The sequence below is a fragment of the Lissotriton vulgaris genome, chromosome 5 (genome assembly GCF_964263255.1).
Source record: "Lissotriton vulgaris chromosome 5, aLisVul1.2, whole genome shotgun sequence".
NCBI lineage: Eukaryota > Metazoa > Chordata > Amphibia > Caudata > Salamandridae > Lissotriton > Lissotriton vulgaris.
Genome location: NC_141693.1, coordinates 281,216,184 through 281,360,362, shown reverse-complemented (window position 1 = coordinate 281,360,362; position 144,179 = coordinate 281,216,184). Strand labels below are relative to the sequence as shown.

Below are 144,179 nucleotides of genomic sequence, written 5' to 3'. Positions count from 1 at the left end.
TAATCTATGCGAGCCGCCACTGAGAGACACTTTACAAACAGGAACTGGAAGGTAAGCAGTAGATACCAATATGCACAACTGCTTCAGTTCTTGCTCTGCTCTAATAGTTTTAATTGGAGCTTCCTCTTTGCCGTTCCATGCTTGAAGCATATCGTTGACCATCACACACGTCCTCAAAGGACAAGTTACATCCCTCATCCATGCAGCCACACACTCCGAAAGCGCACAAGGAGTCTGACTCTAATTTGCCTTACCATAGGTATGAAGTACTATATAAACACTACAATATCAAACATGGTAAATCCTACTCTCCAAATGCTGGCAGGCCAAGTAAAAGACAGACACTCTTACCACTATTCTAAATGCATTGAACCCCAACCATAAATAAAGATTACACCACTCTCTGCACCTCCTAGCATTTTGACACCCAGGCATTCCTTCCCTTTCAGGCAGCAAAAACCTTCAGCAGTACTCGAGGTCTCTCTCCTTCAGTGACTGAGACAGGCTGGAGCTGAAGTACAAGGGGAACAGTGCCTGCCTAGAACTCCTAGAAGCACCACCCGCTTCACTATTCACCCTTCAACTATAGGATGCTGGTGTAACGCACTTTCTACATTAAGATGGGTCTGGTGGCTTAGTGGACTAATGCGTCCACTGTAAGGGTCTGTGTTTGACCTCATGGTCACATGTACAGATCCCGCCAGATCCACTCAGCCTTTCATCCTTCAGAGGTTAATAAAATTAGTACAATTGATTTGGGTAATAATAAACATCTGTTATTCAGTGCCAAGATACCCTTCTGGGTGAACGTGTGCTTTAAAAATGCATGTTATGTTATGTTACAGAGCTTTCCAAACACATGTCTCTCTAAGTCACCAAACCTTCACAGAAAAGAAACTGACTCTTTCCATGCTTGTCAGAAGCTTTAATATGGCCTTGGGCAAAAATGTTATCCAGTATTGGATCTTTCATAGATTCACATGCTTGAATAATTCTGTGTCATTGAAGTTAGAGTCCCATTGTACCATAATAAAGCAGTATGTGTTATTTTCATAGGCTATTATGGCAATGAACAGTCACTTTAATAGCCTCTGTCGTTTTAAAAAAGGACCAAACGTCAAACTTTAGCCTATCAGGCAATAGCACACTGTAGAACTCTCCCAAGAGAGGCTGAATCTCTCAGATTTTCTACCACACGTCGTGTGAAGGGAGTCTCCCTGAGCTCAGCTCAGTTTCTTCAACTATTACTTCTTTTTGGATCATTCAAGATTATATTTCATGTTTTATTTCTTGTGCAGAAAAGAAGGGTAAGACTACAAAATATGTCTAACCTTTTCCTCAAAAACTCTTGTGTGCAGAGCGATAAGGCTATTATTGTGGCTACAGAATCTTAACTCTGTCACTCCTGATGACAGTGACGATTCCTTCACCTCACGAGAGAGGTGAAAGGGAGAGGTTGCTCTAAGGGTCTCCCGAAGGTGCGCAGGCAAGCCATAAAAAAGACTTACCATGAGTTTTCTTAAGGCAAGTCTCAGCAGAAAATTGGAAAAGACTTCCTCAGAGGCAATATCAGACCCTACAACTCCCTTTTCAGCTCTGACACTACATGAGGGAAATCCTCAAAACCTGACAATGAGGTATCTAAAGCAAAACTGCCATCAAAATCATCATTAACAACAACTACGATGACAACATTGATGACCACAACTATGTCGAATATTACTGCCTCACTTATGATGGCCTACTCTACGAATGCATTGTCTACAATGGCCCCATCTACGATGGTCTCGTCTACGACGGCCTCAACTAACTCATCTATTATGGTCGTCTAGGACAGTCACCTATGACGGACTCTTCCATAACACTCGTATATGAAGGCCTCGTCTATGATGATCATCTACGACAGCCTTGTTTATTACCATCATCTACAACGGCCTCATCTACGATGGTTGTCTATTACAATCATCTACAACCGGCTCGTCTACGATAACCTCATCTACGACATCCTTGTCTATGGGGGCCTCGTCTACGATGGCATTGTCTATGATGGCCTTGTCTATGACGGAGGCCTTGTCAATGACAAACGTCTATCTAGTCGTTTATGTTCGCTTCATCAACGATGATTTCGAGGACAAAGCAAATGAAAACTCAAGCACTATGATCATCAACAAGAAACAAAGACACATAGTCCAGCCTAATTTAATGTCAAGAATGAAGGGGACTAATATACGAATGTCTACAACAGGCAGCAATATATGGAGAGGCAATTAGTGGAGCAATTTCACCACTTCGCTCCACCTCCAACTTCAGAGTATAGGTCAGGTCCATGTAGTTCTAGTACTAGACCTACAGGACATCTTATAGGATCACTACAAACACTTTCCTTAGCCTTCCAGGTCACATCATTTCCAATATGTCAGCATCCGCTGATGCTCCTGCCACTCCAGGAATAACCCCAGTGTCAAATGTTGGCATGCTTCCCAGGAATGACCCAATCACCTAGGGTGATGATAGAGAGAAGGTAACATTTATAATACTCAATCTTACCCTATAAATGGGCCGATTATTTAAAACCGACACAGGCACCACAACTGGTGGATTCCCCACCAAATGACTTTTGGTGGTTTCCTTACCCTCAGGGAACGAGTGGCCGAATGCTTCCAACTTCCAATAGCAAACAAGCAATTGGTTTGTTTTCTTTATGTTTTAAATAGAAAGACAGTGAGACCGATTCCAATTGTTGATTTTTCTAGGAAGAATTACAATCATCGAAACCCTGTCAGTCATTACCCCGCCTAATCATCAAAGCGGACACCTCAATAACATTGAGAAGAGGTTCTCGACTATGTCTGGTGCTATTGCACAGGCTGCCAATTCACTGGCAATACAGGAACGGTATAAGGGAGGAGGGAGCACACTGCCTAATCTCAGCACAGTTCAACCCATTGCATTCTGGTAAATGCAGAATGCTTGCTTCAAAATTGCTGTAGTTTTTCACCAAGGTTGGTGCAGGTAGTGCTGTTATCTCTAGACGCATTTCTAGGTTTATCCCTTCATCAGTAGAGAGCAGAAGTAGTAGAGAGCAGAAAAAAATCATCTGGGTTGCTGAAATGCTGCCCTAGTATTCACAGATAACAGAACCATTCCACAGGCACAAAGGTGTATCCCAGGTGAGCTCATCAGCTCGTTGGCTCGAGGGAGTCTTTTGAACACAAGTGGGAGGGAGCACTCTGACTCTCATCTCAGCACAGTTCACCCCATTACATTCTAGTAAATGCAGTACACTTACTTCAAAGTTGCTGTCGTTTTTTTTTTACAAAAGTTGATGCAAATAGTGCTGCTATCTCTAGACGATTGTTTCTAGGTTTAGCCCTTCATCGGTAGTGAGCAGAAGTAGTAGAGAGCAAAGAAAAGTCATCTTGGGTTGCTGAAATGCTGCCAAACTCTTCACAGTTCACAAAACCGCTGCACAGGCACACAGGTACATCCCAGGTCAGCTTGTCAGGTTGTTGGCTCAGGGATCCTTTTAAACACATGAGGGGAGAGAGCACACCGTCTCTCATCTCAGCATAGTTTACCTCATTGCATTCTAGTAAATGCCATACGTGCAGGGCCGGACTGGGAACAGAAACCGGTGCTGGCAAACTGCTCAGCCAATCCCCCCCCCCCCCCCCCCCCCCCCGGGGTGAAGGGGAGTGCAGCTGAGCAGTTTGCGAGGGCTGATTTTGGCCCGTTTTGTTACAGGGGGCCGATATTGCTGAACCTCCGGGAACATTAACGGCCCCCCAGGGGTCCAAAACCAGCCCCCAACCTAGAGGCCTACCGGGGAAACGACCGGTGCCCACTATGGTCAGTCCGGCCATGCATACGTGGGGCAGGTATGACTTCCAGATATGGTCAATCATCATCACATACATGGATTTTCTGCTGGAAGCCAGGAGGGGCAGAGACAAAGAAGGTTCTGCAGTGGGGTAAAGTGTCCTCATCAGAAATCATAGATTGCTCAATAGATATAACTTCAATAGGATTCCCAGAACTGACTGGGTCAGCGGTCCTTCGATGCCAAGGTTGGCCAAAGGCCACAACATTTAGAACTTGAGATGCAAATAAAAATATTAGAAATACCTTACCATGGCTACGCTTTGTTTGGCAAACATGTTGACGAGGCCTTACAAGCAGTCTAGGCAGACTCTGACACAGCAGAATCTTTGGGAACATTACAATTTCGAAAGAAACACCCTTTAGAGGGGTCCACGTAAGAGACCCTTATCCATATCAGGTGGAGACCATAGGTATCAGACTTATCACCCCTCTTAGCAGCCCTTAGGCCAGCTTACCAACAGTGGCAACGTTCTAGTGCTGCTTACACCCCCTACAATACACCGTCTTGTGACAGAAGAATTCTAAAATGTTGTCATTTATAACGGAAAATAGCCTCAGACAAATAAGTCCTGGATCTCATCACAAATGGATGTTCAGCCAGAGTTTGAGTTCACCCAGATTCTGCCCACCACTCCACCAAAACGAGGGTGACTACCTCATCCCCATCTACTTCAGAAGGAAGTGCTTGCTACGCTAACCAAAGGTGCCATAGAGAAAGACCCCCATTCTCAGCAAGGATCCAGCTTCTATTCTCTGTTTTTCCTCAGACACAAAAATAGGGGAGTGGCGATTCATCATAGACATCTGGAAATTAAACAAGTATTTCTGGAAACAATCCTTTTCGCGTGGGCACCCTCTGACACACACACCACATAACAGTTCTGGATTTACAGGATTCAAGCGTCACATTCCCATCCATCCCAAACATCGCATCAAAGTTTTCCCATTTGACTTGAAATCAGCTTCCCGCATCTAGGGCCTTATTTATGAAGGCCTTGCGTCAGTTTTGCGCCGCCAGCGGTGTAAAAAATGCGCCTCGTTGCGCCATATTTAAAAAGTGACGCATCTAGGTAGATGCGTCACTTTTTAAACCCCTGCGCCACATTATACCTGCGTCAGGTATAATGTATGCAGAGGGGGCGTTCCCCCGCAAAAAGCCTCGTAATAGCGACGCAGTGAAATCTATGAGATTTCACTGCGTCACTTTTAGGGCGCTGTTGCGTCAAAATCTTGCTCCTGCCTCACAGCAGGCGTAAGACTGACGCAAGCCCTTTCACATGGGGCTTTCCCCATGTGAAAGGACGCATTGCTGGAGTTGCGTCACTTTTGTGACACACACTCCAGCAATGCGTCACTTTTGCGCTTACAGATACGTCAGAAATACTGACGTGTCTGTAACTCCTTGCGACATGATGCGTCATACATTAAATATGACGCATCAGGAATGTCGTAAGGAGTGCGCAGTGAAAAGTGACGCATCACTGTTTTCACGCAGCGATGCGTCACTTTTCATAAATGAGGCCCCAAATGCCTAGCCCCAGTGGCAGCATTCCCCAGGAAAGACAGTCATCAGGTATTCCTCTACCTCAACAACTGGTTGATAATAAATATCAAGGACATTTCAAGTGTCCAAGGCCACAGAGGCTTGCCTAAAGTTGTTTCACAAAATAGGTCTCCTTGTGAATGATCAAAGATCATCAACTACTCCATCTAAGAAGGTAATGATCCTGGGCCACAACACTAGATACCGAAGACAAAGGCTTTCTCTTCAGTGCATCTCTTTAATTTGCTTCTTGGCATGATGTCCTCAATGAACAATCTGATCCCTCTTGCATGCCTGTAAATTAGAGCCTTACAGAAAGAGCACCAAAAACAATGGATTCAAACAGAGGAATCGTTCAAGGACCTGCTGTACATCCCACCTGGTATGATGGAAGTTCTAGCCTGGTGGCCCCAGAACTCCCACCTATCTGGGGGCCTCACATTGTTACCTAAAATACCTCACTTCGTAATGACTATTCTTAGACTTGGCATCTTTGGTGTGGTTTCCCCTGACTTTTTGCCTTTACCTCCTGTATTTTTTATGCTTTGTTGGATTTTGTTTTTGCTGGCTTAGATGCTTTAGGCACTTTGGCACTGCTGATCAGTGTCAAAGTGCAAGTGCTCCCTGTGGAAATTTTTTGTTACAATTGGTTCTCTCTGATTGGCAGATTTGATTAAGTGCCTAGTAAAGTACACTGAAGTGTGCCCGGGCCTGTATATAAAATGCTACTAGTGGGCTGCAGCACTGATTGTGCCACCCACATGATTAGCTCTGAAAAGGTAACTCAGACCTGCCACTGCAGTGTCTGTGCGCAGTTGTTAACTGCAATGTCGACTTGGCAAGTGCACCCACTTACCAGGTCCTAACCTTCCCTTTTCTTACATGTAAAGCACCCCTATGGGAGGCCCAAGGTACCACCCTGGGCAGGGTGCAGTGCATGTTAAAGGTAGGACATGTACTGGTGTTTGTGTAATGTCCTGATAGTGAAATACTGCCAATTTAGTTTTTAGGTTGAGCCTAGAGCAGCGCCTGCGCTGTTTGCTTGACTTTTAGTAAGGGGGTTTTCAAAGTGCTACCACTGGCCTCAAGCTTGCGTGCACGTGCATGCAAGTGCGCGTGCATGCGCGCAGCCACCATGTGGGTTTCTTTCAAGGCACATTAGTTCTTGCGTGCCTCTCTCCACGCTTCAATTCCCTCTCCCTCCCTACCACAGATATTGTCCCTCTGCTGGCCTCCACTCCCCCCACCTCCCCTCACACCCACTGCCACAGCTTCATTTTCGTGTTCCCCTTCCCCCCCCCGCCCCCCCCCTTTGTTGATGTTTACTTGATCACGATCGCGATCAGTTTCACTTTCAAGGGCGGCCGCGTCACTAATGCTTGTTTCATTTGTTCTTTTAATGTTACATGTCAGTCTTTTCAGAACATTTGATTATCCATAGTGTGTCTTCAGGTTCAGAACAAATTGTGTACATGAAAGTGTTTTAGCTGCCATACACAACTTTACTGCCCGGCTGCTATTTTGCCGCTTGCTTGTAGAGTGCACTTTTAGGACTCATTTCCACCGGTGGCCCTGACAACAGAGTGCACCTTGAGCAGGGGCGTGAGTACCACTGGCGCAGTGGGACCAGGGCACAGAGCCTTAAAGGGGCCATGGAACCTCGATAATTGTTGTATTTTACTGCCCATCACCAGTCAACGGGGGCATTTCCCTTGCTTGCACCCGGGCCCGTGGCAACCTGGCTACGTGACTGACCTTGATAGGACTTCGCTACTGTATGTACTGCAGGTATGTTTTGAAACATGTACTCAGGCGTGCCTACGTTTCATGCGCGTGTGTCTGTTCGCAGTGTGTGTCTCGTTGTGTTTGCCTATCTTGTGCTCGTACATTTGAGCTGTTTATTTACACGTGTTTATATATAGTATATCTATGTGCAGCACATTAGTTTGTTTCTATAGTTGTATTCTAGACATGTTTGTTTGCCATACGGGTACGTCAGTGTATTGTGTGTAGTCACTGTAGTGTTGTATCTTGCCTGCCTGTGTGCAGCAGTGCTTGTGTATCTGCACGTGCCTGGCGGTGCTTCCGTTGGGGACCCTTGGTTTCACCCCTTCGTTGCCCCGCTTCGCTTCATCAGCCTTCCGCAGACACAGGTCTCAGCCCCCCGCCTCCGGCCCCCTCCCTCGGTTGCACGACCAATCTGCATGACAAGTGCTTGCCCGGCAGCCTTGGTTGAAATGCTGCCCCCCGCCCCTGTATCCAGGAGGGTTGGTACGGTCTTCACATCACAGCTGTCTGTCCCCGTCCCTCCTAAACTTTCATACGAGACTTCAGGACCCAAGCGACTCCCTCATCCCCCGCCACCTCACCCTTACACTGCACATTTATGTAATCCTGCTGGACGTGCCTGCCCTAGAGGACTTCCCAATCATGCACGTGCACCCTGACCCCAGAATGACCCCATAATCTAGGGTGCAGCAGCAGAGGCACCGGGGCCCAAGCCCTGCGGCTCCATTGAACCATGACAATTGCTGTCTTTTTCTGCCCCAGGAGCAGTGAAAGGAGCCATTGTGCCTGCTTTGCACCAGGGCCTGTGGCCCCCTCGCCACTCGACTGGCCACAACACTGGTGCACTGTGCGGCACAACTGAGCAACCGCTGAGCACCGCGGACTATGGGGCCGTTACAGGGATTCCGTCCGATCCCAGGGTCTCACCCAGCAATCCATGAATGCAAAGGGGACACATTCACAACGGCGGCAGGGACGCTGGACAGACAGACAGAGGTGAGGACACTGGGCAGGCAGAAGCAAGGGTACTGGGCAGACAGAGGCATCTCCCCTGAGACAAGGGCTTTAGCAGGGAGGTGTTTTCTGACCTGGAGGCAGGAGCACCCACAGGGACTAGAATCACCTTAGTTCACTGTGGAAGATCACCTGTTTTTAAACACCTATCTTTATTTGCATTCTACCCGCCAGTGGGCGGCCACACTGAAATATAAGTAGCTTGTTTTTTGAGTCACCATATAACCTTGTTGGTGTTGATGAACGATCTGTACTCATGAATTTTCTTTCTGTTAAATACCTCTTTCTCCCCTTCAGGTAGATCCAGGCAGGTCGAAGATGACTTAGGGTAAAATTGTTATCCTTGATGTACTTTACCACTTATTGTTTTTTGTAGATAGCACACTTTTCTACGTCCTGAAGAATCGCAGGGTTAATATACCAACAGGTAGAAACATGTTGACCGACACTCTCGAACAAGTGCACATTGACCCGTAGAGTGGTACATGATAGTGCCTTGTTATATTGCTTTTAATTAGGACAGGAGACCCCCAGAATAAAGATTGTCCATTCCAGGTACTCCCAGCCCTATTTTAATTCACTACATAGCATCTACACTACTTGGCCCCACACCCACACTCATCTTACGGCAGTTGGATAGAAGATCTCCAACAAAGAGCCCCTTTTTTAGGGAGCCCGTAGGGGATTGCACCGCCGCCCCTACGAGGAGCAGCCCAAATGAAGAAGCATGACACCTGCAAGGGTGTGTGAGGGCATTATTATCCAACAAAAGGATCCCCACTATTACCCTATATAGGGAAGAGTGAGATCCTATTACTTGGTTACTCTAAGCAGCTACTCTATTAAGAGAGGAACAACAAAGAAATCTTTTGTACATTGAAAAGCAGTAGATTCCCTCACTACCACCCGGCAAAAGTGCCCTCTCATCCCTCCATAGCCATGGGCGTCCACAGGGGGGGCAAGGAGGGGTGTTTGCCCCCCCCCCGCTGGAGCGTCCCTCCTGCGGACACCCATGCTTTTACGGACGCCTTTTGTCCATAATTCCGGAGCCCTGCAGGGAGCAGAGCTGTTCCCTGCCAGAGGCCTTAACTCCCTGATGGGGTGCCTCGCACTCCTCCTCGCAGCCCCTCCTGCCCATTGTCATTCTGTCTGTGGCTGATTATCACATACAAAATGACAATGGCCAGTTTGAGCTGCTAAAGCATACATCCCACCTTGAACCAATGAGGCAGCTCAGCGGGTTGGGTATGCGCTGCCGAGACCAGCAGACACAGAGCAGTGTTGCATGTGCCTCGATTGGGTTTTTCTCCCTAAGGCCATGAAACACAACAGGCTCTGCCTCGAGTGCCACTTGACATCTCCACTGCTAGAGGTGGTGCGGAACTACACCCACCCCCTTCAAACTCGTGCTCAATGGCATTCAGGTTCGTGCAGTCCTTTCCTTAATCAGCTATAGGTGAAAGTGCAGGCTGCATCCTAAGGGCAAGTGGCAATCTAGGTCTGAACACAAAGACCTCCTTTTAACACGTTGTAACATGAGAGCAAGGGGTCTTCTGAATGAAGTTCTGGGGATGGGGGGGGGGGTCGATGCATTATCCTCCCAAGTCAAAAATTGAGGTTGCAGCATAGCCCGGATTTTAGATCCCACTAAAACGTACACAGTCTTGTGTCAATAACATATCTATCTGCCCGTATGCACACCATCATGTCTGACAGGACGTCCGACCCTGTGTAGCCCACTTCCTGTGCTCACTGCCTTATATCCCTCTGTACCACAGCCGTCTGAAACTGAACTCAGACAAAACAGAAGTCCTCATCCTAGGCACCTCCCCCTCCGCCTGGGATGACTCTTGGTGGCCGGAGGCCCTTGGAAAAGCACCCATCCCGACGGACCACGCACGGAACCTGGGAGTCATCCTAGATTCCTCACTCTCGATGAACAGACAAGTCAACGCCGTTTCTTCATCTTGCTTCAACATTCTTCGCATGCTCAAAAAAACATTTCGTTGGATCCCCACCGAAACTAGAAAAACAGTCACCCACGCACTGGTCACGAGCCGCCTGGACTACGGAAACACCCTATACGCCGGTACCACCGCAAAACTCCAGAAAAAACTCCAACGCATCCAGAACGCTTCAGCCAGGCTCATATTAGACATCCCGCGTAAAGAACACATCTCTGGGCACCTGAAAAACCTCCACTGGCTCCCCATCAATAAGAGGATTACTTTCCGTCTCCTAACCCACACACACAAAGCACTTTATGAAATTGGACCCGAATGCCTCAACACACGACTGTCCTTCTACACCCCCTCCCGCCAGCTACGATCCTCAAACCAAGCCCTTGCCACTGTACCTCGCATCAACAAAACCACCATGGGAGGGAGATCCTTCTCCTACCTGGCAGCTAAAACCTGGAACTCACTTCCCACTCACCTTCGCCTTACTCAGAACCACCTAGCATTCAGAAAGCAACTTAAAACGTGGATATTCGAGAAGTAATTCCCCACCCTTCTTCAAGCGCCTTGAGACCCTCTGGGTATGTAGCGCGCTATATAAATCTCTTGACTTGACTTGACTTGACTATATCCCTCTGTACCCCACACCTCGCGCCCACTGCCACAACATATCCCTCTGTACCCCACACCTCTTGCTCACTGCCACATATCCCTCTGTATCACATTCCTCACACTCACTGCCTGATCGCTCACTTTGCCCTGTCATTCATCTTCTATGTGTTCTTTCCCCTTCCACTCGTTCTACCTCTGTTCACCCCCTTACTTCTTTTAGTGCCTTACTCCTTTCTCAATACCTCTACTTCTTTTCCTCTTCAGTAACATCTCTCTGACACATCTCTGCACTTCCTTTATATCAATGCACCCCTCTACCTCACCTCTCTACCTCAGTCTTTATTATTCCCTCTTCCTCAGCTGTCTCTACCTGTCTCTGACACACCTCACCCTCTCTCTACCTGGCCCTCTCATGTTCTACGACTGAGTTATTCTCCCTTCTCCATCTTTGATTTACCTGGCTCTGCTCCTGAATATGTTTCTTCTACACCTCACTTCTTTGTCTACCCTTCACCCCTCGCTACCCTTCTGTTTGCCTTACTGCTGTCTTTACCCGACGTACCTTTCAGTGCCTCTTCCCATTTCGCCTCCCTCCCTCACAGCACTCTCCTAGCATGCATCTGTTTCTCCCCTCACCGCTATGCCTGCCTCTACCCCTTCTTACCTTTCTAACCAGCCTAACGTTCTACCTTCCTGTTATTCCTGGTAGTGAACCTTTCATTTCACGCCTCCGGTTGTATTACCTATGCATTCAAATTGAGTAGGTCATTGCAGTGCTCCCAACCCGACATCGAGACCCAGTCCCCTAGCCTCTCACCATGCCCAGATATAACAACAAACATTGGCATAGCCAAAAGGTCTCGCCTTTGGGACCTTATAAGTGTTTAGTTATCCAGCACAATATCCTTGGTGCAACAGCATTAACTTTTGCACGGCTAAACACTTATAAGGTCCCAAAGGCGAGACGTATTAGCTATGCCATTGCTTGTTCACTATTGAAAGGCTATCTTGCCCCATAGGGTAGAATGGAAAATGCTTTGTAACATCTTACAAGTATAACTTCCCATTTGGACAAGATAGAGAAATAAAGTTTAGGCTCTCTGAACTCAGAATTTAATAACACATCTTTAATAAAGATGGTTTTTAAATTGTGTATTTGAAAATACCACTTTTAGAAAGTAGGCATTTTCTTGTTTAACTATTCTGTGTGCCTCTGCCTGTTTGTGTATTGATTGTGCGGTTTCGGAGTGACAGTGGCTGGGGATGTGTATTCACTATAGACACTGGGCAATTGAGGTGTGCCTGGCTGTTCCTGGATGACTCAGAGCTGAGCTGAATAGACCTTGGCTGGATTTAGAGTAGTGGGAGGAGATTTTCTTTCACCTGAATAGGGCCTGTCTCCCTTGCATAATGCTGTCTCTACCCCCTGTGGTCATACTGCACCATTGAGGACAGAACTGGTTCAGACTGGGCTCAGAGACCCTCCGGGGGCAGAGCCAGCACTAGACGCTGAAACACAGCAAGCGGCCTGGGGTCAGTGTACCTTTTACCCCTGGAGACACAGGGGGAGACCCATGGGTCTCCCCAACACAGGCTTGTACGGTGCGGATGGCACCGTGACATACCCATTCAGTCAATGGGAGCCCATGTACGCGACGTACGACCGACTCCATTGACTTCTATGGGAGTCTGACCGAACCGAGTCCGACAGCATACGGCTGCATCGTACTCACTCGGTCGGACTGCAGGAGTCCGATCGGTCAGGAAACACCCCGGATTCGGCTTGGTCGAAGTGCTTTCCGACCCAGATCGGAATCAGCCCCATATTAGAATTTCTTTTGTTATTCAGGATAGAAAATACAGGTTTTTGCATCATCTAGTGGCATGGCCCCATTAGCTACATCATTAAAGGATGTCAAGTCTGCATTTTACTAACTGACAGCAGAACAATCGTGGTTTTATGTAAGTAACAGACACCTTGCATTAGGAAGCAATATTGCGAGAGGAGGTTTAGCACTATTCAAATGTTGATTGACTTGAGTAAAGATTTTGACTGGACACAAGTTGTGTCCTTCCACTGAAAGAGTGCAGGTGCTGCACTTTTTGCCTTGTGGCAAAGCTTATACTCAATATAGCAGGACTGAGTTGTTTATGGTGAGAAGCCAGTGATCAAGGCTATAGGCATGATTTGTTTATTATGAAATGTTATGTCAAACGTGGTAGGCCTGACTAATTTATTGTGAAGAACATGTGTTAAAGCAAATACGTATTTAATCGCGGATTATGTAAAAGTTGTAGATAGGTATTTTATTTCAGGGAATCTCGTAGATTACCATACGAGGTAAGGTATTTGGTGCTGGTTACCCACTATGACAAACCCTCTGGGTCGAGAGTTCACTTTGAGAATCCTTGTTATGTCATTCTAAATAGGATTGTATATTGTTTCTTCAACTAACTTTATACATATTTGTTATTTAAGGACTTTATATCAATAGTTGTCTTGTGGGAAATCGTATGCAGAATATAGTAACCCTGTGTTAGTTATAGTGATAAAGGCAATCATTGAAGGGTTCATTAGAAAAAGGTTTTTCAGTGGCCAGATGTCTAAACACCTTATACTGAATATTTACAGCAAACACACTAGGCTCAACGTATTTATTGTGAAAATCATATGTTAAAGCCAAGTGCCTTCAAGGGTGGATTGTTATTAAATGTATGTATTTAACACCTTGGCTGCTAGAGGTTTTTCCCTGCGGCGCTGCATTTTTTGATTTCTCATTATTCATGACGAGCTCAGCTTGTTATAAGCACACGACCATAGCAGCGAAGGGGTTAATGTATTAACTGTATTGAATTAAATGTACATAGATGGGTATTGCGCTGCATGGATTCTCATAGACTATAGTAAGCAAGGATTTTGGTTGTTGGTTTCCCTCTCTGGTGTTTCATCCTCTGAGAAACCCATTGGCTAGAAAGATTGCACTTTGACAACTGTAATTTTATGACTATTTATCATTTTATGACTGTGTGCCCAGCTGTTTCTTTATGACAAAGTTTGTGCAAAGTTCAGTTGACCTGAGTCGATTATTGTAGCATGTCAATAAAAAGGCTATGGGCTATTGATTGGTTGTTTATGAAAAATAAGTCAGATGCCTTTGGTCTATGCTTGCCGTCAAAGGTTGCAGAAAGGTATTCAGCTCACCAATTTATTATTAATTGCATTTATTAAAACCAATCGGCCTTTAAGATAGATTGGTATTACGCTGTGTTGAAGACAGTAGACAACAGCTGGAGCTGAAGCTCTGCAGTGTCATAGTCCTTTTTGGACCTTTTAAGAGGGATTGTATATCGTTTTGAAAACTATAATTTTATATATATTTGTAATTTATATTATGACTGTGTGCCTGATGCTTGCTAGCTTTTGTCTACAGTTGGTTATGGTGACAGGCCATTTATAAAGTCTATGGGCATGATTGGTTCACCTTAAAACATTATGTCAAATGCCATAGGTCTGATCTGATTATGATGATAAGTTATTACAAAAACAGTAGCAAAAAGTAGCAAAAATCATGTGTTGAAGCCAATAGGCCTAAATGTTTGCATTAGGGTGAATTGAATTAAAGCATGGGTATTACCAGGGCCACTGGAATTATGCGATAGTGCAGCCGTGTCGATTTTTGCCGCATTTGCCCATAATCCATCATCTGTTGCATAGGCCCACATGCATCATTGTGACATTTTGCACTTCCTAATTTGCGAAAAATAAGGAATCGCAAATTAAGAAGTGCAAAATGCTATGCATCATTATTTTCGGTATTCATTTGTGATTCGGTAAAAATCGCAATTTTTACTGAATCCCAAATGAATACCGAATTCTTAAGTTAATTTTCGCAATTCCCATTGATTCCTATGGGCCAAAAGGCCCATAGGAGTCAATGGGAATTGCGAGTGGCACTTTGAAAATTTCATGGGTGCAGGGGGGGGTCCAAAGGACCCCCCCCTGCACCCCTGAAATGTATTTTTCGCATCATGTTTCACACACACATGTCCTAAGGACATGTGTGTGTGAGAAACATGAATGTTGAAAAAAAAACATTTTAAGCATTTTAAACACTTTTTCCAAATTTACCGAGTGGTTCAACCACTCGGTAAATTTGGCACCCTAATTGCGAATTTACAGTTTTAAATTTAATGATGCATTGCTTTTAAGAAATCGCACATCTGCGACTTCTTAAAAGCACCCGCAATTTTAGAACTCGCAAACATGTTACGAATTCTAAAATTGCTTCATGCATCCCAAAAAGCACTTTTGCATTCACAAACGGCCGATTTTAAGGAATCGCACCGTTTGCGACTACAAAAATGCTTGATGCATGTGGGCCATGATCTGCAGGTTTTAACAAAAAAAAAGGTTTTTTTCTAGCCTGAACGGTTCAAACGTTAGCAAAAACGCAATGACTCCTGTTGCTGCTCAGTGGATGGCCGTTTGCAAAGGTTGAATGGTCATATTTCTGTAGCTTATTGCTATATTTGGGTGTTAAACTGGTAATAATATGGTACAACTAATGCCCAGACAGTGTTAACAATTGGTAACAAGTTTAAAAATGACTAAATAATGAACTGATAACAATCACATAATATGCCACATAACTTGGCTTTTCTTGCCAAATAATTTACTCAACCCTGACGCATAATTTGGCCCTCCCCTGTCACATAATTTCAGTGGCTCTGGGTATTACAGGCACATATTCTGTGTACAGGTATTGCGTTACATGGATTCTCAGAGATTATAATATTGTAGTAAGGTGCTAGGTTGTGCTTTAAGAATAGGGTATTGGGATTGTAGAATGTGTAATGTTAGAATATTGAATTGTGATTGGGGGTAGGAGAATTCTCTGGTATCCATTCTGATCTACTTGCTGTTGAAGTGAGATCTATGCAACCTGTCTTATTCTTACTTATCAATATACAACATTTTACCCACTGTGACGTGGATATCTTTATGCAAAACATGCCTGGTGTTGATTACCTGTCTGGCCAAACCATAATGGTAGAATATTTGCACTTTGAGAATCTTTGTTAGGCCCTAGGAGTAGGGAGTGTATATTGTTTTGCCTACTCTAACTGTGCACATATTTGTAATTCTTGATTATGAAGCTTATATGTTACAGCCTATAGCCATCTAACGGAGGATTAATATTACATTGTGTTAATGCCAGGAGACAGGCCATTTGCTATATGGAATCTCATAGATTTCATTAGTAAGTAAGGATTTTGGTATTGATTATGTCCTTTCCTGAAACCTGGGGGTAGATTATTTGCATTGCGATAATCTTTGCGAGACCCTCTTAGCAGGGCCTGGCAAATGTAGTTTTCCTCCCGGCCCTTGTAATAAAAAACATGAAAAATTCTACTTGCATCTGCATATATTGTGGGTCTTTGAGTCAGCCCTCTTCTGTGTGTTCGAATATCTTCGCTCTCTGATTCCCCCCACGAGATAACATACTGTCGTTAAACCCCTTTATGCCATTGGCTTTCTTGACCATTGAGTGATGGCCCATGCCTGATCACATTTGCAAATGCAGCTGAAAGTGGGTGTGATTCGGTGTCTGTGTAAGTGGCCTGTCCTTTAGCTTTCCATGTTTTTCTTTTATAGTTCACGATTCATTTCTTTTGTACTGCCTTTTTATTTAGAGCATCCTGCAGCTCAGCAGGCAGCCCTACCTGGATGGTTGCTTGCTGCTCATTTGCTGCATTCTGTGCAACCACTAATTGTATGCTGGCGGCCATCTTGGAATGGTATTGTCCATTTTGTATTATTATGTTTTACCATGATAGGATGGCCACTATAATTGGAATCATTATGTTTGCCAACTGGTAACAGCACAACAGTGAAACAACATGCACCTTAATATTTGAACATGGCCGCAGTACGATGTTTACTGAGCGGCCATCCTCGAATGGCATTGTGCATTGTAAATCATTTTGTAGCACTCCAAGTTGGTCAAGATGATGCTTCTAAACGTTGCAGCTATGTAGGAACTTAAAAAAATTATACACTATGTTCAACACATACAAGACAGCCAACTGCTGCAACTTTTAGTTTTATTTATAAGGGAAACATCCTTTACCCCGCACGCGTTACTCTGCATGCCATTACCCCGCATATATAACGCCGCAAAATCTTTTACAACACAGGGCTTTACACCACAAACTATTACAACGCATTCCCCAAAGTAACGCTCCCCTGGGGCTAGAATAGTATATTGCGTTGTAATGGGTTGCGTTGTAAAGCCCTGCGTTGTAAAAGATTTTGCGGGGTAATGGCATGCGGAGTAAAAGTGTGCGGGGTAAAGTGTCCTATTCTATTTATATATTGCAAGCGTAGGCCTCCAAGATTCAGTGGTGGCATGTTATTTTTTCAACTTGTATCCTTTTCATTTGTCTTCCACATGCTTGTGGAGTTTGTATGTCTGCTTCATAGCAGATGGATAGTTGGGTGAATGTGAGAGTGAGCGAGTGAAAGGATGTGTGAGTTCACGGAGGGTGACTTTTTGTGTGGCAAGACTTTTAGTTATAAGCCAGACGTATTGGCATTGCCAATGTTTCTTATCATTTTATTACATTTTCCACCAGGAGCTCTCGGTCCTAAAAGGTGCCAGGCTCGAGACAAAGGGCTCCAGCTGTTCTCGCCCTGTGACAGCCATGACTTCTTCATTCAGCCCCCTTGCCATGCACTGCTCTCCCCCGCTTCATTCTTCTCGCATGAGGGCGGCCTGGGCCCAGAGCCTGGGAATGCCCCTGTTCCCCGCTTGGCTCCACTGACCTTCACTGTCCCTCACACCAGAGCCTTTCATCACAGACTCCACCTCTGAAGGCTTCTCTCTGTCTCACACTGACACCAGGGGCAGCGTGCCAGGGCCAGGCTGCCACCAATGCCAGCCTTACAGACCTGTCAAACTGAGTGAAAAGGTCAGGCAGGTGCCAGGGCTCCCGCTGCCTGGGGTAAGAGGGATGGGAGGCGGGGCTGGACTGGCTGGCCGTACCGGGCATCAGGTGTATCCCTGGGAGGCTGAAAAGCTGGGGGCAGGTTTTGCAGCATTGATGAAATATTGCCCCCAGTAACAAAAGCAGCAAGCAAGCGTTTCCAGCCTCCCGGGGCCAGAAAGTGCTTCCCCAGGGGCTGTTCTGAGAAAATTGCCAGGGCTGCTTTGGGTTCCCCGTCCCCGCCCTGATGGGGGGCAGCATAACAGTATGAATGCCGGGGAGCAGGGCGCTTAAAGGCAGTATGGTGTCCACCATTAGATATTGGTGTAGTTCATTTGCAACCGTATAGAACCCAATACGCCAGAAGTTAAGGGGCAGATGTACAATAACTGGCGCATCACCAGGGATGCGCCAGTTATTGTGTGCCACAGCTCCGCCACCCATGGTGCGCCGCATTTACAATGCGGCGCACCATGGAGCAAAAGCGTCACAGATGCGTGATGCATCTGTGCCGTAAAGGCGGCGCATTGCTGGAGTTGCGTCGCAAGCGCGACGCAGCTCCAGCAATGCTCTGGGGGGCCCTATCTGTCCAATGCTGCGTCAAGCCTTACGCCTGCTTCAAGCAGGCGCAGAGTTTTAACGCAGCATTGGCCTAAAAGTGCCTGCGTGAAATCTTGTAGATTTCACGTAGGCACTTTTGCAAGGCGCACCTGCCTTTGGAACGCCCACCCTGCGCCGGAACGCCCACATGTGGCGCAGGGCTTTACAACGTGACGCATCTGCCTAGATGCGTCACGTTGTAAATGGGTCGCAGGGATGCGCCACGTTTACGCCGCCGTTGCGTGGCGCAATGGCGGCTTAAACGTGGCGTAAGTCTGACATAAATCTGCCTCATAGTTTCATAGCTGCTTGTAGTAGTCCAGGGTGTGACTTTCAAATGTTTCTATGGCAACCAAAGTCAGGATTGGTTTGTGGATTTGAGCAGTCAGTAGAATTCATATGCCTGTTCTAATAAGTTGTATGTAAGCACGCATTTACTGCATGTTTGTGTGGGTACTTGCCTGTTACAGTGCAAAGTGGTACAAACAGAGACACAGATCAACTTTTGCACGAAAAAACATTTTTGAACCAAATGTTTACTCGATCACTGCGCTAAAATGATCCTTTTGGCCTCGGGGCCAGCCCATCTTAATTTATGCCGAAAAGGGCATAAGGTCCTCGAACATTACAAACACTCATAGGTTTTCATGCAGAGCCAGATGAACTAAAGTATCATGAACTTGGAAAAGAACATGCTATAACAGGTTTAACTGCAGCGAAATTGCACATTATACACAACTTACCCTTGTGCAGTTGTCCTTAATATGAAATGTGTACTGAAGTGTTCACGTCCAGCATAGATCCCACACAAGGCACCACTGGATTTACAGATTTTTTTGATCAAACTTCTCAGTCCACTGATCTTCTAAAGATTCATCGTTTTGCTCTTTAAAAATCCCACAGAACTCATGCAGGCTACGGAATTTCTGCCAGCATCTCAGTGAGGTGGCACTTCACATAACTCACTGGGCCCGATTCACAAAACTAACTTAACTGCATCGCTGCTGCAGTTATTTTTGCGCTGTGCGGCTGTTTTCAAATAACCGCGATACATGACGAGCTCAGCTCGTCATCCGCACACGTCACCCGTGGCTGATGACGAGCTGAGCTCGTCATCATCATCGAGGGGGTTAAGACAAAATCCTAAACTTACTACTTTTGGTATTCACAGAAGGCATTTAGTAGTAGTAAAGTTGGGATTTTGTCTTAAGCTTGACTTAAGTCAAACTTAAGACAAAATCCTAACTTTACTACTACTAAATGCCTTCTGTGAATACCAAAAGTAGAAAGTTTAGGATTTTGTCTTAAGTTAGTTCTGTGAATCGGGCCCTCCGCCTGCGAGCACCGCTGGGTGACTCAGCAGTCACCCCAATGAGCTCCTCGAGGAGCCTCACCTATACCTCACTGAGCTCCTGGAGAACTTTTTTGTTATTAAGCTGCTGTTGATTTCTCACTGAGGTTCCTGCAGCGACTGACCCACTGAGCTCCTTTGTGCATTTAATGGAGTAATGACACGCTCTACGTATCCAATGGAGTCCTGCCTCGCTCTGGGTATCCAATGGACTCCATTTTCCTCAGGTTATCCAATGGAGGTCCCGCGGTACCGCAGAGATCACTCCCTCCACACACAGAGCCTTATTTACAAGATTATTCCGTAGGGCAGCGCCGCAGGCTTTCCTGCAGCACTGCCTACAGCAAAAAGAAAAGGGCAGGATTGCGCTTTATCTAACCTGTCCTTTTCCCCTTCACTGACGCATAATGGGCTGGCAAGGGTGCCTGCGTTGCAGGGATGATTGTTTTTGTGCAGGAAGGGACACCTTCCTGCACAGAAACAATCACAAGAGGCTTTTCCTCTTTCTATGTGTGCTTTCTGTAGCAACACATAGAAAGAGAAAAACAAGGAGAAGTAAATGTATTTCTCCTTGATGTGCCTCCCTGAAGTTTTTGGCGCTGCCTCAGAGTTACCATTCCTCGTAAATCTGGGGCAGTGTCAAAAAGCCATGGGTGTTGCTGGGAACGCCCCCAGCAACACCCGTTGCACGCCCTCTTAACACAGAAAAGAAAGGGAACAATTTTTACCAGGCCGCAGTAAGCCATGCAAAGTGGCTTAGAACTGCCTTGTAAATATGGAGCAGACCCCTGTGCCCCCGGAGTATCGCACAAAGTGATGCTCTGGTGGCACCGCCTCATTGTAATGAGACCCACAGAGTAAATCCATATCTATACCATCCTGTATTCTCCTTCCTGTGTTTTCTCATCTTCTGTCTCATCATGTCTTTCGTTCTCTTTCCTCTGCTTTTATTCTTTTCCCCTCTAACTTAATTGTACTCTTCTTCTGTCTATTTGAGTATATTATTTTAGTTGGTTGTTTTCTGATTGTTTTTCTTTTTTACACTCTCTTACTCCCTGTTTCTATTTTTCAGCCACATATTTATCTCCCTTTTAATGCTATCAACCAATAAAAAACAATGGTGGCTATGTGATTTGTCAGGGGGGTAGGCATAATCACGCATGCACGAACCTACAAAATTACATGGCAGTAGTGGTCACGTCTTTGCACATTTAAAAAAAAAGAAAATGTGGCCATGCTGCACAGTATCTCGCGAATGCTGTCCAGCAAGGCCTTTGCAAAGCAGGAGAATCCTATTGGCTTTGCCAGTGTTTGTTTATATATTTATGTGCATACTCAGAGCCAAAAGCACAACAAAAAACAAACATTATCGGTGATAGGAGGCAGCTCTGTCTTCTTCCCAGATGGAGGCGGAATACTTTGGTCACCCGAAAATGTAATTCTGTTGAGGTCATTTATAGCTGGTTTATATCTTCTCTAGTCCCAGCCGTTCATTCCCACTGAGTCAAAAATATTGATCATGAGTAATAAGATTAACAGAAGAGACACCAAACTATAGCCTAATTCTGTAGAACCTCCACAGATCCAACACTTGTATTCAGGAATTTGGTTTCTGGTTGGACTTTGATTCCAATCTTGCCCATCAAATTTCTCTTTTCATAAAATCTTGCATGCGCCATCTTTGAGTTTTGCGGCATGTTTTCCTTTTTTTTGCCCTTCACTCAGTATATAGTGGTGCCCAATGCATTTATCCCTCCCTACTTTGATTTCTGTAATGCAATTTCTTCTGGTCGGCATAAGAAAGACGTTGTGAGCCTGCAAAAGCGACAAAATGCTGCAGACAGAACTATTTTAAATCTCATAAAATATGAGTGAGTGTCTAACAATATCCGGCAGCTGCACTGACATCCTGTGCAACAATATACTTTTCAAAACAGCGTGCAAAGCGCATAAGATATTTAATGGTTCTGGTCCTACATTTCTAATGCAAAAGAATAAGAAGTATATGCTGAGTTGCCTTTTTCTGGTCCCAAAACCATCTTCTCATTGATATCCCTAACTTCAAATAGGAGAGATAAAGGCGGCAGCTTAGCTTTCCAAGCCAGGGCCTGGAGCAAAATCCCCTTTTCATGCATTCTGAGAACAGGTTGTTAAGGTTCATAACAAAAATGTAAACTGGTTATTTAACTGGTAATTTAGTTTTAATGCTGTAATTTCAGGCTGCTTCTCTATCTATAGAACGAAGAGATTCTCTCAGATTGTATGTGTGCTTTAAAAACACTTATAAATAAACATATAAATAAACGCCAAATGGGAACTCCCATTTATAATGATACTTCCTTTTTTAAAACTCAGAGATAATTTCTCCCATTTCCCTTCTCCCTATGCAGGATATTCTCTGATAGGTCTTGATAAATCCAGACGTCATTTCTTTGGTAGCACAGAGAAGCCTGAGTTCTCGGCTCCTGCCCAGCCTTCTCCTTCAGATGAAATGAAGTCATGTTGACCATAATGCCCCACAGCAGAGCTCCCCATCTCACCTTTAATTCTCCACTCAGAGCGCCTTTCTAATACCACCACTGAAGTAAATATTTTCTTTAATGGTTTCTCTGCAGAATCACACACCAAACCAATGATGTCTCCTTTTTGTGCCTTTTGTTTTACTTCTAAGTCTGATTTTACACTTAAAAATACCTATCTTCCAGGTCATCTCGCATCCGAAGCATTGCTATGCTTGCGGTAACCTTTGTCCCCAACAGATTTGGTATTCCCTCTTCAATTTGTATTAAGTAGTCTAGTGCTGAACTTCAGTTTTTATTTATTTCAGCGATTATCTTATCTCCACTTCTAGGCTCTTGAATTGCTGGGCAAAGGTCGTTCGCCAATTATTTTGTAACTTCTGGAAGTAGACTGCCAGATCTGTGTTTAACCACTTTATTTATTGAAGTGTTTCAGAAGAAAGCAGCAAAAATCCCACAAGAAGTCCATACGCAGTCACACCAATAAATAAAAAGTGTGATGTGAAGGACAACCAGAGGTGACACTGTTATAAATAACAGTGCTCCACATGCAGTGTGCTCAAGTACTGTGGAAGTATATGGGCCTGATTCACAGAATGAACTTAAGACTCAATCCTAAACTTACTACTGTTTTGGTATTCACAGATTGCACTTACTACTTTTGGCATTCACAGAATGCACTTACTACTTTTGGCATTCACAGATTGCACTTACTACTTTTGGTATTCACAGAATAAACTTACTCATTTCGGTATTCACAGAAGTTAGGACTCCTAACTTTAGGACTCCTAAATACCTTCTGTGAATACCGAAAGTCTTAAAATAAGATTTTTCTCAATTTAGTAGTAGTAAAGTTAGGACTCCTAACTTTAGGACTCCTAAATGCCTTCTGTGAATACCGAAAGTCCTAAAATTATGATTTTTCTCAATTTAGTAGTAGTAAAGTTAGGACTACTAACTTTAGGACTCCTCAATGCCTTCTGTGAATACCGAAAGTCCTAAAATTACGATTTTTCTCCATTTAGTAGTAGTAAAGTTAGGACTCCTAACTTTAGGACTCCTAAATGCCTTCTGTGAATACCGAAAGTCCTAAAATTATGATTTTTCTCAATTTAGTAGTAGTAAAGTTAGGACTACTAACTTTAGGACTCTTAAATGCCTTCTGTGAATACCGAAAGTCTTAAAATTATGATTTTTCTCAATTTAGTAGTAGTAAAGTTAGGACTCCTAACTTTAGGACTCCTAAATGCCTTCTGTGAATACCTAAAGTCCTAAAATTACGATTCTTCTCAATTTAGTAGTAGTAAAGTTAGGACTACTAACTTTAGGACTCCTAAATGCCTTCTGTGAATACCGAAAGTCTTAAAATTAGGATTTTTATCAATTTAGTAGTAGTAAAGTTAGGACTACTAACTTTAGGACTCCTAAATGCCTTCTGTGAATACTGAAAGCCTTAAAATTAGGATTTTTATCAATTTAGTAGTAGTAAAGTGAGTCCTAACTCACTATTCTCTGATAGGTCTTGATAAATCCAGACGTTATTTCTTTGGTAACACAGAGAAGCCTGAGTTCTCGGCTCCTGCCCAGCCTTCTCCTTCAGATGAAATGAAGTCATGTTGACCATAATGCCCCACAGCAGAGCTCCCCATCTCACCTTTACTTCTCCACTCAGAGCGCCTATCTAATACCACCACTGAAGTAAATATTTTCTTTAATGGTTTCTCTGCAGAATCACACACCAAACCAATGATGTCTCCTTTTTGTGCCTTTTGTTTTACTTCTAAGTCTGATTTTACACTTAAAAATACCTATCTTCCAGGTCATCTCGCATCCGAAGCATTGCTATGCTTGTGTTAACCTTTGTCCCCAACAGATTTGGTATTCCCTCTTCAATTTGTATTAAGTAGTCTAGTGCTGAACTTCAGTTTTTATTTATTTCAGCGATTATCTTATCTCCACTTCTAGGCTCTTGAATTGCTGGGCAAAGGTCGTTCGCCAATTATTTTGTAACTTCTGGAAGTAGACTGCTAGATCTGTGTTTAACCACTTTATTTATTGAAGTGTTTCAGAAGAAAGCAGTAAAAACCCCACAAGAAGTCCATACGCAGTCACACCAATAAATAAAAAGTGTGATGTGAAGGACAACCAGAGGTGACACTGTTATAAATAACAGTGCTCCACATGCAGTGTGCTCAAGTACTGTGGAAGTATATGGGCCTGATTCACAGAATGAACTTAAGACTCAATCCTAAACTTACTACTGTTTTGGTATTCACAGATTGCACTTACTACTTTTGGCATTCACAGAATGCACTTACTACTTTTGGCATTCACAGATTGCACTTACTACTTTTGGTATTCACAGAATAAACTTACTCATTTCGGTATTCACAGAAGTTAGGACTCCTAACTTTAGGACTCCTAAATACCTTCTGTGAATACCGAAAGTCTTAAAATTAGGATTTTTCTCAATTTAGTAGTAGTAAAGTTAGGACTCCTAACTTTAGGACTCCTAAATGCCTTCTGTGAATACCGAAAGTCCTAAAATTACGATTTTTCTCAATTTAGTAGTAGTAAAGTTAGGACTACTAACTTTAGGACTCCTCAATGCCTTCTGTGAATACCGAAAGTCTTAAAATTACGATTTTTCTCAATTTAGTAGTAGTAAAGTTAGGACTCCTAACTTTAGGACTCCTAAATGCCTTCTGTGAATACCGAAAGTCCTAAAATTACGATTTTTCTCAATTTAGTAGTAGTAAAGTTAGGACTACTAACTTTAGGACTCTTAAATGCCTTCTGTGAATACCGAAAGTCTTAAAATTAGGATTTTTATCAATTTAGTAGTAGTAAAGTTAGGACTCCTAACTTTAGGACTCCTAAATGCCTTCTGTGAATACTGAAAGTCTTAAAATTAGGATTTTTATCAATTTAGTAGTAGTAAAGTGAGTCCTAACTTTACTACTACTAAATTGAGAAAAATCATAATTTTAAGACTTTCGGTATTCACAGAAGGCATTTAGGAGTCCTAAAGTTAGTAGTCCTAACTTTACTACTACTAAATTGAGAAAAATCGTAATTTTAGGACTTTCGGTATTCACAGAAGGCATTTAGGAGTCCTAAAGTTAGGAGTCCTAACTTTACTACTACTAAATTGAAAAAAATCCTAATTTTAAGACTTTTGGTATTCACAGATGGCATTTAGGAGTCCTAAAGTTAGGAGTCCTAACTTCTGTGAATACCGAAATGAGTAAGTTCATTCTGTGAATAGCAAAAGTAGTAAGTGCATTCTGTGAATGCCAAAAGTAGTAAGTTCATTCTGTGAATACCAAAAGTAGTAGTAAGTTTAGGATTGAGTCTTAAGTTCATTCTGTGAATCGGGTCCTATGTTTGTACACACCCCTTCACAAAACCTCTGTTATCATGTGTATCAAGGAGAGTCAGTATTGTAGGCCGTGGTATACAAAACCACTGTATATATATCATAGTGCCCGAATCCTGATGCCCTCTACAGCACTGCTTTGCAGTGTCAAACATTGCTCCAAATCTGGGTAGCCTGAGTACCAGCATCACACACCATTATCAAGTATGACTGAATTTCTCAACAATTACATCGATCATCTAAGTGTAATCCATTGTGGGTGCTAAATATAGAGGGGTAACAGCTACATATGAGCTCTACAAATAGGAACAGCATTGCACTAATAAAGTTAATGTTACTTAATGTTAGACCTGACTTTTTCAGCAGGTTTATCCCCAGTCTTTTTGCTTTTGGGCCTCCTGTTTTTGACCCTGTTTTTGTTGGTTTTAGTGCTCTGGGCACTTTACCACTGCTGATTAGTGCTAACGTGCATATGCTCTCTCTGTAAATTGTGAATATGGATTGGTGTTTCCACGATTGACTTATTTGACTTACTACTAAGTCCCTAGTAGAGTGCATTGTGTGTTTCCCAGGGCCTGTAAATCAAATGATGCTAGTGGGCCTGCAGCACTGATTGTGCCACCTACACAAGCAGCCTTTCAAAGGTAACTCAGACCTGCCACTGCAGTATCTGTGGGCAGTCTAATACTGCCATGTCGACCTGGCAAGTGCACCCACTTGTCAGGTCCTAAACTTCCCTTTTATTACATGTGAGTCAATCCTAAGGTACGCCCAAGGTAGCCCAATGGGCAGGGAGCAGTGTATGTAAAATATAGGACATGTACTGAGGTGTGTGACATATCCTGATAGTGAAATACAGTGTAATTAATTTTTCACTATTGAAAGGTTACCTGTCCCATAGGATAGAATTGGAATTTATTTATAACATCTCATAAATACAACTTCCCATTGGGACGAGATGGAAAGAAGGAGTTTAGTATGCCAGAACTCAGAATATAAAAAGGCATCTTTTAGTAAAGATGATTTTATATTTTTTTTAAATACCACATTTAGAAAGTGGGTATTTTCTTGCTTAGCCATCCTGTGTGGCTCTGCTGGTTTGTGGATTGACTGTCTGGCTTTTGAATGACAGGGGCTGGGGATGTGCATTCTCTCAGACGGCCACCGGGGGTGGGGGGAGTTGATGTGTGTCCTGCCTTTTTGGATGAGTCAAGACTGGGCTGAATAGACCTGGGGTGCCTTTAGAGTAGGGGGAGGAGATTTCATTCACACCTCAATGGGCCTGGTCTGCCTTGGACAATGCTGTCTCCACCTCCTGCCGGGCAGCTGCACCAGAGAGGACAGAGATGGTTTTGGCTGGGCAATGAACTTCTCTGCCACCAGAGAACAAAGGAATGTGTGCTATAAAAAGTGGGGCTCAGTCCCCTGTCCAGTCTCAGGGTACAGACCCTGGGCTGGAGGGTCAGTCTCAGGATGTCATCCCTGACCTGACTGGAGGGAGAGTGACCAAACAGTGCCAGGCACCTGGTGCTACTACCCCCACTCTCTGATGCCACAGAGGTTCAAGAGGCATACCATTGTTACTTGCTGTCCTGGTGGACAGAGTGGCCCCTGGGGTGGGGGGGATAGGAGTCATACCCAGGGGGTGGACTGGGACACACCACGGTGTTGGCCATATGGGTACTGTCTGCCTGCTGGGACACACCTGTGAGCAAGCTAATGTTAGGTGCTGCACAGATGGGGTCCCAAGGTGAGAAGGAGGGTTCCCCATTGTTTAGCTTAGTGGACCCTGAGAGTATGGACAGAGGGATCCAACTGGGTTCAGCAAGGCATAGAACCAGAACATGCCCCGCAGTTGTGGGCCAGGTCAAGGTTCTACCGCCTCAACCAGGGAAGTCCATCAAGGGATTGATGAGCCTACCCTGGCTTTAGGCTGGCAGAGGGTTGTGTTAGACCTGGCTTTTTCAGCAGGTTTATCCCCAGACTTTTTGCTTTTGGGCCCCCTGTTTTTGACCCGGTTTTTGTTGGATTTAGTACTCTGTGCACTTTACCACTACTGATTAGTGCTAAAGTGCATATGCTCTCTCTGTAAATTGTGAATATGGATTGGTGTTTCCATGATTGGCTTATTTGACTTACTACTAAGTCTCTAGTAGAGTGCATTGTGTGTGCCCAGGGCCTGTAAATCAAATGCTGCTAGTGGGCCTGCAGCACCGATTGTACCTCCCACACAAGTATCCTTTCAAAGGTAAATCAGACCTACCACTGCAGTGTCTGTGGGCAGTATGGTACTCTAGCACCAACTTGCCAGGCCCTAACCTTCCCTGTTATTACATGTGAGTCGCCCCTTACGGTAGGCCCAAGGTTGCCCCATGGACAGGGTGCAGTGTATGTGAAAGGTAGGATATGTACTGAGGTGTGTGACATGTCCTGATAGTGAAATACAGTGTATTTTGTTTTTCCCTATTGAAAGTCGATCCGTCCCATAGGATAGAATGGGAGTTTATTTATAACATCTTATAAATACAACTTACCATTGGGACAAGATGGAAAGATGGAGTTTAGTACGCCTGAACTCAGAATATAAAAATGCATCTTTTAGTAAAGATGATTTTTATATTGTGTGTTTGAAAATATTACTTTTAGAATATAAAGTGGGTATTTTCTTGCTTAGCCATCCTGTGTGCCTCTGCTGGTTTGAGGATTGACTGTCTGGCTTTTAAACAACAGGGGCTGGGGATGTGCATTCTCTCAGACGGCTCCCAGGGGTGTGAGGCGTGTTGATGTGTGTCCTGCCTTTCCTGGATGAGTCAGGGCTGGGCTGAGTAGACCTAGGCTGCATTTACAGTAGGGAAGGAGATTTCTTTCACACCTGAATGGACCTGGTCTGCCTTGGACAATTCTGTCTCCACCTCCTGCCGGGCAGCTGCACCAGAGAGAGCAGAACTGGTTTCGGCTGGGCAAAGAGCTTCTCTTCCAGCAGAGAACAAAGGAATTTGTGCTATAAAAAGTGGGGCCCAGACCCCTGAACTTTAGATTACTGCTGAACTAAGCAAGCTGCCAAGAAGAAGAACCAGGAAAGCTAGAGGAGGAGTACTGCCCCTGTGCTGTGTGCTGTTGGGGTAGGTCTGCAGTGGTTGCTTCTGTCTTGGGCAGGGAAAGGACTGGACTGTGCTTTCATCATCCTGCTGTTAGAGTTTTCTCCAAGGACTTGAAGTAGAGCTTGCCTCCTGTTGGAAGTCTCAGGGATAGAAAAGACTTCAAAGATCACTTCTGGGAATCAAGAGGAACCTTTGCCATGGAGAAGAGCTGGAGAAACTGAGGATGAGTACTGCCCCATTGCTGTTTGTTGTCTGGGGTTGGCCTGCAGTGGCTGTTTCTGCCAAGGAAAGGACAAGGACTTTGCTGTGTGCTGTGTACCCTTCTTGAGGAAGATCACCAAGGGCTTGAAATAGAGCTTGCCTCCTGTTCTGAAGTCTCAGGGACACAAAGATGTCACCACCAGCACCCCTGAACTCCCTTGCTTGGAGTTCTGACCTGCTAAGAGGTGCCTGCTGCTGTTTTGGACCTCTGGAGGCTGTTTGCTGCTGGGAGCTGGAAAAGTTATGCAACTTCGAGAAGCACGACGCATCCGCACCTGTTTCCGATGCATCGCCGAAGAAATTGACACAGCGCCTGCTGCGGCTCGGGAAACCCCTGCATGCGGAATCCCATGCACCGATCTGCAAAGTACGAGATCACCGCACCAATTCTGATGCAGCCCCGCTGCTGTGCGGTTGCAAGAACCAACGCATTGTGGGACCGCAGATCTAGAGAACAACGCAGTGTCGTCGCAGCTCCCGCATCGAGAACTGATGCATCCCAGATCCTTACGCATCGCATCTGGGCGCCGCGCCGCCAAGAACACCGGGGTCGCAGTAAGAAACTCATGCATCACCTCACCGCACAGTAAGAAGCTGACGCATCACCTCCCCTTTAGTAAGGAATTGACGCACACCGCCCCTGCGTAGCAGTAAGGCACCAACGCATCACCTCCCTGAAGTAAGGAATCAACGCATCACCTTCCCTGGGCATAAGGGACCGACTTAACCCCTTCCCTGCGACAGTTTTTGTTTTTGTGTGCGACGCATCCAAGCTACTTTGTGTGAAAAGTGTTGCATTTGAAATTTGCTTTTACCAGAACAATTTTTACCTCTTAAGAATCATATTTTTAGCACTGTAGTGTGGATTTTTGTCATTTTGGTCTTGTTTGGTTTAGATAAAGATTACTTATTTTCTAAACTGGTGTGGTGTCCATTTGTAGTGTTTTCACAGTATTACTGTATGTGTTCACAAATGCTTCACACAATGCCTCTGAGATAAGCCTGTCTGCTCGTGCCAAGCTACCAAGGGGGTGAGCTGGGGTTATTTTTAGAAGTGTATCACCTTACCCTGACTAGGAAGAAGTGTCCCTATTTGGACACAGGTGCAAACCATTGTCAACTAGAGACCCTCATTTCTAACAATTAGCTAGACTAAATCATGCGGGCATCTATAAATGTGTTTACTAGTACAACATGGCACTCTTAAATTGCATCTGTTTACATCGCATGATAACACCAGTAGTGCATAATTTATGTGCAAGACTGTAGACAGCAACACTAATACTAAAGCAAATGCATAACATATGGCTTCCTATGGGTGTTGTTGTGACTCTTACTCAGTTATGTAATAACATTATAACTATTTTTGTACACAATGTGTGACGTATAACGAGGGAATGTGAATCTTAAGCAGGCACTCAACTTGAAACCTTCCCCTAAAAGGTTACAAAGAATACCGTTTAAAAACGTATTAGAACGGGACACAACTAACCTTATTGTACTGATTTCATAATGAGGCAGAAGGTAAGACCTCTAAGAACCTATGAAATATAACAAAAATCCTATTATATGGCCTGGTTTGGCAATTTTAGACTTTGGAAAGGTTCACAACAAGGCTGCGGTAGTTTGCACTCTAATTAACACTCACAACACTTCTCTAGCTCTCATAAGGTTCTTATATTGACACATAACATAATACAAACTGTAGATGATTTTAAGGATCTCTATATTGTTGAATGACTAGTATGAATGTTTGAACATAAGTACATTTATGATCTGAAATCCTAATGTAAATGTCAATTGTAGCACAGAGGTGAGATGTTTAAACCACGCACTGCACGATTGAGCAAAATTGTCACTGATTTTAACTTATGTTGGAATTCCTGTGCTTTTTGCGATGGGAATATCAAAAGTGTGTGTATTTGGACACAAGTATCAACACAGGACTTATTGTGCATCTCGTATGTATTCTCACAAGGCCTGATGAAGTCACTGGGTTACGTTACACCTGACTGACGAAACGTGTTGACTAGGATAGAACACTTTTTTATAGCAGAGAAGTCTGGAATAAAAAGAAGACCTGTCAAAAGCACTTTGTGAAAGTAACTATATTTAGGGGCTATAAAGCTTATAGTGGTGTGTGAGCCTCAGCTCATATATTGGCCCCATTTTGGCTGGTGTTAAATACCAGTATAATAGAATATTCTATGACCATTCTTTGTGCTGGAAGATTCGGATTTGTAGAAGTGCACGTGCTCGTGACCGCGCTTCTATCCCCCTGCCTTGCTCTTCAAAGGCGTGCTTGATTGCCATGACTCGCATTTCTGCCCAGCCATCTGTTCCACAGCCTTACTCGGATTTCTCCTCCCCCTCCCCAGCCAGCTTCCCCCAGGATGTGTTCCCTCCCACCTTTCCTCCTCTGTCAAACACGCAAACACGTCTCGGCAGGGACACTCACCATCCTGTGATTCTTGGCAAATCATGCAATCTCCCTGTGCCTAGAAATGAATGTGTCCCTCTGTAATACAACTAACTGCCTGGTGCTCATGAAAAGTGCTCTGATATATTCGGGTCGAGCTCTTCCTGCCTTACACTCGCGGAAACACGCACACCAAACTCAAACAGCCCACAGACTCTCTCTCCCACCCTCCCACACTCCCAGTCTCTCTTCCATTCACGCACGGCAACACGCACACCATAGCTTCTCTCTCATTTATCTGCACGTTCTCCCACCCCATCCCACACTCTCTCCCATTCACGCACGGCAACACGCACACCATAGCTTCTCTCTTCTACTTTTATGCCCGCTTTTTTCTCAAAACATTTTAATACACAACCAACAGCCCCCAGACTCTTAAACATTCACGCACACCATCTGCTTCTTCCTTCTACCCTCTTGAAGGTCCAGCGCGCGCCTTTTGCTGAACCCACCCCTTCCTCTGTAGCACGACAACATTCAGACGTGCACTCTTTCCAAGTATACGACTTCCTGCCTTTCAACTCGCGGCAACACGCACACGCACTTATCTCACATTCATCTGCCCGTCCCCCCCCCTTCTCTAGCACAACAAGATTTAGCTGTAGTAATTAAGAACGGCGGACAAACTTTTCATGTGATACAAGTTGCAACATAAGTACAAAGTGTGGCGCACGAATTGGAATTGGCTGTATCCGTCATTGCATCACAAGTCACAACACTGCCTGGTGCTTATGACAAGTGCTCTGATATATTCAGGTCGAGCTCTTCCTGCCTTTCACTCGCGGAAACACGCACACCAAACACAAACAGCCCACAGACTCTCTCTCCCACCCCCCCATACTCCCAGTCTCTCTTCCATTCACGCACGTCAACACGCACACCATAGCTTCTCTCATTCATCTGCACGTTCTCACCCCCACCCAGATTCTCTCCCATTCACGCACGGCAACACGCACACCATAGCTTCTCTTTCATTCATCTGCACGTTCTCCCACCCCCCTTCTACTTTTATGCCCGCTTTTTTCTCAAAACATTTTACTACACAACCAACAGCCCCCAGACTCTTTCACATTCACGCACACCATCTGCTTCTTCCTTCTAACCTCTCGAAGGTCCAGTGCGCACCTTTTGCTGAACCCACCCCTTCCTCTGTAGCACGACAACATTCAGACGTGCACTCTTTCCAAGCATACGACTTCCTGCCTTTCAACTCGCGGCAACACGCACACGCACTTCTCTCACATTCATCTGCCCGTCCCCCCCCTTCTCTAGCACGACAACATTTAGCTGTAGTAATTAAACATTTTACTACACAACCAACAGCCCCCAGTCTCTTTCACATTCACGCACACCATCTGCTTCTTCCTTCTAGCCTCTCTAAGGTCCAGTGCGCGCATTTTGCTGAACCCACCCCTTCCTCTGTAGCACGACAACATTCAGACGTGCACTCTTTCCAAGCATACGACTTCCTGCCTTTCAACTTGCGGCAACACGCACACGCACTTCTCTCACATTGATCTGCCCGTCGCGCCTCCCTTCTCTAGCACGACAACATTTAGCTGTAGTAATTAAGAATGGCGGACAAACTTTTCATGTGATACAAGTCACAATATAAGTAGAAAGTGTGCTGCACGAATTGGATTTGGCTGTATCCGTCATTGCATCACAAGTCACAACATCAGTAAAAGTGTGGCGCCCGATTTGTATTTGGCTGTATCCGTCATTGCATCTAAATATATGAGACAACTTTGATGTTTTGTTTAATTTAAATTGTTTTAAATTTTATTTCTACTGCGCACAAACACGCCGACTACAGCCTCTCGTTCTTTATTCCCCCCCCCTCACTCTCATGCACGCTCTTCACACTATTCTGTGGACCATCAGGTTTTTTTTTTCCAATGGACTGGGGGCGCCGTCTGGTGAGGATACCACACCAGGATACTGGAGTGCTTTAAGCACAGCCATAAAGATTCTTATCTGTTGGCAGACATCCCCTGTGAAATGCAAATCGGAGCTAAAGGAAACGAAAACAACGGCCCATCCACAGTCACATCATAAGTAGCAAGTGTGGCGCCCGGCTGGTACTTTGCTCTTTTCGGTATTGCATATCGATATGTGATACAAGTTACATGCTTTTGTGACTTTTATTTTACTGAAAGCAAACACGCAGACGACAACCTATCTCACTTATTCGTCCATTCCAACACCCCCCCCCCCTCCCTCTCATGCACGCTCTTCGCTCCCCAAACACAATACGCAGGCCACATACTCCTTGGTCTCCTTTTTTTTTCTTATTTATCACAAAAAATATTCATTTGGCCGCAGATTCCTCAAACATTTTAGGGAGAAACATGCTAACACGCACACCACAGCCTACCGATCACTCAGCTGCACGTTCGTCCAGTCCACCTCACCCCCTCCCTCTCAGGCACGGTCTTTGCTCGCCAACCACAAGACTCAGGCCACAGACTTCATTACTTGCGTGCTATTCTTTTCAGTGATACAAGTGCACATATAATACAACACTCACACCCTCACATGCTCCCTCCCCCTCACACGCTCCCTCCCTCACACGCTCTCTCCCTCACAAGCTCCCTCCCTCCCTCACACATACTCTGCCTCCTCCCTCACACGCTCCCTCCCTCACACGCTCACGCCCTCACTCGCTCACTCCCTCACACGCTCCCTCCCTCACACGCCTCCTCCCTCACACATACTCTGCACCCTCCCTCACACGCTCCCTCCCTCACACGATCCCTCCCTCACACATACTCTGCCTCCTCCCTCACACGCTCCCTCACTCACACATGCTTCCTCCCTCACACATGCTCCCTCCCTCCCACATGCTCCCTCCCTCACACATGCTCCCTCCCTCACACATGCTGCCTCCCTCAAACTAGGGACAAGTGATCAGATTACAGCGCACATGTACAACATAGCGGGGAAAAGCCATTGTTTCAATGCAGCTCAGCACACAATCTACCCCTGCTCTACAGTCTATCGTCCATCCTCCTATGCTCCCCCCTAACGCACACACAGCGCACACCACTTCGCAACACTTGCACAGCTCACACCACTTCGCCACACCTCACAGAACCCCTTACCTGCAGCTCAACACACAATCTGACCCTGCTTTACTTTCTACGTACTTTTAGGACAGGCTATTTACTCTTTAATACATACTAGCAGTCAACACAGCAATCAAGGGCACAAACACATCACTCAGGGACACCACATCACTCACTGAGGCACACCATCAAAACCAAAAGACTCCAGTACACAACCACCCCAATAATGCACACACAGCTCTCAATACTTCGCAACACCTCACAAACACACTACCATGCAGCTCAACACACAATCTGCCCCTGCTCAGCAAACTCTCGTCCCTCCTCCGCTACTACCCGCTAACGCACCCACAAGTCACCCCACTTCGCCACACCTCACAGAACCCTTCCCTCCAGACAAAATAAAGAAAGTCTAAACAGGTGCGTAATCACAAGAGCACTAGAATCAAAGCCCTCACTCAGTGCACACAGCCATCACTCAGTGCACACAGCCATCACTCAGTGCACACAGCCATCACTCAGTGCACACAACCATCACTCAGTGCACACAACCATCACTCAAAGTGCACACAGCCCGCAATCAGTGCACACAGCCCTCAATCACACTGCACACAAGCCTCACTCGCAGGGCACACAGCCATCACTTACACTACACACAGGCCTCACTCAGTGCATACAGCCCACACTCAGTGCACAAAGACCACACTAAGTGCACACAGACCTAACTCACAGTGAACACAGCCCTCAATAACACTACACACATGCCTCACTCAGTGCATAAAGCCAACACTCAATGCACACAGCCCTCAATCACAGTGCACACAGCCCACAATCAGTGCATACAGCCCAAAGTACAAAAAATAAAAAACAGTATCTATTAGAATACATAAATTAACTGCTAAAGGAATTACCACAATTCAATTATTAATGAAAATAAACAATCTTATAACAAAAATACAGCTATAACACACCACCAGCAAAAATGACCAAAAAATAACAAAAAATACCTCAGAAAAGGTCTCAAATAACATTAGGTTAAACAACAAATACAAAAGACTCATTTAAAACCCAAATACAATAAATATATACTAACACCAAATACACAAACCAAACGAGACAATATCAAAAAACCACACCTTTAAGGAAGGCTACCCAAACACATATCTAAAATAACAAAAGAAAAAACCATCGCGAAATATTCGGTAATAACCAGCCACTACAACGAAAACGATACTGGAAACACAAAGTTAGTAAAATTTGTGTTGTTCGAAATGGGTGCATCACAAATACAAAAACTTTACATACAACATAAATAGATATAGGTAACACTTTCTCAAAAAAAAATGTATAAACATACATATAAACAATAAGCATTCATTAAGACATTACAATATAACGTTATACATTTTGAATATAAGTAAACGTATATGCACACATAATATAAATGTCATAATATTTTTTAAATACAATGAAACCAATTAACATGTTCGAATACATTAAAGTCAACAAATATTCAAACATAAAAAAATCGAAAAGAAAATACATAGGAACAAAGCACATTTGAATAATTTTGAAAAGAAATAAATGTTGTTGAAACGTCGCATACAAGCATAAAAATATAAGCTAAACATTTCAGTTAAACATTTACATACAACGTCATCATTTCAAACATTACAAAAAATACATATGTATAATACTAGAAATTAAACAGTCGCGAAAACTTAAACTCAGTAATAAACATTTACCGCATAAATACACACCATCAATACTACATTCACATTAGTACAATTATACAAATAAAATGATCGCTTACCTGCCAAACGATGCTGCAACAGAACTAGAAACACAACACGCCGTCGCATACAAGCAAGAAAATACAATGGAAGCATTTCACAAAAACATTACATAGGACATCATCATTTTAAACATTTAAAACAAAAGAAAACAAATAAAGATGCAAAACCGGAAACACTCGCGAAATATTTTTTGTCTAAATACCATACAAACTATGGAAAATTAACAGTACATTAAACACATATGCAATTATAGAATCCGAAAACATAGGGAAACACAAAAAAAGTTGTTACTTACATGTCAAATGATGCAGCAACAGCACAGGAAGCACGACACGCCTTACACACACGCCGACTCGCGAAGATCTGGAAATTTCCCAATTGACGTGACGCAATTGCAACGCTACATAAGACAACGTTGCAATTTGATTGGACGGAATAGACGTCAATCAAAATGCAAGGTAAATAAGGGAACACCAACCCAAAAAATTCTGTAACATTATGGACCAGGGCACCGGGCGCCATTTTTACCCACAGGGAAACAGTCAAAATGAGAGGACATGCACTAATTCTAATACTAGGCCAATATCCGTACGCAGAACGCACACACATACAAACACACACAGACACACACACAAGCTCACAACAACACACACTTACAACACACTTACACTCACACCCACTCACTCACACTCACATGCTCACACACCCTCACACCCTCACCCTCACACACCCTCACACCCTCACCCTCACTCACCTTCAAACCCTCACATACCATCACTCACCATCACCCCCTCACCCTCTCACTCCTCCTCACACACCATCACTCACCCTCACACACCCTCACCCCCTCACAACCCCTCACACACCTACACTCACCCTCACACCCTAACCACCCCACTCACCCTCACACCTCCTCACCAACCCTCACACACCCACTCACCTTCACACCCTCACTCACCCTCACACCCTCACTCACCCTCGCACACCCACTTACCCTCACACAGCCCCCACCCTCACACCCACTCACCCTCACACAGCCACTCACCCTCACACACCCACTCACCCTCACACACCCACTCACCCTCACACACCCACTCACCCTCACCCCCTCACCCTCACACCCCCTCACCCTCACACCTTCACACAGTATCACTCACCTTCACACACCCTCACAACCCCTCACACACCTACACTCACCCTCACACCCTAACCACCCTCACTCAGCCTCACCCTCACTCACCCTCACACCCTCACCATCACAACACTCACCCTCATGCCCTCACCCTCACACACCCTCACACCCTCACTCTCACACTCCCTCACCCTCACACACCCTCACCCTCACACACCCTCACCCTCACACCCTCACCATCACAACCCTCACCCTCACTCACCCTCACACATCATCGCAACAAACTTACAATCACACCCACTCAAACACCCTCATCCCCTCACACACCCTCACACCCTCACCCTCACACACCCTCACACCCTCACACGCCATCACTCACCATCACCCCCTCACCCTAACACCCCCTCACACCTTCACACACCATCACTCACCCTCACACACCCTCACCCCCTCACAACCCCTCACACACCTACACTCACCCTCACACCCTAACCACCCTCACTCACCCTCAACCTCACTCACCCTCACACCTCCTCACCCTCACCCACCCTCACACACCCTCACTCACCCTCACCCTCACTCACCCTCACACCTCCTCACCCTCACCCACCCTCACACACCCTCACTCACCTTCACACCCTCACTCACCCTCACACCCTCACTCACCCTCACACACCCACTCACCCTCACACCCACACACCCACTCACCCTCACACACCCACTCACGCTCACACACCCACTCACCTTCACACACCCACTCACCATCACCCACTCACCCTCCCACACCCACTCACCCTCACACACCCACTCACCTTCACACACCCACTCCCCATCACCCCCTCGCCCTCACACCCCCTCACCCTCACATCTTCACACACCATCACTCACCCTCACACACCCTCACAACCCCTCACACACCTACACTCACCCTCACACCCTAACCCCCCTCACTCACCCTCACCCTCACTCACCCTCACACCTCCTCACCCTCACACACCCTCACTCACCCTCACCCCCTCACAACCCCTCACACACCCTCACACCCTAGCCACCCTCACTCACCCTCACACCCTCACACCCTCCCCATCACAACCCTCACCCTCACACCCTCACCCTCACACACCCTCACCCCCTCACCCTCACACCCCCTCACCCACCCTCACCCTCACCATCACAACCCTCACCCTCACTCACCCTCACACATCATCACAACAAACTTACACTCACACCCACTCAAACACCCTCTCCCCCTCACACACCCTCACACCCTCACCCTCACACACCCTCACACCCTCACACACCATCACTCACCATCACCCCCTCACCCTCACACCCCCTCACACATTCACACACCATCACTCCCCCTCACACACCCTCACCCCCTCACAACCCCTCACACACCTACACTTACCCTAACCACCCTCATTCACCCTCACTCACCCTCACACCTCCTCACCCTCACCCACCCTCACACACCCTTACTCACCCTCACCCTCACTCACCCTCACACCTCCTCACCCAACCTCACACACCCTCACTCACCTTCACACCCTCACTCACCATCACACCCTCACTCACACTCACCCACCCACTCACCCTCACTCACCCTCACACCCACTCACCCTCACACACCCACTCACCATCACCCTCTCACCCTCACACACCCACTCACCCTCACACACCCACTCACCTTCACACACCCACTCACTATCACCCCCTCACCCTCACACCCCCTCACCCTCACACCTTCACACGCCATCACTCACCCTCACACCCTCACAACCCTTCACACACCTACACTCACCCTCACACCCTAACCACCTTCACTCACCCACACCCTCACTCACCCTCACACCTCCTCACCCTCACCCACCCTCACACACCCTCAATCACCCTCACCCGCTCACAACCCCTCACACACCTACACTCACCCTCACACCCTAACCACCCTCACTCACCCTCACCCTCACTCACCATCACACACACACACCTCTCCCCACTCATCCTCACACACCCTCACACACCCACCCCACTCATCCTCACACACCCTCACTCACCCTCACCCCCTCACAACCCCTCACACCCTAACTACCCTCACTCACCCTCACCCTCACTCACCCTCACAAAATTCACACACCCACTCCACCCTCCAACTCCACCCTCCAACTCCACCCTCCAACTCCACCCTCCAACTCCACCCTCCAACGCCACCCTCTAACTCCACCCTCCAAAGCCACCCTCCAACTCCACCCTCCAACTCCACCCTCCAACGCCACCCTCCAACGCCACCCTCCAACGCCACACTCCAACTCCAACCTCCAACTCCAACCTCCAACTCCACCCCTCAATGCCACTTCACCAATCAATGCCACAGCACCACTTAATGCCACAGCAACACTCAATAACACAGCACAACACAACACAACATCACCACTCAACACAACAGCACCACTCAGCGCCACAGCACTACTCAACACCACAGCACCACTTAACGCAACATCACCACTCAACTCAACAGCACCACTCAACGCCACAGCACCACTCAAAGCCACAGCACCACTCAACGCCACATCACCACTCAACGCAACACCACCAATCAATGCCACACCACCACTCAACGCCATAGCTCCACTCAACGCCACAGCAACACTCAACAACACAGCACCACTCAACACGACTGCATCACTCAACGCCACCGCATCACTCAACGACACAGCAACATTAAACGCCACAGCACCACTCAACAAAATAGCAACACCTAATGCCACAGCATCACTCCGCAACACTGAAGGCCACATCATCACTCAGCACCACTGAAGGACACAGCATCACTCAGCACCACTAAAGGCCACAGTATCACCCAACACCACTAAAAGCCACAGCATCACTCAGCAACACAGAAGGCCACAGCATCACTACACGCCACAGCATCACTCTTTGAAGACAATCAACAACAACTGGTTCTAAGATGTTCTCGCAATGTTTTAAGCTTTATTAGAAATGTTACAAAATAATGGTAATATTTCACTTATGTTCTTGGATTTTACTCACAGTTAAATACACTGAACATAATCTTCCCATAAGTTATTTACAAAACTTTAAGCTATTGCCACTATACATTACAATAACTTTTATTTAAGTATTAATTATTAATAAAAATAAAAGCCATTGTTATGTATAATATTGATACTTCAAAGTCATGTAAATGCAAAACATATTGCATTACAATGCTATAGGTGTCACGTTTGCAAAAGTTAAAAATATTGCCATTGTAAATAGCAAAGCTAATAATTTCGCTACTTTCAATACAGACACATAAATAAAATATTTGTCATTTGCAATACCAATACCTCAAACTTTCCTAATGCGAGACCTATTGCATTGCAAATGCTTGTTGTACCTTTTTTTTTTTACTTCTAAGTCTGATTTTACACTTAAAAATACCTATCTTCGTACCACGAATAACTGTGATATGTTTGCTCTTTGAAGTTGTACAAAGGAATCATGGTGACTTTCTATTATTTGAAGATGTTTATGGTGATAAGATGATGTGATCATGTACATGTTTTTGTTTAAGACGGTTTCACTGTCCGAACAGACAAAAACGAATAAAAATATATTTTTTTAAAAATACCTATCTTCCAGGTCATCTCGCATCTGAGGCATTGCTATGCTTACTTTAACCTTTGTCACCATCAGATTTGGTATTCCCTCTTCAATTTGTATTAAGTAGTCTAGTGCTGAACTTCAGTTTTTATTTATTTCAGAGATTATCTTATCTCCACTTCTAGGCTCTTGAATTGCTGGGCAAAGGTCGTTCGCCAATTATTTTGTAACTTCTGGAAGTAGACTGCCAGATCTGTGTTTAACCACTTTATTTATTGAAGTGTTTCAGAGGAAAGCAGTAAAAACCCCACAAGAAGTCCATACGCAGTCACACCAATAAATAAAAAGTGTGATGTGAAGGACAACCAGAGGTGATACTGTTTTAAATAGCAGTGCTCCACATGCAGTGTGCTCAAGTACTGTGGAAGTATATTTGTGTACACACCCCTTCACAAAACCTCAGTTATCATGTGTATCAAGGAGAGTCAGTATTGTAGGCCGTGGTATACAAAACCACCGTATATATATCATAGTGCCCGAATCCTGATGTCCTCTACAGCACTGCTTTGCAGTGTCAAACATTGCTCCAAATCTGGGTAGCCTGAGCACCAGCATCACACACCATTATCAAGTATGAAGGAATTTCTCAACAATGACATCGATCATCTAAGTATAATCCATTGTGGGTGCTAAATATAGAGGGGTAACAGCTACATATGAGCTCAACAAATAGGAACAGCATTACACTAATAAATTTAGTTCATTAATGTTAGACCTGGCTTTTTCAGCAGGTTTATCCCCAGTCTTTTTGCTTTTGGGCCTCCTGTTTTTGACACTGTTTTTGTTGGTTTTAGTACTCTAGGCACTTTACCACTGCTGATTAGTGCTAACGTGCATATGCTCTCTCTGTACATTGTGAATATGGATTGGTGTTTCCATGATTGACTTATTTGACTTACTTCTAAGTCCCTGGTAGAGTGCATTGTGTGTTTCCCAGGGCCTGTAAATAAAATGATGCTAGTTGGCCTGCAGCACTGATTGTGCCACCTACACAAGCAGCCTTTCAAAGGTAACTCAGACCTGCCAATGCAGTGTCTGTGGGCGGTCTAGTACTGCCATGTCGACCTGGCAAGTGCACCCACTTGTCAGGCCCTAAACTTCCCTTTTATTACATGTGAGTCAATCCTAAGGTACGCCCAAGGTAGCCCAACGGGCAGAGTGCAGTGTATGTAAAAGGTAGGACATGGACTGAGGTGTGTGACATATCCTGATAGTGAAATACAGTGTAATTAATGTTTCACTATTGAAAGGCTACGTGTACCATAGGATAGAATGGGAATTTATTTATAGCATCTCATAAATACAACTTCCCATTGGGACGAGATAGAAAGAAGGAGTTTAGTATGCCAGAACTCAGAATATAAAAATGCATCTTTTAGTAAAGATGATTTTATATTGTTTAAAAATACCACATTTAGAAAGTGGGTATTTTCTTGCTTAGCCATCCTGTGTGGCTCTGCTGGTTTGTGGATTGACTGTCTGGCTTTTGAATGACAGGGGCTGGGGATGTGCATTCTCTCAGACGGCCACCGGGGGGTGGGTGGGGGGGGGTTGATGTGTGTCCTGCCTTTTGTGGATGAGGCAGGACTGGGCTGAATAGATCTTGGCTGCCTTTAGAGTAGGGGAGGAGATTTCGTTCACACTTCAATGGGACTGGTCTGCCTTGGACAATGCTGTCTCCACCTCCTGCTGGGCAGCTGCACCAGAGAGGACAGAGCTGGTTTTGGCTGGCCAATGAACTTCCCTGCCACCAGAGAACAAAGGAATGTGTGCTATAAAAAGTGGGGCTCAGTCCCCTGTCCAGTCTCAGGGTACAGACCCTGGGCTCGAGGGTCAGTCTCAGGATGTAATCCCTGACCTGACTGGAGGGAGAGTGAACAAACAGTGCCAGGCACCTGGTGCTACTGCCCCCACTCTCTGATGCCACAGAGGTTCAAGAGGCATAAGGCCTGGGTCTGGCCATTGTGGCTTGCTGTCCTGGTGGACAGAGTGGCCCCTGGGGTGGGGGGGGGGATAGGAGTCACACCCAGGGGGTGGACTGGGACACACCACTGTGTTGGCCATATGGGTACTGTCTGCCTGCTGGGACACACCTGTGAGCAAGCTAATGTTAGGTGCTGCACAGATAGGGTCCCAAGGTGAGAAGGAGGGTTCCCCATGGGTTAGCTTAGTGGGCCCTGAGAGTATGGACAGAGGGATCCAACTGGGTTCAGCAAGGCATAGAACCAGAACGTGCCCCGCAGTTGTGGGTCAGGTCAAGGTTCTACCGCCTCAACCAGGGAAGTCCATCAAGGGATTGATGAGCCTACCCTGGCTTTAGGCTCGCAGAGGGTTGTGTTAGACCTGGCTTTTTCAGCAGGTTTATCCCCAGACTTTTTGCTTTTGGGCCCCCTGTTTTTGACCTGGTTTTTGTTGGTTTTAGTACTCTGGGCACTTTACCACTGCTGATTAGTGCTAAAGTGCATATGCTCTCTCTGTAAATTGTGAATATGGATTGGTGATTCCATGATTAGCTTATTTGACTTACTACTAAGTCCCTAGTAGAGTGCATTGTGTATGCCCAGGGCCTGTAAATCAAATGCTGCTAGTGGGCGTGCAGCACTGATTGTACCACCCACACAAGCATCCTTTCAAAGGTAACTCAGACCTACCACTGCAGTGTCTGTGGGCAGTATGGTACTCTAGCACCAACTTGCCAGGCCCTAACCTTCCCTGTTATTACATGTGAGTCACCCCTTATGGTAGGCCCAAGGTAGCCCCATGGACAGGGTGCAGTCTATGTGAAAGGTAGGGTATGTACTGAGGTGTGTGATGTCATGATAGTGAAATACAGTGTATTTTGTTTTTCACTATTGAAAGTCGAACCGTCCAATAGGATAGAATGGGAGTTTATTTATAACATCTTATAAATACAACTTACCATTGGGACAAGATGGAAAGATGGAGTTTAGTACGCCTGAACTCAGTAAATATAAAAATGCATCTTTTAGTAAAGATGATTTTTATATTGTGTGTTTGAAAATATTACTTTTAGCATACAAAGTGGGTATTTTCTTGCTTAGCCATCCTGTGAGCCTCTGCTGATTTGTGGATTGACTGCCTGGCTTTTAAATAACAGGGGCTGGGGATGTGTATTCTCTCAGACGGCTCCCAGGGGTGTCAGGCGAGTTGATGTGTGTCCTGCCTTTCCTGGATGAGTCCGGGCTGGGCTGAGTAGACCTAGACTGCATTTACAGTAGGGGGGGGAGATTTCTTTCACACCTGAATGGACCTGGTCTGCCTTGGACAATGCTGTCTCCACCTCCTGCCGGGCAGCTGCACCAGAGAGAGCAGAACTGGTTTCGGCTGGGCAAAGAGCTTCTCTTCCAGCAGAGAACAAAGGAATTTGTGCTATAAAAAGTGGGGCCCAGACCCCTGAACTTTAGATTCCTGCTGAACTAAGCAAGCTGCCAAGAAGAAGAACCAGGAAAGCTAGAGGAGGAGTACTGCCCCTGTGCTGTGTGCTGTCGGGGTAGGTCTGTAGTGGTTGCTTCTGTCTTGGGCAGGGAAAGGACTGGACTGTGCTTTCATCATCCTACTGTTAGAGTTTTCTCCAAGGACTTGAAGTAGAGCTTGCCTCCTGTTGGAAGTCTCAGGGATAGAAAAGACTTCAAAGATCACTTCTGGGAATTAAGAGGAACCTTTGCCACACCTGGAGAAACTGAGGAGGAGTACTGCCCCTTTGCTGTTTGCTGTCTGGGGTTGGCTTGCAGTGGCTGTTTCTGCCAAGGAAAGGACAAGGATTTTGCTGTGTGCTGTGTACCCTGCTTGAGGAAGATCTCCAAGGGCTTGAAATAGAGCTTGCCTCCTGTTCTGAAGTCTCAGGGGCACAAAGATGTCACCACCAGCTCCCCTGAACTCCCTTGCTTGGAGTTCTGACCTGCTAAGAGGTGCCTGCTGCTGTTTTGTACCTCTGGAGGCTGTTTGCTGCTGGGAGCTGGAAAAGTTATGCAACTTCGAGAAGCACGAGGCATCCGCACCTGTTTCCGATGCATCGCTGAAGAAATCGACACAGCGCCTGCTGCGGCTCGGGAAATCCCTGCATGCGGAATCCCATGCACCGATCTCCAAAGTACGAGATCACCGCACCAATTCTGACGCAGCCCCGCTGCTGTGCGGTTGCAAGAACCAACGCATTTTGGGACCGCAGCTCTAGAGAACAACGCAGTGTCGTCGCCGCTCCCGCATCGAGAACTGATGCATCCCAGATCCTTACGCATCGCATCTGGGCGCTGCGCCAGCAAGAACACCGGGGTCACAGTAAGAAGCTCATGCATCACCTCCCCGCACAGTAAGAAACTGAAGCATCACCTCACCTTTAGTAAGGAATTGACGCACTCCGCCCCTGAGTAGCAGTAAGGCACCAACGCATCACCTCCCTGAAGTAAGGAATCAACGCATCACCTTCCCTGGGCATAAGGAACCGACTTATCCCCTTCCCTGCGACAGTTTTTGTTTGTGTGTGAGACGCATCCAAGCTACTTTGTGTGAAAAGTCTTGCATCTGAAATTTGCTTTTACCAGAACAATTTTTACCTCGTAAGAATCATATTTTTAGTACTGTATTGTGGATTTTTGTCATTTTGGTATTGTTTGGTTTAGATAAAGATTACTTATTTTCTAAACTGGTGTGGTGTCCATTTGTAGTGTTTTCACAGTATTACTGTATGTGTTCACAAATGCTTTACACAATGACTCTGAGATAAGCCTGTCTGCTCGTACCATGCTACCAAGGGGGTGAGCAGGTTATTTCTAGAAGTGTATCCCCTTACCCTGACTAGGAAGAAGGGTCCCTATTTGGACAAAGGTGCAAACCATTGCTAACTAGAGACCCCATTTCTAACAATTAGCTAGACTAAATCATGCGGGTATCTATAAATGTGTATACTAGTACAACATGGCACTCTTAAATTGCATCTGTTTACATAGCATGATAACACCAGTAGTGCATAATTTATGTGCAAGACTGTAGACAGCAACACTAATACTAAAGCAAATGCGTAACATATGGCTTCCTATGTGTGTTGTTGTGACTCTTACTCAGTTATGTAATAACATTATAACTATTTTTGTACACAATGTGTGACGTATAACAGGGGAATGTGAATCTTAAGCAGGCACTCAACTTGAAACCTTCCCCTAAAAGGTTACAAGGAATACCGTTAAAAAACGTATTAGAACGGGACACAACTAACCTTATAGTACTGATTTCATAATGAGGCAGAAGGTAAGACCTCTAAGAACCTATGAAATATACCAAAATTCTTATTATATGGCCTGGTTTCGCAATTTTAGACTTGAGAAGGGTTCACAACAAGGCTGTGGTCGTTTGCACTCTAATTAACACTCACAACACTTCTCTAGCTCTCATAAGGTTCTTATATTGACACATAACATAATACAAACTGTAGATGATTTTAAGGATCTCTATATTGTTGAATGACTAGTATGAATGCATGAACATAAGTTCATTTATGATCTAAAATAACAATGTAAATGTCAATTGTAGCACAGAGGTGAGATTTTTAAACCACGCACTGCGCGATTGAGCAAAACTGTGACTGATTTTAATTTAAGTTGGAATTCCTGTGCTTTTAGTGATGGGAATATCAAAAGTGTGTGTATTTGGACACAAGCATCAAAAAAGGACTTATTGTGCATCTCGTATGTATTCTCAGAAGGCCTGATGAAGTCACTGGGTTACACCTGAATGACGAAACGTGTTGGCTAGGATTGAACACTTTTTTATAGCAGAGAAGTCTGGAATAAAAAGAAGACCTTTCAAAAGCACTTTGTGAAAATAACTTTATTCAGGGGCTATAAAGCTTATAGTGGTGTGTGAGCCTCAGCTCATATATTGGCCCCATTTTGGCTGGTGTTAAATACCAGTACAATAGGATATTCTATGACCGTTCTTTGTGCTGGAAGATTCGGCAGTCCTCCTCCATACGATAAACCATGCCTTGTCTGTTACCTCTGTGCCAAATTCTGTCTCCCATGTAGTCATCTATTTGGAAGTACTTTCTGTGTTTGAGCCCCATAAGGCTGAATACAATCTGGATATGTGTTTACTAAGATGATGATGTGTGTAAAATAATTCTACACACATTTTATGTCTATAGCCCCTACACTACTCTTCTCTGTCCCAACCCAAAGAAGGAGTTGGAACAGTCAATAACATAACACATGGTAATAGGTTGAAGTACACTACACAACTTTCCCTATTTTCAGTTCTCCTGACACAAACAGGTCTCCCACTCTAGGTATAATGTTACCTCTTAAGGGATGAAACTCATTGGGAAAAGCAAGCTTGAAGTCTATTGGGAACAAGCGGGTGGATTTTAGGTGAAGCATCTGTTTCTTACCACCACGTGCCTGTGTACAAGAAGTGTAAGTGATCAAATTGGTTCAGTTTAGGATGGGATCTCAGAATCTAGGAGGAACCACTTGAAGATATTGCAGGGAAAGACATGTCCTATCTTGTTCCTCCCTGAGGCAGAGTTTCATATGAGACAGACGTGACCAGACAAGTGCTGGTCTCAGCTGAGTCATTTTTATATAATCACCAGCATTTGATTGCCTCTGTAGGGTTTGATATAGTTATTTTTAGCGGCCTTAGGGTCCTTTTGTTCCATAGAAAATTAAGACGTGACTGCTGTATTAATTGAATTGTTGGGAGAGGAAAGTGGAAGTGTCTGAAGGACATTTAGCAGCCAGGCATGAAATTCATGTTAATGTTACACACTCTGCTTGGCCATGATAGCTCTTGTCTCTCCATATGTGTAAATCTTTCTACAAAACGTTAAGAGTTTGAGGAATCTTTACTGCATAAATGAAGACCTCCTGGTAGTTGATGGGTCCTTTAAAATAGCGGAACCATTCTCAACTAGCATAGTCTCACTTTCTCCCTCTAATAGTTGAAGGTTCCATTTCTTATGGATTTAGAAATTTTAACCTTGAGGCCTTAAGAAATGATAGCTAATCCTGTTGGTAGGGTGGCTTTCATAGTGTATGCTATTGTTTGCTAATGTAAGGCGTCCAAGCCCTTTGTGTCATCCGGCCTGACCGCCATCTGACTATCTGCTCACTGTGATCACAGCTATAACCGGTCCTGCATGCAGACATGGCATGCCTCCATGGAAGGAACAGGCAGGCCACTTCTTCAGCAAACAGGTCAGTGGATCACTCAGTCGGCTTGTTCAGATCTTACTTGGATCATCAGCCTCGAAGCACTAAATAATGACACAGAGACCATAGCAATCTTGAGACGCACATTCGCTTTTGGGCACAGTGAAGAAATGGCAAGTAAACCGAGGGTAAAAGGTTTCCGTCTTCATCATTTTAAATTTTGGTTGAGAATTACGTTCCACATGGCTGTGGCTTTTAGATCATACTTGGCTGCCTGAGGAGCAATTCAACAAAAAAGCACCCCTGTCCTGGAGCTCAACAGAGACTCTTCTTGTGGGTTCTTTTCTCTGTCCACACTCCAGGGGCCTCATTTATCAAAAGTGACGCATCGCTGCGTGAAAACAGCGATGCGTCACTTTTCACTGCGCACTCCTTGCGACATTCCTGATGCGTCATATTTAATGTATGACGCATCATGTCGCAAGGAGTTACAGATACGTCAGTATTTCTGACGTCTCTGTAAGCGCAAAAGTGATGCATTGCTGGAGTGTGTCACAAAAGTGACGCAACTCCAGCAATGCGTCCTTTCACATGGGGAAAGACTCATGTGACAGGGCTTGCGTCAGTCTTACGCCTGCTATGAGGCAGGTGCAAGATTTTGACGCAACAGCGTCCTAAAAGTGACGCAGTGAAATCTCATAGATTTTACTGCATCACTATTACGAGGCTTTTTGCGGGGGAACGCCCCCTCTGCATACATTATACCTGACGCAGGTATAATGTGGCGCAGGGGTTTAAAAAGTGACGCATCTACCTAGATGCGTCACTTTTTAAATATGGCACAACAGAGCGCATTATTTACACCGCTGGTGCATCACAAAAAGTGACGCACCGGCGGCGCAAAACTGACGCAAGGCCTTCATAAATAAGGCCCCCGATGTTCTTTAGTAAATTGATGAGTTTCCCTTTTTTTGATCTCCAAGTTCAGGGTTGAGTCAAGAGCTGGTGTGTCAGTAATAAGTCTCAAGCATGTATTCAACCATTGTAGCCCATGTTGTTGTTTGAGATGTTTCAGCCCAGCACTTGTGCAGGTTTCTTTGCTGTGTCTGTTTCCATTCCTTTCCCCATCAAGAGGTCTAAATAAATTCTGCACAGCACAAACATAGTTGTTCCAGGCAATAGGGGCAAGAGACGTCCTACTTTCAAAGTCCATTTATGATGGGCAGAAGTTTAACACACAAGCAAACGTATTTGTATATTACTGTGTGGAAATTTACTGACAATTTCTGCTGAGTTATTGCGTTTTGATTGACTTTCCAATGCAAATCTGATTTGAGTTGGAAAGTTGCCTGAAGTAGGGCCTGGCACTATTTTGTCCAAGGGAGTTTCCCATGGGTGGAGTATAGGAGTTCACATGCAACCACCCTCGGATTTTGACACAAAGCCCTATCTCTTAAAGGCAAAACTTTGAGAAAGGTTTTCTTCTCTCAAAACTTTTCAACTTTGCTTGTGTGCTGCACTGTAGAGAACAATACAAAGTTAGAAAGTGTGGAGCTATGTGAAAGCATAGCCTTTGTACTAGAAAGACACACTTCTAGTACAAAGCCTATGCTTAACATCACACACCCTGACACTATGGTCGAAGGGTCTTGCGTTAGCCAAAGGCAGACAAAAGTGGCACAGTGGGGAGACAGAAATTCTGTTCGCTCTTTCACGCAGCAGAACAAAAGTGATTGCGTCACTGCAATGCTTGCATTTTTGTGAATCTAGCCTTGTAGTTTGCTAATGTAGGCCCTCTCTCTCAGTCTTAGGAACTATTGACCTATATTAGGCTGTAAAGGTTGAACCCCATGCAATAATGATGTATTTATGTCACTATACCTTTACCCTGTCCCTCACTCACTGACTCCCCACCACCTACCCGAGTTCTCCCTTTCTCTCTCACCCAAAGAGCACTGTAACTATCTAACGCTCTGAAATTTATTGGAGCAACTATTGCCACCAACAAATGCTTTGGCTTAAAATCACACTTGATTCATCTCAAACTTTCTTTGAATCTGTTTATTAAATACGATTCAGTAATCACAAAAAGTAACTACTGGTGAATGTTCTTATGTAAATTTCGTTATTGATAACTGCTATCACGACCAGGCTTCGATTGTACTGTAATAATGGCCCAGGTCATAGCGGTTTTATGTGGGTTTCCCCGTTGAGACTCAACACTCTCTCTCAGTCAGTTAGACTTCCATACCATCACCTTACACTGCCCTGTAGTGTCTCTCTTTGTTGACACTCTCCAGAGTGCATCACTTGCATGTTCATTTTCTTGTGTACACCAATATGCAAGTTGGACTTCTCTGCATATCGTCTGTTGGAAGGCAGTGAAGCCCCTTATAGATATCATAGGCTTTTCAGTTCTATTCACTTCTAAAGTCTCGCTCATCACCGACCTACTCCCTCGAGTTGTTCACGTCTTACCTCCTCCACCTCCTCTGGGTCCGAAGGCATTGCCTCCTTTCCAGAGCCTCGCAGACCTGTTTGACATTGCAGCAGAGATGCAGCAGCCTCTGCTGCAATCAAGTACCAGGGTCCTTTGCCACCCCTGGTTCACATCCCCGTAGCTCTCAGGCAGTGGCAGCTCCTTCCTCACGGCGGAGGAGCATCCACCCAGTGCTCTGAAAGCAGTTTAAAAAGGAAAACTAAAATCATCATAACCAATAGTATTATCATTTCAGTTTTCCATTACTGCTTAGGTGCGGGTGGGGCTGGCCAGAGCAGGTGCCAGAGGAAGAAGTGGTGAGCACACTCTAAAGTGCGCATGGCGGTTTGGCAACCCATCTTGGCCCGGCCAAACAGGCATGCGTACTTTGCATGTTCCCCACCAGCTGTAATGCACAGCTGGGGAGGGGAATATGCATAGCCTCCCAGTCCTTCTCTGGGCACCGAACAACTGAACTCAGACCAATCACAATGCTGCAGTAAGGCAGCGTCATGATTGGCTAGGGCCGTCTGGGAGCCTGTGTAAATCCTGGTTCCTGCTGTTGACTGAGGAGCCGAAGAGGACCGAGAGGCGGAGGCTGGCCTGTAGGTGAGTGGTTTAAAAAAAAAATTCCCCCACCCCGCCATCCCCGTTAAATTGCAGCTGCCATTGTTTGCAGGGCCAGCGTTTAATCCGCTGATGACCACAACTTGGTCCTATGCTGTTTCCTCCTGTGTGTTGCAAACCATCAATAGCATCTTGCCCTGCAGTGTGTGCGGCATTCACAGCTTCCTTTATCCATGGTGGCGTCTTCATAGGCATGCTTCATCAGTACTGCGTCCATCTCCGCCAATACCTTGTTCCACAGCTGTTTCGTTTTCCATCATAGTTCTCAGACATGTCTGCTGTTGTCTTTCAGCATGTTTTATTGTTGTGTCGCCATGACATTTCATGTGAACAAATAGTTATTTTAATAGGTGTCGTGTTCAGTATGTAATCAATCACTGCTAGCAACCAATGGTAGTGGATTGTATACCTTAAGGCATTAATACCCTACTGCATTTATTTGTTTAATTTGATGTCAGCATAACATGTTGGATTTCCATCTTTTTTTGTTCACAAAGATGTGTACTCACAGAAGCTTTCTAAAAGATGCATTGAAATACTACCCCCTTCTCAAAACTACTGTGCAATAATGTGCTATGTATCCCTTTAGGTACACGGCTTGCAGCGCAAAGTTGTATGTTCTGACTCATTTTCATAATACCCTTTGCTGAGGTAATGCAATCTGTTCAGCAATGAGACCCTTCTTGCAGCTTTCATACTGTTGTAGTTCAAGATGCGGCTTGTTTCTCTTATGTAAACTAACAAGGTATCTAGTTGCCATATCTACTGATTTATTCAAAAATAAAGGTACCAATGTTCTGATTTCATTAGCCCTTGTGGTTTATTTCACTTTTCTTTTTTTTTCTTTTTCAACAAAATGTTTTTTCATTAAGGCATGTCTCAAGAGCAACACCATGGGGCACATTTTGCATGCCATTGTGGTGCAAAAGGGACCGTCCGCCATAGGTGCGGGGGTCCACAACACAAATTAAGATGCGCCCGCCACTGTGGCGGGCGCATCCTGCATGTTTAGCATTGTGGCGGGCGGTGCTTTCAGCGCCGCCCACCACAATGCTAAAAATGCACTAATACATTTGCATTAACAAAGCGACAGTACCCCCCATGTGCACCCCCCACCTCTCCTTTACTCCGGGGGCCCCTGAAGTGAAGACCGCATGCCGGAAAGGCATCTGTTTTGGCCCATCATAATATGGCTGGTGGTGTCTAATAGACACCGCCACCATATTAAACCTTATTAAACCATATTATATAAACCGTATTATATAAACTATATTAAAGCTTTTCCGCCCTGGCCGCAAGGCGACCTGGGCGGAAAAGCGGCAGGCGGTCTTTGCGTCCGCCGCGGACCCCCCAGCCATCCTAATGTGGCGGGGGTAATTTCAGTGCAGATGGCGGGCGATTGCCCCCACCAGCTGGCAGTGGATACCGCCAGCCTGGCGGGGGCAATCCGCCCACCATCCGAATGGGCCCCTTAGTTTTGAAAGCACAATATTCAAACAAACATTGCATAATTGATATATATGAATTACCAAACAACATATAATGACCTACTAACATATTCATAGCCATAAACAACATCAAATATTTCTTGCTGGGTGTTGCGTAACTAGTTAGCATGGAGGAATCTCGTACATTATTGGAATTCCAATAACGAACGAGAATCCTCCATGATGATGTTTGTGTATATGAAAGTTCATGACAGTTCTTTAGCGCCAGGACGCCTGTGTGCATTAGCGTGCTTTATAAAAATATCATTAATTCATAATGAGATTTTTTTTCTATGACAGCTGGGGCAACACACACAGATGTCACCTATTACACAATACTGCCCTAACAAAAAGCCAGAGTTGTTTGCTTTGCCAATCTATGTTTTCACTTTCTACTGCATACACAAGCAGAGGCTGAGAACATAAACGTATTTCTGGTTACTCCCCGGGACTAGGGCCCGGCCCAGCAGGGTGGTAAGCAAGTAGGTGGAAGTTAGGCTAGAGAGTGATGGCAGACATCCACTCTCCCCTACATCCAACCTCGACATGGGAACGTAAACTCCTGGGCCTGGGCAGCTGTCATGTGGCCCAGTCTCTTGTGTGACACCTTCAACTAGTGCTGGCAATTAATTCATACGGTAAAAGCACACCCACTCTGGAAAACGCAAGGTTCATGTAAAACTGCCCTCACCAACTTGCTTCATCCAAGGGCTGCTACAACATCCCGGCGCAGACCAATGACTGGGATGGAGCAAAGGTAGGCCAAAACATGTCAACACAAAAGGCAATAAGGAGAGACAAAGGGGTCCAAATTATCCCCTAGATCGTCTCCTCATTTTCTTTTTTAACCCTATCCAAGAAACCCATGATTAAAGCCTGTGAGGGGTATTCCTGGGGTAGTTTTATGTCTTCACCTTGATTGTATGTTTATATGTAGTTTACTGCATGGATCCCAACATATTTGTTTGTTTTGACCTCCCCCCCTCCCTTTGCTCCATCCCAGTAGTTGGTCTGAGCCGGGATATTGCAGCAGTTGTATGATGAAGCATGCCACCATTAGTGGATGAGGGCAGTGTTAAACAAACGTTGGGGCAGATTTACATGAAAGTGCTGCAACGAGGCACCGCAAGCCCTTCGGCTATGGCACTTTCAGAGCACAGGAATGCGACATATTTACAATGATATGGCACGTTCCTGTGCTCTCCCCTGCGCTGGCGCACAAAGAGCTGCCATGCGCCGGCGTAGGCACCCTTGCACCATGGTGCAAGGATACCTGCGTCATGGGGAGACTGTTTTTGTGCAAGAAGGGGCACCTTCCTTCACAAAAACAATCACTACAGGCATTTTTCTCTTTCAACGTGTGCTGTAGAATGCAGCACGCATTGAAAGAGGAAAAAAATGAGGAGAAATTAAAACATTTCTCCTAGTTGTGCCTCGCTACGTCGCCCCTAAGGTGGCGTAGCATACTGACGCATTTCCAGGTTTACGATTCCTCGTAAATCTGAAAATGTGATCGGTTCCATGGGTGTTGCGTGGGAACACCCACAGCAACACCCATGGAACGCCCCTTTCACTCAAAGTGCTGCCTGTAAAGGGGCTGTATTTACAAGGACAGAAAAAGACACACAGGGTGGCTTTTCCTGTCCTTTTTAAATATGGGGCAGAGAAAAGTGCTGCCACTTTTTGTGATGCAAGGGGCTTGTAAATCTGCCAGTTGTGTTTTCCCTGAGGGAGTGTGCTTTTACACCAGCCTCTTCCTCTTTTCCTCTTTTTGTGGGTACTTGAGTTCTATGATAGTGAGGATTGAAAGGGAATGGTACCTCTCTCCCATTTTTGAAGTGTGATGAAAGAATTTATTCAGCAGCACTTTAAAATCTTGAAACTTGTAGCTTCAGTTTCCTTATGATAAAAATGGAATTAGGTGTGGTTGATATAAGTTCAAGGCTGGCTAAAGGTGTCAAAGATCATACACAGTTATGTCCCTGCCCCTGGCCAGCATACCCTAATTAGCCTCGTTAGAATTGTTACTTTTGTGGAAGGTTACTGGATGACGTTGAGTTATTAGGAAGACAATATTTCAGTCCTGGGCTTTGTAAACAACATGATGCATTTTGATAATTGTAGTCTTTCTTTATTTAAAATGAACCAACAGACCTGAGAACAATTGTTTGAAAAGGTAAAGTCCAGCACTGGAACATGCTGTCCCTGATGACACAGGGGAGCATATTTACAATGAAATGGCGCAGCGCGGTAAGCCATTTTGCTATGCTGAGCTGCGTCATTTAAAAAACGCAGGGATGTACCGTATTTACAAGAATACAGTGCACCCCTGTGCTCTCCCCTGCTCCGGTGCTAAAACAGCTGCCATGCGCCAACGCCCGCACCCTTGCACCATGGTGCAAGGGTGCCTGCGTTCCTGCGATGATTATATTTGTTTAGGAACGGACACCTTCCTGCACAGAAACAATCATCAATGGCATTTTGCTCCTTTTATGTGTGATGTGGAATGCAGCACACATAGAACGAGCATAAAACGAGGAGAAACGCAAATATTTCTCCTTGTTGCGCCACTTTAATGCAGTTTTTGGCACTGCGTCAGATTTGCCACTCCTTGTAAATCTGGGGCAATATCAAAAAGTAATCGGTGTTGCGTGGGAACACCCACAGCAACACTCATGACACGCCCCTTTATCGCAGAATACGGCGTGAAAGAGGGCCATATTTACAAAAGCCACACAAAGTGGCTTTGCGTGGCCTCATAAATATGGGCCAGCACACAGCGCCACTGGAGCATCAAAAAAAGTGACGCTCCTGTGGCGGTATGAGCTTGTAAATATGCCACAGGGTCATCTAGTAACCTCACCTCTGTGTTACTGGTGGCCCGACAAACTTGCTATTTTTCTGATGGTTGATGCCACCACCGCGTTTGATAGTCTACGCTCTTGGCTGCAGGTTCGATGAACACTGTTTGCCCATGGAAAATGCATAGTTGAACATTCACAACTCGTATTCTCAAGATGTATTTAAAGCCAAACATTCACAACCGGTATTTTCAAAATGTATTTAAAGTCAAACAAAAACACAGGAACCATTTGGTGAGAAGCAAAACTGCTGTTTTATGCGTTACTGCTATAAAATTAAATATACCAAATTTATTAAAATATCATACACCTTAAATACAATAAAGCATTAAGTTATTTCGACTGTAAACACGGCCCTTCCAACAGTTAAAAGTCCACAGTAGTTATGTGCACGTAGCAATATTTTTAAAAAAATACAGCTTTTAACAAAGAACAATAATGACCTTTGACCCAGCAGAGTCCAAGGCGTCGAGCTAAGGTCAGGAATGACCTCAGCTGTTAGGATTTGGCCACCTGTGAACGACATGTGCCCCAGATTTCACGCACTGGGCGCTCACAAATAGTGCAGTTGTGCTTTCGCCTGCCACATTGCAGGACTGGACGGTTTTGGCAGGCTCTGCTGTGGAAAGAAGCAACGGAAGCCGAGACGGCCAGTATTGGGTGACACTCGAGAATGAGCGAGGAAAACTGCAGTGCAAACAGCAAGGGGTGTTTTGGAGCAAGATTGGGGCGTGGCCTGCAGAGCTATATGTGGAACCTCATACTCAAATTGCGGGGAATTCTTCGGGTAAGGGATGGTGGATTTGGCCACCTGAGTGTAGGGCTAGGACTATGCACCTCTCCTATTCATGCAGAGAGGCTCTCCATGCATGAGTAGCTCATTCAGTCCAGGTTTTCACATTGCAATTGCATTCTGGGACTTGTAGTCTAAATTGTATAATGAGTTAACCAGTAACGTATGATTGTTGCCACGGGCTCCGATTCATCAGAGCTCTACGGATCCCGGTGCACTACACCTGCTGCACTAATGGTAGGTATGCCTGGCGTTAATAAGACTACAAGTTCCAGCGCTCTGCATATGCCTGAAACATGAAATAAATATTACAGCTGCAATGCCTGAGGGTTATGTGGCCACCTTACTCCATGTCATCTCAGACACAGTTTCCAATCCTGAGCTTTTAATCTACAAATCACGTGTGCTAGTCTAATAGAAATGCCAACAATGCAATGCCAAGAATGGATGAGGTTGTAAAATGAAAACCCAGCACTCAAAACATTGTCAGAGGTAAGATGGAATGCGTTGGTCACACACTGGGACTTCACACACACACAAATTAAACACATGGAAAGCTGGATGCACTCTGATGCACAGCTGTAGAACACACGTTTGTGCTCAGAGCCTGTCACTCACAGCGGCTCCCGACCTCCGCAGCTGCACCAAGGGAGTCTATGGCTCTTTCCATGAAGGCATCAATATCCTCCTGCCCACGGCTGTCCCAGTCATCCACACCACCATGCACAGCTGCCACCTTCCACCACAGGGCTGCACGCTCCACAGCTGCCTCTGCTGTCTGCAGCTTCCTTCATTGCCCATGGATGCTGCTGCTCTACAACACTGACTGCCGCTGCCGGCCATGGCTTCTCTTTCCAAGGCTAGTAAAGGGGTCCCCTGCTGACCACACGCACCAGCGATGCTCCTAATGTCCATGGCTGACACCACTGTCCAGAAAAGACACCTCTGTCAAAAACATCCATGACTGCCTCACTGTCCGCAGATGGCACTGCTGTCCTGGGATGCCACTGCGGTCGAGAAATGCCCCCTCTGTCACCACCACCCATGGATGTCTCACTGGCATCGGTGTCCAGGGATGCCACAGCTATCCAGAAATGCCCCCTCTGTCACCACCACCCATGGATGTCTCACTGGCATCGGTGTCCAGGGATGCCACAGCTATCCAGAAAGCCACCTCTGTCACCACCACCCATGGATGTCTCATTGTCCGCAGATGGCACTGGTGTCCTCGGATGCCACCGCTGTCCATGGCTGCTCTGACCAGCAGAAGGATCTCCTTTTTCTCCCACTGTGGCAAACTGTAACTTCATTTTATTTTTAGGATGTCCATCTTGTCTCCCCATTTCATTCGATGCGTATCGCCCATTCTTGCTATCCTCCTGGGTGCTGACCACCTGTCTCAATTTTTCGCATTTCACAGATTTAACATTGCAGGTTTGCCTTCCACATGAAAAAAAATTCCCTGACACAAGTGGCTATGTTTGCGAAAATTGTCATTGTCAATCTGTAGAATCTCTCAACATAAATCCGTGTCCCTGAGTGCCGAACCCCAGTGGGTACAAAGCCACCATAAACCATAGCAAGCAATTGTTCGGTCGACCAGGTGTTTTTTCTGGCCTGCCAGGACATTCCAATCCAGTGGGTTCTACGCCCAGTGTTTCACCATCACTTTGGTCCTGTTCTCCTGACCACGTAGATGGTTCGACCTCCTTTTCGGACCCGGAGAGAAACGAGTGATATGTGGCTCAGTATCCCACACGTTGTCGTAGGTGAAATCACTGTCGTAAGTGCTGTCGCCGTGTAAGCCTTGAAGCTCAGCGTACTCATGTTCAGACAACACCGGCTGTGGGCTGCAGTCGGAAGACAGACCTGTGGATAACAAATTCACATATATATTTATTTCAAGGAGACATGCGAGAGCCCAACAGTTATATAGACATTGTGTCTTCTTTTCTGTCTAAAGATGTAAAGGACATCTCACTAGCATAACTTCTCGATTCAAAGAAGGTCGGATGGGCCTGTCACAAGCCTGCACCTAAAAAAACATTCTAAAGCCTTTAAAGAGCTGTTTTGTCAATCATTAATGCACTTCCTGGTTGAAACAGAAATACACTTCCTGGTTAAAGAGGCAACCGGAAGTCAACGCTTGCCAATGGCCTAGGAAAAAGATGGCAGAAGGCTTTAAGCTGTGCTTTCAACTCGAAAGTATTTTTGATGGGAAGCAAAGATATTATCTAGTAGTTGCATAGCATCCATTCATGTTTTCGGATTGAAATGATGCGATATCTCTTTTTAAACGTTTTTACATTCGCATGCATCGTCTCAAAAATGACATAAGCACTCCAGAACCTCCCTGAAATAGGCAGAAATATTGACAATGCGATGTTTTACGATACATTTGAATATTCTGTTTACTCCTGGGACATGTGTGGTAATTGTACCACTTTCCGGGAGATTTAGAGTGAACAAGAAATCTTTTTTACAGAGATCCCTTTTTTTAAGGGTTGAAATTGTCATGATGCATTTACACCATTTACCAAGTAGGGGAGTCACTCTGGAGTCATTTAACCTAGACTTGGCATGCCCTCAGCACCATGGCGCTGGCTGCACACTTGCTCGCTTCTATCCTGCATGAGCGAACGCTGTGAGAGCCAAGTTTGTGAGATAAGTACAAACCTGTTATTCAGGTTGAAAGACTCAAAAAGAGCATGGTATGTCAAGAACTGAGCATTGTGTACTGGGTGCTTATATAGATATGCTTGCACCTGAAGGCAGTTATATAGCTCTACATGTTGGAACAAGATGTCTTGGCTTCTTCCATTTGGAGTTACTCACTTCCAGCCCATCAAGGTCACATCGCAATGATCAGCGGTTGATATCAATATCTGAAGCTCCTCCCGGTTAGCCTCAAAACAGTAGGTTTCATCCATAGAATCAGGGGTGTCTGTCAAGAAGAACTAGTCTACATGAAGTCATGCCCTGGCCTATTGTTGCATGCCACCCACGTATTGCTGCTGAACTGTCAGTTTCCTATCTCTAGCTTGAGTCTCATCCCCAAGCGACACACCTTTTCAACAGACGCCCTTAGGTTAGAACCTCACCTGGCTTATTCCAACGTGGGAAAGGTACTGCATCCTGGGAGGAGGAGTCCTGCAGAAACAAAAACATATTAAGCTACAGTTATGGATATGCATTGTATAGTAACACCCTATGGAAAATCAAGCCTTAAAACCAATCGTCCGGCCTAAAGGCCTGTATCCCCAGAGGACTAGCAATGCTAAGGCTTGAGCCTGTAAGACCTGTATCCCCTGAGGAACAACACTGTCAGGGGAGGCCTGAGCCGGTATGATCTGGGCCCCCTGGTAGTTGCCCATGCTCTGCACTTTAAGGAGTTTTCAAGGTCCATGTAGCCTCAGGGACACATATACTGTTTGATCTGTGAGAATGGTTAGTATAAATAGCTCTGCTACATGTAGCCTGGACTGCCTGGTACGAGGATCCAGAGGGGTCTCTCTGCTGTATGAAGGATGAGTGGGTGAGATATTAGACAGATGATAACTCTGCTTAGGATGCAGCCCGTAAAGTCCAGGTGTGGCCACATAACTCAAAAGAATTACCTTCCTGTCTTGGGCCTCAGTAAGTAAGATTTATATAAGCCAAGAGTTGGCTCCATTGTATGTGGTTTGGACTGTTTACCATCCTTCATGATAATGCAATAACTTTGATCTAGTCTGAATAGAATAAGACCCTATTAATGAGTGCTTACACATACCAAAATATGGATTCACCAGGATGTATGACGTTACAACGCATGCTTTTACCACGCCTGCTGTTACAACGCCAGTTTTACAATGCAAACCTTTACAACGCATAGCGCTTTGGGGTGCTGGATAGTGAATAGTTTAATTTACTATTCCAACTCCAGTCCCCGTGGACACTAGGGAAGGTGTTGGATAGTAAATTAAATCTATTCCCTATCCTAGAGCGCCCCCCAGCGCAATGCGTTGTAATGGTTTTCGTTGTAAAACCTGCGTTGTAATAGCACTGCATTGTAAAAGTTTCGTTGTAAAGGATGTTTCCCATTCACCATAAACTAAAGAGTCCTACCTGTAGCGAGACGTGTGGTTCACTGTTCCGGTGAGGTACTGATGCCACTGGACGTGAGTTCTCGGGCAGAGGGTGGGAGAAGATTTTCTTCAGAGCTTGATGAGACACAGGAAGTACCGGTAGAGGCTTCAGCCCCGGTGTCGTTTTCTCCAGTGGAGCCTGGCTCTGATTTTTTACAGTCTGTAGTAAATAAAGTATGTTTAAAAATGAAAATAAGACACAAATGCTGCTTACAATCAGTAGGGGTGTTGGATATGAAAACTGCTTACAAACTGTACAGAGATTCGACAAGCAAACTGCTTACAGACAAAATATATAGGACAAGAAATAGCTTACAGTCGGTAGAAATACGGGACAGATGCACTTTACAAACAGGAGAAGTACATGACCACCAACAGATTACAACAACTAGTGATTAAAGATGGCACAATATTTTACAAACTGTGAAAAGTGGAACAACTCACAAACATTAATGGTGTGGGGCAGGGAATAGCTTACAGAAGGACCAGCTCTCAAACAGTAAAAATATAGGAAAGGGAAATAGATCACAGACAAAAAACGTACAGGACATGAACAGCTCACACACAGTAATGATATAGGAGAGGGAAATGCCTGATTAACAGTAAACGTACAGGACATGGAACAACTCACACACAGTAAGGCAATAGGAGAGTAATAGCTTACAAACAGTAAATGTACAGGACATGGAACAGCTCACAAACAGCAAGGCTAGATGGCAGGGAAAATGCTTACATACTGCAGGTATACTCAACATTAAACTATTTAGGAAACGGTAATGATAAAATAAGTAAACAGGACAGTAAAATGTGTACAAACAGGAACATAACATCAGATACTGTTTACATTTACAAACAGAAATTGCTGTTGGGTGCCAGCCACAGGGATACAGCAAGTGAAGCAGCTTACTAACAATTTATTTGTCTTATATGAAGGCCTGCTGCGGGCTACGTGGGGGTATTTTTGGTGCTACATGAGTGTCTAGGGTATTCTGTTGTGGGGTTTGTGAGTGTCTGTTGGGGCTCGGAGAGGGTCAGCTTGGTTTATGCTTGGATCTGTTAAGAACTTATTGAGGGTCAGTTAAAAGCTATGTGAGGGTCTTTGGGGATTATGCAAAGGACCATTGGGGCTATATAAGGGTACAGTGGGAACTATAGGAGTGCATATAGGGACTATGTGAGGTTATCTTGTCTCTATGTAGGGGTATATTGAGGCTATGAGGTCATCTTGGGGCTCCAGTGGACACTAAGTGAGGCAATCTTGGTGAATAAGTGGTGGTTTCTTGTTGATTGGCTGAGGGTATGTTGGGGACCATGCTAGGATCTAATGGGACAACAAAGAGAGTCACTGATGGGTGCTCTGTGAGATGGCGTTTGTGGCTATCTGAAGGGATGTTTGGGGTACATGTGGGTGTCTTGGCTGATAACTGATGGGCAGATTTACTAACAAGTCATGCAATGCAACACAGCAAGATTGCAGCGCAGTGTTGCCTGACAGGGAGACGACTGGATATCACCATATCAACTAAGAGGTGGAAGAGGTGTGGTGCAGCTGCCAGGGCGCCTGACCAATCCCCAGCGGCAGGATAGCCCAGCACCATGTGACTCTGGGCAATAGCTCGCTTAATCTTCCCGACGGCTCACAGCGGCGGGACACCTCTCAGGAGGTAGCTGTGCTCTTAACAAATGCTGGTATTACTAAGTTGCCACTCTCCCTGCGCTGGCACACAGAGTGCAGCCTAGTGCCAATGCAGGCACCCTCGCGCATTTGCAACACAAGTGCTTCGTAAATCCGGGCCGGGGTGTCTCATGTGCTTTTCACTGGTTGTCAGAAGGATAGCTGAGTTTCACCTGGCGGCTATTTAAAGGCACATTGTTGTTGTTGACTATGTGTGGTATCATGGGAGATTGTGAGGCCTTCTTGGGGGTTTTGTGAAAGTATATGGATGTTGCATAATTATCTACTGAGAACTGTGCAAGGGTAAGATGGAGGCTATTCAGGGTCTGTGTGATTCTGGTTCAGTGTCTTATGGGGAATAAATCCTTACCTCATCCAGGAATCTAGGGTAGGATGGCTGGGCATTCGGTGTGTAGGGGTCTGCGTACAGGGGGGACTTGGGCAGCGGAGGGAGCTGTTTCTCAGAGATGCTGGAAACAGTGGAGATCTGACTCTCTGCCTGGCTCCAGCGCTTCACCTGTAAGGCGAAGATAAGAATGACAAGATGCTTCATCATGCGGGCTCCACGAAGACACCAGCTTGCAACAACTCTCCTAGTGGGCTTCTGAGAGGAACCCATTGACTGTTACCTACCTCATCATGCTCCTGATCATACACTGCTGTAGGTTGCCGGGTGTCTTTTGAAGAGTAGGGCTCATTGTAGACAGGGGAGAGGAGGTCCTCACGGGGGGTTTCAAGAATCAAGCCGTAACAGTTTCTAGGCACATCCGCGGGCTGGGTGGGCAACTGGATATGGAGGCCGGGCCTTCCCTTCGAGGCCCGTGTGCTTCCTCCCTTCTTGAGTTCTGACGGCGGTTGTGGGGCACCTCCTGTGACCCAGCTGGAGCTTCTGAGGGCCTGGAAGACAAGAAATGACAGGGCTCAGTATAGGTAAGAAGAAAAGATTTTATAGTCACAGGAGAAGACTGGTTAGAGGTGAAAGAAAACTTGGTACCGGTTAGAAAAGACTCGGGCCTTCATTAGAAGCAGCCAAATCGCTTAGAATGTCCCCACCACTGGAGTTACCAAAGCTAATGGTATAAGTAAGTCCAGAGGTGGGTGCAATCAGGACCATTACAAATTAGAACCTGATTTTCCAATTAAAAAGGAGAAATTACCAAGGGTATAGGGAGTTCCAGGTTTAATTCTCACAGTGCTTCCTCATTTTGCTCCTGATTTTTACATGGAGATTTCAGCTGCTTTCAGGTTTCCAGTAACTCTTGTTTCCAGCATCTTCAGTATTATGAGATCATTCAAAGTGAGGGCCTCCGTAGAGGTACAAAAAGTTTTAGTAGAGGAGAGAAAAGTCTGAACTGTGAAAAGAAAAGTCAATAGAAGCAGAAGAAGACTGCAGAGGCAAGCCTAGACTTATCCGCAACATGACAAGACTTAGTAGAGGTGACAGAATATAAATAAAAGATTGACTATATTAAGTGAAGGGCTGAGAAACCGTTGAGTAGAGGAATTAGAAAACTAAATACGAGCAATCTAAGGCTTATTAGAGGCAGGAAATTACAGGTGAAACACAGGAGAGAAGGCGTGGCTGGGACAAGAGAAGATAGGAGATAAGAAAACGAATTAACAGAAGCAAACACAGAGTTGTACAGCTCTTATTAGAGGTGAGAAAATACTGACTCTTCCTGAGAGACCAGAATGCCCAGAAATCTCTCAGCTTCCTATTGCCAATTCTGGCTGTGGTCTACAAAAAGGTCCCAGCCATGGACTTCAGTGAGGGGTATCCATGCGGAGAAGCTTCTACGTTGACCTTCTCTTTGTTACCACTGGCCCTGCTGTTGCTTCAACAACAAAACCATATCAAAGTCTGAGAAGGTTTCAGGAAAAGGCCTGCATCATGTCAGAATCAGCACCACTGCTGTCCATTTTAAGATCATAACAACATAACCACCTACAACCAAAGGTGACTTTACCAAAAATGGACGGACAATACTCTTTGACTTCTAAATGAGACAGATCGTCATCAAGTCTTATCACAGGCAGTTTGATACTCCAGTGTTGTTATGATACCATTACGAGGGTATATTGAGTTCGATTTAATTATAAAATCTCTTACTTCAGCCAGTGTTATTATAGCACTCCCCTTGCTGTTCCTGGTCTCAGAAGCAAGCAGGGGTAGCAAGTACAGAAAGTGAACAGGGTCTAAGACATTTCCTGCTTCCTGTTGAGAAACCCTAGATGAGGAAAAGAATTAACTCTGTGATGTCAGCGGGGTCAAAGGGTGCGCAGAGAATAGAAGGTGAACTGACGTCCACGTTTTCTGGAACTGCATGAAGAGGGCATTCGTGAAATAGCCCATTGCTTTGTGGGACTGTTTTCATTTTCGCAGAGCTGTCTTGTCCAGCTCTTCCTGTTGTTATTTCACCCATTAATCCTCTCTGCTGTAATCTACCCTGATTTGCCGATGGGCGGCTCCAATGGTAAGGCAGAGGAGCGTCACCCCACTGCTCTCAGATCAGATAATAACCTCGGTATTATCATTTTATTTTTCGCTATGGGGCTAGTTTAGGGCAGGTGGGACTGGGATCACAAGGGAAAGAGTGGTTGGTACATTCTGAGTGCGCATGACGGTTTGGCCGGCTATCTTGGGCAGGCTAAACAGTCAGGCGCACTTTGCATGTTGCCCACCAGGATGGAATAGCCTGAGGGGAACATGCACGGGCTCCCACTGCCTGTTTGAGAGCCGAACCAGGGCACTCAGACCAATCACAACGCTGCTCTGCAGCATTGTGATTGGCTAAGGGGAGCTTCACCGAAGCCAAGGAGCGATAGCGGGAGTGAAAGGGTAAGTGTTTTTAAATTTTTAGTTCCCTCCCCAACCCCACCCCACCCCCTCCTGCTCACCCGCCAACCCCGTTCCTTGCCAGCTGCCACTTGATTTGTCTCCAGATAAGGTACCCACAGGAGACACCACACAAGTACAGCACAATCGCAGAGGCTCCCTTACCGGTAATGGCTCTGCGTATCCGGGGGACTGAGGGTCCTGCTGCAGTCTGGGGTCGTTCAGGATGGCAAAGGACTGCCGGTCGGATGCACCATTGGAACCGTGGGAGCTGTGGGAATGGCGAGTTCCTCTCTTGCCCGACGTCCAAGAGTTGCTGCGTCCCTGGGAGGCCAAGGAGCTTCGGCCGCTTCCAGAAGGCTGTGAAAGAGGCAGATACAGAGAGGTGAAGGGTGTGAAATGTACCTTTGTTGTTTCTGTTCTGTGTGTGAAAGCAGCTTCAACTACAGCTGTCGGTGGGCCCCGTTCTGTGTATGTAGGGTAGGGCATGAACTGTCTGCATCCAATGTAGAATGTTTTATTAAAGATCAAAGGTTGCACTTCTGCTCTGTATCTAGTGAAAATTCTTTACACGAGTTAAGCTTTCACTCCTGTCTATGATGTTCCAGTCTGTGTGAGGGAAGCTTGCACTGCTGCTACCCGTCCTCTAATTGTTCTAGTTGTAAGCAGGGTGTTTTATTAATGCTTACTCTGCTGAGCCTTGCTGTGTGTGTGGGAGGAAAGCCTGCACTGCTACTGCCCATGCTGGTCTTTGTTGTCTGTGTGCAAGGGAAGCCTGCACTGCTACTGCCCTTTGTGGAAGGGAAGCTTGCACTGCTTTGCTGTGTGTGTGGGAGGAAAGCTTGCACTGCTACTGCCCTGTGTGGAAGGGAAGCCTGCACTGCTACTGCCCTGCGTGGAAGGAAAGCCTGCACTGCTGCTCCCCTGTGTGGGAGGGAAGCCTGCACTGCTGCTCCCTTGTGTGGAAGGGAAGCCTGCACTGCTGCTGCCCTGTGTGGAAGGGAAGCCTGCACTGCTGCTCCCCTGTGTGGGAGGGAAGCCTGCACTGCTGCTCCCTTGTGTGGAAGGGAAGCCTGCACTGCTGCTGCCCTGTGTGGAAGGGAAGCTTGCACTGCTGCTCCCTGTATGGAAGGGAAGCCTGCACTGCTGCTCCCCTGTGTGGGAGGGAAGCCTGCACTGCTGCTCCCTTGTGTGGAAGGGAAGCCTGCACTGCTGCTGCCCTGTGTGGAAGGGAAGTCTGCACTGCTGCTCCCCTGTATAGAAGGGAAGCCTGCACTGCTACTACCCTTTGTGGAAGGGAAGCTTGCACTGCTACTGCCCTGTGTGGAAGGGAAGCTTGCACTGCTGCTCCCCTGTATGGAAGGGAAGCCTCACTGCTGCTCCCCTGTATGGAAGGGAAGCCTACACTGCTTTGCTGTCTGTGTGGAAGGGAAGCCTGCACTGCTACTGCTCTATGTGGAAGAGAAGCTTGCACTGCTGCTCCCCTGTATGGAAGGGAAGCCTGCACTGCTACTGCCCTGTGTGGAAGGGAAGCCTGCATTGCTGCTCCCCTGTATTGAAGGGAAGCCTGCACTGCTACCGCCCTGTGTGGAAGGGAAGCCTGCATTGCTGCTCCCCTGTATTGAAGGAAAGCCTGCACTGCTACCCACCTGTGTGGAAAGGTAGCTTGCACTGCTTTGCTGTCTGTGTGGAAGGGAAGCCTGCACTGCTACTGCTCTATGTGGAAGAGAAGCTTGCACTGCTGCTCCCCTGTATGGAAGGGAAGCCTGCACTGCTACTGCCCTGTGTGGAAGGGAAGCCTGCATTGCTGCTCCCCTGTATTGAAGGGAAGCCTGCACTGCTACCGCCCTGTGTGGAAGGGAAGCTTGCACTGCTTTGCTGTGTGTGTGGGAGGGAAGCCTGCACTGCTGCCCCCTGAATAACAAGCACTGGCGTTGCCAATAGGTCTCGCAGTAGGAAAGTTTGAGCTATTGGTTGTGTAAATGACAAAGCCCTTTATGTATTCTAAATGATAACAACAGTGAAAGGCATTGTTATTTGCCATTGTAATAGTTCCACCTGTCGTACTGCACGATCAATTGGCAACGTGAGTGTTGTTCGTGTGTGAGTGGCGTTGCGTGTGTGAGTGGCGTTGCGTGTGTGAGTGGCGTTGCGTGCGTGGCGTTGCGTGTGTGAGTGGCGTTGCGTGTGTGAGTGGCATTGCGTGTGTGAGTGGCGTTGCGTGTGTGAGTGGCGTTGCGTGTGTGAGTGGCGTTGCGTGTGTGAGTGGCGTTGCGTGTGTGAGAGGTGTTGCCTGTGTGTGAGGCGTTGGCTGTGTGATTTGTGTTGCCTGTGTGAGTGGCGTTGCCTGTGTGAGTGGCGTTGCATGTGTGAGTGGCGTTGCATGTGTGAGTGGCGTTGCATGTGGCAGTGGCGTTGCATGTGTGCGTAGTTGAGTGGTGTTGCGTTGTTTAGTGGCGTTGCATGTGTGAGTGGTGTTGCATGTGTGAGTGGCGTTGCATGTGTGAGTGTTGTTGCGTAGTTGAGTGTCGTTGCGTAGTTGAGTGTCGTTGCGTAGTTGAGTGGTGTTGCGTTGTTTAGTGGCGTTGCATGTGTGAGTGGTGTTGCATGTGTGAGTGTCGTTGCGTAGTTGAGTGGCGTTGCATAGTTGAGTGGCGTTGCATAGTTGAGTGGCATTGCGTAGTTGAGTGGCGTTGCATAGTTGAGTGTCTTTTAGTAGATGAGTGGCGTTGCGTAGATGAGGGTGAGGTGTTGAGGGTGAGTAAGGATGAGTGAGAGTGAGGGTGAGTGAGGTGTTGAGGGTGAGTGAGGAGTTGAGGGTGAGTGAGGTGTTGAGGGTGAGTGATGGTGAGGTGTTGAGGGTGAGGTGTTGAGGGTGATTGAGGTGTTGAGGGTGAGTGCGGGTGAGGAGTTGAGGTGGAGGCGTTGAGGGTGAGTGAGGGTGAGTGTGAGGTATTGTCATTGAGTGTGAGTGTGAGTGAGGGGGTGTGAGGGTGATGGGGTGTGATGGTGAGGGTGTGTGAGCGTGAGGGTGTGTGAGTCTGAGTGTGAGTTATTGTCATTGAGTGTGTGTGAGTGTGAGTGAGGGGGTGTGAGTGTGTGAGGGTGAGGAGTTGAGGGTGAGTGCGTGTGAGGGTGACTGTGGAGTTGAGGGTGAGTGAGGTGTTTGAGGGTGAGTGAGGTGTTGAGGGTGAGTGAGGTGTTGAGGGTGAGTGAGGTGTTGAGGGTGATTGAGGGGTTGAGGGTGAGTGAGAGTGAGTGAGCGTGAGGGTGAGTGAGTGTGAGTTTGGGTGAGGTGTTGAGGGTGGGTGAGGGTGAGGCGTTGAGGGTGAGTGAGGATGAGTGAGGAGTGAGTGTGAGTTAGGGTGAGGGGTTGAGGGTGGGTGAGGGTGAGGGGTTGAGGGTGAGTGAGGATGAGTGAGGATGAGTGAGGGTGAGTGAGGGTGAGTGAGGATGAGTGAGGATGAGTGAGGGTGAGTGAGGGTGAGTGAGGGGTTGAGGGTGCATGCTATTTAGAAAACAAAAATATGCTATTCCCTCAAAGTTATTACTAGCAAAATACTGGTAGTACGTGTGAGTGAAAACCGCAAGTGTAGTTTGCACAAAGCTCTAAAATAGCACTGGAAACAAAGAAAACAAGTGAAAGCAAGTTACGGTACCATAAAGTGGGTTTGAACTTTCATTTAATGTTCTTCCCGAAATGTGCTCCAGGCAACACGTTAATCTCTTTGTACGCCGTGTTTGTGCTGCACATTTGGAGGCTTAACAAAAACATGCTAGTTGGGGCAGAGCAACTCCATCGCTGCCGTACCAAAATGGTTAAAGGGACTGTAAGAAGGGGCGGTGCAAGGAAAACAAACTGCGACGTGCTGAAGGAAGGAGACTGTAAATAAAAAAAATTCTAATGAAAAGAAGCGGGACAGGTATAAATTACAACAAACTGTTGTCCAGCACCACAGCATTTATATTGGAAATACTGTGCTTCTGTCAGACGGTGGTCAGAGGGCGGAAACAGCAGGGGTCCCGGACAAAAAAACAAGCGTTAAGAGCGGCCGGGAAACTGAAAGCACGGCCGGCCAGCCATGATTAATTAGGGGAGGAGAAGCCGCTGAGCGCACGCTGGGCGAAGCCCTTTGATGTGCTGGTGGCAAGAAAGTGCATCATTTTCGAAGAACTGCCGCTTTAAATATGTGACTACATAAAGGATGAAGGCGGAAAAGAAAGTTCTCTCTTTCTGACTTCGGCTCCAGGTGGCGTTAGAGTCTTACACTTGTATATGCAACTGTTAAAGTAAATGGCAGAAATAAAACAATTACCTCGCAAGCGTTTTACGCTCTGTGAACTCCAGGTTATATAAAAGTTACCAGCATACACTGCGGTTTCTCAGGATAAACAAACACCAAAACTGTTGTCTGAACATCCAGACACTGTAGAACTCATGAATAAACCTCCCCTCGAAAGCCGCATATCTCAGACATACAACTATTCCAGACCTTTCCGTTAAAATGGAGGGGATTTGTTGAGACAAATATATCAGTAAACAACCTGGGAAGCCAAAACGAGCACTCAGACAGGAGAAACGCGACGTGCACCAGAAACAAACAAAAAAAAAATGAAACGCCGGATGGGGGCGGGAAAGCCTGGTGGGAGGCGTGAATGCGCGAGGGGAGCCAGGCGGATTGGGAGAGAAGCCTGATGGGGCGGGAGAGCCTGGTGGGTGGGCGTGAATGAGGGGAAGACTGGGCTGGGCTTGCATGCGGATTGGGAGAGAAGCCTGATGGGGGCGGGAGAGCCTGGTGGGTGGGCGTGAATGAGGGGAGGACTGGGCTGGGCTTGCATGCGGATTGGGAGAGAAGCCTGATGGGGGCGGGAGAGCCTGGTGGGTGGGCGTGAATGAGGGGAGGACTGGGCTGGGCTTGCATGCGATGCGCGTGCATGTTGACGGGCACTGCATGAAAACCGCGGGCTGAAAGCCCTTTGGTTTGACGAGAAAATAGCCGACTTGAATTCTCCCCATTTCCCATTCCTGCGGAATGGTAAAGGCTCGACCTAAAAAGGGAAGCCTGCACTGCTACTGCCCTCTGTGGACAGGAAGCTTGCACTGCTTTGCTGTGTGTGTGGGAGGGAAGCCTGCACTGCTACTGCCCTGTGAGGAAGGGAAGCTTGCACTGCTACTGCCCTGTGTGGAAGGGAAGCTTGCACTGCTGTTACGCTGTGTGGAAGGGAAGCCTGCACTGTTACTGCCCTGTGTGGAAGGGAAGCCTGCACTGCTGCTCCCCTGTATGGAAGGGAAGCCTGCACTGCTGCTCTCCTGTATGGAAGAGAAGCCTACACTGCTTTGGTATGTGTGTGGGAGGGAAGTCTGCACTGCTACTGCTCTGTGTGGAAGGGAAGCTTGCACTGCTGCTCCCCTGTATGGAAGGGAAGCTTGCACTGCTACTGCCCAGTGTGGAAGGGAAGCCTGCACTGCTGCTCCCCTGTATTGAAGGGAAGCCTGCACTGCTACCGCCCTGTTTGGAAGGGAAGCTTGCACTGCTTTGCTGTATGTGTGGGAGGGAAGTCTGCACTGCTACTGCCCTATGTGGAAGTGAAGCTTGCACTGCTGCTCCCCTGTGTGGAAGGGAAGCCTGCACTGCTGCCCCCCTGTATAAAAAGGGAAGCCTGCACTGCTACTGCTCTCTGTGGAAGGGAAGCTTGCACTGCTTTGCTGTGTGTGTGGGAGGGAAGCCTGCACTGCTATTTCCCTGTGTGGAAGGGAATCTTACACTGCTACTGACCTGTATGGAAGGGACGTTTGCACTACTGCTCCCCTGTATGGAAGGGAAGCCTGCACTGCTAATGCCCTGTGTGGAAGGGAAGCCTGCACTGCTACTGCCCGGTGTGGAAGGGAAGCTTGCAATTCTTTGCTGTGTGTGTGTGGGAGGGAAGCTTGCGCTGCTACTGCCCTGTGTGGTAGGGAAGCTTGCACTGCTGCTACCCATCCTGTAGTTGTTCTTGGTGTCAGAAAGGTGTTTTATTAATGTTTACTCAGCTTAGCTTTGCTGTGTTTGTGTAAGGGGAGCCTGTGTAGTGTTGTGGGCCCTAGGGCCCACATGATACTAAAATGATTGGCACGGACGGATGTATGACGGTACCACGCGTACTTTTACAACGCGTACCGTTACCACGCTACTTTTACCACGCAAGTCGTTACAACGACTTGCGTGGAGGGGCGCTGGATAGTAAATTATTTAATTTACTATTCCAACTCCAGTCCCCGTGGACTCTAGGGAAAGGAGTTGGATAGTAAATTAAAGTATTTACTATCCTGGAGCGCCCCCCAGCGCATTTCGTTGTAACGACCTGCGTGGTAAAAGTAGCGTGGTAACGGTACCGCGTTGTAAAAAATGTGTGGTAACCGTTGTATACCGGCACGGACACAGGGAGTATACTGGTTAACTGGCTGCGAGCACATGCAGTCAGGGCCTTTTTATTAGCAGGCATACATCACATGTGACGCCTGTATTGGATGGGTGTGAGGTGCGAGTCTGGTCAGCCCTCAAGGGAGTGGCTGGTACACCTAGTGCCCGCTGAGACACTAGAACGTGTTCAGCATGACTCTACAGCCTGCAGTGCTCCTGTCTGTGAGGATCTTTGGTCTGTGTGTAAAAGGGAATCCTGAACTGCTACTGCCTGCATTGGGCTTCTTTGTCTGAGAAATGTGGTAGTAATGCAGACTTTCCTTTCACACAATGTGGAAGGGACGCCTGCGCTGCTACCGCTGTTCTCAGTGTGGAAGGGACGCCTGCCCTGCTGCTGCCCTGTGTGGGAGGGAAGCCTGCCCTGCTACTGCCTGTGCGGGTCTTTGTTGTCTGTGTGGAAGGGAAGCCTGCACTGCTTCTGCCCTGTGTGGAAGGGAAGCTTGCACTGCTTTGCTGTGTGTGTGGGAGGAAAGCTTGCACTGCTACTGCCCTGTGTGGAAGGGACGCCTGCACTGCTGCTCCCTTGTATGGAAGGGAAGCCTGCACTGCTTCTGCCCTGTGTGGAAGGGAAGCCTGCACTGCTACTGCCCTGTGTGGAAGGGAAGCTTGCACTGCTTCTGCCCTGTGTGGAAGGGAAGCCTGCACTGCTACTGCCCTGTGTGGAAGGGAAGCTTGCACTGCTGCTACCCGTCCTGTAGTTGTTCTAGGTGTAAGAAGGGTGTTTTATTAATGCTTCCTCAGCTTAGCTTTGCTGTGTGTGTGGGAGAGAAGCCTGCACTGCTGCTGCCTGTGCTGGTCTCTGTCTATGTAGGAGGGAATTGTGGCCTGCCTGGGTTTTGTTCTGTGTGTAGGAGGGAAGTTGAGAGACGAGTACTGCTGGTGTCAGTACATTGTTTTGTTGAATGTGAAAAAAAAGTGTGGAAGAAACTGGAGGCATTATTGTGTGAGGTGCCAAGATGTAGGGTCTGTGGTGCAGAGGGCAGTCTGGCTGGGCCGCCTGAGGGCATTAGCCAGAGGTGCATTCCGTGCTTTTAGACTCTGCCTTCCTGTATGATCTGCCAGTGGTGAATCCTACCTGCCCATAGTGTGCCGACCTCGTGCGAGTGAAACCCTCAGATCCAGAGATGGACGAATCGGAGTTCTGGAACTTAGCACTGTGGATGTAGTCCAACCAGTCCTCAAAGTCATCCGTGCTCAAGCAAGTCACACGGATTGTGTTTATTAACCGGCCTGTAAAAGTGCAAGAATTGCCAATTAGTGAACACCACGAGAAGATTCAACAACGTCATGCATTATGAAATCAAACATTCAGCACAGTGTGCAATGGCCAAGAGCAAATGCTCTTTTAGAGAGCGAGCATACGACTAAGACTCACAGGAGTCGAAACGCGTAATGCCAAGAGACCTGCCTCAATAAAAGATTTTCACTAAAGCACGTTTGGATGGGTGTGATTTTACGGACGAAAGAGAACGTGTTTTCTTTTGGATATATATATATCATATATCATATATTTATTTAGTTGTGGCGACTTTCAAGCCAGTTCTCTTCGTCCCCTGGCCACTTGTGCTCTTGGTCCATCGGTCAGTTGAGGTGTCATTCACATTTTTCCTCCGCTCCTTACAACAAACAGTATGGGGCACTGAGTCCGCTTAATTCAGCCATTGGCTAATGACACTGTCAGTGATGGCATTCTGCTCTTTCACAAGGAGCACATCCACACACAAAGTAGTTCCCTTTGATGGCAGGGACTATTATCGCAATGTGCGCTTTAAAAATACTTTTGCTCAATTTTTTTTTTTTTTTTATATGGGCGAGTGTCCAGAAGCTTCCACCACAATAAAGATTTACAAAAAAAATGACAAAACAAGTGTTGACAAAGCCAAAATGCTGAAAACCAGCACCAGACCTAATGGCCTGAGAAATGTTTATTTAAGAGATATTTATTTAGGCATTTTAAATAGTGCTGAACATCACCGCACAGTTACTTCAGTGCTCTGAGCAATTCAAAATACAGTTCATGGGATTCTAGGGTAGCAGGAGTCCAAATGCCTGCAGGTGATGACCCCTGGCTGATAGTCCTCACTTGCTGCCAACAAATGTGTGGTGTAGTCAAGGGCCTGTCTGAAAAACTAAGTTTTTAGGATTTGAGTTTCTGCCAAATTACAGATACTGTTCAAGAGTATGGTCCCTCTGAACAAGACTGTACTTTGAACTATCAATCACCAGGACATCATGACACACTAATATTGTAGATAAAATATCGAAAGGTAAGTAAATATATGAAAGTACAGATTTACTATTCTTAACTCAACATCCATGTATCCAGAAGATATAATGCGTCAATGTACATATATGTGGTTAGATATAGAAAATCTGTACATATTTACCCTCAGTATTCTCTCTACGATATTAGTGCCCCATGACATTCTATAGTCAATATTCAGGGCCCACACCCTGAAAAGCCAGTAGGTGTGGGGAAGAGTCAGTCACATACCCTGGAATACTTCTGAAAGGAAATGTGGGCAGGGGACTACCCGGACAAAAGCCAGACATGGCTTTGAAAGGCTGGTATGGCTGGGGCAGAGTCTATCACAAGCATCAGCTTCCCTCCATAAATTCACTGCAGTGCCTAGATGTAACTCGATCTAGTTATGTGCTGCTATGCGACAGCAACAAAGCGTTGGGATCAAGATTCGAGTTGTCTCTAATCAGGTGCACTGGTGTAGCGTGTAATAGATATGCACTTCCCAAAATAGTCTGAGCTGCAGATACATTTTGGAGACCGCAGAGAACGCAGTTAACACATTTCAAAGCTCTGAATGACTTACCTTCAATGAGAAATGACCTGGCAGGCCGGCTTCCCTCCTCTGCCGTCACCTGGATGGCCTTCAAAGGAAGCTCGCCCTGTTCAGAGGAAAAACATAAAGACAACTTGAGCATGTTTGCAAAGCCACAATCTCCTCTCTTTTATGTATGCAACTGGAAACTACCAACTGGCGTAAATACCACATATTAAAAAAATGGGAAAAAACGAGAGAAAGGGGAAAAGGGATAAAATGTTGTTCTGCCTGGCTCCCTCTTTTAGCCAAACTTGCCAGCATAAAAGGCCTAATTAAACCGGATCAGGTGAGCAACAGTATCAATGATGTATTTACCACAATAAGAAAAAATGCAGTAAAGTAGAAATTCATTAATGTGATAGTAATGGTGTTCGTGCTTAGGACCATTAATGGAAAATCTGCTGTACTTTAAAACTAACTATAACAGCTCTTCCTAGAATATTTGCTGCACTTTTACAGGGCCGTGCCATCACTTCTGAGCAGAGCTGCTATACCTTTGAATGCGTCTGCAACAGTAGTTAACAGCATGGCCGAGGCACCAGCACTTCCTAGCAGGGCAGCGATACCTTATCACATATTATCAGCACTTCAAAGTAGTGCTGATTTATTACTTTCAGTGAGACAGTTCCACCAGCAGTTTACAGCAAATATGCTATATTTTTTATGAGCGTGCCAACACTCCGTAGATGGGCAGCCATACCGGTTACTGGACAGTATAGGCACTTTTAAGTACGGCTGATTTTCTCCTAATGGGGCAGTAGCAGCACTTCTTTGCTGAAATGCCGTGCCTTTTATTACACTTTATAGCCACTTTAAAGTAGGGTTCATTTACTTTCAATGAGACAGTACCAACACTTCATATAAAGCAACTATATTTTTCATGGGAGAGTGCCAGCACTTTTTAGAGAGTAGCGCAGTATCAGCACTTTAAAGTAGGGTTGATTTACTTACAATGAAACAGAACCCGTACTTACAGAGGAGTAGCTATACTTGTAATTGGACAGTACCAGTACTTCTTAGTTGGGCTGCAATAGTTTTAAAGGGACGTCAGCACTTCTTTCCTGGCGTGCCATACTCTTAATGGGATAGAGCCAGCACTTCTTAGATCCGAAGGAAGAAAGTCATTTATCTCAACACTTGTATTTCAATTTCTCACAGTCCATCGGCTCTTCGATAACCCGACAGCTCATAATGCCCTCCCCGGGCGGGGGAGGAGGGAGAGGTGAAGGGGACAATAATAATTAAATCAGTGCACGCCAGTGATGCATCAGCTTGTGACGTAAGGGGATGTTTGCTGTGTGTGAACAGGATATGACAGGCTGACCTGGGCCTGCCTCAGGTGGGCACTGCGTCACTCTCAGTGTCCATAGGCTGCACCCTGATTAGTAAGCGAGCCGCGCGCCTGTGCCAGGAAGCAGCTGATTCACAGGTAAATACAACTCCAGCATTCCCAGCGATTGTGAAAATGCAATGAAGTGTGTGAACGCGCACGAAAGCCTGGGAAAGCGCAGGGCCGTGCTGGAGAGCGAAGGGTCTACAAAAAGAACGAGAGTTCATGTGCCAGGTGGTGGCCATCCGTGGGAAAGCAGTGCCCACAAAGGAGACGCTGGGCTGCAAGTGACAATGTGGAATGCGTTTTGTTTTGTTAACTTATTTTCTAACGCGCACGATGCTAGGCACGGTGTTTTCACGTCGGTCAACAGTAAACGTTTTCACAAAATGTACAATAAAAACGCAGAGAGTCTTGTGTGAAAGTATTGGGCAACGTCAGAAAGTGCAGGATCACGTGTGAAAGAGCAGCCCATGGGTGAAAAAGGGGATTTGTGAAAGTGCAGGGTCACGTGTGAGAATTGTAAACTTGTGAACGTGGAGGTCAGAATTTGAAAGTTTGCTATGTCCTTGTTTTTTTTTAAACTGTTTGGCCTTTTCCTGATTTGCACCTTGCACTGTAAACATATATGTTTGTCACTTTTTCTACGTGTTTCTTCTTTGCACAACTCTTTGTAAAGCACTCCGATGCCCTCCAGGGTCAAATTTGCGTTATATAAAACTTTATAAATTAAATAAATAAAGCTGCTTATGAAGTGAATGACCAAGTAGTGCCAAAGAACAACATGGGGCGGAGACCAGTGGATTGATATTAGATATGTGTTTAATAGTGTGTTCAACATTTACATGGCCCCTCTCACACACGTAGCCCGACAGCACAACCTCAACATAATCTCCTACGCCGACGACACTCAGCTGATCCTCTCCATCACCAAGGACCCCCTCACCTCCAAAGCCAACCTCCACGAAGGAATGAAGGCCGTCGCCGACTGGATGAAGACCAGCCGTCTGAAGCTGAACTCGGACACAATGGAGTTCCTTATCCTCGGCTCCAACCCTTCCGCCTAGGACGACTCCTGGTGGCCGATGGCACTGGGGGCAGCCCCGACACCCACCGACCACGCACGTAACCTAGGAATTATCCTCGACTCAACGCTCTCAATGACCAAGCAAGTCAACGCTGTCTCCTACTGTTTCAACACACTCCGCATGCTCCGCAAGATCTACAGATGGATCCCGACACATACAAGAAAGACAGTCACCCAGGCCCTCGTCAGCAGCAGACTAGACTACGGAAACGCCCTCTACGTGGGAGCCCCGACCAAGCTCATCAAACGAATACAATGCAACTAAAACGTCTCTGCACAACTGATCCTTGACGTACCATGCCACGGCCACATCACCCCCCACCTGAGAAACCGGCCCTGGCTTCCCGTCAACAAGAGGATATCCTTCAAGCTCCTCACCAATGCACACAAGGCACTCCACAAGACCGGCCCAGCCTACCTCAAGACGACTCTCCTTCTACATCCCCAACCGCCAGCTACACTCCGCCGACCTCTCACTCGCCACCGTACCGCGCATCCGAAGAACAACCACCGGTGGGAGATCCTTCTCCCACCTCGCCGTCAGGACATGGAACACCCTCCCACTGAGCCTACGACAGACCCAAGACCTGCTGACCTTCAGGAGGATACTCAAAACCTGGCTGTTCGATCAGTAGAACCCCCTCCCCCAGCGCCTTGAGACCTTCGCGGGTATGAAGTGCACTTTATAAATGATTGCTTGATAGTTAACAGCAAGCTCAGTCCGGGCACCCAGGGCGATTCATCAACAAAGGGAGCAAATGCACCATTGAACTCTACAATAGTTGAGATCGAGTGATAATAATTCAACATTATAGACTATTATGACCCCCCACGTGTGTCATTTTGTGTCCTGCAATAAAGGAAAGAGAATTACAAACTTGAGAAAAGGATGTGTGTTTGCGACAGTGTGCCTGTGTATGTCTGTGTGTCTGTCTCTGTCCCTCTACCTTTCTGTTTTGTTATTCGGGTCTGGGAGATACATGAGGTCTACAGGTAGGTCCTGGAGAAAATCTGATTTCTTTATTTAAAGTAACAACTAACAAGTACTGGGGAAACAGGTAAACGTTTAACATAGTTCACTTTGGGGGAGCCCCTTTCATTTTTCACTCGATTGCCTTTTGAGTTCTTTCTTCCACATTCACGACTACCAAGATTGTGGCAATGACCCCCACCCCTACTCAACACACCCTCCTTCATTGCTCTCGAATCCCTCCTCGGCCAGTTCTCAGACTTGAGTGACAACCATGGACGCCCCAGTTTTTTTGTTCCCTCGGGTCCAGCAAAGAAAACGCTTCCCTTCTCATGGTCACGGTAACATAAAGTGAAACATCTTGGGGTCAGACTCAAACCGGCCTCTCTCTTGCATGCCACAGATCATAACTGTCAGGAAAAGTATCAACTTTCATCTTGAGAAGTTCTTATATAACGCGAATTCGGTCCATGGTCATTGGAGCGCTTTAAATGGACACCAGATTACATTACACACGGTCAGGTTAAGTTTTTAGGCGCGGAGTGATTAAGCGATTTGCCCAGAATCACAAGATATTGAGCCAACGCTGGGAGTCGAATCTGGCTCCCCAGTTCCAGAGACAGCAGATCTGTACCTTAAGCCACATCTCGCTGGACCACTACGGGGAAGACTGCCTACATTATAGCACAACAATTGTGTTGAGAATGACTGGGCCCCTCCTAAAATTATACTTGCACTTAAAATAACTAAGGAGATATTAAATTAGGCCTATGCACCAGACACTGAGAGAAAGAATCCGACATAAACTGCCCGGAAATAGGAATGAACTATAGCTGCTACAGAAAGTTGGTATAACACAAAATGATGGGGCCACTTGCAGAATATGAAGAGAGGACCCTGAGTCTTTCATATCTAGGGCTGTTGAAAATATGCGGCAGGGGAGGCCAAATCCTGCGGCAGGGTTGAGTAAATTGTGCAGCAAGAAAAGGCAAATTATATGGCATATGAGGCACATTTTGTTGTAGTATTACTTCATTATTTTGCCACTTTTACATTGGGCATTTGTTCAACCTCATTGGTACCAGTTTAACACCCCAATATAGCAATAAGCAACAGAGAGATGATCAGTCAACCTTTGCCAAGGGCCTTCCACTGTGCTGCAATACGTGTTGCTGCATTCTTAGTAACTTTCGAACCATTTGAGCTAAAAACAATGTTTCGGAAAAAAATCTGCAGATTATGCAGCAGATGGTAGATTATGCGGCAAATCGATAACTATGCAGAAAAACCCAGCGGCTGCACGATTGCATAATTTCACTGGCCTTAATCATTTCTCACTGATATTCATTGGTCTTGAGATGAATGGGGGCCTGCTCAAGGCTGGGGGTGGGGGGAGGTCACTGCACCGCAAGGGGCTTGTATTATGCCCCTGCTGCAGACAATCAGAAGCAGCTGATGTGGGAGGAGGGGGTTTGAAGGAAGTTGTTAACAGTTGTAGTTATTTTATTTGACTCGCTTGCGGGTCAGCAGATGTAGGCCAGCTCGTTGTAGTTTTTTGGTAAAGCTGAAGAAAAAATGTAGTCATAAGGAGAGGCAACTATAAGCAGCATAGGATCAACAATCAAACGCTTAACTATGTGTCAAATTGAGGAAACTTTAACCACATCACCGGACCCTGAAAGAGCTCAGTCGGCACTCTGTGAAGTGAGGAATCCGGCTCAAGAGTCTCTATCCTATACAGAGCATACAAGGAGAAACGTCTCATCCCGATATACTCTCCACCGTGCCCTTAGATTGGGTATTCCCAAGCGAGGTGCCTTCTCAAACTTCATCCACAATCAACCTGGCAAAAGAACCTCAATGTACTGTGCCCAAGGGTCTGCTGCATCCTTGGCCTTGAGGGAGCTACCCCTTTCAAGACATCTGGTTAGACACATCTGCTCCAGGCAGCTTTCAACTCTTGCCCAACCCTTGGATGGTATAGTGCCCCCAATAAATGTAATGAGGGATCTAGAAAATCTTCATCATCAAGATAAGATGCAACAGACCTCCAAGGCGACGATCTGCATCCATCCCACTCCTTCGTACATCAACTTCCTAATCTACATTACTTGACTTTCAAGTGCTGCAAACTGACTTGAAGGCTATAAATAACGAAAATCCCCACTAGAGATAAAATTGACGAGACAAATGTTTGGAAATGTGATGCGTTCATACCCCACATGCAATAAACTAGACTCGAACATGGGACTTCCACCTAAAACCTACCTTCTTTGACTTTGTCCACATCAACAGAATGAGTTGAAGCATGAATGAACAGATGAATCAGGGCACTTATAAAAATAATGTTAATGTTAGTGAGATTTCTAAAGCGCACAAATACCCTGGGGTGTTTTGTCGCTGAACTGGAACGCAAACCCTGAGAAAGTTGAAAGGGGGTGGGGAGTAGTTTAGAAATAACCAAGTTTTCAATTCTTTTCTGAAGGAGAGGAGAGATTTGGCCTTGCTCATGTGGGCAGGGAGTGTATTCCTTAATTTGGCCGCGCAGTAGCCAATACCACGGCCTCCCAAACTCGCAGTTCTGATCCTTGGTACCAACATTAAACTGGCATTAGTAGATCATAACTGTCTGCCTGGGTGGTACCATGAGAAGAGATTTTATAAAGGTACCGGTCCTACCTTATTCCATGCTTTATAGGCAAGACAGAGTACCTTAAACTTAATACGTTGCACCCCAGGCAACCAACGGAGCTTCTGGATCTCCTCTTTGATTGGTACTTAGGTATGTTCAGTAAAAGTCTGGCTGCAGCATTCTGCACCATCTGAAGTTTTTCCAGATGTTGTACTGTAGCCCAAGGTATAGGCCATTACAATAATCTAATTTTGCCTGCACCAAGGTTGTTACAACTGTTTTCCTGAGATCATTGGGAATGTAAGGCATTACATTAAGGCAAAAATAAGATCTTCAAACTGAATCACTTCAGTTCACTTGCCATGTTGTGCTGGGTGTGCTGGCTAAATCACTGCAATGCTTAGTATGCCATGGTGGTTTTGAGTGAGAAGGAGTTGGTCAGCATGAACTCCACCCTACTGGCTCACATTTAGGACCATTAACATAGAGAGCAGTTTCTGGATTCACAGATTCTGTCTAAGTTCTTGACCTGTTTACCCCATCTCTTCCCCACTAATCCACCCCTACATCCACATGGTGCTTCCTGTTTAAGCTACACATGGAAATTTAAACCATGCAAGGCCATTTCAGCTGCTTGGATTTTTCTTTCACCCCAGAGAATATTCTCATGTATAGATCATCTCGAATTCCTATCACATTTGCGAGTTGGGAGGCTCCCTTACTGTGATCCTGAATAGGTTGGGAGGTTTCTTGCTAATTGCAGAAATGTTTGCAAGGGGTGATTCACAAAGAGGTAAAGATGCAAGGACAGCCAAACGTCTCCCATGGCAAGCCCAGGTGTGGCACGTTCCCACGCTCTCTTTCACAATTTAGCTTCCTGTACAGGTTGCTAATTGCTAATGTGTAAGTCGAGGTATAATAAGAAGATATTCCAACAAAATGAGTTCACTTGTAAAACCAAAGGGGGTGTCCAAAAAACATAGGCTCAGACTGGCCTAAATCAGTGGGGGCTTCTTTGAAAATGTTGGCTTAGTGAATGAACCTGATGAGGCTTCTTGTCATGATATGGACCAAAATGCAACTTTAACAACGGCGTTAGTTCAGACTGCTCAAATCAAAGATGGCTTCAATATAAAGTTGGTATAGGCTGGAGGAACCCAGTGGGGCTTTTACCCTGAAGATGTTATCTGGGACTTGTGTAGCCCAGTTGCAACTTTTAACTAAAATGGTGGCTGAGATTGGATTAAGCTAACCTGTGCTTCCATGATGTTGATTCAAACAGATAGAATCCAAATTAGGTATTAAATCCAGTAGGGTGTATCTAAGACATCGTCCCAGTCCCATGTGGACACTTTCATGAACAGTTGACTCAGGCTGATCAAAGGCAACTGAAACTTCCACAAAGCCGCTGTCTTGGTCTAGATTGCAATCAATCAATCAATCAATCAAAGCATTTATATAGCGCACTACTCACCCAGAGGGTCTCAAGGCGCTCGGGGGGGGGGGGGGGGGATCCGCTACTGCTCGAACAGCCAGGTCTTGAGCTGCTTCCTGAAGGCAAGGTGGTCCTGGGTCAGGCGGAGGTGGGTCGGGAGGGAGTTCCATGTCTTGGCGGCGAGGTAGGAGAAGGACCGTCCCCCTGTGGTGGCTCTTCGGATGCGGGGGACGGCGGCGGAGGCGTGGCCGGTCGATCGAAGCTGGTGTTTGGGAGCGTAGAAGTTGAGGCGGCTGTTGAGGTATCCTGGTCCTTGGTTGTGTAGGGCTTTGTGAGCGTGGGTGAGGAGACGGAAGGTGATTCTCTCGTTGACCGGGAGCCAGTGCAGGTCTCTCAGGTGTTCGGAGATGTGGCTGCGACGGGGGATGTCCAGGATGAGTCGTGCTGAGGCGTTCTGGATCCGCTGAAGTCTCTTCTGGAGTTTGGCGGTGGTTCCTGCGTAGAGGGAGTTGCCGTAGTCCAGGCGGCTGGTGACGAGGGCCTGGGTGACCGTCTTCCTGGTCTCGGTGGGGATCCACCGGAAGATCTTACGTAGCATGCGCAGGATGTTGAAGCACGACGAGGAGACGGCGTTGACTTGTCTGGTCATGGAGAGGGAGGAGTCCAGGATGAAGCCTAGGTTGCGTGCGTCCACAATGATGATAACTCACGACACGACATGGCTTGCTCGTTGTCTTTTAGGGAGCTTCCAGAAATAGTTTGCTTAGACTGGCCAGACCGGGCTTCCATGACGACATTTGCTACGCTGGAATGAACCTAATCAGGCTTCCATGATGGCGTTGATTAGCCCTGGGAGAACTTTCTGAGAGGCTTCCTTTATAATGTTGGTACAGCTTGGATGAACCCCGCCATGGCCTTCTAAGTCAGTGCTGCCTTTGACTGGTAGAATTCAGCGGGCTACCTGAATAAGTTTGGCTGAAGCTTGCCAAATCCTTTTATGGACTTCTGCAAAAAGTAGACCCAGACAGGTGAAACCCACCAGGTCTTCACAATGTCTCTGGCTGGCGAAATCCAACCACGGCCTCCACAACAAAGTCAGTGCAGTCAGAGGCCTTCTACCACAATTTTGGCTCCTCCTGGTGCCTCTCGGGGATTCCTACAGATGTTTACAATTTTGTCTCCTTTATTTTATAACCATAGACATTCTTGAATGTGCCATTTAATGTCAATAATTTAATTATCTCTTACTCTCACACAAATAAATACAAATACCATACTTCTATAACTTATGTTCGAGCAAGACCGACCACATTCAAAATTCTTGATGTTCTGGTTAAGTTTGATCTGCTGGGCCAAAGTCTTGCTCTAAATGCAAAGAAACTCGCTGCAAGAGGACAACCATTCCTGGTCCCCTGGTGATACCAAACAGATGCGAACGTAGAACAATAACTGATACTGAATCTCGGTGCCCTTGACATAATGTCCTAATCTACCAGCACTTGAAAAGCCATTGCCTCAACCACATGTTATCCAAGACTTCACAGCATCAATGGCCTACATTGTTCGTAGAGGGAGGTTCCCAGCTATGGTAAGTTATACTTTTGAGAGTACAAATTGTGGTAGTGTTTACAAGCTTTCACCTGACACACACCCTCACTTGTCTTGATGTATAATAATTAGAGTCATTGTTATGAGTTTATTCCCCAAAAAGCAGATTTGGCGAATCTTATGGTGCGCTGTCATATGAAGCTACAGGGTCCAAAAGGATTATGAGTCAAGGCTGTCCTGTATCGAGTGACGATGGGACATTCTTTCTCTAGTCACAGAATGAGGATCCAGTACTCCGTAGAGGTCCGAGGGACCAGTGGACCTCATGGAGGATATTATTCACTACTATGTGGTCTTAGACTTGGCGCTTGACCTCGCTCCCCAGGATCTTTCTCCAGAAGGAGAGGTGGATGAAGGGTAGCGGTAGGCCAGATCTTTGGTGTCTGCTCTCTCTGTCTTTTTAGCATAGGGGTTGGTGTTTTTTACTTGACACACACACACTTCACTCATGCCTTCTGCCTCCCCCATTCCTCACTCACAAGAACATTCTGTTATTCACCCCTCCATCTCTCATTCCATTACTAACTCCCTTCCTGAGTCATTAGTTAATTCTTTAGTTCCTCATCTCTCCCTTGCCCTCCCAATCACTCCCTTTTTCTGCTACTCCCTCCTTCATTCTCTCTCTATCTCCATCACTCCCTGGCCACCTATCACTCATGTACTCCCAACATGACTTCCGTCCCCCCTCCATCACACATAATTCCCTTCACACCACCCTGGTTTTTCAGTCTCCGACACCCTCCATTTCAATTCACTCTTGTGCTCCATTACTCTCTCCCCTTCCAACATCAGTCACTCCCTCCCTCCCTCGTGCCATCTCTCCTTTCATAATTCTCTTCCTACGTCCCTTACTTTCATCACTTACTAAGCCTGTGATTCCCGCCATCCATCTCTGCCTACCTTCATCCTCTTCTTCTTGTGGTTCCTTGTTTCTATTTATACCACCATGCATATATTCCTTAAATGCCTTCATTTAACATCCTGTTTCTTTCAGAATTATACCGCCCTGTCTCCATACCCTGCTTACAGGTGATTCACATCTATGTATTGTGAAGCATTCAAATGCAAAAGCAATGCCTCTCTTCCATATCCTTTGAAACAGATCATCTCATCTCTCCCTGTAACCACATCACTAGCTGGGTTCTGCTCTCATCATGTCTTTGGACACCTCCCAAACCAGGACAGCGCGGCACTGGAGTCGTCTTTGTTACTGAGGAAAGGCCCAAAGAAAAGCAATAAGGGGAACTGGAAGAGGGGGTGTGGCTGTATTTGTGCACCGGCTCTAAATCTAAAATCTAAATCATTTTGCATTTTGCGATGCAAGGTGTGCTACGAAATTCGTTTTATTAATTAAATTGTTTTCTTACCTGCAATTATCCATATGCCGGTTTTTAGCAACCTCCACCCAGCCCCTCCCCCTCCCTGCCTTCCTCCCCCACCGTAACTCCCTCCACGGGCCGTGGCTGCGAATGGCCAACTTGTCCCACTAGCCTTTGTGGCTGAGATCTGGCATCATGCCAACACGGAGACAGATAATATACTAGCACCAGGCCAGAAAAAAATGCAACCCTTCAGATAGAAACAACAACATAATCACCAGACCCACTGTTACAACACGGGGCCCAGCAATCACAAGCATGAAGCTGAAGATTATATTACAAACTTGGGTTACACAGCAACATTTAGGGTCCAAGTTCACTGACTCACAAACCACATCAACAACAAAAACAATTGCAGAAAATGATATTCCTCATCTCCACCCACATGCTCGTTTGACTAAACTTGCAAGGTAAACCCACAACGAATTAGAAGATAGCAGTCAGAGGACATGGCGCACATCTGACAGGAGCACGAATGCACGACCACCTATGACAACGATCAAAAATATGTATCCGAACATCCAGACATGGACTGAAGCTGAGGATCTCAAAGCCTAATCTCCATCGGAGGATCCTCCATTTTGGGCCAATCCATTACCAGACCAAAACTTCAAACAGTGTCATAGGACTGTTGGCCACAGTGGATGTGGTGCTATATCATAACTCTGTCACATAACGTAGCAGGCCTGTCTGCAGCGACACTGCTGGAGTGGTGCATTTATCAGCTTTCTTCGTCTTGAAGGTAAGTCACTCTTGTGTTCAGGTGGGGCAAAGGACTTATTCTTTGTTACTTTTTGTAAAGCATGATTTGTCTATGTTTGTATAATTTATTTATAATTTGTACTTTGCTTTACTTAAAACAAAAACAGGTATCCAACCATTAAACTTTGTCTCTGAGTGAGTAAGTACATTATTAGACTGACTTTGTGTTAATCTAAGAGTCCAGGCCCCAGATGTACAAAGCTTTTTAACATTTGCCAATGGGCCGATTCACAGAATCAAGCTGTGTACAAACTCAAAAAGGCATTTTTAAGGATACAAAGACCCAATTGTGAGTCAGTAAGCTGCTACCGAATCGCATTTTGGGTTTGCCATTCAGTATTAAGAAGGGCGTGCTTAGGGCATCCCTTACTAATAACGAATCACAGTGGCATGTACGAATGTTTTGCTATCGAAATGCGGTCGCAAAACTTCAAGTTGGTGGTAACCCATTCATAAACGGGGAGGGGCCCCCAAGGGACCCCTTCCCTTTAGTGAATGTTTGCAAAAATAATTTTTGAGAGCAGGCAGTGGTCCTAGAAAAGAAAACTTTCCTTTTTTTAATGCCTCCTGTTTTCCTTTAAGGAAAACGGGATGCATTAAAAAAAATGTCTTATTGAAAAGCAATCACAGACATGGTGGTCTGCTGACTCCTGCAGGCCACCATCCCTGTGATTTTTGCAATTCCCAATGGGTCGCAAACCGAGACCTACCTCATTAATATTCATGAGGCAGGTCTACTTGGACGCACTGGGAATCACAAAATGTGTAATACACACATTTGTACATGGGTGTTTGCGATTGCCAAATAGCGAATTGCAAAAAAATCACTATTTGGTAATCGCAAACGATTACCTATGTACATCTGGCTCCATATTACTCCATTTCAAATCCCTGTTTTGTCAGACAGTTATGGTAGCTGAGTGGGCTTTCAGCTGCTGCAAAGACTTCCAGGCATCAGGCTCATAGCCCAGCCGAGCAGAGTCAGCCTTTTACTCCTCAGGAGACAGATGAAATGAGTACCACTGACGTGTGTAATAAATAATATGCAAGAGCCAAAGGACAGTTCAGATTGGGCTGTGCACAACATGCATAGTATGAGCCATGTACTGCGTTGAAGAATAACTTGATTGACTCATTTACAAGCACTTCAGCGCTAGGGTTCCAATTGTAAAAACATCATCAGGGTCAGAGGCCATTATCTATTGTGCAAAGACAAACAAATACTGGAGTAAGTGCAGAAAGGCCTTGAGACCCGAGGACAGAGACCAGCTTCCAGGGTGGGGAGAGGGGCTGGGGAAAACTGTTCTCATTTTCGGGTAGCTTTTGCTATTGGCGGAAGAATATTTTCTCTGATTTCTTGCATTTTGTACAGCCAACATGTTAAAGCAGTTGCAGTGTTTACACAGTGTTGTATGCAGGTTCCGAGACTCCCGACCCTGGCTGGGGAACAGTTTGAGAGTGGAGGCCAGCCCTGCGCGTGATAGTCGTCTTCGGTGCGAGTGAGGCCGAGGTCTCAGCACGCGGTGGATGCTCAGCCCTTGTCTTGAGGAGGCCCGTCTCCGCTGGGAGCTCAGAGCCCCGTCCTCGGCGTGCGCTCCGAGCCGCTGTTTCCAGGCAGAGTCTGGGTATAAATAGCCGGCCCCCTCCCTCCAGAAGCTGACACCTCCCAGCCCGCGCCGGCGCGAGGCCCGCGGGACGGCTCTCCGTGCCTCACACCTACCGTCTCACCCTTCGCATCACTCATCTGCAGAGCGTCATGTTATCTATCTCTCACTGCCCCTGGGGCCCACGTCACGCGCGGCCGACTGTGATTTCTCCTATTGTAGAGGCGATGTCAGCCCCCTCCTCAGAAGTGATGTGCGAAGTCATCTGCAGTAAATGGTAACAGGTGCTGGGAGTGATACCTCCGGGGTTTGAAGTCAATACAATTTCCGGGATAGCGGAAGTGACGTCACTCACCCGTTGACACCTACCCTCCAATAACGCCCTATGTGTTGCTGGTGAGTTGGGGGAATGGGAAGGAAGGCATTGACACTGCGCTGCTCCCTCCTACAAGGCGAGGAATAACGAGGGCAGTGCCAGGGTTAGCATCACTACACTATCCTACTTCATTGTTACCAATGTCTCTTACGGTCTGAGCTACTGAACTAATTATGCGGTGATTGGTAGAGTGCCACATGGTGTAGCAGGGTTGGCTGAACCATGCAGAAAGAAAATGCAAATTATGCGGCACAATGCACCACAATCTGTGTAAATATAACTGTTATATTTTGTCCTTTTCAAAGTCTTTTACTATTGTGTGGATACAAGTTTCGCCTTAATAGTGCCAATGTCTCAGAGTAAAACAATCTGACCTATTAACCTCCTCAAAGTGTGGTTGGCCTCTGTACAGCATCACAGTTTGTACTTTTTAAATTAACTTTTGATCCAATTGAGCTAGATTTTTTGTTGAAATCTACAAATTATGCAGATGATAGATTATTTGGAAATTGTGGTAAATTTATAATTGTGAGGAAAATGTTAGTCTCAAAATTGCAGAATTGTAGAGACCCCGCTTTTGTAGTGAAAAAAGGAGCCCTGCTGATTAGGAAGTGCTTTTCGAGCTATCTGCTGGTATAATAGATGGCATCTCACATAGGGTGTGCAGCCTAAAACTGGCAGTGCCACAGATTTCGGATTGCCCCGCATTCCATCCAGAAACGTTCTCTACAGAACCTGGGTGTCTTTGTGGCACCAGGGCTTGGAAGTAGGGGCTGCATGGAACCCTTCTCTGGGCGTGGACAGGCTTGTATGATGCCTGGCTTGGCAAGAACGTTTATAACACTGCTTGCTTCTGCCTGCTGAACGGAGAAGACTGTCTATTTACTAATCAGACCCCCCAGGATATTGCGGCATAGATGTGCAAATTTAGCGGCACAAAAATGGAAATTTAGCGGCACAAAAATGGAAATTTAGCGGCATTATAGCGGCACTTTATTTTACTCATAATCATTCCTTTTCAGCCTTAAATCAATGTAAACTGATTTAGCAAGGTATTCCACTGTGAAACTGGCAAGTTTAAAGTGTTTGCGGCTCTACAGAAGCACAGCTCCACTCTGCACCTCGTGAGAGGGGGCCCCATTTCTCCCTGGGGTTTTCTAGCACCCATGTATGCACCCCTGCCGGGGCACAGCTACCTCCTCGACCCGTCCATTTTAAAAAACAGTCATTTCTATCACCCTTTTTAACATTGAAAATATATTGATAACACCAATATGACCCATACAGGAAGTCTTGCTTTGCTGCTTGAGCGCTTTACTACAAAGTAATGCAGCAAATTAAGTGTGACAATTTAAGTGACACTTTGTGAGTGGACAAAGGCAAGGAAATTCATTAAAAAAACTATCCTCTTTTCCGAAACCCAATGGTCTAAAAGGGACATTAAAATATCCCCAGCAGTTCGGAAGCGCTGCTGCAGGGTACATAACTGCCAGGGTTTCAGATTGCTTATGTGTGACATTTTCATAAATTCAGTGTAAATATGAGTGGCATTCTCTGACTATGACTGACATTTTCTCCTGAACAAAATCAAGCAATGAAGTCTAGGGAAACAGATAAATATCAGAAATTACCGCCATTTGAGCAATTAGAAACCCTCAGAATGTATTGAAACTGCAGCAAAGTACCAGAAATGGAAGGACACTAGCCAAGTGCCTTTGTAACCTGATTCACATACTTTGCTGAAGGCATAACAATCCTCTGCCCTATTTTATCATGAAAAACGCTGATCTCGCAATAGCAGGAGCATTATTCAGCAGCGCCGAAGTGGTTAACTTCCAGAGTTTTTTCATTGTTATTCCCGGGGATTTACTGGCCACACAAAGACCTCTGCAGCAGGTGTGTTAACCTCAAAAGATAATTTAATATCCAGACTTTGCAACCAATTGAACAGAACAGATTTACAACCACATTTCTTCTTGTTGCCAATTTAATTGTTGCAGAGTTTTTTTTTAATGTATAAGTTGAGGCCTAGATTTTGTGTCTGGGTTGCGTCACTTTTTTGGCAAAAACTCAACGCAAAATCTCCTAATGCGCTTACATGTGCTTTTGATAGACCTGCTCAACATGTGTGAGGTCTGAAGATCTGATGTCACTTGTGATATCACTTCCTGCGAAGTCATGGGCTGTAAGATGCCACAGATCATGTCACTTGCATACTGCCCAACTTAGTTGGTATCACACTTCTATTTTTTAGGACTTATGTCCTGGAGCAAGTAAACAAAACATGTAAATGGACCCACAATTCCTACAATTTAGAAAGCGAGCACTTGATCCATTATATGATCTAGAAAGCATGTAATGCACGGGAGGCACTTGGACGTCTTGCATACTCGAACTCTCAACCTCATGCATGAAAGGCGGGGACTGCTGCTGAGCTAGCTCCAACTAGTCAAAAATCGCTCTCTTCTGAATAACCGATAGGAGATAACCATTTCTTTTCCGCTAGGCAGCCGCTATTGTAATGGTAATGAAACCATGCATTCCCTTCTGTTCTTTTGCCGAGCTGAAGTTTTCATAACACGACGCTGCTTATACCTCTACTCCTTTAAAACAACACTGTATTTGAGAGCAGTACTTGCGGTGAGCCAGCAAAGTTAAATGTTAAAAGAAGCCTGCAAAGCCCGTCTTAACTCCTCTTTGCAGTTTATAAGTAAAGTACAGTGCTTCGATAATATTATTCTTTCCTCGTCTACCAGTTCACAGTTGCAAGTTAGATTCACCCAAAGCACAATTTTGTTTTCTAAATACCCCGGAGCCCCCCTCAGCTGCTGTGCCCCAGCCCCGCCAGCTCCCACAGTTCCAGCCCCGGGCTCCGTCTGCTAGGACTGCCTGCTCCCGTAACAAGTTCCCGAAGTTTGCTGGGCTCGCCTGCATTACATAAAAAGCCTTACTTCGGAGTGTTTACCATTTTTAAAACTATTCACTGTACAGTACTACCTACAGAGAAAAGCACATTCCCGGAGCTGAAGAATAAAGCACGCCGCTCTCTGAGACTTGTGTTGTTAGATCTCCAGGATAGCTAAAGGCTTGGATCTTGGCCAGGAGGAAGCAGGTATTGGACGGCTGGACGGCGGCACGTAGTGACGTGTGCGCCCACAGCCAATGAAAGAGCATTGTTTGTTTTGTTGACACTTTTTTGTAAATATCGCGGCAATAATTGTAAATATAGCGGCCATCGCGGTAATCGGCTGATTTCGCGATTTTTTCGTGAATCGCGAAATCGCGAAATGCTGGAGGGTCTGACTAATAACACTTTAGACTGGAAGCCTCATGTGCTTCTAAGCACTCTCAGCTTTTGAACACATGAGAACATAGACACGCCCTTCACTCACCAAGTGACCAGACTGGGCCACACCAAGGGACCGGGCAACACCAAGACATTCAGCCATATTTACCTCCTGCTCAGCACACGCCTAGTGAGAAAGCACTCAGAAGTATGCAGGGTGGCATGTAGCACTCTACAAAATGCCAGAATTAAACAGATAAGCACAAGAAATGTATCTCCCCTGTAGCACCACCTGCATGCTCTGCTTTGTATTTGCCTTTTTTGACTCCAGTGAGAGTCAATGGTAAAGGAGAGGGCTGTCCTGGTGCAGTCATTTAATTTCATTTAACTTGCCGGAACGCTGCAGCCCAACGCTCCACCCACGGTGTATAATTTTCAGAGGTGCTCACAGATGTGAATAATTACAGGTCTTCTCCAAGAGATGGGCTTTCTGTGCAAGGCACACTGCACATGCTTATCTTAAGACAGTCTCCACAGTAGCAGGCCCTGTAGGTTGCGGCTGCTTGTGAATTTTTCTGGAGATGAGAGTAGGGATGACTGGTCCATGTAGGCACAATGTGCCAAGCCAGCTGGAGCGCTAATTCAGAGGAAAACAAACACACCAAAAATAAATACATGAAAAAGTTGGGTGGAACCATTCTAGGGCTGATCCTAGGCATTCCCAGTCCATTGACTCTCTTTGCGGATACCATACATGAATTTTCCCATCTTCTCTAGATAATCTCTTTGATCCCTGGTGATACCCATCTATAATTCTATATGTTGAACTCTCCTCCAGACTGAAGGAGAGGTCAACATATATAATTATAGATGGGTATCAGCGTTTGTTAACAACTGTTGCCAAGTTATAGCAGTGAATTACCAGATTTAGAATCTGGAGTTCGCGCTAGTAGCTCCTAATCAGAGTCATACATAACAAAACATTTATTTTCATGATGCAGCTTCTCAACTGGGTGAGACTGAACTATCTCTATGTTCCGAGGTTCTGTAGAGAAGTTACTTTATGTCCCTCTCGTACCCTCTGCTTCAGGGGTTAAAAACATGGGGCTGTAAATGTGTTTGTATTATGTATCAGGTGCACTGTTCACGTTTGTGCCACAGTGTATACCTTTAACCAGGTGCAAACATAAACAGTGTGCCCGATTACAATGAATGTGCTGCCTTGGGGCAGGCACGAACTCGGATCTGCCCTGGAACAGTGCATTAAGTGAAATACAGAGTGACTGCTTAAATCAGCCACTCTGTTTTTCACAGTGCGGCGTCATCCGCCTACTTTTTAGTGAAGAGACAGAATTCCCCCTGCAAGCGGGTACAGTGCATGACTGTACCTTCCTGCAGGGGGACTTCTGGGAAGTCCATGGGACACCATTTGTTCCCCCACCAAGGGCTGCCCGTAGGGGGGCGCACTGACAGTGCCACACCTTTTTGTGGCACACTCTCCGTAGCTCCTGACAGCTTCTTTACCTTTGCACTCACACCCATAATATGTCACGGGCACAGAGGCAAAGAGATTCCCTCATTTGCATGGTAAACGCCTCCATGCAAATGAGGGAATGCCCTGTCGAGATAGCAATGGCTTAACATGTGCACCCGCGCTATCAGTATTGTGCTGCCCCTTCTGTAATACCAAAGTGCACTGGGGGGCACAAAGCGGGCGCACATGCCTTTTGCGCTCCCAGGGCACTTTGTGCAATACGGCCCCGGTATTACAACTTGCTCAACGTATAGTTTTTCCAATAAAATGGATCAAGTACCTTTATTTCCCTTCTAGAGACTACTGCGTCTGAGGGGCTGTGTTTTTTTTCACTTTCACACCATGAGCTAATAAGCACGTTCGTTTCAGGGCTCAAAAGAGGAGCAGGGCCTTGCCACAAGACACCTGTACGGGGGGAGCCAGCTTGTGCAGTCGGTCTAGCAGTCCTGGGAAACAGAGAGGTTGCAGATTCCTGAACCAGAGAAGCAATCAAAGTCCTGTACATCGGATTTTTCAAACAGCATAACCCGAGCTTGTCATAGATGCAGCTTTTGTAGATCTGAGATGGAAAGTTGGAACTCGCTCGTCTGTCCCAGGTCAGCAGGGGCACTCCACCTTTCCTGTAGGCGCCGGGGGTCGCTGTGAGAAAAAGCTGTACAGTACCGAAGGGTATAGGAATCGGAAAGCCAATGACGAGCAATCTGGGATGATGTCTCAGCCACTAATACAGCACCTACTTCCCACACAAATGGCTGTTTGGCAACATTGCAAAACCAAAACACCCTCTAACTGCACCCTGGTTCAAGGATAGACTATTTGTAGAACGCAATAAGCCACAATTTGCAAGTTCCTTTGTTGCCAGTAGTACAGACAGACGCCATTTTCCACAAAGAGTCGCCATCTGTAACAAAGTTATGAATCCACCATTGGCAGAATGGAAGCAAACTTTCTTTAAACACCCCAATGGCACGTAACCAACGTGTTATTTAAAGAATTCAACATTTTACTTAAGGGTACCCAAGCTGAGTCTTTCACTGCACATTGACACAACCATGTTTTTAGTTGTTCTTTAGTCAGAGACATGTTGTTGCAGTGCTTTTGAATACAGATTACTTGTATTTGTGGTATCCCTGGAAAGCAGAACTGTGGTTGCTTACCCATAGCTGGAGGCCGGAAACATCTTGGGTAATTGTCTGCCCTGGTAGTAGGCAATTGTTTAAATTTGAGTTATGCCGGCACCAAATGTCTTGTATCATCCTCAATCTAGTCTAGGTATTCATGTGGATTGTTGCCATTTTAATAGTTCACACGACAAAGTGAAATGTCTCCTGGCGCTTGAATAACCAGTAATTGCATCATGTTCTGTGTGTTAATTCATAGCGTCCTGCCCAATGGATGGGTATTGTGTTACTCTGTATGTTGTGGTTTGTCAGCGCAGACTACATGGGAAGTATTTTGGGTGATTGCGTCTCCTGACCATAGGCAGTCCTTTAAATGGGCCGGTACAGTCAGGGACTAAGTACCTGCTTTTCTTTATTTTGAAAGGAAAAGTACCTGCACTTCTCAGAAGCAGATAGGTACTCAGGTATTTGGTACCTAAATTTCTATTTTTCCATTTCATGCACTTGCCATAGGAGCACTCTTGCCACATGTAGCAGCACTTGAGCACGGAGTGGAGCAAAGGTGAGTGACAGATAGAGTCACTTCTGCTTATACATCATAGTTGTGTTGGAACTGTTATGGTGTCATGAGAGATGAACAAAGTTTTCTTTCAACCCAAATCAACACTAATCATTTTATATACCTAGGTTGTACCGAAGGTTGAGTCGGGCCTACAAAGATTCTTCTCAGTGGCCTCTATTTTATACACAGGTCTCTGCATCTGATTCTCAAACCAATGACCAAGTTTTCAGCTAAGGTACCTTCACCGTTCCTCAGCTTTTTAGGTCTCTCCTAGGCAGCGCTTGTGCTGTCTCTTCGAGACATACTTTATTCAGGATATGGGCATGAAGCTCTGCCCACATTCCGCCCATATTTTTAAATTACTCCTGTCACAGTCCTTTGTAAATGGTGGCTTTTCTTTGATCAATAGGCCTAGTAGTCCCTTCTTAGTACTGCCTTTTCTCTTCTTGTAACCTCCCACAAAGACACCCCCTGTTACATGTGATGTTACGTGGTATGCTTCAATTACAGTCTCAGAGCACTATTTTCTTAAATGGCTTTCTCCTGCCTGCTATTGCAGGCAGGCAGGACACGCACTCTCGCAACGCTTTTTTTGTTTGATTTAACCAGCGCACACTTCTCAGCTGGGATAATGGCGTGCGCGATTTTCTTTTGTTCATTGTTTTCTTTTTTGACAGCATGCCATTGCGCACTTTTACCTTCATAGTAGGTGCACTGCACACTGCACTTAAAATGTAAAATGGCGGCCACTCTTTTGTTTTCTTTTATGCAGCTCACCACAAACAACTTTACAAGCATTGATTTCTTACTTTTTAACAGCGCGCCATACTGCGCTTCCACTTCGATAGTAGTGGACGTTCTGTCTCCGGACTCACATGATAGCCCCTCTCCCCGCCCCCACTACTCAGCCGCTGTAGCCAGGAGCAGCGGTGCCAACCGGTCAGAAACGCCATCTTGCAGGAAGGAGAGCGGTCGGCAACGGCAGGGTAACTGGCATGGGATCATCTAAATGCACTTTAAATGCAGCATGTGCACATGAAGAAGCATTTTCCTTCCACCGGAAATAAAGTATTTGAAGCACATGCACAAGGCAGCTGATGCCTTTCTTCACACTTATTCAACTCAGTCAACCCAAAACTTCCCCTGTTCTTGATGCACATAGTTCTTCTTTTACAGTCTTCGGTTTTATTTGTGTATAAGTTTCGCTGAAGGGTGTGTGCTGTCTCCTATTAGTTGTTAAACCCTCCACATCCTTGGGGGCTTTGAACGCGCATATCTGCGCCCATGGATTCCTTCTGTCTGGTCCATATTTAGGCCTCTCCTAGGACTGCTTTGAGGCAGAACTACCGTGTTTTCTGCTGACTGTCTTTGGCATGGGTGTATGGAGGGATGTTTGATTACAGTGTAACTGGTTTGGTGGCGAATTCCTGATAAACGTACACCACGCACACATAATGTTCCTTTGGGCATTCATTTCAGCTACTTGCAGTGGTGGGGGAGTCTGCTCTTCGATGCACTTCCTGACAGACTGCTAAGTTGGAAGTGCCTGTTGGGCACAGGTTGCTCTTTTGAAACTTTCTTAGATGTTCCACTTGGGAACAGGATGTTAACTGTCCCTGTCCGTAAATACATGTTCAGTAAACCGGCCCAATAGTGGGAGGAAAATGTATTTGTGAGGTCATAATCTATACTACTATAATAAAGGAAGAACATTCAGCCTTTGAGGCGGGTAAACTCGGGAACCACAGCGCCAATCCACACACCCGATACACCATTGGAATCGTCTGGGTGTGTAGATGGTTATAGGCTATATAAATAAAAAAAAAAACGTTATTTAAAAAATTTAAAGTAAAAACAAAAGTAGTCCCTCCGAAGTAGCGCCAGCCGCGACGTGCGTGCTCACGTCAGGAGCGCGGGGAGGAGTGGCGTCCAGGAGCCCGACTAGGAGCGGCGGACATGGCGCGGGGGAGGAGCGGTGACGTGAGGAGCAGCGGACAGGCCAGCGGCAGTGCGAGCAGCGGACAGGCGGTAGGAGCGGTGGCTGAGGTAAGGGGACCCATGTCGCGGCAGGCGGGGGTTGGGGCAGGCGGGGGTCGGGGCAGGCGGGGGTCAGGGCAAGCGGGGGGCGGGGCAGGCGGGGGACGGGCCGGGCGGGGGCCCGGGCTGCTGGACAATGTTGGGGCGGGCGGGGAAGCCTGTTGCTCCCGGACAAGGTCGGGACGGGCTGCTAGTAATATTTATATAATAGAACTCTATAGACCAGTTTTTTATTCCCTCTGTTTTGTTCGCCTGATTTAGCTAGAGTTTTTCACCTGCAGAAGATAGATGTAAATACTGCAATGTATTACCAGTCATTTTTCTACCTAATAAGCAGGGCCACTGAAATTATGCAATTGTTTGGCATTGGTGATTTTCGCATAGTTATAGATTTGCCACATTTGTCACATAATCCACCGTCTACTGCATAATGTGCAGATTTTAACAAAAATAATAGTTTCTAGCTCAAACGGGTCAAAAGTTCTAAAAATGAAGATACACGTGTTGCTGCAGTGGAAGGACCTTTGCAAAGCAGGACTGGTCACCTTTCTGCTGCTTATTGCTATATTTGGGTGTTGAAATGGTACTAATGATGTACAAGCAATGCCAATACAGTGTTACTGTGTTTAAAAATGAAAAAATAATGAAGTAACACTATTACAAAATGTGCCACATTATGCCGCATAATTTGCCTTTTTTTGCCTCATAATTTACTCCACCCTGCCACATGATTTGACCCTCTCTTGCCGCATAATTCCAGTGGTCCTGCTAATAAGTAAGTAACCTCGTGTACAGTAAAAATATTATTTTTAAATATAGGGTTAGTGACCTTTTTTACTAGGCCTACATGGAGAGTATGTCAGATTTTTGCTCATGTACTGTACTGTTTTAATAGGGATCATGTATCGATCAGTTGTGGAATTTTTCACTGTTTAGTAAGATGCACGGCCATCCTCCTTCTGAGTGATTTCAACATCTGCCGTCCAGAGGTCAGTGTTCCTTTATCTACAACAGACATCTCCCAGCCAGTCACCTGTCAGTTGTATTTTGGTTTCTGATGGGTCCATTAAATGAACCCAAACTTGTTAAACCTCACTAGAGGGATAAGTGTTTTGATATACCTTTGATTCAATGCAAGCATTTGCAATGCAATAGGTCTCACATTACTGAAAGTTTGAGCGATTGGCATTGCAAATGATAATGTTTGTTATTTTATTTTTTTTGTTAAAAAATATCCCAGCAGTAGCATAAGTAAATCCACGAAGCAAGAAAAGGGTGCAGTACCACAGGCTGTTACTCAGTGTCCCTGTGGAGTTGTAAAGGGACCTCTGTTATCCACATAAGGTACTACACCCTTACTTACGCTACTACTGGGATATTTTTTAACAACAAAAAAAATCTGACAAAAATTATTTGCAAAGCCAATAGTTCGAACTTTCAGTAATGTCAGACCGATTGCATTGCAAATACTTGTTCATGAGTGTGCAGATGAGTTTGCCGTGCAGTGAGCTGTTGTAACCGCATGGCCCTGACTGCTGGTGTGGAAGCAGGTTGCTCACTGCTGACTCAGCTGTTTCCATTTTTCCGTCCCTGACGCGCTCCTGCTTGCCCTACCTTGGAACAATGAGATAATAAAAATGATGACATCGATGTCAGTGGGTGCACAGAACTAAAAACAGACTTTTTGTTAGGATTTTTTCCTCCTTTCTGTAGCATTCGAGTGGGGTAAACACATGAACTCTAAGAACCACTTCAGACTCGTGAAACTACTTTAGAAACAGAAACCCAACCGCAATGGAGTGCTCAGTATCAAACAGTGAGTCAGCGGGAATTGGAGTTTGGAATCCCAGAAAATTAATTTGTAACTCCATGAGCGACCTTTTCTACATCAGAAAGCGGTATCTGTCTCGAAGAAGTGAGGAATTTAAAGACAGATGCCCTGAACGTTTTTGCAATTGAAAACTCTACAGTGTTTAGAATTGTAAGCTTTGGGAGTGCAAGAACTACAATCCCAAAGTACTAAACAGCCATAGAAAGCCACAATAGAATTTGCAACTCACAAAGTCTGCATTGCGAGTCCTTGCAAATCGTAAAGAAATGGCAGCGGGCTGCACCTTAACATTGTGACTTGCAAGGATGTGAATCAGTTGTGTGGACCACTCCTGCAGCTGCAAACCAGAGGTAGAAAACCGACTCCTGAAAATAGGGGGCATCATTTGTGAAGTGGAAGGGAAACGCTATTTGTGACTGAATGTAGCAGACAGAAGTCTATGGGACCACTCCATGCTTTCCTCGATCTCCCTTCACACAGTGGCACATTTTTGTTTTCATTGCCTTTAACACCTTGCGTGCTCATGACGAGCTCAGCTCATCATGAGGCACTGTGGCGCTGTGCTCGCTCGTCATGACCGCTGCGGCGCTCCCATACGGATATAATTCCCCTGCTGTGCTGAGTGTTCTAAGAAACGGGCGTGGTCATGATGAGCTGAGCTCGTCATGAGCACAGCGCTACCGTGCAGCGTGACGAGCTGAGCTCGTCACGAGCACCGCGCGCAGCCCCGCTACCCCCAGCACCGCGGGGGAATTAGCCCCACGGCGAAATGGTTAAGTGACAGGGTCTGCAATGACGACATTTTGCAAATGAACAGAAGGAGGTCTGCTATGCGTCAAAGGCCTGCATGCCAGCATTCGCAGGAATCTGCAAGGATGCACATACGGAATCCTGCCTCATTGCTATTAATGAGGCTAGGATTCTGTGGATCTTTGTGAGTGTCTTTTTTGTGATGTGCTCAATTATTCCATCCACCATAGCACAATACAAGCATTGGAAAAGCCAACTGATCCTATTGCTAGCACATGGTTTACTAGCACGTTAGAGTGAGATACTCAAGAGGGAGCCAGCAGGAGCAGACCCAGAGTGCAATATTTTTAAGTAGTTCTTCATGCAGTTCAATGCACGTACTACAGTGGAGGCAGAGGGATACATTCAAACAGCCAATAGTATGAGGTGAGAAATGTCTCCATCACTCGGCTGAGCCAAGACGTGATTTGCATATGTCTCCGGCCAAGCCTGAGCCAAGACGTGATTTGCATACGTCTCGAGGCCAATGGCTAAAAGAGGCTGTTCAAAGAAAGGCAATGGCTGACAAGTTTGCACCCAAAGCTAAATCCAAGTTTATAATTAGTAATATGTCTGCTTGACAGCTATGAAGACCCAGCCCTACCGAGAATGGAGATGCATCGCAACCCTGTGCAAAAGTAGCATCTGAGTTGTGTCCTGATCTTCATCTATCTAGCTCCTAGCTGCGTTTCTGTAAAGCCCTCCCATGAAACCAGATGTTGGCAAGCAGTGGTGTGGGCTATGTGCAGACGAAGATGATGGTAAGGAGGCCAAACCTGACTGGAAGATGTGGAGATGTAGCACTGTCTCTCTGCTATACCCAGCTGGGTCTGGTAGCTCAGTGGACTAATGTGTCCACTGTAGGGGCCTGTGTTCGACCTCAGGTTCCAATCCCGGTGGGTCCATTCAGCCTTTCATTCATCTGAGATTTATAAATTGAGTACCATTGAGTTGGGTAACAATAAACAACTGTTACTCCGCGCCAAGATACCCGTCTGGGTGAACGTGTGCTTTACAAATACAAGCTGAAGCACATCACTACCTGTTCTGACCTGCAAGCATTGAGGACTTCCCGGTGAATGTGGGAACACTGTGTGTGTCTGTGGCACAGGGGCAGCAGGAGATGGGCAGCAGCACCTCCATGTTGTCTGGGGTGACTGCAGCTGAGGAGATTTGAACTTGGCACCTCTGTGCACATCTGCCTGTTTGGAAACTACCAATATTTTTGTGGCAATGTGGAGGCGCCTGTATGCTCTTGGGAGGCAGATATGTTGTGTGTTTCCTTAACAAACCTCCTCTAAATTCCTCTATTGTTTGTAGTATGTGGGCATCCCACGTCATTACATGATCATCAGTCGCAGCAGCTTTACTACTTGTCTTCACCAAACATCACAGCAGGTTCACTACCGCTCTTCTAACGCATATCACACTCACTGCAAACGCACTACACCTCTTCAGTGTGCGCCCTGAATATTGAAGATGGACTAACGAGGTTTAGTATTGAATCCACAATTTCGATAGATAAATAAGCAAAGATGTTCTATACCTAACTCTACATATGTGTACCTAGATGTGGAGTTAGGAATGGTAAATCTATACTTCCACTATATGCGCTTAGCTTTCGATATTTTAGTCTTCGACGTTGTGTCCACAATATTCTTGTACCACAACATACATATCTTCGCTAATCAGTAGTACAACCCCTTTTGTAAGAAATATCAAAGTCACAGCAAGTGCACTACCCCATTTCTAACAAATATCACACTCGCTGCAAATGCAGTAACTTCTTCTAACCAATATCACAGTCAAAGCAAGTGCATTACCTCACTTCTAACAAATATCACACTCGTTGCAAATGCACTAACGTCTTCTAATAAATATGACACTCAAAGCTAGTGCAATAACCCACTTTAAACAAATATCACAGTCACGGCAAGTGCACTACTCCTCTTCTAACAAATATCACACTGAAAGCAAGTGCACTACCCAACTTCTAGCCAATAACAAACTGAAACAAGTGCACAGCCACAGTTTCTACATACCGCAGAATAAAAAATACAATTTCACCCAACTCCGGTTGCCAGCAAATCCATCACTGTATACATCGACTTGGAGTAGAGGTGAAAAAGGTGGTACAACCCTGCCCCTACCTCCATCCCACCCGAAAGATTCCCAGAGAATCCCCAAGATGTGGGCTGAGAAAAGGAAAAGGAGAAATAGGAACGACTTTTGTATGTATGTTTGTGCAACGAGATTTTATAATTTTATGTTTCTTTGTAACAATTTCTGTGACATCCTGTGGTTTTAATGAGAGTTCAGGTGCACTGTATGTGCCATCACTGTAAATAAAAAATGATTTAATAAATTAGATCCAAACGAAGACCACGATTACAACGCCAGCCTGGAGAGGAACCCTTGGGAGCTACCATTCACATACATTTATATACATTTAAATACTTCTACTCCTAACCATATCTGAGGCCTTTAGGGCAGGGCAAAAGGCCCAAAACTACAAAATCTGCAAATCTAGCAAATCTGTATTTCATCTGCACTTTTCTTAGCACACAAGTGGAGCAACGCCCTGCGGCGGGTGATGGGACGAGGGTGTCCCACGAAGAACTAGGCAGACGCTTAGAACAGTCAACATTTGTAATGAGAAAACAACACTGACACTGTACACATAAGTAAAGCATGAGACTCACACGTGACAAAGCGTTGCACGCACCCCAGTTAGAAGACCAGGCACAAGGACGCAGGCCAAAAAATTCTTACCCGGAAGTAGAGGCCGCTCTGCTCTTCGCTCAGGATCACCAGCGTCTCAGGGTACAGGATCAAGAGTCTCTCGTGTTGCTCCTGGTGGGGTCAAAGGTTTTGGAAGTCAAATACGAGTAACACAGCACAATTGCTCAGATCCTCATGGAGATGAAGAGAGCTAGGCCCATCTACCCTGTCCATTTCCATGCTCACCACAACATTGTGGGCCCTGTTTAGTCTGAAGCTCCGTCTTTGCTCTCGCACTCTGATTACTTCACTGTCTGTCAAAGGCCTATTTGTTTTGGTGCAGTGTTTACACCGATATACTGCAGCATAGTGGGGATGTCACATCACAAAGAGCAGAGCTGTTGCCGGCCAAAGTCCGGTTCTAATCTGCTACTTTTTTCAGAACAAAAAGACTCGATCTTGAGCAATTGGTGTGGGCTGAGGGGCAAACCTCAGCATTCCAGGAAAGGGTTAATAAGGAACTAAGGAATTGCCACAACATCCGAGTTGTGCTAAAATTTCACAATTTCCTTCTGGTCACAAAGGTATTTATTTACTAGGCTAAAAGTAAGTGCTTTTGTGGCTCAAGTATTTTACCTCTTAAAATTATTTAAATTTCAGTTACATTATTCATTCATGATCATATGCAAAACTGAACATGGAAGAGAAGCCACACAGACTATTCACAGTACTTCTTTTGTGTGCACAAGATTTTGTGCAGTCGGATTCACACCAGAGAATTTTCAGATCAGAGTGAGAATAGGTGAGCTTGCAAGTCAACCAGGCATGTTTCTGCAAGTTATGGTAGACCGGGGATGTCTGCAGCAAGCCCAAAGATCCTGAACTCCTCCACTGAGTCCCACAAGAACCAGTTCTAATCTATTCAGATATCTGCAAAAAACGAGTCTCGTTCTGTTTGATAGTGGCCTGCATTCGACGAGCCCTGTATCTTGATTGACTGCCGGTGGCCATTGTATTGGGAGGTGAGGGAGTGTTCAGGTAGATGGTGAGATGTGTAGGGTCACCTTGGAGATACCACGGACTTCCCCACGGGGCTTTTGCTGGGCCCAGGGATGTGGGGTTGGCATTCACTGGGAGAAGAAGGCCCCGGCGTATAATTGTTTTAGTGGCCTAAGTTGTATTAGGTCAAAAGTTCCAATGTATAAAGAAGAACGACTATACGTTTGAAAATAAAGAGTTTAAAAACTCAAAAGTTGAAAAGATATACATAAAAAAATTGAAAACATTCAAAAAGATTAGTAAGACATAAGGCACCCAGTAAGGACAATGATAGTAGTTAGGGATACAGAACCGTTAAGGAAAGAGATAAGGTAAGAGATGCTAAAATCAGGGTAGGATTGAAAACTGAGTTAGTGTCTTAAGTAGACTTGGGACACACATGAGGGATGCATCCAGGGAGAGGGCGAGGGTGGTTGTGTATTTTTTGCAAGCTTTAGTGTTAATGTTAAGTAAGAGAACAAGATAGGATTGGTGACGAGGTTAGAGTTAGGGGTAAGAGTAAAGCATGGAGTTTGGGCACTTCCCGGCGTGAGCATGGACAGGAGGTTATGTTTAGGGTTAGATAGTAGCATTAGGGTTATCAAGGTAGCGTTAGAGTTACATTTCGGCTTACCAGTGAGGGGTAGGGTAAGGGGTTGGTTAGTAGGGTTAGGGAACACCACTGAAAAGGAGACTAAAGTAAAATATATGTAAAAAATAATAAATGTCGATCTTTTGGCTTTAAAACGAAATACACAATTGCCCTAGCTTTGGCAGCACATATACTAAAATTGCAACGATACACAGAAGATTGGCATGTCTCCTGCGAAAGGATGGCGCACAACTTCACGCAGAGCTCTATATTTTTCTCAATTAGTTTGATTTTTGCATCACACCAGAGAAGATAGCCAAATAGAGCACTGGTGGTGTACCCCAATGTCATAGATGTAGATTGCAAAGGGCAGATTGTGTACATATGTTTGCTACATGTCCTATAATTCGGTTAAACTTCAATGATGCTTTTTTTTTTTACAAAATTCCATTAGAAACAGGGTTTTTGCTGAGTTATGATCCTGTACTGATTATGTTGGAGTTTAAGAAGGAAACTTAGAAGAATTTAATGCTTGTATACATTGATTGCACACTTACACATGGCCTGGCAGTGGAAGAGCATCGCTCAACCTGATATTACTTTATGGCTCCGGCTGTATTGCACTTTTATAAGTTTGAAAAACAAATGAACTTGGATAGGCCTACGAAAAGATATAAATGCTTATGGGGACTTGCTGGGGTTCATAAATTGATTGTGGTAAACTAATAAAAATTAAACTGACTGCCCTGGACAAGGAGTAGATTTAGGATAAGAAGCAATTGATATTAGAGTATTGATAATTAGTATATCTTTTGGAGTCCCTCTTGGGTTCTGTTCTGCCTAAATAAAATAAACACAAAGGGGCTTATTTACAAGCCACTTGCGTCTTTTTTTAAAGAGGAGAAAGTAACGTACCTGCAGCACAAGGGGCATGTAAATCAGCCCCAAAATTCATAGGCTGCATTGCATTTCAGACTAAATGTTTCCAACTTTTAGTATCAAATTTAAAGCATTTCAAACTGGAGTTTTGGAACTTTCTACCTTTGTTCAACGTAAACAACCTTGCCCTTCTGTCAGCATTTTTTTGGGATTCACCAGAATGGGAGGTCCAGACAGCCCACATTGAGGTCAAAGGTCGCCTCACCCAGGGACTCACAATGGGATCAGATATGTGCGGAATGGGGGTGCTCACCTGAAAGGGGAGGTGCTGTAGGGTCACTTTGGAGACGTAGTTGACCTCGCCCAGAGACTCCCGCTGAGTTCCTTCCCAGTTCTGGATGGGCAGGTTTTGTACGGACCAGCGCAGCTCTGCTGTGTGCACGTGGCTTCCGCTCCCATGGCGCTGCCCAAGAGAAAGACATGCTACATGTAAGTGACACAATTCTGGCACGCAATAATCACCCAACTCTCAATAAATGTGAACCATGGGTAATCAATCACTGCCAACTTTCCATAGTCGCTGTCAGCCCCCAACAGCTTGATCATGCTTATCAGACGGTCGTTGAGGGAGCCCATGACGCAAACACTGGGGGTCCGCAGGGCTTAGTTTCTGTGGAGCCCAATCTGTAGGCGCCTTCCCATAGCACCCAATTACCAGTGGCTTCGGGCGCTGCCACCTGTGCTCTGCATGCACCCAATCACTACAGGCTTCCAGCACCAATCACTCTTCTCCCTGCCCACAACTCTCAGTCACTATGATCTGTCAACACCAATCACTATGCCCGCCTGCCCACTGCACCCAATCACTATGGGCTGCCAGCAACAATCACTCTGCCCCCAGCCCACAGCACCCGATCACTATAGGCTGCCAGCAACAATCCCTCTGCATCCCACAAACAGCATCCAGTCAGTATAAGTTTCCAGCAGCACTCACTCTGTCCCCTGCCAACAGCACCAAATCACTATGGGCTGCTAGCACCAATTACTCTGGTCCCTGCCCACAGCACCCAATCACTATGGGCAGCTAGCACCAATCACTCTGCTCTCCGCCCACAGCACCCAATCACTATGGGCTGCTATCAGCAATCACTCTGGTCCCCGCCCACAGCACCCAATCACTATGGGCTGCTAGCACCAATCACTCTGGTCCCCGCCCACAGCACCCAATCACTATGGGCTGCTAGCACCAATCACTCTGGTCCCCGCCCACAGCACCCAATCACTATGGGCTGCTAGCACCAATCACTCTGGTCCCCGCCCACAGCACCCAATCACTATGGGCTGCTAGCACCAATCACTCTGGTCCCCGCCCACAGCACCTAATCACTATGGGCTGCTAGCACCAATCACTCTGGTCCCCGCCCACATCACCCAATCACTAGTGGTTTCCCGCGGCACTCATTTTGTCCCTGCCCGCAGCACCCAGTCAGTATGTTCTTCCAGCACACAATCACTGTGAAGCTCAAGCACAGCTGTCTGTCACTATCAGACTTCACCTCCCTGCTTCAGACACCCAGTCGCTGAGGGTCTGCAGCACCCTCCTGCTGTGGACTCCAGTGTCCACTCACTATGCCCGATACCCAATCACTGAACTCCCAGCAGTTATTCACTTTGTCCTGAACCCAGCACCTCTCCAAACCAGCATATCTGATTCCCCAAACTCTCCCAAGTGCATAGAGAACATTCATTTTGAGGTGACACTGCATGTGCGTTGTAGATTAAGACTCGAACAAACACTGCAGCAGTGTCTGCCTACCAAAAGTAGAGCAGTTTGATCAGAGTTGGGTAAGGCACTCAATCTATGGTGGTGCAAGCTATCTAGGCAAAGGAGGGTTAGCGACAGTGCTGGAGGGTTTCGGGAGTAGGATTCGCTCTCCATAGTGCGGTACATAGGGCTTTGAGGGTACGCTGGGACGTCTATAGTAAGTTTGATGTCTAGGGTATTTATTAGGGGTATTCAAGGCTGTCTATAGTAAGGTACTCCGTCTAGTGCAGGCTCTCCTAGGCTCGGTTGTAGTGTCTAGGGTAGGAAATGCTGTTCAGGTTAGGATAGAGGAGGTTGTTTAGGGTATGGAAGGTTCTCATTGGTAGGAGGAGTTGTGTTTGGTAAGGCAGGATGTTTAGTGTACGGAAGGCTATCCCTTACCAAAGTGTCTAAGGCAGGGAAGGCTTTCCGGGGTACTGCAAGAGTCCCAGTCGGATAAGGTTCCTAAGGTAGGGGAGGCACTCTCAGGTAAAGTGAGGTATTTAGCATGGGACGGATGGCAGAAGATTTAGGGAGGGACACTGTGTTTAGTGTAGGGAATGCTGCCTGGTTGGGCAGGAAATGTAGGGTCAGGGAAGGTATCCTGTGTAGCGCAAAACCTTTGAGGTAGGTTCAGGGTTTCTAGTGAGAAGGCAGGACACTCCTTGGCATGGGGGCTGTGTAGCGTAGGGCACAGTGCTTAGGGTAGTCATGGTTTCTATGAGCGGGTAGGACAGGGTGTGTAGGTCAGTGGAGTGTGCCAAGCATAGTGCAGGTTCCTGCAGACATGGTATCTGGTGTAGAGTGGCTATGGTAAGGCACATTGTGTTTGACAAGGCAGATTTCTCAGAGTAGAACAGCCTGTTAAGGGTGAATGAGGGTGGTTAGAGGAGGGCATGGTGCCCAGGGGAAGGAGAGCTGATTAGGGACGGTGGTTAAGGTACTGTAGGTTTTCTGCTTCCATCCACTGCCTTCTCTACGAAGCGATCCTTTGATTTGAATTTCACTTGGTAGCAGAAGACAATCCTCAAGTTTGTGGAAAGTGCCTGAGAAAGAGCAAGAGAAGTTTGGAAGCACCCGCTTATGGTAGGGCAGGACACCCGACCTAGGCTACAGTATGAGAAGCCTCTATGGAGCTGGGGCAGGTGGGCAGAGCCGCCATGCTTACTAGAGTTGGGCCTGGGCAGACTGTCTCAGTTGGCCTAGAGCATGGTACAGCAGGCTATCTAGGTAGGAAATGTGGTATATTTCAGTGTATCCTCTCTTTTGACGGAAGATCAGAGGTGGAAAAGGGGAGCGAGTAAAGCACACAAGCCCAGTATGGTGAAGGACAAAGGGTTTTCTCAGAACCCACAAGCTACCCACATTTACGTATGGTGACCAGCCTAGAGTGGCGTACGGGCATGCTGTTTAGGTAGAAGACGTTACGTATGGCAGTGTGTGCTGTGTGGAGAAGTGGGGTGAGGTCAGGTGGCAGGGGGCTTGATGGGTGGCTTTCTCAGAGACACATGTTCATCAGATGTAGGTAGGGTGGGTGGCACAGCATGGGGGGGATAAGGCAAGCTGGCTGGGTAGAACAGGCTCTCTGTGGCAGCGTGGGCTGTGTTTAGACTTTAGAGTGGGAAGGAAAGCTCAGCATTTCACTAACTTTGAATCGGGCCTGGCAGGGAGTGGGTTACGTTAGTGTGCATAGGTAACATACGCTATTAATGCTCTTTGGAGGCCTGGCAGCCACCATCTCTTCTCCCCAAAGGCCAGGGACGTGCTGAGGGGAGTTGGAGGTATTCAGGTGTCAGGCTGTGGGGTGGGTGGTGTGGTGTGAGGAGTTGGAGGTGTTCAGGTGTCAGTCGGTGGGGTAGGGTGGTGTGGTGTGAGGAGTTGAAGGTGTTCAGGTGTCAGGCGGTGGGATAGGGTGGTATTGTGTGAGGAGTTGGAGATGTTCAGGTGTCAGACGGTGGGGTGGGGTGAGGAGTTGGACATGTTCAGGTATCAGACGGTGGGGTGGATGGTGTGGTGTGAGGAGTTGGAGGTGTTCAGGTGTCATACGGTGGGGTGGGTGGTGTGGTGTGAGGAGTTGGAGGTCTTCAGGTTTTCAGATGGTGGGGTGGGTGGTGTGAGGAGTTGGAGGTGTTCAGGTGTCAGGTGGTGGGGTGGTGTGAGGAGTATGAGGTGTTCAGGTGTCAGATGGGTGGTGTGGTGTGAGGAGTTGGAGGTCTTCAGGCGTCAGATGTTGGTATCAGACGGTGGGGTGTGTGGGGTGGTGTGAGGAGTTGGAGGTGTTCAGGTGTCAGACGGTGGGGTTGGGTGGTGTGGTGTGAGGAGTTGGAGGTGTTCAGGTATCAGACGGTGGGGTGGGGTGAGGAGTTGGAGGTGTTCAGGTGTCAGACGGTGGGGTGGGTGGGGTGGTGTGAGGAATTGGAGGTGTTTAGGTGTCAGACGGTGGGGTGGTGTGAGGAGTTCGAGGTGTTCAGGTGTCAGACGGTGGGGTGGGTGGGGTGGTGTGAGGAATTGGAGGTGTTCAGGTGTCAGGCGGGGGTGGTGTGGTGTGAGGAGTTGAAGGTAATCAGGTGTCAGACGGTGGGGTAGGGTGGTTTGGGATGGGTGGTCTCAGATCCCAGAGGTCCGCGAGGTGTGGACAGGGCCTGGCGCAGGAAGCGAGACAGGGCAGGCTGTCTGTGACCCTGAAAGCTGCCCTTTGACGGCCTGGCTCCGGCCCGCGCGTGTCCCCGAAGGCTCCCTCTTAAATTTCACTCAGCAGCAGGTGCAGCCCTGGCGGCGGCCCGACAGCGGGAAGAGCAGGGGGTGGCAGGGCCTAAGGGCAGCGGCTGCTCGCTTCCTGCCAATCACAGCCTTGTTTCCATGACAAAGCAGGTGAGACAACCACCCCCATGCGCCTCACTAGGCGGGCACGGCGCTGGGCAGCTCGACTGGCGGGGTCACGGCGGCACACGCTGAGGGCAGGCGAGGAGAGTTTGTTTGGGCGCCACGGTGTTTTGCAGAGGTACTGGAGTCCATTAGCGGCACAAACACGTTATTAAGATCTGCCACTGCCTCCCCAGAGTTCACAAAGTTTTGTTACTACTCTCAAGTGAAACAGGGACGGTTGTGTAGAGATCACTTGCATGTGAATGACGCTTCCCCAACACAACCAGCCTCTGGAGATCAGTTGGAACTACAATTGCCAGGCAGACCAGTCCGCCTAATGACATGTGCTGCCATTTGGAAAACGGGTTTATTGACTTAGAACTCCTTCACAATATTTGGTGGCCTTTCCTAGTTAAACACTCCTTAACCCAGGTCCCAGGTGTCAGCAACCTCCATCCACCGAGTAACTACCAGGATATGAGTGACCCTTCATGTGGACTCGCGTCAAGTGAAACCCCTCCAGGTGTAGTATTTTTTTTTTAGCTGACAATGTCTTTCATGATGATTTTTTTTTTTTTGCAGCAAATACCTCTGATTGAAAAAGTAGAACCACAATTACCAGCACACGAACTACTAATGTTGCCTAAAATGCACAGAGCTCGCTAAACTTGACACTGGGCCAACTGGAAGTACAGTGTGGAACGGCCTACTTTGGAGCACATCCGTAATGCCCCTACCCGTTTAATGCTGAGCTACTGCGAAATGTAAAGGGGTAGACACCTGGATTATGTCAAGGAACAATTGCAAACGGAATCTGGGAAACTAGCATTGGCAGCCAAATGAATTACATTAGCTTGCCGTCAAGTGAGTTAGATGGTTCCTCAGGAGAACTTCTTACCTCCCTGTCCAAGGGGAGGTCTGCCACCCCTCCGTTGAGCTGGATCTGCTTCTCAAGGTGGTACAGCCATCTGTGAAGTTCCTGCTGGCTGGCACAGTACACGATCAAGGGGTTCAGAGATGGCCCTAGAAAGAGAGACAGGTGCAGAAACCTGAGTAACAGCGCACAAGCAGCCGTTCTGCAAGGTGCAAGGACTGATCAACACCGCACCAGCAGCTAGCACACATGAGCTCCACAGGTTGAGCTGGAGAACACCATGGCCAACTCTATGGTGCATGGGTTGACAGGGCAACATAGTACAAACAGTCAAGTCTGGGGTCTAAGGCTGAGCAACAGCACATAGAGAGCCACTTCAGTGGTGCAGGTATTCAGTATTGGTACATAGGATTAGCACACCCTGACACCTCTAGTGTACATTAAGCGAGTACACATGAACAATGAGCCATCTCTGACGTACAGGGGGCAAACAGCAGTGCAGAAGCACCCAAGTGTGCCAGTGTGGGTAATCAAAACATCTGTCATTTACAACTCTATTAAATGTCAAAAACTGTTGCCACAAACTCTCTATGGAAAAAAAGTGATACTACTTCACCTACAGGACCCACATCGCCACATTTACATCCTTCATCTCGGCGACATGTACATCTACAGTACAGATGTTCCACAAGGATGCAACAATTGCTTCTCTTCTCTTTTTTATCAAACTTTCACCACTTCACCTTACCAATGCCTTCACACTCCCCTGCTCTATCGATGTGTTTGCTATTTAATAATCTTAAAACACAAAACAATATCATGTCTTAGAATCTCCTGGCAAGGCAATGGCCTCTTTCCAACAAACCAGTGGATGCTAAAGAATTGCTTTAAACTTAATTTGGCAAAAACGGAAATTCTCACCTACAACACAGGATTATGGCCCTGTATCCACATTACAACACTATCCACATGAACTTTGGAGTGAACACATCAACCACAACAAAGAAGGTAATAAACGTTGACATGATCATTGACTACAAGATCTCACTCGAAACCCAAATTAACAAAGTGATCAGAGATGCTTCCATCACAATGAGAACGTTAAGAGGTATTTTCTCTTACGCTAGGCCTATCGTCCAGGATTCAAGCATATTTATCCCTAGTGTCATCAAGTTTTGACTACCTAAATGGCCTTTACATTGGCCTATTAAAAACCCAACAGACAAGCTACAACAAATCCAGCTTGTGGCAGCTAGACAAGTCCTAGATTTGGGCAGGCGCGACCACATTAGCCCTGCCCTTAAAGCCCAACATGGCTTACCAGTAGCAAGAAGAACCACATACGAAGCACTTTGTACTGCACACTGAGGGATCCACTTGTACAAGAGCATCTTCTTGCAGTCAAAACTCAAACAAACCAGTCAAAGCAGAAACCTCAGATCTAAAATGGCTCCACTCCCAATCACTCCTCTTAAACATCAGATATAGCTCCTTCTCTGATCAAATGTGAAAGCTCTGGAACAATCTCGCAATGAGAATAAGGATCATTGACAGCCACCAAGAATTCAGAAATCAATACTAACCCGATGGTCCTAAAATCATGACACAATAATCCCACGGGCTACAAGTTACTAAGTTTGTATATGTAACTGGCGAATCGACCCTTGCTTATTGATTCATGCTTAAAAATGCTGCCACAAACCACCTCACTCTGTCTGGAGCAAATCTTATAACATCAAAACACTTACTCATAGTTGGCACCTAACCAAAAACCTCTGAAGCACGCAAAAGCTGCTGGAGTAGCAACTCCCTTCACTGTGAGAACTAAAGCACATTGGACCCCCACCAAGGAGTAAGATAGAAATGATCTAATACTATACGCAGCGTATACTTACACAATGCCAACATTTACATTTCATACTCATAGTATGCATAGGCACATACTATGACGTATATAGGGCACATGCAATGAACAGGAAGACACTGCATAGGAGACAACAACACGTGGCACACTAGTACGTGGAAAGGACAATACAGTATGTAAACACAGCATGAACAAAAAAATGTGCACCCACGCTATTCACACCTTTATTATACAGAAACACAAAGGCAAGCAACACACAGGTCTGTCTAGGCATTTATATAGGACTCATCACTTCTGTATGTACGGAAACACACACTATAGACGAAAGAATCACAGAGCAAACACACACACACACACACATGCACTCATGGCTCATGACACCCTGCTTAGTAAATTATGGTCTCCCGCATCTAGACTTGCATCTGTGCCATGTCTTTGACCTCACCCAACCCCACTCGTCCTCGCAAGCAGGTCCACCAGCCTGCAGGAGGGTGGCAGGGTGAGTTCCTGCCTTGCCCAGTGCTTCTCTCACCAGCTATCCGGAAGGCGTGGTCCTCCTGTGACGCGGTTGATGACTCCATCTTGTATATGCTGAGCTCCTTCAAAGGCAGCAATCCCTGCGCATGAAACAAAGAGCACCCACATTTAGCTGCAGTCCAGGCGCCCCTCTACAAACCCCTGTACCTGGAGACACACTAGTCCAAAGTGGTACGGGTAATTGAGAGGCAGGTGTCTCTTCAAGACAAGTACTGGCATTTCAGAGGTACTGGCCTTGTCCGTATAACACTCCTCCTTGCTGTCAAGGTCCTTCCACCACTTGCTCTTGCCACTGAAAAATACCCCTTGACCACCCAGGCATCAACGTTGTGGACACGTATAACACAACATGTGTATTTTGAAAGCAAATGGTATTTTGATGCAGAATGACAGATTGTTATTATTACCAACACAATGATGCTCATTTCATCAAAATCAGAAGGATGAAAGGCTGAGTGGCCCCTCTGGAATTTAAGCAGAACCAAGGTCCCTACAAGGGATGTAGTAGTCTACTGAGCCACCAAACCCGACACCAAACTACATTTCTTCAGATATTTTCCAAGTCTCCTGTAAGGCAGGAGGGACCCCACATCGAAACCCCACCATTCATACAAATATAAGTCTTCATTATAAATATATGGTATTTAATTTAGATTTTGCGGTCCCTATTTTCCATATGCATGTTTTACTCATAACTTTGATATTTTTCCATGTTTATTTTTGTTCTCTAAATAAGGAAGTCACGGCTGGTGTTTTCCATACATATTTATACCAGTCAACTATGTTGACTAGGGACTGGATAGTGATGACGGTAATTCCTACGTGGGCCTAGTCAACTGCTATTTTAAATCCTCTAAAAGTTATTGTGACAGCAACGATCCCCACATTAGTTACAGCACTAGTAACAAGCCACATTTGTTTTAGCGCTAGTAATGGCCCATTACTGACTCCCAAATTGGTTGATGTCAATAGTTATTGTGACAGTACTGATTCTCAGATTGGTTATTGGCATCAGTATGTCAGTGCTGATCCCTCGATTGTTTTTTGTCATTAGTTACTGTGACAGTGCTCATCCCCAGATTGGTTATTGTCATTAGTTATTGTGACAGTGCAGATCCCCAGATTAGTTATTTGTCATTAGTTACTGTGATAGTACTGATTCCAGGATTGGTTGTCGTAATTACTGCGCTATTACTGATTACCAGATTGGTTATTGTCATTGGTTACTGTGATAGTACTGATTCCAGGATTGGTTGTCGTAATTACTGTGCTATTACTGATTACCAGATTGGTTATTGTCATTGGTTACTGTGATAGTACTGATTCCAGGATTGGTTGTGGTAATTACTGTGCTATTACTGATTACCACATTGGTTATTGTCATTAGTTACTGTGATACTACTGATTCCAGGATTGGTTGTTGTAATTACTGTGCCATTACTGATTACCAGATTAGTTATTGTCATTAGTGTGCCCGTACCGGTTCCGAAATTGGGTATATATCCATTCATTACTGTGCCATTACTGATTCCCAGATTGGTTATTGTAGCGGTAATGAGCCCCACCTGAATTATAGAGCAAGTCATCTTGCTTCACTAACACACTTGCTTTATTAGTGTCGAGGCTTCCTTCATAGAATTGACATGGCGCTAATATTAACCTGCCAGGTAGATACTGTACTGTAATCTAGCCCAAACATTATTGTAAGTAGTGAACTTTGCTGTCTAGTAGGGCTCATTGTGCCTGCCTGTGTGAGCCTGGAAACTCTTGTACTTTGGGCCAGGTGTGTCCAGTATTCGCCCATGAAGGCAAGAGCAATGCCAGAGAGTTAGTAGACCCACCTAATACCAATTTGCCTTAAATATATTAAAACTGGAAGCGCTTACATAATGGTTGTTGTCGTGACAATGTAGCCTGGCTTCTGCCTCTCTTAGCCCAAGGTTGGATACCCATGTTACATGCTCCATCTCCCGAGTGTGACGCTGTGACGGAGCAGTGATATGTGAACCAGCTGCCGTAGGGGAGCCCGGAAGGAACTGACAGACATCCATTATGTGGCACAGAAGGTAGCTACAGATTGGGGTTCATTATGGATTCATGAGGACAGACGCAATCCGTGTGCACCCTGAATGCAACGGGAGAGCACTGGTGAACTAAGCAACCCTGAAATGATTGGCGGCACCCACCCTGGTTTACAGAATCCAGCCTGATTTGATGGCAGCACCCAGGAACATTTAAGCAACACCCTGATAGTACCGACCGCGCCCTGGAATACCGAGCAGCCTTATTTAATCCACTCTTCTCACATTTGTCCTTGTGTAATGTACCTGGTACACATGTAAAGCGCTCCAATACCTTCAGGTCAAAGTTGTGCTATATAAAACTGTAAAATACATATATATATGTGTGTGTGTGTGTATATATATATATATATATATATATATATATATATATATACACATATATATATATATATATATATATATATATATATATATATATATATATATATATATATATATATATATATATATATATATATACACACACACACCGTCTAACCGGTATGCTGTGCCGTCCCGGTTTTATTATTTGATTTTTTACAGCAGGCTGTGTGATTTTGCTGCAGCACATAAAAAATATTCCTGAGTTCGGCAGCCTGATACCCTCTGAAAACACAGACTGCAAAAATATAATTTGCAAAACCATAGGCTCTGTAAAATACGATACTCTATCATAATATTAGCCTTCCATAAATAGATTTCATAAAAATTTAGACCTGTATTTAGTTTCTAAATCCAGCAAAACTCGCTTTGCACATATGTTAGGAGGGGGGAAGGAGGAGGGGGGTGCATTATTTGAACGCCGGTTCAAGGATGTTTGTCGGAGGCCTTTGTGGTGGGACTGGGCGCAGGTAGATTTTTTTTGCACGGAGATGTTGATGCACGATTGTGATTTTGAGTAGTCCCTCTCTGTATTTGTCCAAAAGAAGTTTTGCTAGACTTTATGTTCACATGCTACTTCAGAAGACCTCAGGGAACTGCAATGTGGCGCGAATCCTTAAAAGAGGCTTCTACTGACATTTTAGGCAATTGATTTGTATGAAATATTTAGCCTTATCTTTTTTTAACCTTTCGCTTGGTGGCAACTCACGTTCTCTTTGGCTTTTGGAATGTCATAAATAGACCAGGCATGCATCTCTCGGTATTTTTGCGTTTTTTCCTAAATTAATTCACAAAGAGACAATAACACATTTTTCAATCCCTCTGTTTCTTATTATAATTGGGAACCAGGAAGCCTTAGTTTTAATCTCATCTTTGTCCATTTTTCGGGAAGGCAGGGGTTCGGGTGGTAAACTGTATGTTTTTCTTATCAAACCGGGCCCTAACGTGATGACGTCGGCGGTGGTTCTCTTTTTGTGTATTCCAAGTTCCTTGTCCACTCATGGAAGGTATTTATTGTCTTTAAGAGTGGATTGGATTTGGGAAATGAGTTTAGAGGAGATTGGAGTTTGGGTGTCGGGACAATTACAGTCACAATAAAGATAATTTAAATGCAAAGAGGTCAGCAGGGGGCAAGAACTGAAGTGGCCGTGACAGAATTAATCAAAGGAGAAGGGTTTGGCCGGGGGAAGCCCCCTCCAGTATCTAAAGGGGTGCAAGTGGTGAAAATGGAAGGCGAGACGCCTGGCGCCTGAGACATCTGCATCGAAAGTGAAATCACATCCACCGAGTAAACTCGCACGTCATCGACATGTCAAGGCATGATGAACCAGGAGAAAGGGGCCGGCATGATCTGAGACCCCGCCCCCCCCACCCCCCCCCCCGCTCGTGTGATGACTCCGCAAACAGCTGCTACGAACATCACAACGTCCGCTGCACTTGAGGCCTCTTGATGCGGTCGACTCTTGTCTAATGAAATCAGTGACCATTTACACCCGACTGAACGGTCTTTTGCCACTTCTAAGCTGTTTTCAATTGCATTGCATTCATCTTACCGACCCATGAAGTATAAAATACTGAGCTGCCTTCAATCTATTCAACTCTGTCGGTTGCAAGTAGATCTCTGTAACAGGCGCCCCCCCCTCCAGATATTTAACCAGCTAAGCAATGCACTCGTTTTGGGTCTCTAAGTTTCGTAGTTAAAAACAAATAATCTTGCCTGGGTATAGAGTAAACTATTTAATCGTGCTTCTGATAGGCCATAAGGAAGTAAATTGAAGTCTGCTAAAAAAACAATGTGTGGCCGTCCAGTTTACATGGGACAGTGTTCCATCACAGTGCAGCTTTAAGAAAAAATCCTATACAATCGAAATGATCATAGCTGTGGATATGCACAATTACCTTCTTCCTGCACCCTGCTATGTTACATAGACACAGTGAAGCCTGTTACCCATGCAGTCAAGCGCTTCAGCGCCACACATGGGGATACTAAGCTCTATGTAAATGTCGAAATGCAATACAATACGATGTATATGTGTGGGCCAGACAGAAGTGGCAATCTGGTTTGCAGCGTGTTTTTTTTGACTGAATGTTGCAGAGGCGTGTTTGCCCTAGCTCCTCCTCTGGTAGTTCTTGCTAACTTTGGATTATTCTATGGGCTTTGCATTTTCCCTTCTCTATGCTAAGGTGCTTGTTTCCCCCTTATAATTCCGATTCTTTTTTTTGTTCGAGTCTTTCTTCATACATATGCTACTTTCTAGTGCGAGCCCTTGCCCAGGTGTTGTTTTTGGGGTGTGTTTGCCAGCCTTGACAAGTGTCGACAGTGTTTCTGGATATTTGCAGGGCCCTTACCTTGGAGGAGTGTGGCAGGACCGGAATGTTAGCTGGGAACACTGGCTGGACCGGTCTGGTGACTGCACCACGTTCCGAGGACGCAGATTTTATTTCCAAACAAGGGGACTCTTTTGACCTGCCTTCCTTCCTCAGATTTCCAGTCTGCTCCTGAATGGTTATTAGCATTTTACAATTTTTACGCTCCTTATTTTATTGCTATGAGTACCGGGAAGCATTATGGGCGCCTGGCCTGGCCAGACCTATTTTGGGGCCCCTGTTCGGAACAGCTTTGAATTTATGATCCAGTTTCAGTTCTTTCTTGCCTTTTCTGGCCAAGTCACTGACAGTGCACATGAACGCTCGTCCAAATTCTAAATGTGTTTACATCTAATATTTTGGGATAGTGAGGTGTGACTTCAATATTGTGACAGATCCCGAATATATATTACTACAAATAACCTCTGTGAAATATGAATGGGAGAGGGTCTTTTTTGATCTAAAAGACATTTTTGTATGGATGTTGCATGAAACAAAGGACACATTTCGTTGCAAAATGTATTTGAAACATTCTGTTTATGAATTATTCAAGGTCATTAGGGCATGACTCTGCAGAACAGAGCTGGCTGTATCAAGGGGGCCCCCCAAAGACTGGGGCCCTGGGCCATAGCCCCCTCTGTCCCTGGTCCCTGGCTTAAATCGTCTCTGGCACGAAGTGCTGTTGTGCTGCTTGCTGTCCCTAAGTGCCGAGTGCAGCACTGTAATAGGCTGCAAGATAGTCCAGTGTCTTGACTTGTCTCTAACCAAGACATGTCCTAATCCGAGGGCCCGATGTCAGACCCTTGGGACTTAGCCTTTCATCTCATCAAGTTTGATGCATTGTGTACAATTGAGTGGATTACAAATAACACCTATCGAATTATCAGTAGACCACCAGATTTTCGACTCCCAAAAAATGTGCAAGAATACTGTTAAGTCCACATGTATGTGCCTTGGTAATATATCATTGTGGAGTTAAAAATAGTAAATGTAAAATAGTAAATGTATAATATATGCACAACTTCACACTATTTCTGTTGTCAATATCTTCCTACGATATATTTGTAGCACAATATTTTGTGGTCAACATTCTGACATTAAACACCAAGAGACACATTTGCTTGTGGCCTGGGCTCCATGAATGGCCACTGAGAGTGAATATTACACTGGTACTATGAACTTAGTCGCCCAGGCAAGCCTGTTTATCCTCATGAAAACATAGATGCATATTTGCGCAGCGCTCCTGAAACATGCGAGGGCTTACCTGGTACGTGAGGCCTTTCGGGCTGCGAGACTGGAAATACAGGTGTGCCTGGAAGAGCTCCAGGTAGCAGTCATTCACTTCCTGCAATGGTTGCAAATTACAAAACATTTCAGCATGTGTCAGCAAACGCTACAGCCGCAGCCGGTTAGGCCTGTTCCCAAAAAACCCAAAAGGCAGCCCTGAACATGCCTTTCAAGAGGTCTTCTAGGTCACTGAGCCAACTTTTGTGGTTTTGTATTTTTTAGGGTGGAGTAGGCAATTAATCTTTTTATGGAAACTTTAAGTGCATGTGGGTCCTATTAAAAATTACAAATAAAAAGTACATTTCCAGATGAAGTTGACTCAGGGGGACAGACATAACTATCAGCGTATTGCGCCACAATAAACTTGCTAAGACAAGAACTGTTCACGTTCATTGGTGTGCTTTTCTACATTTTGAGTGATATATTAAATATAATCAAGACATTTGGATATGGAAGAAGAAAAAATACATCTTGGGTTAAGAGAGTCACCGGTTCCATCCTCCATTCAATATATATTTTTTTTTTTTTAGAAAAAAGGGCAACATGCATTAAATGATACTGAGTACTTTGAGTCACAGTCAAGACACCACCCACGGACAAAAAAAACAGTAAATCAAATTAAGAGGCAGGCAGTAAACAGTTGGAAGCCTCCCAGAATTTGAGAAAGATGCCCAGACATGCAAAAAGTGTCTATATTAAAAGAAGCCTTAATTAACACAACCCTCCAGAGTTCACTTTGCCATATGGATTTTCATTTGAATCGGTTATAACACAGTGCTGCCTTTGCAGTCGATAAATAAAAAACAAGCATTAGCAAAGCCAGTTGGTCTGGGATTAATGTGCTACTGCATGAAGCAGTAGCACATTAGAAGGAGACACAGGCAAAATAGAGCCTGGAGGAGAGGACAGACAGGGCAATATTTGTAAAACAGTCCATCACACAGTTTAACTCAAACACTAGACGGGGGAGGAAGGATACACTCAAACCTCCAATAGCATTAGTGGCGAGATGAATACACCACTGGGCTGGACTAAGACGTGATTGACATAATCTCAAGCCAATGCCTGATAGAGGTTGGTTAAAGAAAGCCAGTAGCTGAAACGGGTGGATCCAAAGCCCACTATATGTATATTGGTAGCAATACATCTGTTTGACTGGTTTAAAAAAGCAAGTACCATAAAAACGAATAAATAAAACTCTGTCCTGTTTGTCTCAGAACACTGATGTTTTTCTGAGGCGAAATGTCAACATTTTACCAATCTGAAACCTTTAACTGACCCCCACAGCTGGTGGAAAGTCCAAGGTTGCCCTGTGATACTTATGTATTTGCACCATAATAACAACATTATGCTGTTTGGGGAAGGTTTTCCTAAAAAGCGAACATCCTTTATTCAGCAGAGGAGTTATCCAAGAAGAAGAGTTAGAAGTGGAAAAAACAAAAACCCAGTGAACTTTCAATAAAGCTTAAAACGTGGTGCGTAAACTGGAGGAAGGTGGAAGGTCACTGTGTGATTAAGAGACAAAGCTTCTAAACTCTATACAAGATTCCTATTTTATAGCAGCGCATACACAACATTCATAACAGACAGGGCTACGCCAAACGTACTCAGGCCTGAAGTAGAGGCGGAGTGTCTGTGGTGACCCCCGCGTTTTGACAAATGTAAATCAGTCTTTAAGAATACCTCATCTCTACCCTGCTGTTTCCCTGGATGTCCCTACTATCCTGCCTTAGGAGTCACCCACTCAGTTCTTCCCCATGCTGCCCCTCACAATGCACTCTTCCAGGGAGTCCACCTACCAGCCATTTCCCCAGGAAGCCTTCCAGCCTGTCGTCTCCCAGGGTCCTCCTACCCTTTCCTAGTGTGACCTAGTGTGACCCCTATCTAGCCAATTCCATTGGTGTTTGAGCCCTTCTTGGTGAGTTCACCTTCTGTTTTTTAAGAAAATCCACTATGTCCTTTCTGAGGGAGATATTTATTATGCCTTTTCCCATAATGCCCTCCGCCATTTGCGATTGCTGTATGTCCCCACCCTGCTCTGTCACAGAAGGTCTTCAACAAGCATGGCCTTCCCTGCTCTTTCACTAGGTGTGCCTTGCCCTTTCCCATCTTGCCCCCACCCTGCCATTTCCTAAATTGCCTCCAGATGGGCCATTTCGTTAGTATCTGTATCATGCCCTCTACTGGGTGCCCACAACCTGCCACATGCTAGATGCCAGAGGTCCTTTCCAGGTCATTTCATTCTACCACTGTTCACTGTACACATTCGCTGCCCATTTCCAGATTGCTTAAACCTGTTCTGACACATTCACCAAGCCCTTTCCTTTGGCATCTCCCCACCCTACCCTGTACAGCGGGCAGCCATATTGCCTTTTCCCAAGGTGTACCCTACCATGTCCTTTCTCTTGGAGTTTTCCTAACTTGTTCTAAGGTGTACCCACACTATCCCTCCCCAGGACTCCACCTGTGAGTGTCTTTCCAAGAGTCCTAAAGCCCTTTCCCATAGGACCTACTTCCCGCCCTGTCCCAGGAGCCTCCACCCTGTGCATGGTGCTCCCGCCCTGCTTACCTGGCAGTGCTGGAATTTAAACTTCACTTTGGAGTAGTGCACCATCTGGCCCATGTTCCTCACCACAGTCTTCTTCTTTCCTTTCCTAAAGATGCTCAAGAACTTCTGGTCCATGTTCTCCTTCTGCCCTTCATGTGTCGCAATATCCTGTGGCGAAACAGGAAGAGTTAGCAGTTAACGAGTGGGTAAGGAAAGAAGTCACACAAATATGCCAAAGAAAACAGTGAGACATTAGAGAGATAGATAGAAATTAGTCGTAGGAAGATGCCTGGTAAGATTGTGAGCTGTGGAAAAGTTAATTGTGAGGCTGCCATCCACGTGGAAAGGTGGGCTATGGCACCGTGCACCACGGGAAAAGGTTGGCAATGATACCATATCTCCATGTGGAAAGGGGAGCAATGACACTGTAAATCCATAGAGAAATGTGGGCAATTGCACCATATATACATTCAAAAAGGTGGACAATGGCACTATAGGCCAGACTGACTAAATGCAGCGCCGACGCAAGACGGATGCCTGCCTGTCCTTCGCAGGCAATTCAACAGCCGGGTCCACCCAGATTCTACCGCTAGGCACCATTTGCTGCTCACGTAGCCAGGACTTTGTCTGGCCTACGTTGGGTTGTCATTGTTCTTCCCCCGTCCTGTCCTGATGAAGACCCAACGTGACTACCCAATGGAGCACACTATGGGTTGAAACGTCGACGACTACACAAGGCCCAGATTGACCAAGGCTCTGCATACCCGAAGGAGCATTATCAGCTAACAGAGCAATTGGTTCAACATACTTGTCTGGCCTATTCTCCCCCCCACCCATGTACATAAGTTCTTACCACTCTGTATATATTGCACACTTGTTGAGCACTGAGCCCATATGTCCATGATCACCATTTATGTAAATATTGCACCATATGTTGACAGCCTTAATCTACTACATATGTAAATATTGATGAATGATTTAATTCTGATAAAACATAAACAGTTGACACTGTTATCGAGTCACCCGCTCTTATTGTTTGTAAAGATTCTCTATTCAGGCGGTTGAGATACTGATGTGAAAGTTATAAGCAAAATATGCGTGTGACATTAAGTGCGTTGAAAAGGAATTGACGTAAACCCGACAAAACCACTCCTTGTTTACTAATTAATACCCAGGTTCTGAGGGACACAGGGTCACCCCATTTTTGTGAAACCCACACTAATATCTCAACACAAGTGTAAATATATCAAATAGGGCTTTTTGTGCAGCGTTTTGTTACACAGCTATTGCAAAGTATGAAAACAAATAACCTGTGTTCCTTTAAATTTCGGTGAATCTATGACCCCGACGAAGGCCCCAGGCCGAAACGCGTTGGTCTCAATCCCCATTTTTGCACATGCACTTTGCTGAAACTTAAAAACCTTTAAAAAGAATAAAAGCGCTTCCATAAGAACTATTTACCCGGTTGTTTTTCTGACCTGCTTGGTGCTGTCTTCCTATGCCCGCGATGAATGGCATGTGATGCAAAGGAGGGTTAGTGCGGGACACCAGTATCCCTCACATATCATTACACAGGCAAAAATTAAGTGCTTCCGTTACAGCACATGGATGCTGAAACATCCATTCTGTGCAGTGGGAGTGCTTTGATCCACTTTATGAAAACTGCTGCTTATCTATGTTGTAATGGTAGGTGGATCAGCGTCTAACCCTTCAAATGCACTAGTTGCTCCTACTGGAAGTGATGCGCCATACAGCGCTGGGATCAAACATGAACTTTGGGCACCAGCATATTGCGACTATGGATACAGTTTGCTGGCACTATCCTCTTTACACACCTTCGAAAAACAAAGGTTTGAGTTGAAATCTGCAAGGATTGGAATCTTAGGCCTAGCAAGCTACATGTCTGCAGCCTGCTCCTAGCTCATTGAGCTAAATTACTAGATATGAACTTTTATGCTGCAGGCTAAAAGCAATTCTCTACAGAAGACACACGAAGCCTTTACCCTACTTTACGACTATTCAAACCGGTGACCATTACATTATACCCAGATCTGTGTGTGTTTGAGAGAGTGTGTGTATTTTGAGTCTGTGTGTATGTGTGCGAACGCCTGTGTGTTAGGGAAGCTTGCACTGCTACTGTCAATGCTGTACCTGAGTTGTGTTAGCAAATCTAAGTTAAAACCATTGTACTAAAATGATTGGCAATGGCAATGTCTGTTATTAGCACACTCCTCCAGCTATTAGAGTGAACTTCAAGACAACAGACCATAAATAGAATGCAACATATTGGAGACTCTTCTAAATTCGAAGTGTTCTCTTGAAATAACTGCTGCTTTGAGAAATAAGTGATGTGAACATGAATCAAAACCAACTGTGAAACCAAACATTTTTATCACACGGAATGAATCATTCTTTGCATCTTGACTGAGATATTTTTAATGTGTTGAGGGTTTTCTGTCCTGCTAAAAACACAAACACATCCTTCTAACGTTCTAATACATCAATCGACAAGTGAAAGGGGTCCAATTAACTTCACAGAGTGCCAGGCTCTCCACCGTATTCAAAATGCAAAACAAGGAGTATTTTAATCACTTTTATTTAGAACTTTTATATGTGCAAAATGTACAAAAAGTTAAGAATTATGTGGGAGATTGAACACATACAAAAGTATGTAGAAAATGTCGATTGTGCATAATGGTATAATTCCTGTGCAACATACTACAACACATGAGAACGCTTATGTCAAATGTAATTTCAGACCCTAAATATACTTAATTTTGTTTACAGGATACTGTATCATTATTTCATTCAAAATCCAATTGTTTTCCCATTCCAATTTATGACATCCAGATAGCACAGAAACGTTATACGTAGCATACAATTTGGTACAAAGAACACTTTCAGTAGAGTAGCAGATATTCTAAACAGGCTATCAAGTCTGAGAGGTGCATTGTCTGTAGTGAGGACAGTGAAAATTGGGCAGTCACCAGAAGAACACCGGCCTAAATTTACTTGGTGTTTCAGGGGCCAATGAGAATATAACTTCCAGGTTGTGGCAGCAGAAGCTGTGCTTCAGTGGCCAATGAGGATATAACCTATAGCTTGTGGCAGCAGAAGGTGTGCTTCAGTGGCCAATCAGAATACAATTTCTAGGTTGTGGTGCAAAAGCTGTACTTCAGTGGCCAGCGAGGATATAACTTTTAGGTTGTGGCTGCATAAGCTGTGCTTCAGTGTCCAATGAGGATATACCATTTTGTGGTTGCAGAAGCTGTGCTTCAATGTCCAATGAGGATATAACTTTTAGGTTGTGGCTTCAGAAGCTGTGCTTCAGTGGCCAATGAGGATATAACCTCTAGCTTGTGGCAGCAGAAGGTGTGCTTCAGTGGCCAATCAGAATACAATTTCTAGGTTGTAGTGCAAAAGCTGTACTTCAGTGGCCAGCGAGGATATAACTTTTAGGTTGTGGCTTCAGAAGCTGTGCTTCAGTGGCCAGTGAAGATATAACTTCCAGATTGTGGCTGCAGAAGCTGTGCTTCAATGTCCAATGAGGATATAACTTGTAGGTTGTGGCTTCAGAAGCTGTGCTTCAGTGGCCAATGAGGATACGTCTTCCAAGTTACGGTTTCAGAAGCTGGGAGGGCATCGCAGTCTTGTGGGTTAGACGCTCATGACAGCAGCATGGCTTTAAAGCCCTCCACTAGGGTCTATTCACTCTCTCCCTATTCTCCTCAAACCTGGACTTTGCTTTCTCGTTTTTTGCCCACCAAGACTGCAATATGCATGTTTTTTTCCAGGGCTTTACTGCTTACGCACCTACATTCGTCCCATAGTCTGCATGACATAGAGGAACAGATAGTTCGAGGCTCCAGAGCAACATTTGAGTTTGCCCCACTAATGGTGCATGGGAGAATATGAACGTTTCTGATACTCTCCTATATTGTTTTTGGTTGAAATAAAGTCCTTTTTATTTATTCAAGATATTTGTATAGCAGAAACCTAGCCAGAGTGGCAGCAGAGCCATTTACAACAAACCCGAACTATAAAAAAGTAATTATTACAGGATTTAAGGGCTGATAGCTATTTTTTAAGTTAAATCCTGAATAGGTGAGTTGGGAGGTCTTAAAGGAAAGAGAACAGTCTTTCGTTGAGCTGGAGACCCTTTGCTAAGAGGTTTCTGAGTCTTGACAGGAGAAGGAAGGATCGGTCGAGAGTTTTAGATTGATTTCAAGGAGCCGGGCTGTTATGTTTCTAGTGTCTCTCGCTTCTCCTGCGATGAGCAGTTTGTCTTTTAGGCAAATGGGGACCCAATGTAAAGGGCTTTGTAGTTGGCACGTTCTACTGTCTAGTCTGTTCTTGCTTCCAAGGGAAGCCAGTGGAAATTCCCAAGATTTGGGTCAATACGTTGTGATCTCCATGCATGTTTACCCCATGTGCTGTAACATGGGTCTATGTCTTGCAGGGCAGCTAGCAATGCCTTGCCACCATCTAAAGGTGGAATGACTAGAGCTTGAATGACAGTGCTGAAGTCAGAAGGAGGGTTTAAGTTTTCTCAGAACAAGTTCTTAAAATAGCAGGTACTGTTAGACACTGAGGGCCTCATTTACAATATTTTGACGCACAGCTGTGCAGCAAGCCTTCCATTTGCGCTGCCGTGCGTCAAAATAAAAGGGCAGGAATGAGCCGTAAATACAAGATACGCCGCTTTCCTGTCCTTCTTCTCTGCGCCAGCGCACAAACAGCAGCCGTTCGCCAGCGCAGACACCCTTGTGCCATTTTGCAAGGGTGCCTGCGCCGATGCATTTTCCTCTTGCTATTCAAGAGGAAAAAACGAGGAGAAATAAAAGTATTTCTCCTCGTTGCGCCTCCTTACGCCTCCCCTGGAGAGGCATAGGAGTCTGACGCATTCCCAGGTGTACAAAAAGTTGTGAATCTGGGAATGTGTCAAGTCCCTTGGATGTTGCGTGGGTACACCCACAGCAACACCCATGGAACGCCCTTTTCATGCAGAGTTATGTATGAAAGGGAAACATATTTACAAGGCCATGGAAAGTCGCGCAGGGTGACTTTACATGGCCTTGTAAATATAGGGGAGCCCATTACGCTGCAACGGGCTTGTAAATACGCCCCTGAGCACCGGCACTTATTTAGCTTGAAAGGGAGCGTGCCGGCAGATGGGTGCAGCAGTGCAGTGCTTTTAATTAATAAGTAGGCAACGCTTCTCGGTAGCAAACTAGTACACTTGGCGGAAGAGGTGTGGCGCCGCGGCTAGGGCGACTGACTCCGGAATCTGGGGATCACGGTTCGATCCCCGGCACCGGCGGCAGATTAGCTCAGCACCATGTGACTCTGGGCAATAGCTTGCTTAATCTTCCCAACGGCCCCCAGCGCCTAGAGACCCTAACGGGTGGTTGTGCACTTTACAAATGTGGATTATTATTATTATTATTGGCAAGTGAAGCTAGTGACGCACTTGCCCTCGAATATTTCTTTTTAAAGTACTGTCTAGAAGGACACGTTGGAAGGAAACGAATTTAGTAAGCCTGGAGATGTGTGATGCCATTTATATGTTTTAGGCTAAGGAGCAGCCAAACATTTACCAAAGGGGACTAATGTAGAGGAAATCTCAAGTTCTGAGAAATCTTAACGCCATTTTTAGATATGGCCTAGGTATATATTTAGCTGTGTCGCCAGCCTCACTCATGCAATCAAAAAAATAATAAATTTAAAAAAACATACATGTATACATAGAGGGGCTTGGGCCCAGATCTCTTCATCCATTGCGCTCTTCATCTGTCATTCAAACTTTGCATCTGCCCACCGCAGCATTCAGCATGGGACAATGGGTGGGGCTACTTCAGCTATTAGCTCTTTAGCCCTGTGAGTGATGGCGTTTTGTCTGATCACATTTGCCTAAAAATAAGTGTACTTCACTGCCAGGTCTGCTGGGATAACACTTTTCCAATCCTTGTTTTCTTTCCATTTGTCATTTTTGTTATTACTTTAATCACCCTTGTTTGTTTAAACTAGGCTTTCCGTTTACGTTAATTCAAAGACGGTACAAATGTCTGCTTGCATCAATAAAACTCATACTTTTCTGCAATGTGCATTAAAACTAAAAAGTTCTTCTATACCCAATATTAATAATCCCGTCTTCTGATGGGGATTACTTTTTTAATTTACATTTTTATGTGTGTGCCACAAGCTTGCAATATATATATATACATACACACAGCATCAGCTTGCAAAGGCCAGACTGGCTTGCTTTTCCAGTTCTTGCTAAACATGGGGTGGAGTTTCTTTGGCGTAGTGGAATAGTAAATCTCGTTTTTGTTGAATTTAGCTTGAAAGACAGAGTTGATCCAATTTATTAGTTTCTCCAAGAAGAAGAATCAAGCAACCTGACGGCTTTCCTGTAAACTGTCGGAATAACTCTGTTTGGTTTTTCTGTATGTTATTTACTGGGTAATAACACACATCCACCCCTGTTTCATGATCCATATGATTTTAAAATGAATGTTATAGCAGAGATTTGCATAGCGCTGCAATGATATTAGTATGGAGTCGCAGCGCTTTTGGTTGCTTGGCAGTTGTTGGCCTATAAGTTTGGTAGCCTGACTCATATTATATGCAAGGTATGCTTCTTATCCAGCCAATAATAATTAACTTACTTTATGAGGTGTTTGACAATTCACACCAGAACGTTTAATTGGCATTTCTCGTTGTAGATGGCACACTTGGATGGTATTAATTGTATCGACTTTGGACAGATGACAGGCTGAGGCGGCTCTGTTGGATTCGAATCTGTAACCTAAGGATCCAAGACAGATTCCCCTGGCAGGCTCCCAGCTTCCAGAGCTGTCTACCCGATATATGGGAAGAATGCAATAGGTAACAGCATAAGAATGTAGAAAAGGGAAGGGGCCTATTACTCCAATAAAATCGGACAGCTATCTGTGAAGGAGAAACCTTGCTGTGATAAGGCTTTCTGCCCTGAAGGCCAGAGCCTCCCCATCAGCTTCTCAGAGGGATGTCTCTGTTCACTGACATTTCCCAGATAACCTCAGTTCTCTGGATGCAAGGGCATCCTTATATCAGGAATGAGTTCCTAGTACAACGATTTGAATTATGCCGTATGTTAGCTCAGTGGGTTGTTGCACCTGCTTTGGAGTTTTAGTTGCAACTTGCGGTTCACACGTTAAAATCCCACCAGGACAGAATTTTCCTTTCATAATTCTTAAGACCCTTCAACGAGTCCCATTCAATTGTTTAAAAAAGAAGATACATAAATAGCACTGCAAACAAGCTCGGTTTAGGCTATTAGAATGTACATCTCACCCAGATTCTCCTCGTGCAAGCTCCGCGTGGTCTCTGTGCTGCCCATGGAGGCTGTGTGTTCCACTGAGAGTCTGTGCTCTTCCCAGACTTCCCTGGTGACAATACTATTGTGGCCTTAGGCTGCTAATTTGTAGCTCACAGAGTTCAGTATGTTCCCCTAGAGTGGTGTGAGCTAGACTCCGGAGACCACACGGACACTTTGGAAATAGGCTGTGACTGAGTTTGTAGCGCCCAGAGGGTGTGGTATGTGTGTGTGCTAGAGAGAGAAATGAGGAACGAAGAAGGTCGAGTCTATGTGCACAGGAGGAGGTCTGGTGGTTACCAGATAGGCCCAGATGTTAGGTTATGACAGAGTGTGTAACTCTCAAAATGTCTATGTGCACAAGAGATGAGCTGGTGTATCAGACAACCGGAATTGTTAGTCTATTACACACGTGTAGCTCCCAGAATGAACATGTGCACAAGAGAAGGCCTGGTGATACCAGACAGGCCCAGGTGTTAGGAGGGTATAACCCCTGGAGTGTGTGTGCGCACAAGAGAGGTTCTTGTGATGGCAGAAAGGTTCAGGTGTTCGGTTATCACACCTGAGTGCTATGTTATTGCACAGTTTGCAATTTCCAGAAGGCCTATGTGCACAAGATTAAATCTGATGATACCAGACATGCCTGAGTGTTAGGTTAACACACAATGTTTAACTTCCACCTAGGTGCACAAGAGAAGGCCTGGTGATACCAGGCAAGGACAGATGTTTGGTCATTACAGAGTGTGTAACTCCCAGAATGTCTGTGAGCACAAGAGAATGGTTGGTATTACCAGACAGGTCTAAGTGTTAGTCTATCACACATGTGTAACTTTCAGAATGTCTATGTGCACAAGAGAAGGGTTGGTGATATCAGGAAGGACCGCCTGTTAGGTTATCACACAGTGTGTAACTCCCATGTATGTCCACAAAAGAAGGCCTGGTGATACCCGACAGGCCTAGGTATCATAGAGTGTGTAACCCCTAGAATGTATGTGTGCATAAGAGAGGTTCTTGTGATAGCAGACAGGTGTTAGGCTATAACACAGTGTGTAATTCTCAGAATGCCTGTGTGCGCAAGAGAAACACTGGTGATACCAGACATACATGAGCGCTAGGTTAGTGCACAGTTTGCAATTCCCAGAAGGCATATGTACACAAGATCAAAGCTGATGATACCAGACATACCTGAGTGTTATGTTATCACACAGTGTGTAACTCTCAGAATGCCTATGAGCATAAGAGAGGAGTTAGCAATACCAGACACATCCGAGTGTTAGGTTGTCAGGTAAATTATGTGCCAAGGTAAGGCAAATTATGCTGTGTATTGCGGCATATATTGTGATGTATTACTTAATTATTTTGTCATTTTTACACTTCTTAATACTGTCAGGGCATTGGTTGCACTTCCATAGTGCCAGTTTAACGCCAAAATATAACAATAAGCAACCTGTGCAGAGAGCCTTGTACTGTGTGGCAACTTGTGTTGCTACATTTTTAGAAACTTTTGAATCGTTTCAGCTAGAAACAATTTTTTTGTTATAATCTGCTGATTATGCAGCCAATGATGGATTATGTGGCAAGTGCTGCAAAACTAGAATTAAGCAAAAAAACGCAACGGCCGCACAATTGCATAATTCCAGTGGACCTGGTTATAACAGAGTTCAGGCTCTCACCTAAGTGAACAAGGGAAGAGCTGGAGATACCAGACAGGCCTCACTGAATGTCTATGTGCACCGAGAAAAGCAAGTGATACCAGATAGGCCCATGTATTATGTTATCATAGAGTGGGTAAATAAAAGAATGCCTACGTGCACAAGAGAAGAGCCGATGATACCAGACAGGCCAGAGTGTTAGGTTAACACCGAACTGTAAGTCCTACCGATGTGCACAAGAGAAGCCCTTGTGATAACAGACAGGCCCCTTGTAAGGTTATAACAAACTTCGTAACTTCTAAAGAAAGAAATACACAGGCATTCTGGTAATAAGTGCACAGGCTCGTGCTAGGATGTCAGAGAACTGAGGGGCATATTATCAAGGGATTTATCTCCGCTTTTTTGGCTTTAAAAGCCAAGAAAGCGGAGATAAAATTATCTCCCTATCAGCAACAGGGTGCTAACACGCAAATTTGCATGTTAGCACCCTTTTTCTCTACGCTTCCCTTGCATCTCTAATGAGATGCAGAGGGGGCGTTCCAGACAAAAATAATAGGAGAAATGTTGTTAAGCAACATTTCTCCTATTATCAAGGATTTCGCTAACCCTGTTAGTAATAAAAAGAAGCAGCGCTAATCGCGGTTAACACTGCTTTTTTTACACCTGGTATTTTCCTGACTTAGCCATGATAGCCTATGGAAGGTGGATATCATGGCTAAGTTTGTGAGCCCCTATCATCAAGCTAACGCCAAACTTTGAGAGATTATTGTTGGTTTTCCAGCGATAATCTCTCAATTGGCAGTTAGCGTGAGGATTTTTATCACTTCTGAGATAAACCTTGCTAATAGCAAGTTATCTCTGTGATAATTTCCGGCGATGCTTAGCATTAAAAAATGTGTTGCTAAGCATTGTTAGCGATAAATATCGCTTAACGTTGGTAATATGCCCCTGAGTATGTTAAATATGTTTATTTCAGGTTATACTACCCATAAAACACACAAATAATACAATTCATTGTATATAAAATACTAAAAACAATTTAAGACTTTTGTACACATTGACATAAGAACATAACATAACTCCATAAGAATTCTTCTTAGAAACGCTTTTAAGATTGACACACTTCCTCAAAATCAATACAAAATGTAGATGTTTGCTCACTCCAGAATACTGACAAGTAGAAATACAATTCAATATAAAAAGTGCTTTAAAAGCAATTAAAAGGCTTAAGTGCACATTGCCATACAAAGTTTACTTGATTCTATGACATTTCTCTTAGGGTCTCACATAAACGTGCATGCTTCCTCAAAATCGAAGCAGAATGAAGTATCAGATCTAAAAATTCTAAGAGCAACTTGGTAGATTCTTAAACCATAACTCAGGCATAGGAGGTAAATACATTTTACCTGGGTTTGCAGTACACAGTTCAAAAATCATAACATTTGTTCAGTGCTCTCAGTGGTGTTAGTGCAGTAATTACAAATGGGAGTATCGTGTGAGTGGGGGTGCCATTTGAGGAAAAAGCTTTCACTGGTAAAATACGAAATCTGAATTTAAGATAAAGACTATATGCAAAGGCTGGGAATACCTCATCCAAGCAATATTCAAACTTAAGGATAGGCTTCCGGCTCAAAAAATGGTCAGTGAGGATTTCCGCTCTTGGTGGGTTGGGGGCCAGTATACCATAATGAAGTCACAATAGTTCTTAATTAGGGGTTTACATCGTTTTTCTGATGATGATGGATCTTGTCACGTCACCGGTATTCCTAATCCAAAAAACAGGATGTCACACAGTGTAAGCACCTTATATTTAGATTGGTGTCAAGTTCCAAAACCTCTTGTAGTTCCGCTCTGTAAGATTACAACTCATGGTGGGACCACAGCCTTACCTAAAACAGGAGAGGCCTCAAGGAGGCAAGATTGGCCAATGCTTTTTAGCCAAGTATCAAAAATCAAAGTCATATTTGATGAGCTCGGAGAAAGATTTAAAAGAGATTGAGGGAATTGATTCTCCTTTGTGATCAAGATGCTCACTTTGTTGGAACCCCATATTTTGGCTCCATATAATGCTGCAGATTGGGTCTTCAACTTATACACTTGCAGGGCTAGAGAAACTGCCCTAGACTCTGTAAATCTGTGTATTTTCAGAATCGCTGCAGCACTATGCTGAACTAGGAGGCTACTCTTTTGGTTTTGAGGTCCCGACGTTATTGAGTTGGCCATCCTTAAATGTAAATAATCAAATGCCTGTACACACTCAAGGGAATCATTTGCCAGCCGGGGTTTACCATTACATACTCTAGTCTTCTATGGTTGCAAAATTCATTGAACTTTTTGAAAATGTTACATACACAAGGGAGTTCTGTATAAAAGAAGGGTGTAATCATCAGAAAGGAGTGCTCGAACTTTTGTGCCATTCAATTTTTCAGAACCATTTGTGCTGCTATCAAGATAATTTATAACATCATATATACAAAGAAATTAGGGGGGGCGCCAAGAAGCAGCCCTGATGAACCCCAATTGGAATGGGGCTAGTTAGCTCTCCCAACCTGCCCCATCTGACCTGAGCATAATTGGACTGATGGAGCCTGAATATGGTGTCAAGAATAGAAGGGGGTATAACCATTGATCCAAGGACCTCCTGCAATCTGCTTCTGGTGACAAGATCGGACGGAGGCCTTAGAGCAATGAAAACCACAAACAAATGATTTTCGAGGAAAGCGATATATTTCCATGTTATAAGTGAAAAACAAAAGACTCGGTCAATGGTGGTAGCCTCAACACGGAAGCCGGCCTGAAAAAATTATACAATCGGAGGACTATCCTTCCTTCCCTGTAGTTTATCCAAACGTTGCTTACAAAAAAATTCTGAAACTTATCAAGGAGGCACAAGCTTGTGCTAGGACGTCAGAGGAGTGAATACATTCTGTAGAATTTGTGCATCATTGCATGTCAAGTCATCCCAGACAGGCCCAGGTGTCAGGATAGCACAGAGTTCGTGACTTCTAAAGAATGTTTTGCATAATCATTCTAGCAACAAAGGCCCAGGCTGATCCTAGGTTGGCAGTGAAGTGTGTAAATTCTGCAGAATTTGCGCATCACCAAATGTCAAGTGATACCAGACAGGATCAAATGTTTGCTGCATCTGAGAGAGGGCCTGGCGATACCAGACAGGCTCAGGTGTTACGTCATCAGGGGGGTTGTAAGTCTGTGCACTCTCTGCAGAGGTGAATGTGGAAAACCCTTGGTTGCACAACTAGAGACGTCTGCTTTCCCCTGTGCAGAATGACTCCATCTCCCACCTGCATCGATTACGTCATCGCAACATCTTCACTACTGGTTTGTGTAGTGGAAAACGCCTCGTGGTGCAAGAGGAAACGGAGCACTCCCACCCACTCAGGATCATTCCGTGAAAGTCCGCGAGAGAAGTGCGTGGGAGCGATGGAGACTGAGAACGCATGGAGGCAGGTCCTTATGTTTACATTCTCGCCTTTGGGGACTGTGGGGAAAGAGCACCGGTAAACTGCTGCAGGCTCGTCTCTGTAGGAAATGTGGGGGCGTCTGAAAGGCCGGGCAGTACTTGGGGTAGAATCAGTCGCATGTCAAACGTCTGCCTGACATGGAAATGCCTCTGGCTTGGTGTTTCAGAGGCGCCACCCCTCTGAGAGAGCCTACAAACTCCCCTCAGGCCTGACCGACCTCCATTTTACAGGCAGAACATGTACCTAAGTCTGCACATTAGCCCATCCTAGGCTTATCTTGGTGGCGCACCCTGCACTGAAGCTCCATACACCCCGTCCGGAAGGAGCACGCTTCACATGTTGTCAAACCTAGCGCTTCCATGGTCTTTAGGCTTAGAGACTTTACGGAGTGATGCGCTCCGCAGGCACTCTTGGCTCCCGCTGCGGTAACACCTAGTGGCTATTATCGTCTGTAACACCACAGACACCAATGAGCAGCTTCATATAGTAGGGCGTTGAGTATTAAAATATAATTATGCTAAAGAGTGAGGGCACCTCCTAAGTAAAGGCGGCCTGCAGTCACACCACCGCGTCACTGCCCCATATAGCGCAGGAACTATCCTTAAAGTCAGTTGTGCAATCGAGGTACAAGGAAAGTGGAGGAACCAGTCCAGGGCGGAACAACAGGAGCAAGATTTAGGGTGTTTCAGAAGTCTGTGTCCTACCCAAGACTTGCCTTGCACGTGCCAGATCCTCTGCTACAACCAGGACAGCACACCACCGAAAGAACATCACATCTCGGAGTATGGTATGGGTTCTCTCATCCAGGGAAGAGATTGAATCTCACATCTCAGAAAAACAGGTCCTCAGCTTTACACTGCCACTGCATCTTCCAAAGTCTATACTGCCTCCTCTTGGCAAGAAGTCACGACTCATAACACACAATCATGGCTCTCATCTTTAGACTGCAGCTAAATCTCCCGAAGTCTTGATCATCTCTTCTTGGCAAGAAGTCACATCTCAGAGACCACACAACCATGACTCTCGTCTTTAGACTGCAGCTAAATCTCCCAAAAACTAGATCGTCTGCTCTTGATGAGAAGTCACATCTCATATACCACACGATCATGACTCTCGTCTTTAGACTGCTATTAAATCTCCCAAAGTCTTGATCGTCTCCACATTACGAGAAGTAATGTCTGATATACCATATAACTATGACTCTCGTCTTTAGACTGCAGCTAAATCTCCCAAAGTCTAGATCGTCTTCAACTGGCGAGAAGTCACGCCTCATATACCTCAGAATCATAACTCATCTTTAGACTGCAGGTAAATCTCCCAAAGTCTAGATGTTCTCCACCTGGCAAGAAGCAACCTCTCATGTGCCACACAGCAACTCAAAACTTTAAAAAGCAGCTCAATCTCTCAAAGTCTAGATGGTCCCCACCTGGCAAGAAGGCGTGTCTCATTTATGACACAACTGTAACTCAGGGCTTCAGACAGCTACCGAATCTCTCAGAATCTAGCTAGTCTCCTCCAGGAGACATCACATCTCTCATTCTACACAAACCTGGCTACAGGCTTTAGACAGCAACTCTATTTCCCAGAAACTTGATGGAGTCCTCCAGTTGAGAAGTCACATCTTTTATACCACACAATCATGACTCAAGGCTTTAGACTGTCATTACATCACTCTGATTCTAGATGGTCTTCAGACCACCGCTGAATATCCCAAAGTCTAAATCATCTCCTCCAGGCAAGAAGCCACATCTTAGAGACCACACAAACATGACTGCTTCCCACTGCCACTCCATCTCGCTGAATCTAGGTTGTCCCTTCTGGCGAGATGCCATAACTCATATACCACACAAACACGATCTCTGTGTTAGACTGCTTCTGCAGCTTTCAGAATCTAAATCGTCTTCTACAGATGAGATGCCACATGGCATACCCCATGATTCCAGGGTTTAGACTGCCATGGCATTTCCCAGCATCTAGATCGTCTTTTCCAGTCAAGAAATGCATATCTCACCATGGCTCTCTTCTTTTATTGGCATCCGCATCTCTCAGAATCTATATCCCCTCCTTCTGGCGAGAAGCAGGCGAGAAGCCACATCTCATATACCACGCAAACATTACTTATGTTTCAGACCGATGTGCATCGATCTCTCACAACCCTGATTTCTCCAACCGAATGCTACGCCTTCCTCCTTCCAGACGCTGCAGTCCAAGCAAAAGCCTACATCTCATACTTTGCAGATCTCGTTGTCGCCTGACATGTGGCTGTCTCTTCCACAATCCTACAGGACTTTCAGTGGTACAGGCGTATCAAGGAAAAATGGTGGTTCTTTCGCGGGCCAGTCTGCCTCTGTTCATAGACAAATCTGTGACCAAAGCCAGCTTCCCCGGGTTGCTCAAGATGTTACTGCTAATGAATGTGGGGGAGGGGGTACTGAAGTCTTACTACTCGCAGAAGAAGGAGGGAGTGAAGTCTTACTACTCGTGGAAGGAAGGAGGGTCTGAAGTCTTGCATACTTGAGTACGATAGAGGGGCTGCAGTCTTACTGCTTGTGAAGGGACGAAGAGACTGACGTCTTACTACCTGTTGAAGGATGAAGGGATTGGAAGTTTTCCTACCTGTGGAAGGAAATCTCAGTTAAGAGAGTAAAGGTGCGAGTCCACTCATAACACAATTAAATCCAGATAAACCTCAAGGAAAGACACATTCTAAGGGCAGATTCCAAAGACAGACAGACTCCAATGACAAGCAGATCCTACGGTCAGTCAAATCCTGGAGACAGGTAGATCTCAATAACATGGCATGGCAAGGACAGAAAGATCTTTGGGAGATAGACCGCAAGTTTAGGCAGATTTCAAGTCCAGGCAAGGCTGAATCACAGAAAGATCATAGGAATACACATGTAATAAGACCTGCGGAAGTAAAAAGAGGCAGATCCTAGTTCTGGGGGAAGATTTGTACTAAAAAAGAGGCAGAAGTTCGAGAAATACATTATAAGAACGACCAGAACCTAGGGCTAAACATGTATTAAGAAAAGAGACAAACAAGAAGAGGCAGGTCCCGATCCAAAGACACGCACGAAGAGAGGAAGTCCCAGCCCAGACACATACATGAGCTAAGGAGAGGAAGGTCCTAGGCCCGAAACACACGAAGGAGAGATAGGTTCCCACCCAGGGACACACATGTACGAAGAACAGACAGAGCACAGGGACACACACACACTATGAAGAGGCAGGTCCTAGCGCAGCAGAGCATGTGTATTAAAATGAGGCAGCTCCAGACCCAGGGACACACGTGCTAAGAAGATGCAGGTCCTGGCCCAGGCACACACATGTACTAAGGAGAGGCAGCTACGGGCCCAGGCACACACGTAATAAGAAAAGGCAGGTCCTGGATGTGACACACATGTACTAAGAAGAGGAGGAGGGTCCTGGCCCAGGGACACCCATGTACTAAGAAGAGGCAGGTCCTGGCCCAGGAGCACACATGTACTAAGAAGAGGCCAGGGACACATATAGCCATAGACGTGCTAACAAGAGGCAGGTCCTGGCCCCGGCACACACATGTACAAAGAAGCAGGTTCTGGCCCAGGGGCACCCATGTACTAAGAAGAGGCAACTCCCGGCCCAGGGACACATGTGCTAAGAAAAAGAAGGTCCTGGCCCAGGCACACGTGCTAGGAAGAAGCAGGTCCTGGCCCAGGGACCCATGTGCTAGGAAGAGGCAGGTCCTGGCCCAGGGACACATGTGCTAGGAAGAGGCAGGTCTTGGCCCAGGGACACACGTACTGAGAAAGGCAGGTCCTGGCCGGGACACACATGTACTAAGAAGAGGTAGGTCCGGGGCCAAGGACACACATAGGCACACACGTACTAAGAAAAGGCAGGTCCCGACCCAGAGACCCACATGTACTAAGAAGATGCAGGTCCTGGCCCAGGGACACTCATATTAACAAGAGGCAGGTCCTTACCCAGGAGCACACATATACTAAGAAGAGGCAGGTCCTGGGCCAAGGACACACATAGGCGCACACGTACTAAGAAAAGGCAGGTCCCGGCCCAGGGACACACATGTACTAAGAAGAGGCAGGTCCTGGCCCAGGGACACACGTGCTAGGAAGAGGCAGGCCCTGGCCCAGGGACACACATGTGCACAGAAGAGGCAGTTCCTGTCCCAGGGACATACAGGTACAAAGATGGGCAGGTGCCAGCCCAGGAACATATATGTACTAAGAAGAGGAAGATTTCCACTCAGGGATACACACGTACCAAGAGCAGACAGATCCTAGGGACACACATACTAAGAAGAGGCAGGTCCAAGCCCAGATGAGCACGTGTATTAAGAGCAGGCAGCTCCCGACCCAACGGATACACACGTGTTAAGAAGGGGAAGGTTCAGGCCCAGTGACACGCATGTATGAAGAGATGTAAGTGTCAGCTCAGGGACACACATGTACTAAAAAAAAGCAGGTCCTAGCCCAGGGATACAAATGTACGAAGAGAGGCAGGTGCCAGTCCACAAAGACGCATTCACGAAAAAACGCATGTGAAAACCCAGGATCACACATGAAGTTAGATGAGACAGATCTGAGGACCCACATTTACAAGGTGAATTACACTCTACAACGGGCACATTCGTAGCAATGATAGACACATCTTGAGCATGCACAGTCCCAAAGAACAGACAGACCCTAAAGACGCACACGTCCAAAGAGATCTATCCAAGGTGTAGACAGACCTTGAGGAATTGTAGGAAGAGACAGATCTAATGTTGAGATATAGCCAGACCGGACCTAAGAAGACAAGTAGTTTAAGAATAGGCAGATCTAGACGCGAAGACAGCAAGAGCAAAATGAGAGACAGCCTACAGTGTTAGGCAACAGAAGTGGAGAGATGTGACCCTCCCAAAGTACAACCGAACCAAACTTTGCTTCTGGAAGAACAAAGGTCGCAACACAAACAGTTTAGGAAAGTACAGAAACAAAAACCACAAACTAAATACTGCCATAACACTCGTTTTAACACCAACGATATAACTTAAGAAATCACGGTCTGGAAATAAATGTGTACAAGAGGGTCCCACAATCCGGCAGACGCCAGCACCTCTTTTGTGGACGATCCTAACCACAACACTCATACTGTTTATGTTGTGTGAATATTAAACATGGCCGTTTTTTGACACCCACCAAATCTCAAGTTTAATTATTGGGTGGGTGATGGGAGGGCGTGGAGCATGCTGGGGGATCCGGTCCCTATAGCTCTGATTTGACCCCACCCCCTTAAACTGCAGACCTGTTCAGCGATGATGCCAGAGAGGCCGTGCCAGCAAGTGACGAACCCCTAAACACCAACTCCCCAGGACAGTAATCACCGACAGCAGCTACAACCACAGTGTGAACGGCAGCATAAAAATAATAAACACGAGTAATAATGATTCCAATGAAGAACTGTGGGGTATTTGGGGGTTCGGGGGAGGGGGGCAGCTACCTTGGGCTATCAGGGCCCTAGCCTAGTCATGAGGCGGCTAAGGTTCCCCGGGGTAGACCAAGCCCGACAAGCTACAAATCTCAAAAGCTCTGCCACCCCCTCCTCTCCTCCCCCTACAAACACATGAACCACGTGCCTTGTGGGTTTAAAGGCGCATACTGGCGCACCCAGGGTTACGAGACGGCCTCTATAATCCTCGGATGCTCTTTCCTGGGACTCTTATCTCCGGTGCCACTAGGTACACAGACCCTCCCCAGGGGCTCTTATCTCATAATGCCCCTGGGTGCAAAGGCCCTCTCCCAATACTCGTATGTCTGCGTGCCCCGAGATGCACAGCCCTATCACTGGACTCCTATGTCCTTGTGTCCCTAGGGTGCACAGACCCTCTCCTGAGACTTACCAGCGGTGCCCCTAAGTGCACAGATCAACTCCTGGGACTCTTATTTTAAGGTAGCCCTAGGGGCACAGGCCCTCTCCAAGGTATTGTATCTCAGGGTGGCCCTAGGGGCCAAGGTCCTCTCCTAGGACTCGTATCTCAAGGGGTCCCTGGGGTCACAGGCCCTCTCCAATGTAGTGTATCACAGGGAGGCCCTAGGGGCACAGGCCCTCTCCTGGGACTCTTATCCAGTTTCCCTTGGGTGCATAGGCCCTCTAATGAGACCCTTATCTCCTGGTGCCCCTAGGTGCACAAAGCTTCTCCTGGTACCCTATCTCCGGGTGACCTAGAGCACATGACCTCTCCTAGGACCACACCCTGTCGTAGTACCCCCTTTAAAACATGTAGCATAGTAGTATGTTAGTATTCGTTCTAATAAATCACGATGTACGTCGAATAGCAAAAACAGACTGGTCAGATTTTGATAAAACTTTACTCAAGTATATGGTTAAACTGTGATATAGAAACAGTGAATGATTCTACGTTGATACAATCCTTGCCTCGCGATGACAGAATTTGTGTAGCGTTTCATACTTCTCCGAGGCGTGAAACGCTATACCGTGTATAACACCCATTCATCCATACATCCATTCAGCTTTTGCCACCTTGGCAACTCACCTTGGCTGGAATGTACTGCAATATTTTTTCTCCACTGGTGACCCTTTCCTGGCCGTTTTCGTTCCCAAATAGATACGTCCATTTCTTGCTGTGGTGGGGCATAAAAAATGTGGTCAGGCTCGCAAAGATCCCATATCAGTCCTTTATTAAAACAGTTACTATATATTGATTAATATGCCTCTATAGGATCCTTGAAAAACGGACCTGCTCCCATGCACCATAACTTGTGGAAAGACCGTCACTTTCCGAAGATCACACAAACCGCCAACTGGAAGAGGGGAATCGGCAATAGACAATCTCTCTTTTTAAAACCCAAAATCTTGCTGACCAATTGATCACACCGGGCTTAACACAACTCCAGAAAGTGTGAGAAAAAAAATACAATTAAGATTATGCCCGCTCAACAGAAACATGATGCGACTGTCCCATAAAAGGATTCAATAGCTGCCTTTTTGAGAAGCCCAGCTAAGGTATAGAAGCCATGTTGATAAAGTATGGTACTGTTCTGTTTAGGTATAGCAACCCAGCTAAAAGTGCCCACCTTGTCCCACTGAAAGAAGCAGCAGCTCTTCTAAGTGCCAGTACGGTGTATTAAAGGGTATAGCAGCCCTGTTTATACATTATCGAACTGTCTTGCTCAAGGTATAGCAGTGCACCCGAAATGCCATTATGCCAGCCCTCTCCTCTTGAAAGTGCAAGAGCCCTTCTATGCAGTGCCCACAGCACGCCATTATAAGTATAGCGACCCAAAAGAGAAGTGCCACCCTTGTCCTGCAGACGTATGTCATCCCAGCTGAGCTATCATGGCAGTCACTCTGCCACTATAGGTAAGCGCCCCCCTTGGCAGCGTCCCTTCAAAGCATAGCGGTGGCACGGACGAGAAGAGATAGTAAAGCGCCACCGAACATGCGAGAGCATAGCAGCACTGCCCAGTGATACTTGTACGAGAGGCGGGCACAGTCCGCGTGGGTAAATTAAGAGGGGTAAAGGGGGTAGGGGGTCTACTCACTCTTTGCCCTGCAGTGAATTCTTCCTGGTGAAGGAGCCCCGCAGGTCCCGGGGGCTCTGCGGCACGCACAGGTTCCCCATGCCCGGGGTCAGGTGCCTGTGGACGAGCGGAGCTGCGCCTTCCCTAGGCGGCCGATTCTAGCTTAGATATACTGGGAGAGGGAGGCTCCTGCCTCGGAGGGGCCGGAGTGGAGGCTCCTGCCTCAAATCTGTCGGGAGGCTCCTGCCTCAGAGTGGAGGCTCCTGCCTCAGAGTGGAGGCTCCTGCCTCAGAGTGAAGGCTCCTGCCTCAGAGTGGAGGCTCCTGCCTCAAATCTGTCGGGAGGCTCCTGCCTCAGAGTGGAGGCTCCTGCCTCAGAGTGGAGGCTCCTGCCTCAGAGTGGAGGCTCCTGCCTCAGAGTGAAGGCTCCTGCCTCAAATCTGTCGGGTGGCTCCTGCCTCAGAGTGTCCGGAGTGGAGGCTCCTGCCTCAAATCTGTTGGGAGGCTCTTGCCCCAGAGTTGAGGCTCCTGCCTCTGACTCGTACCTCCGGCGAGGCTCTCCCCTCAGTGGTGAGTGATACTGCTGTTGGGGCGCCTGTCACGGACTGCTAGCACCTGGAGATTCCGGGAGGCTCCTGCCTCAGCCTTGTAATACCAGGGGAGGCTCCTGCCTCACACGGGTGGCACCGGGTGCTCCCGTCTCCGGCCGGGGTTATTAGGGAGACTCCTGACGGGCTGGTGCACTCCAAGGCGTCTTTGGCGCACTCTTCGCCTCCTCGCCTGCTACTGGGAGCCTCGAGCCGTCCTCGCGCCGCTCCGCTCTCTCGTCTCTGACTGGCTGCTGCCCGCGCGCCTCGCCTCGTGCCGGAGCTGCTGGTGCGCCTGCCCCAGCCCCCGGTGTGTCATGCACACAGACCCTGCCCTCACCGCCGCGGCGGGCCCGGCTCCTGCTGGGTGTGTCTGATGAGCAAACACCCTCAGGGCTGGGCCTTATCTCCGCCTGTCTCTCACCAGCCCTGGGTGTCTGAGGGGGGAGCGCGAACTCTGCCTTTCTGAGAAGAAATGGGAAAACAAAAGTTTATAAACACCTCAGACTGGAAGGGAGTTCATGGAAAAGGTGGGAGGGAGGCTTTTCACAGGAAACTTGAGACTTCACAAAACAACACACGAGGCATGATGATTGAAGTGACAGCCAAGGAGAGGGGAGGCACGCCGCTTGGCCCTAACACACCCGTGCACAGTTTGGGGGCTACACGAGTCCGGTGTGTCCAGTAATACAGACGGCTAGCCGTCGTAACGAGAAATGTGTGCTGACACACCATAATGTGCCTCGGTACATCGTAGAGATAACGGGGAAGGGCGTTTTTCAACGACACCTGTACCTGGGGACCCCCTGCCTTCTTTTGTGTATGTGGTAGAAGGACACCCGCGTGTAGGTTCTGTGTAGTCTGTGTCAGAGATGTCTGTGGCGGGCGGCATGCTGACGTGTGCGCAGGTGTGTTGGTTTGGTTGTACTAATATCTAGGGCTCTGTGTGTATGAATTACTGGAACAAATGTGGAATGTGTGTGTCTGTGGTTACTGGTGCACGTTCGAAACCTGTGGGGGTAATTATCTGTGTGCACGAGTTTGTTTGTTTATGGGTGTGCTGTTGAGATGTAGATATCACCTGTTTATTTATTTTGCAATCATTTGACTTTTTTTTATAGCGCTGACCACATTAGGATAACGTCAACACGCTTTACATTGTGCCAAAGTCGGTGATACTTTGCACGCATTTTAACATAATGTTATCCATCACGATTAAGAGAGACACATCTCTATACACAAATGACAACTTTATATATTCAAGAATACGACGATGCGTATAGTTGTATAGCGCAAATGTATGTAGTCAAAAGAGAGCGGATACATGGTCAAGATTTATTTTCTCTTTCGGGCGATGGAAGAGATCTGCTCTGTGTTTCTGGGAGTTATCTCTGGGGATTAGTGCAAAGGAGTCACATGTGTGTGATTTTTTTTTACACTTGTGAATGTCTTTGTGTGTGCTTGGGGGGTGCCCGTGTGTGTAGAGTTTGGGCATGTATCTCCATTGCCTGGTATGCTTGACTGGGAGTATATATGTTTATGGAGTTATTTATGTGAGAAAGGTTGAGTGTTATGCACAAGGGCCAGAGAGACACTCCAGTTGTGCCTCTGTATACTTGGAATTGCACTAAGAGGCAATGGTGAAACACAAGGATGTGAGAACTGATAGCAGTAGCAAAGCAAGGATGCCATGGGGCCTGGTGCAAGAACAATGACCCCGTTAACTGTAATGTGGGATTCTTGTAAAGCGCACAGTAACTCTACCCGAGTGTCCTGGCGCTGTAGACCGCTGGGGAACCCGTCCTGGTTTTCCCTGTGAGATGGTCACTTTCTGGGTATCTCCAGGATGAAACCAGGCATCCCCGGCGTCTGTGGGGGGCCGTTGTAGAGATGAGGCAAGCTTAATGCCCAGAGTTACCGAGTGTGTTCGTTGGTTGGAGTAGGCACTGAGGCGAGAATTATCAAGTCCGTTGACCACTGGTCCACGACCCTGCCGCGTCGGGAATTGAACCCTGGTCCCGGGCCCTTCTCTGCTTACGGGTCTGCCGCCTCTAACCAGTGAGCCACACCTCTCCCAATTACTGTTGGGGTAGTAAAATACAGCACTTATCAGGGTTCATTAGGCTCCTCACCGGCACCTGCTGTACCAATGGTAGCTAAGCCCCTCAATAATAGGTGGTGCTTGCTGGTGCCCCGCCTCTTCTCTTGTGCATGGTTGGGAGAGTGTGCTGACAGTGTGACTTGTGGAAAGGGTGAGGGGTTCTTCCGTCTAGTGGCTGTGGATTTCATGCTGTACTTAAACATATCAAGGATGCAGTGCATAAGAGTGTAAGGTAGCCAGAGTGACGCTTCTCTGCGCACACCACCTCCAGCTGGCCTATCTGATCGCTGTATTAGGTATCGGCATGTAGGAGAAGCCTACAACTTGTTGGATAGGTGGAAGGATCAGTCATGCATTTACAACTCTTACTCGAGATGGCTAAGAAGGATTCTTGTTCTTGCTGGGAGAGAGTTCCAGATCTTGGCTGTCTGTACAAAGGAGGTCCCACCAGTGCAAGGCCTTCTGAACCTGGGGATGGTCAGGAGTGGGGCCAGTCTTGCTGAGTCATGGTAAGTGCAGAGTTCGTGCTGCAGAAAGATAGACTCAGCACCATGCACTGCCTGATGAGAGATGCAGAGGGTCTCAGAAGAGTTACTCTGCTGCCAGTGAGAGCTTGTAAGGAGATGCAACCGAGGTGCAATGGCTGTTGCTGTGGAGTGTCACTAGTCTGTCTAGGTGCTACTAGTCTGAGTAGGCCTTATCTGTGTATATGACTTACTTGTGCAGTGTGGTGAGTATGTGAATGCATAAGAGTTAGCTCTGTGGGTGGGAGCTACACGTTCTTTGGAGGTCAGTGAGGAGAAATTGTTATGTGGAGGGTTTAC

At 46.0% G+C, this 144,179-nt stretch overlaps 1 protein-coding gene and 1 non-coding gene across 4 annotated transcripts; one reads left to right on the top strand and one right to left on the bottom strand.

The window, feature by feature from the left end:
* Positions 1–55,986: 55,986 nt before the first annotated feature.
* Positions 55,987–141,503, bottom strand: PLEKHN1 (pleckstrin homology domain containing N1). Of its 3 annotated transcripts, XR_015295873.1 has the most exons (18): positions 141,101–141,503; positions 140,690–140,955; positions 139,681–139,768; positions 120,673–120,819; positions 118,081–118,161; positions 112,001–112,085; positions 109,629–109,753; positions 104,375–104,524; positions 101,604–101,684; positions 74,477–74,552; positions 72,724–72,878; positions 65,353–65,547; positions 62,985–63,248; positions 62,722–62,868; positions 60,657–60,836; positions 59,651–59,699; positions 57,724–58,418; positions 55,987–57,576 (listed from the first exon to the last, which is right to left on the bottom strand). XR_015295873.1 is itself a non-coding variant. In XM_086921432.1 (17 exons), the coding sequence occupies exons 2-17, from the start codon at positions 140,767–140,769 to the stop codon at positions 58,195–58,197; spliced, it is 2,127 nt and encodes a 708-aa protein (XP_086777558.1). In that variant the 5' UTR covers positions 140,770–140,955; positions 141,101–141,503; the 3' UTR covers positions 55,987–58,194. The 3 variants fall into 3 exon arrangements, 2 of the variants coding, with proteins under 2 accessions (XP_086777558.1, XP_086777559.1); XM_086921432.1 differs by having other exon boundaries at positions 55,987–58,418; XM_086921433.1 differs by lacking the exon at positions 62,722–62,868 and having other exon boundaries at positions 55,987–58,418; positions 141,101–141,499.
* Positions 103,352–103,458, top strand: LOC147710696 (U6 spliceosomal RNA). The gene has a single exon (XR_015296252.1). It is a non-coding gene; the product is annotated as a U6 spliceosomal RNA (small nuclear RNA).
* Positions 141,504–144,179: the final 2,676 nt, after the last annotated feature.

Excerpts from the sequence above, each read along its gene's own strand:
- PLEKHN1 (XM_086921432.1), bottom strand. The coding sequence starts at position 140,769 with ATGGGGAACCTGTGCGTGCCGCAGAGCCCCCGGGACCTGCGGGGCTCC. Across the intron at positions 101,685-104,374 it reads TACAGCACCTCCCCTTTCAG|GAGCAACACGAGAGACTCTT; the intron begins GTGAGCACCCCC and ends TGACCCCACCAG. Across the intron at positions 63,249-65,352 it reads GATACGCAGAGCCATTACCG|GCCCTCAGAAGCTCCAGCTG; the intron begins GTAAGGGAGCCT and ends CTTGTCTTCCAG.